Raw genomic sequence first — 114904 nt, forward strand, 5'->3', positions numbered from 1 at the left:
AGACAACCGATAGAATGGGAGAAGATATCTGCAAATGTCTTATCAGATACCGGGCTGGTATCTAAAATCTCTAAAGAATTTACCAAACTCAAAAAAAAAAAAAAAAAAAAAAAGAACTTACCAAACTCAACACCCAAAGAACAAAGAATCCAATCAAGAAATGAGCAGAAGACATAGACATTTCTCCAAAGACAAATGACCAACAGACACGTGAAAAAATGCTCCACATCACTTGCCATCAGGGAAATACAAATCAAAACCACAATGAGATACCACCTCACACCAGTAAGAATGGCTAAAATTAACAAGTCAGGAAACAACAAATGTTGGTGAGGATGCGGAGAAAGGGGAATCCTCAGACAGTGTTGGTGGGAATGCAAGCTGATGCAGCCACTCTGGAAAACAGTATGGAGGTTCCTCAAAAAGTTGAAAATAGAGCTACCCTACAACCCAGGAATTGCACTACTGGGTATTTACCCCAAAGATACAGATGTAGTGATACAATGGGGCACCTGCACCCCAATGTTTATAGCAGCCATGTCCACAATAGACAAACTGTGGAAAGAGCACACATGTCTGTCAACAGATGAATGGATAAAGAAGATGTGGTATATATACAATGGAATATTACCCATCAGGAAATGGAATCTTGCCATTTGCAACGACGTGGATGGAACCAGAGGGTATTATGCTAAGCAAAGTAAGTCAGAGGAAGACCATTATTCTATGATTTCACTTGTGGAATTTAAGAAACAAAATAGAGGATCATAGGGGAAGAGGAAAAAATAAAACGACAAAATCAGAGAGGGAGGCAAACCATAAGAAACTTCATTTTTAAAAAGATTTTATTGGGGTGCCTGGGTAGCTCAGGGGTTGAGCATCTGCCTTCAGCTCAGCTCGTGATCCCAGGATTCAGGGATCGAGTCCCACATTGGGCTCCCTGCATGGAGTCTGCTTCTCCCTCTGTCTGTGTCTCTGCCTCTCTCTCTGTATGTCTCTCATGAATAAATAAATAAAATCTTAAAAAAATAATAAAAATATTTTATTTATTTATTTGACACAGAGAGAGTGAGAGCACAAGCAGGAGGAGTGGTAGGTAGAGGGAGAGGGAGAAGCAGGCTCCCTGCTAAGGGAGGAGCCCAATGTGGCCCATTCTAGGACCTTGGGGTCATGACCTGAGCCAAACGCAGATGTTTAACGGACTGAGCCACGCAGGTGCCCCCATAAGAGACTCTTAATCACAGGAAACAAAGTGAAGGTCGCTGGAGGGGAGGTAGGTGGGGGGAATGGTGTAACTGGGTGATGGGCATGAAGGAGGGCACTTGATGTAATTAATGAGCACTAGGTGTTATATAAGACTGATGAGGCACCTGGATGGCTCAGCGGTTGAGCGTCTGCCTTCAGCTCAGGGCGTGATCCCGGGTCCGGGGATAGAGTTCCGCATCGGGCTCCTGCATGGAGCCTGCTTCTCCCTCTGCCTGTGTGTCTGCCTCTCTCTCTGTGTCTCTCATGAATAAATAAAATCTTAAAAAAAAAAAAGACTGATAAATCACTGGCCTCTACCTCTGAAACCAGTAATACATTATATGTTAATTGAATTTAAATTTAAAAAATAATACAAATTTGAGGACATATTTTTACTATGTTGAGTCTTTTGATCCATGAACACTGTCTCTCATTTATATAGATCTTTGATTTTTTCATCAATGTGTGATTTTCAGCACATAAATCTGTATTTTACTAGATTTATACCTTTATACCTTTAAAATTTTTGAGAAATTTTAAAGAGTATTGTATTTTTAATTTTGGTGTCCACATGGGATTTGTGTGCTTATGTGTGCGTGCGTGCATGCATGTATGCATGAGTGCACGTGAATGTGTATGAACTTATTTTTAGTTTCTTTTTGTAGATTCCCTGAGATTTTCTACGTAATCATGTCATCAGTAAATGCGAACAATTTTCTTTTCTCATCTGTATGCTTTTTACTTCCCTTTCTTGCCTTATTGCAAGAAATAGTCTAGAACTGCTAGCATTATGTTGAAGGGGGGGTCTGCCTTCAGCTCAGGTCATGAACTCTGGGATCCTGGGATTGAGCCCCACTTTGGGCTTCCTGTTCAATGCAGAGTCTGCTTCTCCCTCTTCCTCTGTCCCTCCCTTGTTCATGCTTGTTCTCTGTTCTCTCTCAAATAAAATCTTAAAAAACAAACAAACATGGATGGGCATAGGCTTGTCAAATGATTCTTCTCCATCAATTGATATCATGTGATTTTCTTCTTTGGAGTGTTAATATGGTAGATTACATGGATTGATTTTTGAATATTGAACCAGATTTGCATCCCTGGAATAAACCCCACCTGAGTATGGTATATAAAGCTTACCATAATTTGATCAAATCTATTTGCTGAAACTTTGTTAAGATTTTTACATTTATATTCATGTGAGATACTGGACTGTACTTTTTTTTTTATACTGTTGGGGGTTTGTTTTCATGGTAATACCAGTTTCATAAAAAGAATTGGGAAGTATCCCCTCCTATTTTGTGGAAGAAATTATATAGGGGGACACCTGGGTGGCTCAGCGGTTGTCTGTCCTTGGCTCAGGTCGTGATCCTGGAGTCTCAGGATTGAGTCCCACATTGGGCTCCCTCTGGGAGCCTGCTTCTCTCTCTGCCTGTGTCTCTGCCTCTCTCTCTCTGTCTCTCATGAATAAATAAAATCTTTAAAAAAAAGTATACAGAATTAGTTACTTCTTTAAATTTTTGGTAGAATTGTTCAGAGAAACCATATAGGCCTGAGTTTTTTAGGGGAGGCGAAGGGGGGAGCTTTAGTATATGTGCTGCTGAAGCGAGCACAAGGGGGGAGCTTTAAATTATGAATTAATTCTCCTTAATTGTTATAGGGCTATTCAAATGATCTATTTCACATTGGGTCATTATGGTAGTTTGTATTTTTCAAGGGTTTTTGTCTGAGTTGTCAAATTCATACATATAGAGTTCATACCAACTTTCTGGTATCTGTAAAGTCTCTAGTGATATGCTGTGTTTCATCTCTGATATTTGTAGTTTGTGTCTTAGTCTTGCTAGTGGTTTGTCAATTCTAATGGTTTTTCAAAAAACTAGCTCTTTGTTTCATTGATTTTCTCTATTTCCTCTCATAAATTTCATTGCTTTCTGGTAGTTCCTTTTCTCATTTTTATTATTTCCTTGCTCATGCTTGCTTAGGATTTACTTTGCTCTTCTTTTCTAGGTTCTAGAGGTGGGACTTTAGATGATTGACTTTAGACTTTTCCTCTTTCCTAATGTATGCATTCATTCATTCATTCATTCATTCATTCATTTAATTTATGATAGTCACAGTGAGAGAGAGAGAGGCAGAGACACAGGCAGAGGGAGAAGCAGGCTCCATGCACCGGGAGCCCGACGTGGGATTCGATTCCGGGGCTCCAGGATCGCGCCCTGGGCCAAAGGCAGGCGCCAAACCGCTGCGCCACCCAGGGATCCCCCTAATGTATGCATTTAGTACTTGATTTTCCCTCAGCACTGCTTTAGCTGTGCCACAAATTTTGATATGTTGTTTTCATTTTTATTCAGTTCAATGTATTAAATTTCTTTTTCCTTGAGAAGTCCTCACTGACCCATGGATTACTTACAAGTGCATTTAATTTTGAAGTATTGTAAAATTTTCCTCCTTTCTCTCATTGATTTGAGTCCATGGTGATCAGAGAACACATTCTGTATGATTCCTTTTTTTTTTTTTTTTTTTTAAAGATTTTATTTATTTGAGGGATCCCTGGGTGGCGCAGCAGTTTGGCGCCTGCCTTTGGCCCAGGGCGCGATCCTGGAGACCCGGGATCGAGTCCCACGTCGGGCTCCCGTCCCACGTCGGGCTCCCGGTGCATGGAGCCTGCTTCTCCCTCTGCCTGTGTCTCTGCCTCTCTCTCTCTGTGACTATCATAAATAAATTAGAAAAAAAAAAAAAGATTTTATTTGAGAGAGAGAGCACAAGCAGGGGGAGCTGCAGGCAGAGAGAGAGAAGCAGGTGAGGAGCTCCTTGCTATTTGCTTGGGTGAGGAGCCCGATGCAGGGCTCTATCCCAGGACCCTGGGATCATGACCTGAGCCAAAGGCAGATGCTTAACCGACTGAGCTATGCAGGCTCCCCTGTATGACTCCATTTTCAAATTGGTTGAGATTTATTTTTTGGTCCAGGATATGGTCTATCTTGGTATATGTTCTGTGGGAGCATAAATAAAGTCTACTTCACTGTTGTTGGGTGGAATGTTTTATAAATGTTGACTCAGCCCTGTTGGCGATCATGTTGTCATCTCAGTATCAGCATTTACTATCTTTTTTCATTCAGTTTGAGATCTTCCTGGTTCTTGGTATGATGAGAGACTTTTTTCCCCTCAATATGTAACAACCTTTTTTTCCCCAAGTAATCTCTATGCCCAAGGTGGGGTTTGAACTTACCACCCCAAGATCAGGAGTCCCAACTGAGCCAGCCAGGCAACCCATGAGGAGTCTTTTTATTGGAACCTGGGACATTTTTGTGTTATGAGATTGAATCAAAATTTAAAATTGTTTTAATAAACTTCCTGTGAACTTCTTTGGCATGGGAGGGGAAAGTGATCCTCCATGATCCTCCACCAGCTCTAATCTCTGGCTTTATTTGGGATTCCCCCCTCTGTACTGCTCCCTACACTACAGTGCAGGAAACTACCTCTAGGCAATAAACTGAGGCAATCAGAGGGCTCACCCCATTTATTTCCCTTTTCTCATTTAATGAAGTTCTGTACTACCTGCTTTTCAATATCCATAAACATTAAAATTTTGTCCATTTTTTTTGTTATTTATAGTGGAATGGTGATTCTTTTTTAAGATTTTCTTATTTATTCATGACAGAGAGAGAGGCAGAGACACAGGCGGAGGGAGAAACAGGCTCTATGCAGGAAGCCTGACCTGGGACTTGATCCTGGGACTCCAGGATCACATCCTGAGCCAAAGGCAGGCACCCAACTGTTGGGCCACCCAGGAGTCCTGGGAAGGAGATTTCTATAGCTGTGATCACTTCATGGGTAGAAATGGAAGTCTTCCTGAGCCGGTTTTTCAGCTGGAACAACTGATGTGAAAGGCTAGACTCTTGAGAAAGGACCTTGAAACAGCATGACAAGTGTATAAGGTAATAATTCTCCCAGTCCTATCCCATAAGGACTTATGACCTTTTGTTTGTACAAGACACACTGGAAAAAAGGGGATATTCAGACATTTGAAGAATTATCTCATTCAGGGTCCTACGTGATAATGATGTCCACAGATCTGAAGCATCATCACTGACCCATTAGATTGGCAGTATATGGTGATGAGCTGACAAATGGATTCCAGACCCAGGTATGGCTCTCAGGGGTTCTACTGGGTTCAATAGATCCACCTAGCAGTCATTTCACTGGTCTTTAATGGGGTAACTGAGATGGGCATAGTTGATAGTTGGCAGAACTACATTGACCAATACAGGGTAAAAGCTATCACAGTGAAGGCCAGCATGAAGCTCTTGAAACTGCCTCCACTATCTCAGGCCAAGATAATAAAACAATTGCATCAGTGGCCCTTGAAGACCTAAAGGTATCTTATCAGGTAACCTCTCTGAACCAGAAGTACAAGTTGAGGGGTATAGATAGGAATCTAGATGGGGAGTAGAGGAGGGAGAGAAGTACCCTTTGCAGACAGGATGGCTGTAGCAGCAGGGGCTGTGAGCTGTCCCAGACCCTCCTCTGTTAGTTTTCCCAGGAAAAGGGGCCCATCAGGATCCTGAAGGGATTATTCTAGAACTTATGAAGTAAATGGATCTGAAGAGCGCTGAGCATGTGGCTCTGATCTCCCATTCCAGGACTAAGGCATTCATTTCCCAAGCTGCTGAGAATGCTGCCAGCACTCATCTGGGTTCCCCCTGGGAAATGCCTTTGCCTGAAGTCAGTCACCTCACCCAAGCACATGACCCTTCCCTGGCCCATGTGGGGGTATGCATGTCTGGCCACTGGGCTCAACAGGTTACACATTTCTACACAGCTATCCTAGCTTGAGGGTGAGGGGCTGATCAAGATCTTTGTTGAGACCACTCAGTTCAACCTCCCCCTACCCAGTCAGGCTTCCTCCACAGGTACTGATTCGGAGGACTCCCCTGTCATAAACTTCCTGTGCACAAGTTTCCAATTCAGTCTGTTTTGCCAGGGACTCACACTATAAAAAATTAAAATTTAAACACTTTGAAATTAGCTGTGTGGAATGTTGTGCCCGCTGCTCAGACAATTTCAGAGAACTCCATGATGCTGATGGTCGTGGTGTGGAAAGATTTTTTTTTTACAATTTTATTTATTTATTCACGAGAGACAGAGAGAGGCAGAGACACAGGCAGAGGGACAAGCAGGCTCCCCGCAGGGAGTCCGATGCAGGACTCAATCCAGGGATCACGCCCTGAACCAAAGGCAGATGCTCAACCACTCAGAGCTCAGAACCACCCAGGAATCCCTGGAAAGATGTGTTAAATGAGCTTTTCATCCTAACAGTAGGGATGGAGATTATCGAAATGGCAAATTTCAAACAGTACCATGCCAGACTTGCGTTATGGAGTCTGGCAAGTGTGAGGCTGGCTGTAGTTATCAGTGCAGCTGATGCCAGACCTGTTAGCTGGGATGGCCTCATGTGAATGTAAGTTACTCAGACAGTAAGCTCAAACACTATGATAGAAACAAGTTTCTGTGAGCTTCTGGTAAGGAGAGGAGAGTCAATGGTCCCTTTACCCTTCCTAACCTCTGTGACCTCATATATTTGAGTGACTATAGCGACTAGCATAATCCATCTGTCAACAGCTGGTCTTTGGCCCATTCACAAGCCTTGAATTTAGGCAGAACTGTCTACTTCCCTTATCTCCCATCAAGATACCTATTCCATAATTACCCAATGACCAGCCCTAGGTCTTAACCCTAGTCTAGAAACTAAGGGATCATCTTTTTAATAATTTCAGGAGCTGGTCATAGAAACAAAACAGAGTTCTCCTTAAATTTCTTTCATCTTAGTTTCATTTTCTCCAACAATTATCCTTAGGCCTTATTTGGATCCCTTTAGAAAAGTAGAATCCATTGTCCATTCATGCCTTTATCAATATACCTAACAAAAATAATTCTTAAGACCAAAGACATATCCACTTAAGTACATTGCCCACAGCACCCATGGGATGTAGCCTACAAATGCATTCTCCCTTTCTGCACCAAACCCCAATAGCTCAAGAGGACAACCCACTTGGAGGTCCTATCTCCAGTCTACTCAAGACTGGTAAACAACATCTAAAAAGAACACCACCTCTATAGTCAATGGTATTGTAATAGTGTTACATGGTGACAAAGGGCAGCTATACTTGTGGTAAGCAAGGCATAACATACAGAATTATCCAATCACTATGCCTACACCTGAGACTAATGTAACATGTAATGTACTAATGTAACATACTTTGATTGAAGTATACTACAACCAAAAAAATTTAAAAAGTTTTAGTGGCTCAGTGGTTTGGCGCCTGCCTTTGGCCCAGGGCGCAATCCTGGAGTCCCGGGATCAAGTCCCGCGTCGGGCTCCCAGCATGGGGCCTGCTTCTTCTCCCTCTGCCTGTGTCTCTGCCTCTCACTCTCTCTATGTCTATCATGAATAAATAAATAAATAAATAAATCTTTAAAAAAAAAATTAAAAAGTTAAAATTCATTAAAACATGTACACAAACACTTAACCATACATAGCACCGTTTGCAGTTGAGGGAAATGTAAACATGAAGGTGCAGTATTAAATCATAACTGCATAAAATTAACTATAGTACATACTGTATCACTGCCATAAAAAAAAATACGAAAAATAAAAAGAACACAACCTCTTTATTTCCTCTTGAGATACAAATGTTCAGTTTATATGAGAATGAGACCGGTACTAGAGACAGTAGCTAGCTCTTCCATTTGTTCCAACAAATTCCAGGCTCAACAGGATCTAGACTATTTCATCTATTAATATTCAGCTTATCAAATCTACAACCTGGTACTCCTTGAGTAAGACCGTCCCAGGAAGGCCTGATGTGCTAACGGTCAAAGTCGGGGGTGGGATATACAGAGGGTTCAATGTGTACACGCAGTTTAGGCTGATGTCCCCATATGCTAACATTTCATTATTTGGTCAGAGCTGAGAGTGGTAACAGGGCGCTGGCCCACTGTTGCTCCACTGCTCCTCTGAATCTGTTCTTCTGCTTTTGAGGGAGAGAAGGTTCAGATCGTCTGGGAGTTGGTGGGGGCCATTCCCTTGGCAGCTTGCTGGGCTAACCAGTACTTGTATCTTTTGGTCTTGGGCCTCTCAAACTTCACCACAGACATAGGTACTCTCACAGTGTCAAGTCCATTTACCTGTACACAAAATGACAGGAATCCTCAGAGGTCAGCTGGGCAGATAAGAACTACTACCACCCAATCCCAGCTTTTTACCCAGCCAGAGAAAGGAGACAGTATGTGACACACTCACCGTCACCTCACACCAGTACTCGCCCCACCGTGTGATGGGCTCTTCTGGTAACTTTAATGCATGTGGGGCGACCACAACACCAAGCTGCAAAAGGTCATAACCAAAAGGAGCTCTGTTTACATTAATGCAATTGTAGGCAACCTCAAAGAAGGTTCTGGAATTTCCTGTATAGGAATGAATAAAACTGAAGAGTTTACCCTGGCTGATCCTATGGGAGGGCAGAGACCTCCATGGATAGTGGTAGAGAAAGTCCTAATTTCTCAGAGAGGGAAGAAGATTCACTGAGAGAAACAGGTCTTGAGACCAAAATCACTTCATCCACAAAAGTATAAACTACTCAGTGAGTCACATTTCCTAGGTTTTCCCTAGCTAGAGAGGAAATAAATGATACCATCTTTTCCTGTCAGTCTTCAAATTCTGATCATCCTTAACCCTTAGCCATTTCCCTCCCACAACCCCTGCCACCAACCAACACTTTCCCTAACTCCAGCCTTCCCTAACAAAGGATCAATCCTGGGCCTCCTTCCCAGGGGTAGCTTCTACCCTCTGAGGTATAGTAGTATTTGGGAACACTCACATTTTTGAAGAAATGGCGGGCAACTATTTCGGGATTTAGTTCCCATTTGATGTTGTTCTTCATCCCCACCTCCAGGTGACAGCTTCTCAGAAATTTCACTGTCTGACAGGAATTATAAACGGGACATAAGTTAGAGTTGTGATCAAAGAATAATGTTGTTAGCAAGAGGCACGAGGTCTGAGTTCAGGAAACGGCACAATTTCTGCCTCAAGCATATAGGCGAGAAGATGAAGGGGAAAGACAGAACATTCCTATTGTCTCAGGGGTGATTTTGTAGAAAGATGTTTTAGTGATACTGCAGAGGGGAAGGTTGTTCCCCCTGTTATACCTGGTTGTTCCTAAGCAAGGAGAGATAGACCATGTCAAAGTTAGACTTATCGGGGCACCTGGGTGGCTCCGCAGTTTGAGCATCTGCCTTTGGCTCAGGTCATGATCCTGGGGTCCCAGGATTGAGTCCCATATAAGGCTCCCCACTGGGAGCCTGCTTCTCCCTTTGCTTATGTCTCTGCCTGTCTCTCTGTATCTTTCATGAAGAAATAAATTAAATTTTAGAAAAAAAAAAAAAAAAAAAACCCTAAAGTTAGACTTGTCAATGGGGATCAGTGGTATATCTCAAGACAGACTGACTTTCTTCTTCTTCTTTTTTTTTTTTTTTTTTTTAAGAGAGCGTATGAGTGGGGAGGGGGCAGAAGGAGAGAGAATCTTAAGCAGGCTCCACACTCAATACAGAGCCCAACGTGGGGCTCAGTCTCACAACCCTGAGATCATGACCTGAGCCAAAATCAAGAGTCGATGTTTAACTAGACTGAACCACCCAGGTGTCCCAGGCTAGAATGACTTTCACAGATAATATATATATATATATATTTATTTTATTTATTTATTCATGACAGACACACACAGAGAGAAAGGCAGAGACACAGGCAGAGGGAGAAGCAGGCTCTATGCAGGGAGCCTGATGTGGGACTTGATCCCGGGACTCCAGGATAACACCCTGGGCCGAAGGCAGGTGCCAAACCACTGAGCCACCCAGGGATCCCCTCACAGACCATATTAACTCAGTACTTCTGGCCCTTCAATCCTACCACTACCCCATTAACAATTTCTCCCTGTTTACAGAATGAAGTAAGCCATATGTTTTATAATATTACCCTGTGTAAGTCTTCTGCTTTTGCTAGAAGATGTTTGTTAAAAACATGCCTGGGGACTCCTGGATGGCTCAGTGGATGAGTGTCTGCCCTTGGCCTAAGGCATGATTCCGAGGTCCTGGGAGTCGCACATTGGGCTCCCTGCATGGAGCCTGATTCTCCCTCTGCCTGTCTCTGCCTCTCTCTCTCTCTCTGTGTCTCTCATGAATAAATAAATAAAATCTTAAAAGAAACAAATACCTTTATATCTTTTCTATCCTCCTAGATAGAAAGCCTACTAAACCCTCAATTCGATCCCATCTGAAAAGAAGCCCTCTCCAATCACCCTAATCCTTTTTGGTCCACATCATTCTTATACTGCCTTGAGGTTACTGATCACTTTCTCACATGTCTCTGTTCTCTGCCACTTGTCTGAAAATACCCACGGAGGCAGAGCCCTCATCTCATACTCTTCCATGGATCCCCTGGTACTGGGCTGGCGCCTTCCTCAATAAGCTAGGGCACTTCATCCAATGAGTAAGGACCTCCCAGGAGGTCTCAATACCAGTTATGGCAGCCAGACATTTCCCCTTTCTCCAACATTTGTGTCTGCAATTAGGAGATTTCAAGGAAATCAAGGAGCCTCAGGAAGAAATTGGTAATTCCTTAGGTGACAAATAAGTAACAACTTTCTATGTTTTTACTCACCATCTCACCTGTCCTGGTCTGTATTTTCTCTAATTTTCCTTCTTGTCTTAGCTGGAAAAGGGAATTAAAGATAAAAAAAAAGAAAAAGAAAAATGAGTCCATGATAAATATCGAACTCTTACTATGCTGGACATAGGCCAGGTTTCTGGATTCCTGTTCTTGTAATCCCCACTTCATTTTTAAGTTAGACAGCAAAGGAAAGGAAGTTGCTAGAAGAAATTTTAAGATTCTATTCCTCCAAGTCCCTCTGCCTTCCTTTGTGCTCACCAATTTCTCCTCCTCAAACAGTTTCTTGTTTTCAGGGGATGCATATACAGCCAGACCTTGAGGTAGTAGTCGATTCCGGCCCAAAGATTTCTTCACCGAGACCAGGTCACCCCGGACTCCAAGTCCTGACAAGGAGAACATGAGACATTGCACTTAGGAGGGCCTAAGGAGATGATCAAAGAAAGGCACGTCTCTTAGTCTCTCGCGGAGCTTATTCCTCCTACAAAAAATGTTAATAGTCACTAAGAACAACACTTAAGAGACTTCTAATTCCCTTTGCAAAGAAGAGCCGTTCCCTCCAGGGCTTCCGTGGCTGTGGCACGTGCCCTTCGGCCTCCCTCTCCCTGCACACCGTTCCTGACGTCGCTGCATTCGCGGTCCTTGTTCGACGCAGGAAGGCAATGGCGCGACCACAGTACCTCTGACGGCTGCTGCTTCTCGAATACAGAGAAAGGGCGAAAGCAGCTGAGCAGCCAGCCTCGGCAGGAGCGTGTGGCGGGCCTTACCTTCCACCGACCGCGTGAGGATGAGCTCCAGGCCGCCCCTGGGCCCGTGCTTCGTGTCCTCCACCAGCCTGTAGACCCGGTGTCGCCGGTGCAGGCGCGGCTTCCGGCCCTCTCCGGCCAGCGGCACCTGCCACCAGCGCTCCACGATGACCGTGCCCTGGCGGCGGGGAGCGGGCGAGCGGGCGTGAGCGAGTCCCCCGGGGCGCCGCTGCCGGCCTCGGCCCGCCAGCACAGGGCTCCCGGGGGCCGCCCGCCACCCCCAGCCCGCGCTCCCCCGGAACAAATTCGGGCCAGGGGAGGACCCGCCCCCGCTCAGAGCTGGCCCTCACCCGGCTGTGAGAGAGGCTGAAGTCGCGCTCTGGGCCGGGGGCGGCCCCCGCGAGTCTCGGGAGCAGCAGCCCACGCGGCGCTCGGCGCAGCAGCAGCGACAGCCCCGCGGCGGCCGCCATGTTCCCGGCGCAGGCGCACGACAGGCCACGGCGCTGCCCGGGCGGTGGGGGGGAGGGGCGCGGGGGGGGCGGGGCGGGGCGCGGGGCGGGGCGGGGCGGACCCGAGCTACGGGGCCTGAGCCTCACGGCGGGGCGGGGAGCCCGGGAAGCTGAGGCCGCGCGCTCCTCTCCGGGAGCTCCTCTCTCACTTTTCCTTTAGATTTTTTTTTTTTTTTTTAAGATTGTACTTATTTATTCATGACACACACACACACACAGACAGAGACAGGCAGAGGGAGAAGCAGGCTCCGTGCAGGGAGACCCACGTGGGACTCGATCACGCCCTGAGCCGCAGGCAGACGTTCAACCGCTGAGCCACCGGGGCGTCCCTCTGATGGACAATTTAAAGTTAACATGCTTCACACTAAACCCATCTCTATACCCCGCCTCAAACTGCCTCCCCTGCAGCCTTCCCAGCTCAATGATGGAAACTATTCTTTCAGTTCTCAGACTCCAGGAAATTCGGGGGGTTCTATCTTTAAACTATTTCCAGAATCCAACCACTTCCCACCACTTCCAATGCTTTAGCCTGGAATGAGACACTGTCTTTCTCCTGGATAACTGCAGGAGACTCTTGGCAAATCTGCCTTAGTGTTCCACAGTTTATTTACAACACAACAATCAGGATCTTTAAAACAAAACAAAACAAAACAAAAAATCCAGCATACATCAGGTCATGTCATCCCTCTACCCAAAACTTTGCAGTGACTTCCCTCCTACAGTAAAAGAAAAGGGCTGCGTAGTCGTTTACAAGGCCTCCCTAATCTGGCCCATTAGCTGACTTCATCTGCTTTTCTCAAAGCTTACACTATGGCCTATTTCTTGAAAACCTCAGGCATTTTCTTCTCAGGACTTTTGCACTGGCTGTAGTTTAGGAATGGAATGCTCCCCCCTCCACCCCATGTTGGCTTGGCTAAACTCCCTCACCTCCCTCAAGCCTTTGACTAAACATCACCTTTTCAATGAGGTCTCTCTCTTTGGATCACCCAATTTATTTCTCTAGCCTGCCCCACCCCTTCACACTCCTGATCTTCCTTTATCCTGCTCTTTTCTCCACAGCAGTTATCACCTAACATACTAAATTTTGTTTATTGTTTATGTTTGTCTTCTCACTGTTAAAGATTTACTTATTAAAGAGAGCATGTAAAAAAAATAAATAAAGAGAGCATGTAAGCAGGGAGAGGGAGAGGGAGACAGACAGACTTCCCACTGAGCAGGGAGCCCCATGCTACATGACCTGAGCCAAAATCAAGAGTTGGGTGTTTAACTGACTAAGCCACCCAGGTGCCCCTGTCTTCTGTTAGAAGCTAAGTTCCATTAAGCAGGGATCTTTGTTTTGTTTACTGGTGTATCCCGATCACCTAGAATACTGTCTGGCTTTCAGTGGGCCCTCAATATATGTTGAATGGATGAATGAATATGCAGAGGCCTCAAACTGGTGACCACAGAATCAAATTTTGCTCACAAATGTTGGCTTTTTTTTTTTTTCATCGATTTGAGTTAATAGCCACTAGTGAAAAAATTTGAGGAATTTAACTTTCCATTTTATGTTGAAAATTATACAAACTGGGACCACGGAGTGTATTTCTTCAACTGGTTGGAGCTGAGTTGTCAGCTTCTTTTAGGGTATGAACTTTCCCTTTTGCTACAGCCCCACCCAGGAGCTCTACTAATTTTCATTAGCTGTCCTGGCTCCTGGAGGCTTTTAGTTTGCAATTCTTACTTTACAAGGCAATGAAATAATTCAACGATGTGTAGCACCCCTGGATTATTAAAGGTAGGGATGGTAATAAAAATATCAAATTGATAGGAACTGGGAACCAACATATCAGATCAGACATTGGATCAGGGCCTTGGAAATCTACAGTGTCAGACACGAACCATTTAGTTGCTGAAGTGGGACGGTGTATGTGTGTATTGCTCGATAGTGCGCACACACATGCATGCATGTGCCAGAATAAGGGGCCAGGTTGGGTGCCCTTGACAAGTGCTCAGGCAGGGCTGTTTACAATCAGTACAGAAAGTAAAGTATTTTAATGGCAGTACAGCCATGAAATACATACTAGATGAACAGGAGCCTTAGTTAAGGGGGCTGGGTGGGGTAGGGGAGCAGCAGAGTGGAGCCCTGAAGCGACCTAAGGGCTGACTCCTTGCCCATGTCATAGTGCCCACTGGGTCACAATGACACCAGGTTGCCTGAACCTCTGTCACCCGTTTCTGAACCTCACTTTGCCGCAGGGAGGCACTGAACTGAGAAACTGCCTTGTTACAGGTCACGCCCCTCTGCCTTCTCCCTTTCTTACATCAAGAGGGGAAAAACACGGAACTACCTCTACCCGATCTGGTCACCATACGCCTATTACCTTTACTGCTACAAATACCGGATCACCCTCCGGGAGAAGATGCTGCCTTGTTATAAAAGGTACTTACTTTCATCTCTACTTATAGTTGTTTATGTAAACTGTCAGGAAAAATAAAAGAATTTGCAGGAAATTTCCAAGTGGCAAGAGATAATAGCAAAATAGGATAGAAGGCTGGCATGGAACTTTAAAATTATTCCATCTGGCTGGCCTGGGAGAATGGAAACAGGCTGGTTCACAGAAGATACAGAAGACAGTGCCAGATCCTAGTCCTATGTACCTGGAAGTTATGATCCTCTCTTCTCAGATGCAGAGGGAACTAACTTGGGGCTCTTTTTCCAACCAGCATCACTTATAAGGAACGGGAGGACTTGACACTCCGGCCCCGTTCCTGCCTTCAGTGCTCCTGAGTCCCTAGCAGGCCTTCAGGTGGTCAGAAGCACTGAGCAGGGTGATCACAACCAGTTTAAAGAATTATACTCGGTAAGTGGACTGTGTACTGGTGCCGTGCTGGGGAACCCCTGGCGTAATGTTAATAGTACCTTGTGAAGAAGGGGTATTAGCTAGTTGGAAAATTGTAGATCTTGGAACTCATGTATAATAGCTACTTGCTTTAGAAACAAGGACTCTGACCCAGAAATATTAAATCAAGGTCACAGAGCTGGTGGCGAAAAACAGAATAGGAAAAGAGGAAGTGGGAACAAAGAGCAGAGCAGACTTCTGGGACATAAAGTTGCTTAGATGCTAAGCAGGAACTAGAACCCAGAACTCAACTTGCCCCTGTATCACACTGCAGTAACATGCCTGTGGGTGACCTCTGCACTTTAAATGAGAAATAGAATTCAGAGAAAACCCCTATAACGGAAAGAAGTGGAAGAGCATTATCAGTGAGACAGTAAACAAATGACACAATGTTGCTTAAGGAATAAACGGATTTAAGTTTCTGAAGGGTTGGTGCATCCCTCAGGTGAGGTGAGCAGGCAGCGGTACTGCAACTGCACTGACTCCTTTCTAGATTGTTTGATATCAAGAAAAGCTCTACCATAGAGAATTAGGTCCTAGGATTACGGGATAGAGTAAGACTTTGGCTCCAATTCTCCCAGGCTCCCTGTCAGCCAATTTGCTTTCTCAGACACAAATTGGCCTGCAATTTGAGATGAGCATAGGAAACTATTACTTTTTTCTTTTCCAGGTTGGGAAGCTGACGGTGCTGGCTACTGACCCTCTGCTCCACCAGGACCCAGTGCAGTTAGACTTCCATTTCCGCCTCACCCCCCAGACCTCTACCCATTGGCACGGTCTTCTCTGTGACCATCGACTCTTCCTGGATATTCCATATCGGGCCTTGGATCAAGGCAACCGGGAAAGGTGACTAAGCCCAGAAGGGAAAGCAGGGAAGGAGGGTGAGAGAGGAAGAGGCAGGAGGTTTTCTTTTTTTAAGATTTTATTTATTCATGAGAGACAGAAAGAGGCAGAGACACAGGCAGAGGGAGAAGCAGGCTGCGTGTAGGGAACCCGAAGTGGGACTAGATCCCAGGTCTCCAGGATCACACCCTGGGCTGAAACCGCTGAGCCACCCGGGCTGCCCAGGTTTCCTTCTTTTATGTCATAATCAGGTAGTGGGTAGGTTAACCTATGAGGGTTGATACTTTCATACCACTGAAGTGGTGTGCAGACAAGCCTGTGAGCCAAGCGAGAATCTGGACTTCCAGGAATAACAGCCCACAGGAGGCTGCTGGACTCAGATTCAGAAACACAGAAGTGAGGATCCATAAATAGTTGAATAATAGGATGTGCGCCTTCTGTTTGTCTTTATAGAGCAGTTTCTTCTCCTCAGGCCCCTTGCGGGGCATGGGTGTCAGTTCTATTGTGTGCAATCCTTGGCTTTCAGAGAAAAAAAAAAAATCAATGCAAGTTCATCAACTTTCACTTCCTGGCTTAGGTCAAAAAACATTGAGCAATAAGATTTCTTCTACTCCAAGTAAGGGTCTGGATTTTTAGTTCACTAAACACTGTGATTCTTCCCTCTGGCCCCTAGTTTGACTGCAACACTGGAGTATGTGGAGGAGAAGACCAATGTGGACTCCGTGTTTGTAAACTTCCAAAACAACCGGAATGACAGAGGTGGGGATGGGCTGTCCTTCCTGGCCTGTGGTGCTGAAGCAGTTGACAGCAACTTTTCCTTTGTAGAGGACCCTTTTCTCCTCACTCTTTAAGAGAAGAGGCATTTCAGGGATTTAAACTGCCCCCCTCCCCAAATGAAGGCACCTAGCACTTTTGTGTATTCAAATTACACTGGGATTATGAGGAAGGCCCTGCAGGTAGAGGTCAGAAGCCAGACTGAAGCAGCACTGGTGATTTTTTTTTTTTTTAAGATTTTATTTATTCATGAGAGAGAGAGAGGGGCAGGCAGAGACAGGCAGAGGGAGAAACAGGCTCCATGCAGGAAGCCTGATGCGGGACTCGATCCTGGGACTCCAAGATCACACCCTGGGCCAAAGGCAGGTGCTAAAGCGCTAAGCCATCCAGGCATCCCAACAGTGGGGAAATTAACAGAGAACCATTAAGGCATGTAACTGGTGGGATAGAAGGGACCTCAAACATGTTAAACATGGACAGTGTGAGGCATAGGGCTAGGAGGGTAGGAATATATTTAACCAGATGCTTGGAGCACATGTTACAGAAACTATGACCTATTCCCTCATACTCTGTTGGTCATTAAGGCAGTAGATGGTCAGGAGCTTACACCATCATGTTGGGCTTCATAAACATCGGCTTATTTAAAGTTCTGTGAGGAAGGTTCTATGACTCCCATCTTACAAATGAGAAAACTGGAGTTCAGGAAGGTTAACTTATAGAATGTCACAAAGCTAAGTAAATGTTAGAGCCACGGCTGGAGTCTAGGTCTGCTAGTCCATACCACATCACCCTAATGCCTATACTACATGGCTTCCCCCCAGCCACTCCCTCGTTCTTGAAAGCAGCCAAATCTAGGGGAATCATTGTATGGAGCCTCAAAAGTGTTCTAATTTTCTTCTCTTTTCACAGGTGCCCTGCTACGGGCTTTCAGCTACATGGGGTTTGAGTTGGTCAGACCAGATCACCCTGCCCTCCCTCCCTGGGACAATGTCATCTTTATGGTGTATCCCCTTGAAAGGGACCTTGGCCACCTGCCCAGTGAGCCTCCTTGAACATGCTTATTCCTACTGAGAGGGGCTGGGAGCCTTGATAAATGGGAACCAGGATGTGACTTAGGATACCTTCCATCCTAGAATAAAGGGTAGTGCAATCCTCAAGTGTTCACGATTTCTTGGGAGGGGGAAAGGCACGGGGTTGGCTGAAAAAGAGCCTTATAGAGCTGAATTGACAATAAGATAAATATTTAGTGGGGGGAAAAAATCAGAGGGACCTGAACCAGAGGGAGAAGGGAGCCAAGGATTTTAGGTTCCTTTGTGTTTCTCCCTACTCCCAAAGCCATTTACTTATCCTAACCATTTACTGAGCACTTACCAAGAGCAAAAACCAGGCTCTAGGGAATTCAGAAAGACTTAAGCCTTGTTGGGAAGATTTTTTTCCATATATTTCAGTTCAAATTAGAGAAGTACTAATTCCTCCACTTTAGACATGGAGGAAACCCAAGAAGGTACCCAGATTCCACAGTCCCACAGCTTTGGCTTGAGAGGATTTCAACAGACAAAATAAGAAAGCATAGAAGAGGGCAACCCAGACAAGTACAGGGTTGTGTTGAAAGAATAAGGAACCTGCCTGATTGGGCTGTTAACTGACGAGACCTAAAGGCCATATTAAAGGCACAGACTTGTATGCAGAGTAATAGGAAGTAATAGGAATGAGGCCCCACTCATTTCCCTGAGCAACAAGTCCTATGAATGATTTGTATCAGGGATCGTCTACTTAAGGGTGAATGCCAAGGGGCCAAGGACCTGGCAACTATCAGGCCTCATGACCCGGTTGTTGAGCAGTGCCAACCCCTCAGGTGGAGCCTGCTTGGGGGGTGGGTTCACTGCCAGACCAATGGCAGCCCTTCACTGATTCTTCTACGACCTCACAAGCTACTCATCAGAGATGCTCCTTTAGCCTTTCTGCTAAAACCTTTCTTTCCCATAGAAAAATATGGGAAAACATAGTTGCTATGCAGTATATGGGTAGGTGTAATTCCTAGATTTAAAACCCTGCACAGGGATCCCTGGGTGGCGCAGCGGTTTGGCGCCTGCCTTTGGCCCAGGGCGCGATCCTGGAGACCCGGGATCGAATCCCACATCGGGCTCCCGGTGCATGGAGCCTGCTTCTCCCTCTGCCTGTGTCTCTGCCTCTCTCTCTCTCTCTCTGTGACTCTCATAAATAAATAAAAATTAAAAAAAAAAAAAAAAAAAAAAAAACCTGCACAGGCATGCCTGGGTGGCTCAATGGTTGAGCGTCTGCCTTCGACTCAGGGCATGATCCTGGAGTCTCAGATTGACTCCCACATCGGGCTCCCTGCATGGAGCCTGCTTCTCCCTCTGCCTCTCTCTTTCTCTGTGTCATAAATAAAAATCTTAAAAAAAAAAAAAAAAAGAAACTGCACAAGGCATCCTTATGTGCTAGTTTTAAGTTTTGCAATTCACCTTACTGGTCCTTAAAAAGCCATCCCTGTTCATTTGCCATTAATCCACCACCCACATTACTATGCTACTTTTGATATCCACTTCCAAGTCACCTCATAGTTCTCACTGGCTGCACAGTACTGCCCACAATGTGGGGGACACGAGGACATGGTTCCTGAAGAGTAAGTTCACAGTGGAGATCCACCAGAACCCAGACCTCTTCTTCCAAGTATCTAGTCTGGGTGGGTTTGTGTGTGTGTGTGTGTGTGTGTGTGTGTGTGTGTGTGTAAGATTTTGAGAAAATACACATATGTGGGTGGGGGTGGGGTGTAGTGTCATGGTGGTGGTGGAGGGGCAGATGGAGAGAATCTCAAGCAGAATTCCAGCTGAGCCTGATCTCACAACCCTGAGATCATGAGCTGAGCTGAAATCAAGAGTCCAATACTTAACCGACTGAGCCAACCCAGGCACCCCAATGGGTTATTTACATAACCTAAACCTAAATTGGTCTGGTTCTTAGTGAATGGTTAATTCTGAAGTAACTTAGGGAAAGGATAGGATCTGTGCATGGAAGGGACACTTGTTTCAAAGATGGGCCATCCCTGTGAGGTGTGTGACAAATTCTACCAGGTTTATGTTCAGAGGATACCCATAGGCCTACCATCATCTTGATTCAACCAACATTTAGTTTTTGATAATTTTCTTGAGAACTTTATTCAGCAAAGAATCCCCCCAAATGATTCAAACAGCCATATAAGTTCTCTTTCACTCTATGGACGTGTGTGTACATATAGATACTACACTAGCACTTTAGAACATTTCCTGAGCCGCTCTCCCGTTGTCTACTTATATTTTAACCAAAGTTTACAGGGAAATAGCTGGAGCAACTGTTTCAAAGAACCTATCTCCAATAACATATCAGCAGTTAAGGCCAGGAGGCAGTGTTTTCTTCCCATTTCCTGAGGCTTTTTAACATAGTCATGTTGATTTCTGCTTCTGCCTCCTGACTCAACTGTAGTCTGAGTTCACCACTCAAAAACCTTTAAGTAACAGAGTCACCTGATGAGGTGAGTTAGAAGTCTGCAGAATCATCACTTCTGGCTGCTTCCCAGCCTCAGAAAGGACACAGCCTTGCAGAAACATCAATGTCTGGCAGAGAACAGTGAGCCAGATGTTGAGCATCCTGGAAGCAAACTCTGGAAGAAGACATCCCCCTGTAGGGACATGTACTTATCCTCCTCTACCCCACACTTTTTCTGGTAGTCCAACAGAAGAGGATGCATTTGGTCCACAGTAAGCCAGATCACGTACGTAATAGAGGAAGGACTGCACATATCTCTTTATCATAGGCCCCTCTCTCCAGGCACCAAATCCTGTGCCAAGTCCTGCCAAAGACACAAACACACAGACACAAAAAGCTTGAAAGGGCTCAACCTGAGAGTGAAGCTGCAGGAAAGCAGTGGCAGAGTAGTGTTGAGACAGGCTAGGGAAGAGAATAAAGCAAGGCCCCTGTTGTCACTCTTGTACTTTCCTGTTGCTACAGACAGATGAGAGCTGCACTCACAGCAAAGCAGGCAGCAGAGGTGGCTGAAGCCAACTTCAGAGTAAGTAGTCATCTTCCAGGTTATCATCACCAGACATAGAGGCAGCTTCTGCTTAGAAGGAATGGAGGGGAAGTTAGGCACAGCCATGGAGACTCAGGGGAAAATGGGCTTCTTAGTGCTCAGTGATCACTTTGCTTAAGAGCCAACTTTTACCATCGTCCCTAGTTTGGAAAGACTCATTGAAAAACCGTAACTTCCAAAGATACTCTAGGGAGGAAATGCAGCTTGTACCTGATAAGCTGAGGCAAGACAGGGTATTTGCTATCTCTCCAGGGCTCTTCTTGGGCTCAGTGAGCATGCTGCCAAGAGAGACATCTGTTTCTGTGGCCTATAGGGATGAAGACGAGAAAAAGGAAGAATGCAGTGTTGGCTGGTGGGTAAGGAGAGGCCACCCTATCATTTTGCCCACAGGATCTGGTTAAGGCAGTTGAGTTTGGCTACCAAGAGAGACACAATGCTTCCATCGACCAACCTGTGTAACAACTCCTTAGGAAAGCTCTCCACAAAATGTCACGCCTAACTAGAAGCCCTCATGTCTCTCTGGGCACCAGGTCTGCCCCGAGGCAGTGCCCTGCATGTAGTCACAATGGCTCACTCACCACATCGTGCAACATGTCTGGGACAGCTCTGGTTTCTTCCATGTCTTCGGGAAGCTCAACTGCATATCCTTTACGAACTAATTCTAACCCAATATCAAGTTTCTGAGAAGAAAAATGAAAAGGGAATGATGTTCTTTCTATAGGGAAGGGAATATCTGAAGAACTAAGGAGTTAGGATTGATACTTCAAAGACATTCCTTTAGTGGGGAACAGTAAGCAGCAGGATCTTGTGAGGTAGGAGTAATATCAGATAATGGTTTCTGGGAAAGAAAAAGTGAATGAGACTATAAATATACTGAAGAGACAGTGAGCAATGAGTGGACCCCAGTCGTACCTTCCCATTGCTAGTATCATATAAGTAAATCTTGGGCCAAGTTGAGATCCCAGTCTGGACATAGCTGGAGATCTTGGCCATCAGGGGCTTCCAGTCAGCACAGTGAGTCAGTCTGTCAAACTCATCCAAAGCTTCCTCTTCCCACTGTTCACCTGGCAAAAGATTGCAGGGATAACCTAAGAAGGGGTCCCTACTGACGGGGTGAGATTACACCCTAGAGAGAAATTGGAACCACCTCTTTCTACTCCAGAAGGTATGTATGTCTGCCTGCCAGGTTGCTGCTTTCTTCTGCTGGGGAGGAAAAGACACCTGAGCCCCCAGAACTCAAAAAGCCTGGGAATGTGAGAATTCCTTCCATGTGCTGTATTAGAGTTATTCTATGTGGAGGCAAGGTCAATAGGCGATATGACCAATTTACCTGAAGGGGGGATCCCTGGGTGGCGCAGCGGTTTAGCGCCTGCCTTTGGCCCAGGGCACGATCCTGGAGACCCGGGATCGAATCCCATGTTGGGCTCCTGGTGCATGGAGCCTGCTTCTCCCTCTGCCTGTGTCTCTGCCTCTTTCTCTCTCTCTCTCTCTGTGACTATCATAAATAAATAAAAATGTAAAAAAAAAAAAAAAAAAAAAAATTTACCTGAAGGGGCGATCCGTGCCAGACTACACTCTATTGCTTGAAATGGAAGGCTTAGGAAGTCACTCCTAAAGTGAAAGAAACTGAAATTAGAATCCCAGTGCAGGAAGGATCTCTTATAGTCCTTGTTTCTAGAGATCACCAATTAACTCAGCTGGAGAAGATAATCATCTGCTCTCTGTATGTAGGTTCTCTTCCCAATCCCCCTAAGTGAGAAGTGCCTAGAGCACACCACCAGCTATGGCCAAGGCCGAGTTAACTGGGACTCCATCCTGGCCTCCACAGACCTGAGTGCTCGGAGGTCCTTCAGTGGGCAATCTCCATTATCTCCAAAGTCAACGAAGTACAGGTCCAGGTTCCCATTCTCCAAGGTGCCAAGGACCCGAGCTCGATACCAGGAACCGTTTGTAGGTAAAGGTGCTGCTACAATGTCTCCCACATGCACAGTCAAGTCTTCAGGCTGCACATGAGGATAAGGATCAAAATGGGGAGAGTTAAGATGGGCAGGCTAAAAAAAAAAAAAAGATAAGCAGGAGGAAGAAGGAAGAAAGAACAAGTAGTTGGAAGGAAGAAAGAACAAGTAGTTGCTTCCCAGGAAAAGAGAACATATCACAGTGAAAAAAAAATAGGCCCCCTTTTCATTCAACCCAGCCCTGCCCCTATGGCAACTCACTAGACTATTCTCATAGTGCTGGGTCATCTCACTGACAAGCTTATCCAGCTGCAGGCTGCGGGAGCCAATGATTTGGATCCAGAAGTGGTTGGGATGTTCGGAGGCAGAGACGTAGACTTCCAGGAACTCATCGGCATGAAAACTGAAGTCAGGACTAGGGACTAAACACAGGGATAAACAAGCTAAGCTACAGAATCCTAAGCTGGTGACCATATCAGAAGCATCTCTGGTTGAAATGGGGCCTCTCTATCAGAGGTACAAACACCAAGTGGCTATTACATTTTTTTTTTAATTTTTTTTTTTTGGCTATTACCATTTAAAAAAACAATTGAGGGACAACTGGATGAAGCCTACAAGACTATCCTGAAGAAAGGTAGTAAGCTGAGCTGTGTACCTTTCTATGTAACAGAGTAGTAAGAGTTTACATTCCTAATCATCTGCCATGTATTCAAGTCAGACATCAATTATAATGAAGGTAAATCCTCCATATGCTAGCTGCAGCATGAACCAGTGGAAATAGGTGGGCCTATTCCAGATCCATTCTATCACTAACTCATTATGTAACCCTGAACAAGTCTGCAAACCTCTTAGGGCCCCTGGTCTTCCCTGCCCATCCCAGAACCTATGCACAGAAGAGGATGCTCACAGTCTTCATTCTTCTTAACGGTGATGATTTTTAAAAGCACTAATGAGATAGGCCAAAACAAACCAACAAAACCCCACCAGGCTGAGTATTTTACTTATTTAATAAATCTGTGAAAGAATATCACATAAATTCAATTTTTAGATATATTACTTTTAGATATATTTAGAGTAGTTTCCTGTGAACTAGTATATTTTTTTAAGATTTTATTTTTAAGTAATCTCTACACCCCACATGGGGCTTGAACTTACAACCGTGAGATCAAGAGTCACATGGGGCCCCATGAAGTAGCATATTTCTGTATCATTCTCAATCACTAGCTGGTTTGTGTTCCGAAAATTATTATTTATGTTTAGTACTAACCCTAGTTACTAAATATCATTAGTACTTATATTAAATATTAAACAGTAATGAATTAGTATTTATCCATACTAAGTATTAACAGTATTTAATATGGATTATAAATAATAAATATTAATACTAATATATTACCATACAAAGGAACATCTGTGAAGAGACTTATATAAGTGCTGTCAAGAAAACAAATTACTTTTACTGCTTCCTATTTTGGGTTATCCAAGCCAGTAATTCTATCTTCCATATAGCAAATGGGTTTCCATTTTGTTACATACTTTCAAACATGGACATCTCAGGACTGGTCTGGACTCCAGATTTCTGAAAGTTGTCACCATTGGGTTTCTCCCAAGCACCTTCTGGCCCTACACCAGCCATGTCACCACCTCCTTTTTGGGAAGGAGCTCCCAGTGGCGTCGTAGCTGGCTCTGGCTCTGTGCCAGTACCAGTGTTTTTCCACAAAGCTGGCTCTCCAGCTCCACCAGACTCGGTGACTTCCTCTCTTCTTACACTGATTGGCTGTTTGCGTGGGACTCTGGTTTCTGCAGAATGGGCAATTCTCTTCCGAAGTTCTTCATCTTCTGAAACTTTCTCCAGTATCAAATGCTGTAGTAAGAGAGAGCTCTGTGACCAGATATTTTCACCGAGGATGGAGTAAAAGGTTCTCATTCTTAGACACAATTCAGGCCTATTAGCTACTTGCCTTGGCTGCTGCCACTTCCTTCTGTGTTCCTGAGATTTTGATAAGTCTTGATAGTAGTAACGTCCCCTCTGATTCTTTGTCACAGGTAATTTTGGCTCCAGAGGCCTTACAGATAGAACGAATCGTCTCCCCACCTCTCCCTGCATTGAAAAGCACACAAACACTTGTGCTTCCCTCCTCACCAAACTACTAGAGGAATCACTATTTTGTATATACTGGGAGAGAAGAGTCACTTCCAAAGTGAACAGAATATAAGATACTGAATAGAAAGCAGGAGCTACTGCAATTCTTACTGTAAGAAGGGGACTAGGGCCTATCTGCTCTTTCTCTTTTACCTAAACTCTTGGTTAGTATAACTTCATGTCATTTCCACTTTTTGACCATTCAGCATACTTTACACCGGCACTTCATAAGAAGATATCCTACACAGTATATTGAAACATTGGACCAAGGACAGACATTTCTCTGTCTCTAGTAGCAGCATAAGGAATGTGCTTGGGGAAGGTGTAACAGGTTACTATCTTGACAGCTCTGGGGGGTGCCTGGTGGCTTAGTTGGTTAAGAGTCTGGCTTTGGCTCAGGTTCTGATCCCAGGGTCCTGGGATGGAGTCCTGAGCCCTACGTTGGGCTTCCTGCTTAGTGGAGAGTCTGTTTCTCCCTCTGCCCCTCCCCGTTTGTGCTCTCTCTCTCTCAAATAAATAAATACAATCTTAAAAGAAAATGAAAAACCTGGGATAAAACGAGCAGGCTTAGCTTCCCTTTAAATATCTATTATGAGGTAAATACATTTACCCGAACCCTTCTGGAATCTATTTGTAAGGTTCAGATCATATACCTTCCCGAGGTAATGGGTTTTGCTTTACTACTGGTTCTTTAAAAAAGTAAAGCTCTGGTCTCAATGTCTCCCCAGCACCACCACCAAACGCCCCCACCCCCCACAAGGTGAAGGGAAGTAGGCCAGGAAAAATCCTTGAGAAGACGTGAAAGAAAGACAAAGGTGAAGAAAAAAGTTAAAAGCAGAGGAAGCTGTCCAGTGGTACCTATGATCCTGCCCACGGATCTCTGGGGAACTGAGAGCTGCTCAGACACTGGGGTATTCTCTGTCAGGATCTGATGGATGGCTGCTTTGGCCTTGCACACCTGAACAGGAAACCCACTGATAAGCAGCACCCGCTCATCACCTACATCCTCTGTGTCCACATCAATCCGAGCACCTGTCTGTTTCCGTAGCTGCAGAGAAAAGGATACATGGCTGTACGCTCTGGAAACAGCTCGTCAGCTAGGTATACTCTCAACGTAACCCTGGAGGTAGATGGAACTGGACAGTAATTAGCTAAATCAGGATGCTATAAGCAGTCCTCAATTACCTGTACTTATGAAAGACTATTAATGACAAAGGTAACCTCAAATAGCAGTTAATTCAAAACAGTTTCTCTTTGTGTTTCCAACCCTCTTTCCCCCTAATTTTATTTGGATAGAGAATCAAATATTTTGTTTTCTTGACATTTCAAATGAACAAAAGAAAAATTCGGCAGCAATTCAACATTTACTAACAATAAGGGCTCATTAATTCCATAATAGAAAAGAATGGTTCAAGCTATACCAAGCTGAGAATCATACAATCAAAAATCCCCATTTCTAACTGAGTCCTTCATTTTCTAGGAAGTAGGACTCCTCTCTAGAAGGAAAAGAGCATAGTTAGCTAAAAGTTCTGTATTTTCTAAAAACATACATAGTGTGAGTGGAGGCAGAGGAGGGAAGCAAGATTAAGCAGAATCAATCCCTGGGAAAGCCAACTGCCTGCTTGCACACTTACCTGTTTAATATTGGTTCCTTGCCGGCCAATGATGAGCTTCACAGCCTCCTGGGGAACTCGCATCTCTATTTCGATGTCGTCCTCCCCAACAAATGTCAACCGCTCTTCTGCACAGATCATGGCTCAGATCAGACTTAGCATCCAAAGTACCCCAGCCCTCCCCTGAAGCTAGCTGTCAAGGAGAATGATCCATGAGATAGAACAAAGATCTCAACCATAATGACAAGGAGAAGCAGCATCTGAGTAGGAACTGGAGAGTCTCAGAAGACTGGAAGATGGGCACTGTCTCTGGAATCCTATCTCAGATGCTAAAATGTGGAAAGCATTTGGACCTGCAAGGAAAGGGTGCTGGATTCTGCGTAAACTGTATCTCCCAGGAGAGGACTCCTGGAGAAGAATGAAGGCTAAAAGGAGTCCACTGGGCTCAGAACTTCCATTTGTACCTAAATCCTTTCTCTAGGTCCAGCCTGTAGGGAAACGTGACCCTATGATTACCCTTGTAACAACTAAATACAGGGAGTGTATAAAAAGGAGAAGTATAGACGCTTACAAAAAAGATCAAAAAAGAACCCATTGTAGTGCTGCTGTTGAAGGGAACAGATAAATAGAATTATAAAATGAGCTTATCAATTCAGACTAGCTGCACATTAAAAACAAAGAAAAGAAGAAACTAGTTTCAAAGATCCCTCACAGAAAGCCAATTACATCCCAACAGACATATCCAGTCCACCAAGGAAAACTTTCATTTCAATTTAACAAGGCCAGAGCACAGTTTGAACATCTCCATATGTACACCCGGAGGGGGGGGGGGGTTCACATACCTCTGCTTTCCCTGTATCTGCGGTATAGGATATAGGCAACCGTTGCGCTGGCTGGGATCCCAAGGCCCAGTGCTATTTTCTGAATAGTGGACAAACTTGTCCAAGAAGTTCGTTCAGTGGACATTTTCTGCTGTATTCAGACTTACATCCTGAAATAAGTAAGTGACGGAAAAGAAGCTTTCATCCTATGTCTTTATGATTGGCAGAGAGGCATGGGAACATATTACAGCATTATTAAAAAGAATACTACTGCCTACCTTTCCAAAACAAGAGCTTGAGCCATCTCAAAATCTTTTTTTTTCTTCTAAAACCTACTTCATGTAAAAGGTCTCAGGGTATTTTTAAAAGTTACCAAGGGACATATACAATTAGAGACATACTTCATTCCCTCCCCCTCCCAAAGAAAAGCATACATTGACCACAATTTTATAAGATGAAGGAACAAAAAAATTATTAAATGAATCAAACACTACAAAAATAAGCCTTCAGATTTCACATCAGACTACTTAAAATCCCTTATCTGTGCCCTTCCATGCCTCTAGGGCTTTCCAGAAGCTGTAGTCTCTGCAAAGAGTGGCTTTTCAGGTCCAGTTTCAGGTTCTGCTCCTTCTATTTTTTTTCTTTTATCTATACTCCTGATTTCTATTTATTTCTCAGCTAACACTGAAAGGATGTCTGCCCTGCTCCTTCACCAAAACTACAACTTCCCAGATAGTCAACCTAGATGGCATGTATAAGCCCTACCTAATCTCACCTCTGGGACCTTTCTCTTGGTTTCTCCTCCTCTTTCCCTGGAAGCGTTTTTACAGCCTTGGGCTTGTCTTCCCATGGCCTCTCTCCACTGCTACTGCCACTCTGCGGTCCATGGCAATTTCATCTACACCTGCAGCTTCAATGAATACCTAGATGCTAACATCCAACATCAACTGTGCTGGATTCAGCTCATCAGATCTCATTTGGACCACTGCAATGGCCTCATTATTCTTAGACTGATACTGTACCTTCATTTTGCTGCCAAGCTAATCTTTACATCATCACTAGATTTTCTTATAACTTCTCTCACCCTTCCAGACAATTCATACTATTTCTTCTCAAGCCTCTAGCACTTCCTCCATCCTCACTCTCATCTGGTATCTTCCTTATTTCCTATGCCACTGAGAAAGTACAGCATTCTGAGAAAATATTAACTCAGTTCTACCACAATTACCCACCTACCCCTATCTATGCTCAAATCTTTCTGTGGCCATGGATGAACTGTCTCTACTCCTGGCACTGAAGGCTCTCATAAAAGTGTTGTTGCTCTCCTTCCTTCTCATGTATTGTTGATGTTTTCCTCTCTACTGGATCTCTTTCAGCAAACATGCCACTGTTTCTTATTTCTTAAAGAAAATCCTCTCTTGATTCCACTTATTCCTCCAAACACTTCTGATTTCTTCCCTTCCTTTTATAGGAAAACTCACCAGTGCCAATACTCTTGTGCTCAATTTCTCTTGAATCCACTCCCACTGCTCTTGCCAAGGTCTCCAGGGACGTCACAATGACCAATTCTCTGTCTTCACTCTACATGCCCTCGCCCCTGTATCTGGCACAACTGAGGACTGCCCCCTGCTCTGACCCTTTCTTCACTTGGCTTCCACAATAGCACCCTTCTGGTTTTCCTTCTCCCTTTCTGGGTGCTCCATCGGTCAGTTTTCTTCTCCTGCTTGTAACCTCTAAACACTGCAACACCCCAGAGCTCTGTCCTATGCCCTCTTGTGGGTTCTACCTCACTTCCTTAGTGATCTCACCAAGTTTCATTCACAGCTTGGCTTTAAATCCCATCTGTATAATGGTAACTCCCAAATTCATAGATCCAGGTAGGACCATTCTCCTGAACTTCAGGTTTGTATACCAACTGCCTATGAGACGTCTCCATTGGATATCTAATAGGCATCTCAAACTTAACAGGTACAACGCTGAGCTCCCGATCTTACCCTCTGCCTGTGGTCTTGGCTGACTTAGTAAAGACAAGTCCATTCTTTTACTCTCTCAGGTAAAAAAATTTATTCATCTTCTCCCTCAAATAGCACCGTTAGCCTGTCAGCAAATCCTATTTATTGTACCTTCAGATTTTCCAGAATCTGACCACATTTTGCCTCTCCACTGCTAAGACCACCAATATTTCTTTTGTCTAGATTATTGCAATCCATTATATTCTGGTATTTGCCATTGTCCAGTTTATTCTCAACAGCTGATGTCAATAACATTATTCATCCACTCAAAGCCTCCCAGTGGTTTTCAATCTCACTATATGATTATAAGCCAGAGCTATCATAATGACCTGTGATGTCTTCATTTTGATTGTATTTCCAATAGAATGTACACTCCACAGAGCAGGAATTTTGTTTTGTTCATCAGTGCTTAGCACACAGTAGCTAATCAATAAATATTTGTTGAATGAATAAACTTCAGCAACTCTGTTGTCTACATAAAAACTCATTAATGGCATGAAAAGTTCTTTATAATCCGATCTCTGCCTATGACTTTCACAACCTTATACTCTTAATTCCACTGCTACCAGGGGGACAGGACATGCTCTATGTGCCTGTGTGTCCCTGCTCTGGCCTTGTGTCACTTCTTTCTGGTTATACACCTTAGCCCATCTGGTCTCTCTGGCAAAACCCTACTCCTTCCTCACGTCTCAGTTCTACTACTACACTTTTGAGGCCTGTGGGATTTCCCCTAGCTGACTTAGGGTAGGTTTCTCCTTAGCTCATGCTGCCCTTATGATACTTCCATGATAGCACTCGTTCACACTGTATGCAACTGTGTGTGTCTGTTATGCCTATGTCCTCTAGACTGGCTTCAAGCAAGCTAGGTCAACCACATTTATTAAGCACTTCCATGTGTTAGATGTTATTGTGGCACTAAGGATGAAAAAGATGAAAAGATAAATGTGCTGAGTAGCTACTATGCCACCAGGCACTTTACTTCCATTAACTTAATCGCTATGCAATTCTGTAAGGTAGGAAATGTCAACTCCAGTTTTACAGAGGAATATATATGCTTAGAGAGGTTACCCAGCTTCTTACCCAGGGTCTGGGTTATTATTTGGTTATTAAAAACCTAACAAAGTGACTTTAGAAGCCCCCCCCCCCTTTCTCTTACACAGACTCAGCAGAACAGTACTTGGTGTCTTTATTCAGGAAATTCAAGATTAATAAACACTAGTGAAGGGATGCCTGAGTGGCTCAGTGGTTGGGCGTCTGCCTTTGACTCAGGGCGTGATCCCAAAGTTTCAGGATCGAGTCCCACATCAGGCTCCTGCAGGGAGCCTGCTTCTCCCTCTGCCTGTGACTCTGCCTCTGTGTCTCTCACGAATAAATATCTTTAAAAATAAGAAAATATAATTTTATGCTATGATTTGCCTCCAGGTACACAAATTCAACCCAGATGATTATGATATCCAAGAAATTGTTTTTTAAGATTTTATTTATTCATGAGAGACACACAGAGAGACAGAGAGGGGTTGGGGCAGAGACACAGGCAGAGGGAGAAGCAGGCTCCATGCAGGGAGCCCGACGTGGGACTCAATTCCGGGTCTCCAGGATCAGGCCCTGGGCTGAAGGTGGCGCTAAACCGCTGAGCCACCGGGCTGCCCATTTTTTTTACCTTTAAAAAAAACTGGTTGTATTCCAGGAAGGCTAAAAATATACTCATTAATACAGGACCTATTCAGGAATAAAACTTTGACTCTAAATGTGATAGAAACTCCAGAAGTTTGCCTATGTTTTTAGCCAATAGCTTTAAATAAATTTCATCCATTCTCTTGCTCAATCAGGCCTGGAACAGAAAAAATACTTTTTCAAGTGTCTTGTTATTTCAGGCAATTCATTACTCAGTAAGAAGATCCAATATATACAGTATATATCCCTTTTGGAGATCTAGTATAGACATGGAGGAATACGGTTGCTTTTTTTCCTTTTTTGGTAGGTAGAAAGGAAAGAATGGAGTTTAATGGGTGTTTGAGTTATGAGGTTCCTTTCTTACCTGGATCAAAAAAAGAATCAGCTTCTCTCTTTTCCTCACCTTTATTTTTAAAAATTTTTTCCCCTAACCTTTAAATAAAACCTTTCACTGCTCTCTGTGCAAGTTTGGGTGGTATCACTTTTGCATATACCAAAGGAAACAAGCTCTGTTTCATAAAGATTTTTGCTTAAATTCTTGAATTTTTTGAACCTCAGACTATTTTCTTATATTAAGAGATAGTTTATTTGGAGTATCTAAAAAAAGAGTTCACTTCTTTTACCTAGTGGTTACTTCATATATTTTCTCATATGGTCTCTGAAGTGCAAAGCTTGTCTTCACTATTATAGTGCTAGTTCTTTGTTACCAGCTGCACATGCTGGGAACACAAGTAGGAATAAGAATTCTTGCCCTGAAATACAGTCTAGGAGGAAAAATGACCACCAAATCAAATAATTAGAGGCAGTGCAGAGACAATATAAATTCTTGGCTAAAGTAACAGCTGAGTGGAACCGAAACTTAAAAGATTTCTTAGATGGCACAGAATTGAAACCACCTTGTTAAAATACAAATCATTTTTCTGCATTCAAACCAATAAATACTGAGTATTCAATGTGTGGTTGGCTCTGGGGCATACAACAGTTCAGAAAGACTTGGTAGCTTCAGTCATGGGGTTTCCTATCCAGCAGGGAAGGTCTTACTTGATAGGCAAGAGTCTGTAGGCATTAAAGATTTGGGGAAATAAATCTTGTGAACAGAGCAGTAACTTAATCAGCACTCTAATGCTGTTTCCCTTTTAACACCACCTTTCTGGCCACAATTTATGCCTAAGAAATCATAGAGTTTTAGAATCGGAAGGACCAAAGAAATGATCTGATTCTACTAATAACGTTCCAACTGGGGAAACTGAAGCCAAGTGAAATAAAGGGATTTCCCTAAGGTTATATAGTCAGTCACTTCTATACAATGCAGTACACAATGTGGTTTGAAGACCAGTCACAAAGGGACCTCTTTAAGGAGACTCAAAGAACTAATAGCATTTTCACCCCAGTTCAGAAACTATCAAGATCAAGGCAAAAAAAAAAAAAAAATCTAACATCTGATATTCCTCTGGCTCTGCTGCCAACTCCCTCACCCCTCGCGCCCCCCCCCTCCCCCCCCCCCCCCCCCCGCCATCCTGACCGTCTATGCTTGGTTGGGTTTCATTACCATGGGCTTCCATAGTACTCCAAACATCCTTTCACAACATATGTTGCTTGTGATTCTTAACTGCTGTGTCTGTAGTGAGAATGAATTGAGGGCAGCAAGTGGGGGGGGGGGGTAGGGAGACCAATTTAGAGGCTAGTTCAGGTGCCAATGATGGAGATGACAAGGAGGAGAGTTTTAACAGGTAGACTACACAAGACCTAATAATTGATTCAAGGAGCCCCCTATCAGGTTTCTCATTTGAGCACTTGGTGTTTGAGACACAATATTAATGATCTGGTGGTGGAAGGAATGTAGTGGTGGGAAGATGAAAGTCCACGACAAGGATAAATTAGGTAACTTCTATTTTAATTGAAACCTAAGTTTCACTCAACTCCTTTTCACATATTACAAATGAAGTTTATGTCGAGTTAGCTGAAGTCTCAAAGAATGAATACCTACTTGATTCATCAAGTATGATTTTGCGATTATGTGCATATTAGTTCGTTTGATTTCTCTTTAAAAATAAGTGGGGAAACAATACAATGGCACCAGGGATATAACCATAGTACTGAGTGCCAGCTTGTGTTTGATTTTATTACTTCAAATTGAACGTGAAAAGGTTGGATTTAAGATCATAGTTTCTAAAAAAACAAACAAAAAACACCCAACAGTTTCTAAGGGAAGCTGAGTAAAGAGGAGACACGTGGATCATGTCAAGGTGAGACATACAAAGGATGCTTTTCAGAAGCCAATTTTGAAATTTCTTGACATTTACACGAAACAGTTGCTGACTATTTAATAGGCATAAGGAAAGCTTACTTTTGTGTTATTTTAGAAACATCGTTGGGAGTCACCTCATCTTAAGAATGTAGCAAGCTCCATGGGGGCCAGGACCTCTCATCCCCTTATCTCCTAACAACCAGAACCTACAGAGTAGCTGGAACATGGTGACGGGCTTGTTGCACTGAAGCAGCTTGCTCAGTTTTCTCATCCTTGCCACACTGATTTTTACCCAACGAGTGAAGAAAGCCAACCCGTTTCACGTTGAGACGAGAATAAAAACGTGGCTTCGATAGGGGAGTCTTCAGCCCGAACCCACGGGGGAGATCTGCTTGGTGAGAAGCGAGACTGGTAAACAAACCCCCGACTCAAGGAGCCATCCTTTTAGAGATACCGGAGGAAAAAAACTGGAGAAAATACGAGGCAAACTGCTCCACTGACGGCGGTTCTCGTCTCAAACACAGCCCGTCCGAGGAGCCCCACCAGCTGGGGGCGAACACGCGGGCAGCGGTCGCTGTGGGCCCGAGCACGTCCCGGGGCGGTTGGAAGCTCACACCCGGGGCGCGGCGGCGGCGGCGGCGGCGACGCCTCCTCCGCCGCCACCTCCCCCCCGCCCGGCCGCCCGCTCTCCCCAGCCTGTCCCCCGGCGCCTTTACCGCCCGTCCAGTCAGCCGCCGCGCTCCGCGGCCCTCAGCCCTCAGCCCTCGGCCCTCGGCCCGGCCCCCGCCATTACCGCTCCTCCAGTCAGCTGCCGCGCTCCGCCGCGCTCCTCGCACCTAGCCCCGCGCCCCGCCGGCCGCCGCCTCCCTCCTCGCGCCCCGCCCGCCACGCTTCAGCCCCCGCTTCCCCGCCCCTGCAGCCCGGCCGCACCAATCAGCGCCAGGCTCGCGCGGCGACCAATCCTCCCGCGGGCTGCCCCTGAGTGACGGGGCTGCGGCGCGCTGGCAGCCAATCACCGGGATGCGCCGGCCCGGGCGCTGGCCAGTCGGGGCCCGGGAAGTCAGCCGCTGCCCCCCGGCGGCACCTGCTGAGAATTAGGCAGCCAGTTAGAGGCTCTCGGAGCGCCGCCAGCCCGCCTCGGGCCAATTACCGCGGGCGGGGGCCGAGGTGCGAGGGCGTGGGGTCACGCGTGCGCGTCGCCGTCGCTAGGCCACGAGCGCCGCAGGGCACAGCCACGCCTCGCCACCGGCCCCCAGGTACCTCGCGGAGAGCGGCCCCTCGACGGGCGGCGCCGCGCCACTGGCCTCCTCGGTGCTGTCCTGCCGGGACCCGTCCTGACCCGCGGCAGGCCCTGGGGACGCACGGAAGGGCCCGCGCGGAGAGGTGGACGGAGGAGCTGCGCGCGGGAGCGGGGCGGGCACGCGGCGAGGGCGGGGGGCACAGGGGCGCGCCCTCCGCAGGGGCGGAGGGGACCGGCGCGAGGGCACAGCCGGGGGTGGGGGTGGGGGGGGCACTTGTGCGGAGGGCGGCGGTTCCCTTCGGAGGAGGCATTGCAGCCGCCGTCCAGGACCCGGGCCTGGGACGGTCAAGGACGGGACGGTTGGGCCTGTGAGCGCCTCTGGGCGGCGGGAGCCTCCTCCCGAGCCGGACCCCCTCCGCGGCCGGGCGCCCCCGGGGTTGGGGTGCGGCGCTCCCGGTAGCCCGGAGCTCTCTGCAGCAGCTCTGTCGCTGTGCCCGGCACACGGTGAGCTCTCCGTGGATGCTCAGGGGACGCCAGACTGTATCTTTGGTCAACTAGGGAGTCGATGCCTTTGGGCCTCAGGGTTTCGATTTGTATTGATTTTTATTATTTTTTATTTTTTTTATTTTTAATTTTTTATTTATTTACGAGAGAGAGAGAGGCAGAGACATAGAGGGAGAAGCAGGCTCCATGCACCGGGAGACCGACGTGGGACTCGATCCCGGGTCTCCAGGATCGCGCCCTGGGCCAAAGGCAGGCGCCAAACCTCTGCGCCACCCAGGGATCCCTGTATTGACTTTTAAAATGTGCATTTTGAATAAGTAATACGCATTCTACAAAATTCGTAGGCACAAAAGGTTATTACAGTGAATAAGGGCTCCCTTCCCTCAAGAGGCAGCCAGTTTTATGGGATTCTTGTAAATTTTTCACAAAATATAATGTAGCAAACATACCCATGTTATATGCATACGTTATATGCATCTTATATATATTTTTTACTCAGTTGATATTTTTTGCAATTTCCTTTTGTATAGCCTAGATACCTGACCATAGCAGCACGTGTATCTGCTTCGTAGTAAGTTTCACAGTAGCCTGCGGGTTAGATTAAGATATTTTTAAACAAGCCTTTCATATTATGTTGCTACCCAAGTATATTTCATCTGGCTTTTGTATATATGTATAATAAATCCTTAGGGCTGTGAATACTAGGTCAAAGATTTATGTGCATTTTTTCATTAGGATACAATTTTGCAAATTCCCTCCCTCCCAAAGACTTCTCATTTTCATTCCATCAGCCATATTTGAAAAAAATTTGGTAAAGGTGTTATGTATTACCAAATTGCCTCCGCAGAAGCTTTATATTCTCTCATCAGCAATGTGTGAAAAGGACTTGTTGGATAACATACTTCTGCTTTTTGTTTTTTTAAGATTTTATTTATTCATGAGAGAGAGGGAGAGGGAGAAGCAGGCTCCATGCAGGGAGCCTGACGTGGGACTCGATCCTGGGTTTCCAGGATTATGCCCTGGGCAGAAGGCAGGCGCTAAACTGCTGAGCCACCCAGGGATTCTCCCATATTTCTTGTTAAGATTATTCCTTGGTATTTGAGTGCCTTGGTTGCAATAGCCATTTTTACTTTCAAAAAGGTAAAGGAATAGTTCAGACTCAAGGAAGAATGTCCATTGTTGCTGTAGAAAGTGCAGGCCTGCTTTATGGATCCATTACCTTCTAGCTCCAATAGGACGTGGTGGGCAAAAAGGATTACAAATTAATGGGCAGCCCCAGTAGCTCAGTGGTTTAGTGCCGCCTTCATCCTGGGGTGTGATCCTGGAGACCTGGGATCAAATCCCATGTCGGGCTCCCTGCATGGAGCCTGCTTCTCCCTCTGCCTGTGTCTCTGCGCCTCTCTCTCTCTCTCTCTCTGTGTGTGTGTGTGTTTCTCTCATAAATAAATAAAATCTTTTTTTAAAAAAAAAAAGGATTACAAATTAACCACATGAGGAATTTCTTAATCAGAGCAGCAGAAAACCAGTTGTAATCACTTTTTTTTTCCCCCTTAATTTTTTAAAGGAAGGTTGACTTCTAATTAACTTCTAATTTGGCTGAGCAGGGAGGTTGGGCAGAAGGGATAGTTCCAGGTGAGAGGATTCCAAACTCTCAAATCCTATTTGGGATTTGTCATCTCATGCACCCCTCCAAGAGCCCAAGTCAAGATAGGGTTATGAGGCTGGGATTCGGTGAATTGCAGTTTCTGTTTTCTCCTATTAAGTTCCGAAGAGTCTGTCCTTTTTCCTTGAAGGGGTGCTCTAAACAGGGTGCAGGAGTAGGTGATACCAGTTAACTTAAGGTCTGCGTTTTACAGAACATTCAGTTAGCAGGTGTTTCCATTCAATAAGCCAAACAGGAAAGGGGACTTCAGCTAGAGGGCTGGGCAGTGAGGGGTTCTCAAAGGCAGTAGCCTGGTTCCATAGCCTTTGCTCTGGAACTCAGAGTTCCCTTCTTGGACAACAAGCAAACAGTCCAGTCAAACAGTGTTCAGCCATCTGTTTTTCTTTTTTTTTTAAGATTTTATTTATTCATGAGAGAGAGAGGGAGAGAAGCAGAGACACAGGCAGAGGGAGAAGCAGGCTCCATGCAGGGAGCCCGATGTAGGACTTGATCCCAGGACTCCAGGGTCACGCCCTGGGCCAAAGGCAGGCACTAAATCGCTGAGCCACCCAGGGATCCCCCAGTCATCTGTTTTTTTAGAAAACAGTCATTTTTTTCTTTGTTGTAGGAGTTACCCCTTCCTCCCCCATGATGCAAGGCTCTGCATCAGAAACCAGCAACCCAACCCAGAGGTTGGGCCTTAGAGTCAGCAATTATGCTGTGCTGCTCTTTAGTCTTTAGATCAGACTGATGGATTGTGGCAGGTGTCCCCTGCATATGTGGCCTCCACCACTCAGCTCTATGCCTGCCTACTTAATTTTCCTTACAGAGTAGTTTGGAGGAAGAGGACTCAGGAGTCCTTGGTATCAAGTGCTCTCCATCCTGAATCACCACATACTCACTGCTTTGAGCAAAAGTTCCTCCCTACCTGAAGTCTCCTGTCTCTCCCTGAGAGAGGGAAGCTGGTGGGAGGAGTGGAACAGGAAAAGGGAGAAGCTGCTTTGACCTATGCTAACATCCACTCTGTCTTTCCCGGCCTTTTTTCCTTGCCTATGACGGACGCCAGAGAGACCAGGCAGGCTTGTCCTCAGCCTTTCCCCCCAGACCCTCACCTGCTGAAATAGTTCATAGATTATTCTGCCACACTGGAAATTCCCAAGCAGCTTCTCTATAACCTAAGAGATTGTTGAGGTTAGAACCCAGAAAAGGACCCAGGAAATCTGAAGCCTCCAAAATGTGAGAGGCTCTGTTGCTGGCATCTAGGATTTCTTTTTGTTTGTTTTAAACTATTCACAAGAGGCACAGAGAGAGGCAGAGACACAGGCAGAGGGAGAAGCCGGCTCCTGGGGAGAGCCCGAGGCAGGACTTGACCCCAGGACCCCAGGATCACGAACTGAGTCAAAGGCATATGCTCAACCACTGAGCTACCCAGGCATCCCTGACATCCAGGATTTCAGTTCAGTCCATCTGATCTGTGGAATTTCTGCCCCTTTCTGCCAGTCCCTGGAGCAGAGACAGTGAGGACATTTGGAGAGGGGACTGAGGAGAAAGGGTACCAACCAACCAAACAACCCTCAGCTTCCTGAGTCAGGTGCCTTTGAGTTCCTGAAGGCTGGGAAGGGCTAGCAGCTGGCCTGGTCCCCCTAAGAGACTTGTTCTGAGTGGTGGTGTGGAAGAGGCCCTGGGTCAGGCTCTTCAGCTGAGAGGTGGTGAGAGGTCAGAAGAGCAGGCAATGATTAAGGCAGTACACCTGGTGGAAGGCATTTGGGTTTGGAAGCCAAGAGCCCCGAGTTAAAAACAGTTCCCTCACTGACTAGCTGTGTGTCCTGGAGCAAGTTACTCTATTTGACCTTCAGTGCAGATGTCCTGTGTCATAGGGTTGATGTAAGGATTCAATAAGAAAACATACAAAGCCATTGACATAGGACAGATTCTTGATAGATGTTATTTGCCTTCTCTCTCCACTCCTGTGCTGCCCTGGGGAGAGGCTCTATCAGCTTGCGCCCCCCACTCTGTGGGCTGTGACATCCCTACACATGCACACACACCACCAGTGTGTGTCCTTGGTTGCATTCACACACACACACACACACACACACACACACACACACACACCCCAGCCTGTGTGTCCCTGGTTGCATTCACATACAACCCCCACAGCCTGTACAGTCGCATCTGGGCTATGGGCAGCCTTCCCAGGCAGGTAAGATAAGGAACTAACTCGCTGATGATTGGACAAGCTGTGGAAGTGCTCATCACAGTGACCTAGTCACATCAAAGGGCCTTAGGGAAAAGTGTGGGAAGGAAAATAAGAGGCAGTAGTGGGCGGTCACTTCACAGGTGTTTTCCCCAGAGGAAGGTGCTTCTCAAGGGACACTTTGCCCGCCTCTGCCAGGGAGGCCCTTGTCCATGCCTGGAGGTGCAGGGTCTACAGCTCTCCTGCCCATCAGAGTGGTACTGGCTACATGTGGCTTTTGAGCACTGGAAAGATGGCTAGTGCTACCAAGGAGTGGACTTTAAGTTTATTTCAATTTAAGTTAGTTTATTATTTTTTAAAAGATTTTTTATGTATTTATTCATGATGGATACACAGAGAGGCAGAGACACAGGCAGAGGGAGAAACAGGCTCCACACAGGGAGCCCCATGTGGGACTCGATCCCCATCCATGGTCTCCAGGATCACGCCCTGGGCTGAAGGCGGCGCTAAACTGCTGAGCCACCGGGGCTGCCCTAATTAAGTTAGTTTAAATGTTAAAACTGACACTTGATCTAGTTATTGGAAAACTTTTCATATGTTTGGGACAACTTGGATGTGTGAAAATACGCGTTTAACAATGAATTTTATCGAGCCTAAGAACAGCTCAGATCTTTCTGGTGAAAATTCAGTGATTGAATTGAGATGTGCTCTACGTGTAAAATACACACTGGATTTCAAATACCTAATATGAAAAAGTAATGTAAACTATTTCATTACTAATTTTTGTGTTGATAACATGCTGAAATGATACTTTGGGTACCCTGGGTTAAATAAAATATAGTGTCAAAATGTAATCGTATCTGGGTTTTTTGCTTTTTGAATGTAATACTAGAATATTTGAAACGACGGGAGTGACTCACATTCTATTTCTATTGGGCAGCGCTGCCCTGGAGACTTTGGGACCAGGGCAGCTGCACCTTCTGCTCTGGGCGCATCATCTGTTCCCCACCGCCTCAGGGGGCTTCCCAGAGATCTGTCCACACAGCAGTGCTGCTTCTGCCCTTCACTGCACCACAGAGTGGGTGGGGGCTACCACAGAGTAGGAACCTCCAGTACTGGACCCCCACTCCCCACCTAGAAAGCTGTGGCCGGAAGATTTTGGAGAGGAGAGGGCTGTGCCAGGGAAACCTTTCTGGGTGCCTGTAAGGAGAGGGGAGGTCGCCAGGATGTAAGAGAATTGTGTGTGGGGAGGTGAGGGCAGGGTCGGAGGCTCAGGGATATCGTTTTCTCAAGATTGTTGGACTCTCCAATCTGTGGGGTTCTCATCTCTGGCCCCACCCCCATCTCTTCCCCGGGCCTCACTGAAGAGCTTGCCTTCGGATCAAGTCTGGCTGCCTGCTGGAGGGCACCTGCTCCTCCCTGGTCAGGGACAGCTTGCGCTGGGGAATCTTCTAATGAGTGGAGTCTCCTCGAAGCAAGGACAGAGCAGCAGGAATCGCTAGGAAGCTCATGATGCTTGCATACTGAAGGGTGGTTGGGGGCTCTTGAGCGTGGAGGGGAGCTAAGGACACTGAGCAGATGCTGCTGCAGAGAGAGAGGCTCCCCAGGGCCATATGACTCCCTGCTTCTCAGTCCCTCCTCCCTGCCCCTCCTCTCTTTTCACTCCTCCCCTTCTGACGATGCTGAGGCTGCTGCCTCTCCAATCCCTGGCTCTGCCTTGACTTCTATTTGAAGCACACTCGGAGGCAGTCAGCATCTTCTCCCATCACGCCTCTGTACCTGGGGTCTCTGGCAGGCAGTGACCTCTCTCTGGAGTCAGCGTCCCCCTTGGGCTGCACTAAACAGACAACAAAGGGCACCTGCTGAAAGCCAGATCCTGCTGCTGCCTCTTCCTCTGCTTTTCACTATGGTGCGTGGTGCCACTCCTGCCTGTTTTCTCTAAGCCCCGGGGCCTGCTGGGTTCTGGGACTCTCTCTTAGGACAACTGCAGCTTCTTGCCTTTGTTAGGCATTTTCTAGGAGCCCTCTTTGTACTCTTCCTCCAAGCACCAGAGATTTGTGATTGGGAGATCCCAACAAGAACGGGAAAGAAGGAAGGAGCTGGGTGTCCTACAAAGGGATTTCTGCAGAGGGATCCCTTGGAAGGTGGAGGACCTCTCCTCCAGCTGCAGAGATGCAGAGGACAGGGAAAAGGCTGAAATTGAAACAGAGTGGGAGTCTCTCCAGAACATCTCTGGCGGGCCTTCTGTGTCAAGCCTGTATGTTAGGCAAGCCCATTGGGATATGTGTTCAGTGGGCAGGTGGGAAGGGAGAGATCTACTAACAGTGAAGGGGGAGAAAGTGAAATAAAATTCCGGATATCACACTTAGTTTAGGCTGCTACTGTTGTGGCCATTTGGCAGCAAGTTTAATGATGAGACAGATGGAACGGGTTGGAGGCTCATGCAGACACAGCACTGATGTGTAGTCTGCACCACCACCCCCATGGCACACTCACATCTTCTTTGCCTGAGGTCCTTGGCCCTAGTTCCTTGTGCCTGGGGAGAGGACAGAGCAGAAAAAAGAGGGAAGCCTGCCTGGTTGAGGAGTAGAAACTCTGAGAAGCAAGCAACACTTTGCAGCCTCACCTCTGCAATAATTTTATAGCTGTGGTTGGCAATTGGTGGTGATTGTAAGCGTGTGCCAACAAGTAGACTGGAGCCTTGAGAATGTTTCCTGCTTCGTGGGGGGTGGGGAGGGCTGAGCTGACTACAGGTCTACATCTTCTCCCTGGGACCCTCAAACTGCAAAAGCAGGGGGAGGCAGACTCGCAGGAGGCGTCATTAGCTGCTGGCACGATGTGGGATTAGGTTCTGGTCCAATCAGCCTTGAGTTTCTTCCCTTTTGGTACCTGAAGCTGGCTTGGCTGGAATTCCAATGTGGAAGGAAAAGTCAGAAGAGCTTGGCAGTGACCCGGTTACCCCCAGAGTTCTTATCCCCAGAGGGCCGAGGTGCCACAAAGTCAAAGGTCATGTGATGTTTGACCCGGCCTTTGCCCTTGCTCCAGAGGGCAATGAGGCCAAAGCAGAGGGTCACTGAAGTGAGGAAAGGAAGGAAGCCAACTGCTAGCACCATAGCTACCCCTCTGCTATCCAGGAAGAAGGGCCCCGGGATCCCTGGCATGGTGATGTTGGAGCCAGAGAGAGTGCCATTTGGTGGATCAACCTGGATTACTTCCAGCCAGGTCCTCAGGGAGTCATTCCCAGCGACATTGCTGACCATGCAGACGTAGGCCCCTCTGTCCTGTAGCTGCACTGAGCGGATCTCCAGCGTCCCATCCTCTAGGACCCTCACTCTCCCAGCCCTTCCCAGCCAAGCCCCCTGAGGCCTCATCCAGGAGACAGTGGGGGCTGGGTCTCCGTCTCCAGAGCAGGAAAAAACAGCATGCCCCCCCTCCTCTGCAATGACCCATCGCGGCCCGGACTTTCGGATCAGGGCTGGTTGGCAGGTGAAGTGCCCCTGGAGGTAGGATGTCTGAGAAGTCCTGCAGGCTCTTGCCCTGGACGTGCCGGGGGCCGGCACAGGCAGGGGGCGACGTGCCAAAGTCCAGGCGGCGGCGGAGCCGGAGCAGCCAGAGGAGTCGGCAGTCACAGGTCAGGGGGTTGCCAGACAGCCTCAGGGTGACTAGTTTGTCTGGAGAAGGGAAGGCTGTTTCCTCCAGCGTCTGCAGGGCATTGTCTGCCACGTCCAGGAGATGGAAAGCGGTCAAGCCGTGGAAGGCGTGGGCCGCGATGGAGGTGAGGCATGCCCCTGACAGTCGGAGCTCCTGGAGCCGCACCAGAGCACTGAGCCTTCGGGCCGGAATGGCCGAGATGGGGTTCTGAGACAGATCCAGGACCCGGAGGAAGCTCAGATGGTGGAGCGCTTGGAAGGGCACGGCGCTCAGATTGCAGCGGGTGATGGCCAGGCTGCTGAGATTGAGCCCCAGCAGGCTCCCAGGCTCCAGGGCCTCCAGGCATGGCCAGTGGTGGATCTCCAGCTCCTTTAGCTGCCCCAGCCCCCGGAGTGCCCCGGCTGGCAGCCTCCCGATATCTAGTTCTCGAAGCCTTAGGGTCAGCAGCGCTGGGAGGCGGGCAAGGGCCAGGCCGGGCACTGTGCTGAGGTTGCAGCGCTCCAGTGTGAGGGCACTCAGCTTGGCCAGCCCTGCAAAGGCCCCTGGGGCCACGAACACCAGGTGGTTATCTCCCACCTCCAGCTGCTGGAGGCTGCCCAGCTCCCCAAAGGCTCTGTCAAGGAACAGGACAATCTGGTTGAGGCGGAGGTCCAGCAGCTTGAGGGCAGAGAGGCCTGAGAAGACCCCAGGCCCCATGATTCGCAGTCGATTGCCCTGCAGCCTCAGGGTGAGGAGGCTTTGGAGGCCGTGGAAGGCTCCAGGCTCAAGGATGGAGAGCTGGTTGTAGCTGAGGTCCAGCTCCTTGAGCAGGCCCAGGCGGGAGAGCATCCCCTGCTGAAGCCCCCACAGGTGATTCCCACTCAGGTCCAGGAGCTCAGTGTCCAGTGGGAGTCCCCCAGGCACAGTCTCCAGTCGCCGATGGGCACAGAGCACTGCCCGGGGCTGGGAGGTACAGTCACAGACGGCAGGGCACCCGCCACAGCTCCCTCCAGGCAGGAGGAACAGGAACAGGAGAGGGAGCCATGGGGCCGGGGCTCTCTTTGGAGCTGTGGCCATAGCTATCCCCTCTTCAATCCTGGAACAGATGATGACATGGTCCTTTTTGGAAAGTGACTTCAGAGGCTGGTGACCCTGGACTTCCCTGGACCTCCTCAGAGAAACGAGAGACTGAGCTATCTGTCTCAGCATTGCTGGCACGTGGGGTGCAGACCCAGGAGCAGATGTTCCCATCCAGGAGCAGTTCTGGTGGGCCACCTTCTCAGGGGCCTCCTTGGCCTCCTCTCTGGGGAACCGCTACTTTCCTCCTGCTCCCAGGCCTGGGTCATAGGCCAAGGACTTCCTGGCTCAGGGAGCCCTAGTTAAGCCTGACCTCAGTGAGGAAAGCTTGATGTGAATGGGACAGGAAGCAAGGAAGTAACCTGGAGTCTCCCTGGGATGGGTTTTTCCTGTATCTGCAGATCCAAGAATACCTCAAGTCCCTCCTTCTCCCTGATACTTGTTCTCCCCAAGGTTGGCCATCCACCCCCATGCCGACCCTTGTTCCTCCTGTGCCATCTACCTACAGCTTTGTCTAAGGCTCAGGGGGAACCACATCCCTGGATTCAGATTGGAGCTAGGTCCTCACCTTGATTAAGTCCTCCAAACACATTTGGCTCTGCTCTCCCAGGCTCCACTCACTGTCCCTCTGCCGTCCTGCAGCCTAGCCCAGGGCCTGGTGCCCTGAATTAGTAGGATCCAATCTCCCCGAAATGCCTGCATGGACAAAAGCCCAGTGGCACCTTAGCTCTGGCATGGGCTGCAGGGGGCACTTGAATCCCTCACAAGAACCCTCAGGGCAGCGCCTGTAGATGACATTGGGCTGTGCAAGGGACCCAGGGGATGCCCACATTTCGAGTTTTGTTGCTCAGTCCTCAGTCTCAGGCTTCTCTTCTCTCCCTACTTGATGGTATTTTGATTTAGTCCAAGGTGTGAATCTGAGGGCCGTCGTGTCCCTTTGGGATCCAGCTGCCTGAGTGATACTCTAGAGCCAGACTTTGTGACCCAAGGAGACACAGGCAAGGGGGAGACCACACCTTCCACATGCTGCATGTGGGAAGGCTGGGAGGCCATGTGCATGGCCCGTAGACTGCAAGTGGGTTTCTGGGCACCGTGGGCCTGGGCAGAATCAGGACGATGGTGAGCAGAACGGCCACGGGCACTGGTGGAGGTTATAGAGACGGGCCTCGTGGGTGGTGAATTTACCCTCAAGTCTCCTGGGTTGGTGTCAACAGGCATTGCACAAGGGAGGGGAGGTCCTGGAATTGGCAAGGGAGGGCTAAAGGGATGGAACCAGAGACAAGTGATGCTCCCTGGGAAGCAGGATGCCTGGCTGTCTTTGTAGCTGCAGATCCAGATGGCTTTGGAGCTTCAGGCTGCCTGGGCCCTAAAGGGTCAGCCCTCTCCCACATGCCCCATTTTCTCCCATGTGGAACTTAGGAGAGGCAGTTTAAGACATGGTCTGACTTGTTCCCATCCAGGAGGATCACAACCTTGGATCCTGATTGGAACTAGCCTCTGCAACCCTCCTTCAGAAGGGCAGTTCTGGTGGCTCTCCTGCTGTAGTAGTTGGAAATTGGAGATCAAAGAGGCAGAGCGATGTAGGACACCATCCCAAGGCTTGGGATGAGAGAGGATGGCCCGGGGCAGGCAGAGGCTGCAGACCAGGCTCCTCTGGTCCCCAGCCCAGCCTAGCAGGTATCTCTGGCATGCTGAGAGTTCTCCAGGGACAGATGTGTCCCAGTCTCCCTCATCCTCCCTGTGCCTGTTCTGGGAAGTCCATCTGACAGCTAGCTCTTTATCATTCCCGCTGCAGTTCCTGCTCATCCTTTTTGCTCTGCATTCAGCAAAAGTGCAGTGAAGCATGTAACCCAGCTTCCCTGCCTCCCACTCCTGTGGGTTTCTTCTTAGTCCTGAAAGCCTGCTGGGCCAGGGGCTGGGGGATCTGGGGACAACCCCTTTTCTTTATTTATAAGGTGGCTAATTTAATCACAAACTTCCCTTGCCAGTCTCCATGGCTACAGGACTGGCTTCCAGCCACTTTGCAGGAAGAAATGGGTGTCAGAGCCACTTCTTTCTTTAAATGAGGTGGGGTCTGGGGCATTATCCCTTTAAGGAACAGGAAACTTTCTTCTTCTTGTCCCTGTCTGGCAGTCCAGAGATACATCTGAACCTGGATATCCCCTCTAAGGCAGACCTGATAGGCACAGGGACCTGCACGGGGAGGAGGCTCTTGGGGGAAAGATTTCTGGAATTTCCACACTGATTGTAGAGAACCCTTCCCAGAGGTAGAGGAAGCACTGGGGAGCTGGAGGGAGGTCTCCTTAGAGTCCTTCCCCCCAGGGGCCTCTGGGACCTTTTAGTTTTCCCATCAAAGTCCAGTGAGGCCAGGATCAGGGCCGGGATCAAAGGCTAGCTGGGGACAGTGGGGCTGGCAGGAGGGAAGGGGCATGGGGCGGTGGGGAGGTCTGGCAAGAGGGAAAGGAGGGGCACAAACCCTCTAGCCTGCTAGTCTGGCCTTGTCTCTGAGAATGTTACCGAGAAGGGCAGCTGCAGCTTCGGGACAGGAGGCAGGGTCACTTACCGGAGAAGCTTGGGGGGGCATCAAGTTGGACACTGCATCTGTCCGGGGCTGGGGGCCTTCCTATTCAAGCTGCACCGGGGGAGCTCTACCTCCTGGTGGGTGAGTCTCCCTCCTTGCTGCCTGCCCGCTGCCTGCTGCCCTCCCGCCTGCCCACTGTGACTGCTGTTGCTGCTGTGGCTGCTGCTGCCAAGACTGAGGTAGAGAAAAGAGCCAGAAAGCATTTCTCCTTTTTTTTTTCCTCTCTCTCTTTTTAAACCAGGCGAGAATGAGTCTGCAGCAACCCTGTTGGTGCAAAATAAATAAATAAAGCAACCAGGGAGGGCTGCAGCAAGAGCCACTACAAGGATGGCGAAGGGGGGGAGCCGAGAGGGAGACTTTGGGGGTTCAGGAGGGGTCAGGAGGTAGAGGCAGCTAGCGGCTCCAAAGGGTCTCTTGTGGGCATCCTGACTCCCCTCTGGGGAGCTCTGGGACCAAGCACCTTCCTGTGGGTTGTCTTTTAGTCTCCCAGATGCAGGGCGATTCTGTGCAGCCTCTCAATCGAAATGTCTCCCACGGGTATCATTTTGTGGGGAAAGTTCTCAGTCCAGAACATCTGCCATGGAGCTGAATTTGAGACTCCTTCAATGAGGGTTCCTGAGGAGCGGCTCCAGCCTCACTGGGGTGCTGCTCAGAGCAGGGGCTTCAATCCTTATGATATTCATGTGTTGCTGGGCTAGAAGCCTGGATCTCCCCCAAGGGAATGAGACAGGAGAGCTCTTTGTCTGTAATCTGATTTAAGAACCCCACCCCTGCCCCTGCCACACACACCTCTGGCCTTTGAAATCATTTTATAAAGAATAGCCCAAGTTGGGGTTTATGTTTAGCCAGCTAAAGCCCTCCCCTGAGAGGAACACAACACCCCCACATCACTTGCTGTTTATCCCTCAGAGGAGGGCTCACAGCGATTTGTAAAGCCAAGAGAAGTTCAGGGGCACAATCCCAGCCAGAAAAACAGGTGTGTGTCCTGTTCCCTGGTCTCCTCCCTGCGGGAGTTGGGATGAAATTGTGTCTGGCTTCTTTCTCCATGATGACAGGAGGACTCTTCCAAGGGTCTGTCTGGGGCATCTGGCTGACCAGTGCGCAGCCGTCTCTTCTTTTGGGGTTCCTTGTGCTAGAAGACAGCTGGGGCTGGGATTGAGTTTGGGCATCCCCCAGTCTAAGGTTGGTGTACCATGAAAATGTTCTGGGGTCCCTCAGGACGGGACTTTTTCCCTGAGGCCACAAGTGCCTCTGAGCTGTGACCTCAAAGAAGACAAAAATTGTGTCAGATTAAATGAGTCTACAGAGACGCATAATTGCAGTTTGAGTTTGTGAGTGTTTGTGTTTCACCTGCATGTGGATGTGTGTCTCCCATCAGATTTGCGCTGACCCCTAAAGTCTATTTCTAAAGTGCACATAAGAGACTTGAGTTCTAATTCTATCTATGATGCTCTTGGCCTCCATTGTACTCTATCCCTATACCCAAATTCCATAAAAAAAAAAAAAAAAAAATTATCCCAGCCCCATCCCCCCATCCCATCCTTATCCTCCACATATCTAGTTTTTTTTTAGACCCCGGGAAAAGGGCAGGGCGCCCAACCACTTCCTTGCTGAGCTGAGAGGAAGGGGGAAGGCAGAAAATCTAAAGATCTGGATTCATGTTATATACAGGTCCTTCTGGGCTCCAGCTGCCTGTCTCTGAGCTTGACACATATCCCCAGCCAAAGCCCACAGGGAAATGCAATGAGGTATTTTAAAGTCCTATTCTTAGCTTCTGAGCCCAGAGTCGACTGGATTCTCCTGGTGTCCTGAGGACACCATGGTCCTCCTAGAGGTCCTTATGTGCCACCCCAGGCCTCTCAGAAGCTGGGGGTGAAGGGTCATGGGAGAGCAGATGCAACAACGCTGAGGCTGGAGATGGTGTTCCTTCATCACCACCCTCTGGCTCTTGGCCCACTGCCAGGCACGCCTGTGGGCAGAAAGCCAGTCTCAGCAATTGCTCATCCCTAGAGAATAGGCGGAGACCACCCTCCCGGGGCACAGGTAAGAAAAATATGAAGGTGGGAGGAGATCCAGGGAAGAGGGCCAGTAGGCTCAAGGGGAGGGAAAGGAGTCCGTTCTTCAGGTCACTCGGACAGCCCTTCAGGTGACTCGATTTCAGTGCTGAAGAGTTCCTTGTAGAGTGGAGGGAAAGTGGCTTGGACCACGATGGGGTGGAGATGTTGGAAAGTGTGCAGCTTTTCCACATGCTGGCTGCACAGGCTCCGAAGCTTCCCCTTGGGCGGCAGCTGGAGACGGGTTAACAGGGGAGGAGGGTCAGTACTCCAGCCTTCTCCCCAGAGCACCGATGTCCTCTCCTTCCTGGGTAGGGAAATCCTCCTGCTTTCCCCTCTGCACTTGGCTCTGGAGGAGTGGCTGGATTAGATCCCATGGCGGGTGGGGGCTGGGGGAATGTGTTCAGGAAACTGGAAGCAAGCGAGGGCTGCTGCGGGAGGGGTGCATGTTTTCTGAGTGGACCCCTGCTACTCCTAAAATGAACCCTGGTAAATACTATCACAGTTTCTGCCCTTATGATACGGAGACCCTGCGGCCGTTGTGTTCTATCACATGCCTCTTGGCCTTCGTGCTCTGGAAGCCCTTCTCATCTGGAATGCCTTTCCATTTCTTCTTTGCCTGACTAATTCTTCCTCAGTTTCAAGTGTCCCTCCTCTGGGAATATTTCCCTAGCTACCTCTCCCTGGATTAGGGTCCTTCCCTCTGTGTAATAGCACCTAGAGTTGCCGCTCAGCAGGACGGAGACTTGGGCTGTGTGGCTGCTGCAGGACGGAGGAGGGACGACCAGGGACCTCTCTAACAGGCCACGTGAGAACTGGTAGCTGGCAAAGGAGAGGGGTGACGGTGGAGGGTTTGTATTCTGAAGGTGGAGCCAACCAGATCTGCTTTCCAGATGTTTCCCCAGGCTCCAGTCTGCCCTTCCAACCTGTCCAACTGGACTTGAAGTTCTTTAGGACATAGGGTGTGTATAAGTCCTTTCTCTATCCTCGGCACCTAGCACTCACTGTGCCCCGCACATAGCAAGGGCCCATTGCTTGAACGATTATATAAATGGTTCCTTGACACTGGTTCCAAATTAAATTGCCTAAATAATAGGTCTGATGACATCATTTCTCTAGCCTTCAGAGCTCTTCATTGCCTGGAAGTAAAGCCTTCACTCTTTAAGATGGCACTGAATGTCCTCTCTGATTTGCTACCTGACCTAATTTCAAGCTGGTCTTCTACTCCTTCCCTGCCCTCATCAATCAATGCCAGCTCCCAATCTTATGCTTTAGTCACAATGTACCACAAGCTATTCCACATATATGTGTTATTTTGCCTCCTTATTTTTGCTGATTGTTCCCGTAGTCTGGAATGCCTGCCCCACCCCCATGAATGTCCGTTAAAATCCGACATGTTCATGGCCTACCTTAAATGCTGCCTTCCCTAGGATTGCGTGTATGACCCTCTCCTTTTACCCTGAATTATTTTTAATCCCTTGTTCTGTGCCGCCATTAACATTTCCCCAATATCTCTTATCAAAGTAACCTACCAGGAGTGCAGGGATTCCGTGGGAGAGCACTGGCATTGAATCTTGCATCTATTACTTACCAATCAGGGAAACTTGGACAAGTCACTTAAATTTTTTCATCACTAAAGAGAGATTTTAATACCTGTCCTATTGATCGAGTTACCCTGAGGATGACAGCATGTCTGTGGTAGCACCTTGTTAATGGTATGACTATCGTATCTAATACCGTATACCACCCTGTATTAGAGTTACTGGGACATGGGCCTCTTCTTCGTACCACACTAATGACCCTGGGTGGGGGCAAGGACCACCTCCCTGTATCTTTCTGTTCCATGGTGCCTTGTACAAAGAGATGCTGAGTGAGCATTGGCTCTATTAAAGCCAGATTACTTCCGGGTGGGGCTTCCTCCCGATTCCAGATTCTCCTAAATTTCAATCTGGAAGTTCCACATGGAAGTGACGGCCCGGCCCATCCCCTTACTCCCCATTCTGCCACGAGCCCTCTAGCACGATGTGGGGCTCAAGTACTTCCTCCTCTGTGCCCTCAGAGCCCCAGTGTCCCAGCTGGGGTGAAGGGCTTGACCTCTTCCCCCTCAGGGACTGCCATCCTACCTTTGCCAGGATGCCTTGGCGGTGAGTCCTGTAGAGATGGTGATGAAAAGCCTGCTCCAGGTTGTGCTGTAGCTGTTCTACTTTCCTCTTCTCTTGGAGCCCCGGACGGTCTGGAGGAAGGCGTGGGACCATCACAAGAACAAGAAAGAACATGGACATTAACTTCTCCTGGAAGGGGGAAGGCTGTATCATGTTGGGCATCTGTGCTGGATTGCGGCCTTCTAGGCTGAGTGCGTGTGCGTCCTGGTTTGAGCATGAAAAGCTCTGGGGCCTGGGGCTTGGCTAGCTGTCTATAAGGAAAACTGGGGAGAGACTGACTCCAAGTGGCCTTCTCCCTGGTACCCTGATACCTCACATAGTCCATTCAATGCTAGAATTCCATTGTGGGGGAAAAATGAGAGGGATTCCATCCCCTAGCCAAGGATGAGCCCAGAGAGCAGAAGGCCTTGGTGAAGTCTCCTAGGCCAGCACCCGGGCCTCTGCAGCAGTCTGTGGCTAACTTCAAAAGACAAACCACCTTTGGCCCTGACTCCATAAAATAGCCAGAAGTCATCTTTTACGTCTTTATTTCTAGTTTAGGTCTCTGCTCGTTGGCAGAGCCAGACAACAGATTATCTCGATCTGTAAATTCAGGTTAGTAGCACTTCTCCAGGGTCTCTGAATATATAGCCTTCCCTGGCTCTGCCCAGCCCACTCCATTCCAGCGGAGTGCGGATCCAGAGTCCTGCCATTATGGTGCACAGTCTCAAAATCAGCTCACACAGAGCCGCGATTCTCGAGCCTGGTGGCACATGACAATCACCTGGAGAAGCTGTTAAAAATCCTGGTGCTCTGGCTGTACCCCAGATCAATGACCTCAGAGTCTCTGGGAGTGGAGTCTGGGGAAGAATCACTTTTTATTTTTTTAAAAGATTTTATTTATTCATTCATAGAGACACACAGAGAGAGAGGCAGAGACACAGGCAGAGGGAGAAGCAGGCTCCATGCAGGGAGCCCTACATGGGACTCGATCCCGGGTCTCCAGAATCACGTCCGGGGCTGAAGGTGGCGCTAAACCGCTGAGCCACCGGGGCTGCCCAAGAATCACTTTTTAAAACTCCCCAGGTGATTCCAGTGTGTGGCCACATTGGACTCGCTGACATGAGCTCATGAGCAAAACTAACTTGTCTCTGGGAGGTGGCCCACTTCCTCTCATCCTCACGGCTCCCCGCCTCCCCTCTCTCCAACTCCACCTTGGAGGGTGTTTCCCCCTCTCAGGCTCCTCTGAATCTTCTTTCTGCTCTTTAAAGCAATTTCCCAGATTTAACCACACTTGAAGGTCCAGACCCATTTCCATGGCTCCCCTGCCGCCTGACTGTCCCTTAGGCGAGCCCAACGACACTCACTGGCGTTGATGAGGACCAGGGCCGTGTAGAGAGCAATCTCATCCTCAGAAAAGCGCAAGGAACTCAGGGAGCGGGAGAAGTCAAAGATGGAGCTGATGAGCTCGCTGCAGCCTGAGGGAGAGAAAACTAAAGCATGAGCAAGGTGGGTGAGGCCACTCGCCCTCTAGGTGTCCGGAGTACAGGGCGGATCTGCCCTGAAAAGAGGGTGCCTGGTCTTGAAGCTTTAGATGGGCTTGCCATCCAGCTCCCGCCTCTCATTCCCTCTGCCCCTCACCCAAGGCTCGGAACAGCTCCATGCCACCGTATTTGCCTTCGAAAAAGACTGTGTGGTTGTCAGCATTGTAAGCCCGGCACATCCGGACCAGAACCACTTCCATTGCTCCTGGGGAGAGAGGGGGACATGCAGGCCGGTGTCATGAAGCCAGGAAGCTCTGCCCCTCCATATCCTGCTTTAAGCCACCTCCATCCGCTCAGCACCCCCCATGCTCTGCCCCCCCTTCAGGCCAGCCCACTCTCCCTGGGCACCTGCTTTGAGAAGCACAATCTGGTCATTCTGGCAGAGCTCCATAAAGCCTGAGAGCCTCTTCGCGAACTCCACCACGTACTGAATGGCCTCGGTGAGGCGGTGGGCACAGCGTTCCCACATCTCCCACATGGACTGCAAAGGAGGAGGGTCCTGCGGTTGCCCCATTTATGACCCTGCCACCCTCCCAAGGCCCCTGGGAGCCCAGGCTGAGGTTCAGAAGCTCTCACACTCTCCTCTCTGGCTATTTAGCCTGTCCTAGCACAGATGTACACGTGGGTCGCACTCACCGAGCACCCACCAGCCGTGGGCACTCAGCCGTCATGGTGAAATAAAAAAACATCTGAGATGCAGCTTTGCCTCAAAGAGCTTGCATTCTGTTGAAGTGAGAAGGACATACTGACCCCTCTCCCCGAAAAGACCTACCTAAAGGTCTTAATAACGTAGAGTGACAAAAATTCCGTGCCAAGTGGGTGTTTTTTAGAACAGGTGGTCTTGTTAAGAGTATGATGAAAAAGAGCATAAACCTTGGAGCCCTGTGGATCTGAACGTGCCTGTGGCTGCACTACTTTGTGACCTAGAGTAAGTCTGTTAACTTCTCTGAGCTCCGCTTCCCAGTCTGTTAAAAACAGAAATAAATGCCAACCTCACAGGTTGCCATTGGAAGGGTAGAGGATGATCTCTGTGATGCATTTAGCACAGTGCCCGGCAGAGAAGGGGTGCTTGACAAACAGTAATCAGCGTTCTGACTACTGCTGTCATTGAGAGGGTACAGGGAAGGGGAGTATACCAAGGGCTGCACACACCAAGGTCTGGGTGCTGGAGGAGGTAGGATGAAGGCCAGACAAAACGTTAATAGGCAGGGGCCAAGGACAACCCCTCACCCATCTGCTAGGGTGTAGACACACACACACGCACACACACACACACACACACACACACACACACACCCTATATTTAAAAGTGGGGACACACTCGTGTCTATCTGTGATGGACATGCAGATAGCCACCTCTGCACTCCCCTGCGCCCTTCCCACATGGTCTCCTGGCCTCACCTTCCTCTGGTAGCTGGCCACCTCCTCCCGGGAGAAGATGTTAGGGCGCTGCCGTAGCAGGTCCTCCAGCCGCAACTGACACGTCTCTCGGTAGGACTTACAAACATTCTGTACCAGGTGCTCTGGGGCCAGAGGAGGAAGGGCATGGGCTCCATCTCAGCCAGCTGCTACCCTATGCATGCTGAGGGCCCTCCTCAGCCTGGCCTCCCCTCGCTCTGCCTCCCCTCCTTGGCCCCTCAGCACCCTTAGCCTCATGTTTAGTGTACACAGGATGCTGACTGGGGCCCCCCTCATCATCCCTACCCTCCCTGTTGCCCAGCTGCTCACCAGTCTCCATCAGGGAGGCATAGGATGCCTCCAAGGCGCTGTGGGAACTGGGGCTACAGTAGGTGTCTGGGCCCCGTCCTGGCTCCTCCAGTCCAGGAGGCCTGGCGTCTTCAAAGTGAAGTGCGCATCTTTCCAGGCTCAGCTGGCTGCCTGTGCCGTAGAAGCCACCGCTGGCCTCAGCCTTACCCCGCTGGGGGCTGTATTCCAGGTGGTACGAGGCCCTGTCGGGCCCAGCCTTGGCCAGGCTGCTGGGGTAGGAGGAGCCGGAGCCTGGGGCTCTCAGGAGGCCAGGGGGGCAGGCCGCGGCCTCGGGTAGGTCAGGTGATGAGCCCAGGGGCAGCTGCCCATCTGGGAGCCCTATGGGGCAGGCGAGGGGGTCAGCTCCCTGGCCCCCCGCTGGTGGGGTCTTGGCCACCTGTCCTCGCTGCTGCTGTTGCTGCCGCTGCAGCTGTTTCTGCACCTCGGCGTGCAGGCTGTCCCTCTGCTTCTTGGACATGCGGCCGAACTTGACAGCTGAAAGAGGTGGGGATCAGGAGTTTTCAAGGCAGGAGCGCAGGGGACAGGGCAGCATCGACAGGCATTTTGATCATTACAGAATTCATTTGCTGTTCCCTGAATAGCTGGTTCCGAGCAGAGCTTCTCCAGTGTGGCATAATAACTTCCCTCAGGGACCCCCACTTTTGCTCGACACCCCTCCCACCTCCTGCAGGTGTTTGCCGCAGGGTTGGTCCAGCCCAGGCATTTCGGTCTCCCAAGCAAACTCTCCCAGCTGGAAACCAGCTTCTGCCAGGAGCAGAATTCAAGCAGTAAGTCTGGACTGAGGACTGTGGCCTCCTGATTTTGGGGCTGGGGGGTGGTCGAGTCAGTGGGGGGGGGGGCTCGAGCTGTATTGGGGTCACCTCGCCCATCTAGGAGGGTCGGAGGAAGAGGAGAGCTGAGAACACAGGTCTCCCTGTGGTCAGGCCTGCAGGCTCCCTGGTGACCTAGATACTCACCACAGCCCAACCCAGGCTCCGCGGCTTGTTTCTGAACATCCTCTTCTGCTCTTTCTTTCCTGCCTTTTCACTCCCCCCACCCCTCCCAGGTGTGGGGGTACAGCCCCTCGCCCCGCCTGCCCCTTTGCACCCCTGCGTGTTTCCTTTCACTTTGTTATTTTGGGCGCTGAAAAGTGCTGACAGCCTCTTTCTGGCTCCTCATCACCTCATGCCTCCCCCAGCCCCGCCCTGGGCTCCCTCTGTGGTCGTGATGGGGGGCTTCGTGGAGGCAGAGGGCGAGGACCCAGGAGAGAGGCACTAGGAACAGCAGCCGCCCTCCCTACCCTCATGCCTTCCAGGCGGTTCTCGGGCTGATTCTGGCTCCGTTCCTAGCCACTGTGTCATGTTGTAGCACGGGGATAGGAGACCAGGAAGATGGAGCTGGTATTGGAGCCATGGAGCAGGAGGCAGGATGTGGCCGCTGGATGGTGTGTGGGCCACAGGCAAAGGGGGTGAGGAGAATCCATCCCAGAAAGAAGAAGATGAGGAGTCTGGGATGTTGGGGAAAGGAGGGCGGGGGACCACAAAGACCTCTGGTGCTTGGTCAGCCCGTGCCCCACAGAAGGACGTGTCTACAGGGTGATGTCTGCCCTGGAGACTCCGGAGAGACCCCCCAGGGGCTGCCTGCGTGGCCTCACCATCTCGGGACATGCCCAGTGCCAGGCATTTCTGCAGGCGGCAGTGTTGACATCGGTTTCGGCTGGTGCGGTCGATGGGGCAGTTCTGCTGGCGGGTGCAGGAGTAGACCACGTTACACTGCTGGCTCCGGCGGAAGAAACCCTGGGGGAGGCAGGCAGAGACCTGGGCTGCAGTCCTGGCCAGGCCCAGTTCCGTCCCCAGGGCTCCCTGCCCAGGCTCTGGCCCTAGCTTCCCCAGGTCCGACAACCAGTTTTCTCTCCTCCCCTCTCTTAGCACGATTACATTTTGCCAGGCAATCATGTCCCCAGGTTAAGACAGGCCCTCCTGTGTAGGGCACTCTTAAGCTGCTCCCTAGCCGCCTCAGGAGACTGTCCCTGGAGTCAGAGCAGAGGCCACAGGGCCCCCTCTCCTCATGTTGGAAGATACCTGGTTGTGCGTGCACTTGTGCACAGGCTCACCTTGCATCCCTCACAGGTGATCACCCCGTAGTGGATGCCAGATGACTTGTCTCCACAGATTTTGCAAGGAATCACTTCGATTTGCGCTGGAAGAGAGAAAGAACAGGAGTCATCCCAGGAACCTTACCTGCCTCGGCCCCCATGTCCTGGGCTGTAGACACAGGGACACGGTGGGACTTGGTGCTCCCCCCCCCCCCCCCGACTCAGGTTTGTTCTTCCCCTGTTGCAAAATGGAAGAAGTGAAGTGCCTGAAAGCTGCTCAGCCAGGGGTCCAAGAAGGCTGTTTTTGGGTTTCACAGGGTAGCCAGGAGCTGTGTCAGCTCTGCAGGGGCAGATGAGGCGGCTGCAGAGAGACCACCTGCTCAGCCCTTTAAGTTGAAAACCTCCAGTTGCCTCCCTTCTGCCTGAGGAGCCAGGAGTTCTCGCTGCTTTACAACACCTGCTTCCCGCCCAAGGGGCTTCCTCTAGGCCACCCTCCCCCACCAGGCTCTGCTCCTGAGGGCAGTGGGTGAGGCATGGGGGTGGGGGGATGTGGTGCACCAAGGCAGGAGGCACCTGGGGACTGCCTAGAGATGCCAGCCATCCTCAGCCGGCCTGTGAAGCCTCAGGCACCCGCTGGGCAGGGATCGGGTCCACAGGGTGGGGCCCAGAGAGGGCAGGAGAAGTAAGGTGGAGCCCAGGAGAGCCCTCAACAAGCCATGTCTGTCAGATTGTCAGATGCTGGCGATCCAGGGAGAGACTGAACCAGGGTGCCCAGGCCCCTGGCCCTGGCGCAGCGCGTGGGCAGCTCTGTGTGCATCGACACATGAGAGTGCGTATGTTCATGTGTGTACAAGGCCCTCTGGGTCCGGTCGTATGCACAAGTCATGAATGTTAGCTTTGGCTGAGATTAGAGACCATCTCATTCAATTTTTTTCCTTTCCAAGTGAAGGAATAGACGGATGAGGTAAGGTTGTTGGTCCAGATTCATGCAGCTAGTTTGCCCCAGAGAGGGGTTTACACCCTAGCTCCCTTGCTTTCCATCATGCTGTTCAGTGTACACAGCTTTGGGGGTACATACATCAGTGGGCATGTTAAGGCATGCGTACACATGGAAGGCCATGTGACTGTGAGTCAGTGGGCACATTTGCCTGAGCCAGCAGGCACGCCCGGCTGTTCGTGTGTTTGTGTTTGCTCATTGGCCAGTAGGATGCCTGCTGCCCACTGAGCTCACTGTGGCCTCCCAGGGCTCCAGATTCTCCTCTACTTTCCCTGTCCCTGTCAATGCCGATGGCTCTCTACTGAGGTTCAGGGACCAGCATTTGGCCTCTTCCCAGCTCAACTTTGAAGGGGAGTGGGGATTCCCACTGTGTTGGAGGTCTTCACCCATCCCAAGGGGGGTAGGGGGTCTCTTCTCTGCCATTGGGGCCCTGTGGTCTCTCCTTTGAGCGGGGAGGCTCGGGTGGAGTGGGCCAGAAAGGTGGTCTAGGAATATAGCCCTGACTAGGTCTGACGTGCCCCCATCCATGTCCCACCCTGAGGGCCTATAGGGCAGGCCTATGTTCCCATAAGTGCATGGCCCATGCCTGGCCCAGGCCTGGACTGTGGTCATCTGGAGGGCCTTCTGATGAGAGGTGGGGAGAGGGACTGTGGCTTGCCCACCACCCTCCGAAATTTCATTTCTCTCCTCTTGAAACTATTGTCCCCTCAAGCTGGCTTCTAGCTGAGCCAGTGTAAGCAGCTGCCTCCTTATGGGGGACAGGGTCCATGGGTATCTGAATCTCTTCCATGAGGAGTCCATTCTCTCCCCTGTCCCAACCCTCACTTGCCTGCCCAGCACCCACCCAGGAGGCTGTGATCATTGGGGACAGATGGCAAGTGAGCCTTTCAGATCCTTTCCAGTAAATGAGCAGATTGGAATGCATGGAAGGGAAGAGAGAACAAGAGGGGATTGGTAGCTGGAAACGAGGCAGAAAATTTGGAGGCGCCTGCATGTCAAGTCATTTAGATTCCCTAGGCCTAGGATCCCTTGTCAGTGACATGAGAATAAAAAATAACATTGTTTGTCCATGGGATGTTTGTAGGTAGGACGGTAGGCGTGACAATATTACCTGTGGAAAGCACTGTGTTTAAGAGGCAAACTCTATGTGCACCTGTTACCATAGAGCAGAGCTGAAGGTAAAGACACACAGTGGGTACCCGAGGCCCAAAAGAAGCACTTGTGCCCTGTACAGTCTGTGCTTGTCTCCACACCTTCCCCTCCGACAGCTCGAACCTCTCTCCACAGGAACCCTCAGCCCAGAGAGGGGAGAAACCAACGTGGGTCACCCAAAAAAGTAAGCAGAGGGGAGATTAGGCCAAGCCACAGTGGGAACTCGGACTCCAGCCCAGCAGTCAACCACAGGCCTCCCTGCCTCTTCCCTTCTCCCAGAGCCACATCCGTGTGCGTGTGTGTGTGTGCGCGCGCCAACCACACAGGTGACCCAGACACATGTCTCCCTGACCCACTGCTGGTCCCAGCCTGAGGAACCTCACAATGCTGTAACCGAGACCTTGCTCTTCTCATGGGATGATGTGGCCAGCCTTGGACCCCCCTCACAAATACCTGCGCTTGTTGGGGGGCGGGGGGCGCTGACGTTTGGACCCCAGCCACCAGTCCAGCCACCTTTCACTGTTTCCTAACCATGGTCCCAAGACAGAGGTACACAGTGAGACAGAAACGCAGAGTCAGACGTCCTGAGGTAGGAGTGCCAGACACTGTAGCCTCCGAGCTAAAGAGACCAAGAGGTTTGGCAGACAACAGAGACTTAGACCCCAAGATGGAGAGACAGGTGCAGAAACACAGGAAAACCCACAGTGATGTCCCAGCGCCAACGCCCTGCCCCTGGCCCTGTCTGCAGCATCAGGCCCTCAGCTCCCACTGCTACCTCCTTCCCCTGCCACCTGTACCCCTTTCAATGCCATCTGCCTGAAACCTCAAAGAGAAAGTACCGGTGCGCATGAGTGTGACTGTGGAGGCGGGGAGGGGAGAGAACGGGAAGGGCTGGCAGAGGTGGCAGTGGGGTGAGCAGGAGCTGAAAAACACCTCGGATCCCTCACCTTCAACCTACCCCTAAGCTCCTGCCTGAAGCTGCAGGTGATGGGAACCCAGATTGGGGAGGGGGAGCTGAGTAATCACAGGATTACTCAAACTGTTGCCCTGGAGCCTGGCCTGCCAGGAACTTACCATCTAAGGGCCTGACAGTGCCAGGAACTCAACCAAGCAAAGGTCAGGCCCTTCTAGGCCAGCCCCTGCGGCCCCCGCTGCTTCAGGAAGGGCTTTGTACCTAGCTGCTGCTCTCTCCAGGCCCATCAAAGGAAATCCTCCCAGGAGACAGGAGTGCCTTTGTGCTTTGAAAGCTCCCAAGGCATCTAATGACTGCGCGGCTCTAGCACTTTGCGTTTCAAACAAGATCAGCCAAGGGGCTTGTGAACATTTTGTGAGCTGGTCCCTCCTCAGGTCTGAGGGCCCGGATCCTGCATTTGGACGAGCTCCAGTTGATGCCCAAGCTTGCTGGTCCTCAGCCTACATTTTTGAGGAGCAAGAGTTTAGTCCCTTGTGACATTTTTGTGCCAGGCGCTGCTCCTCGGGGGTGGGGTTGGCCATCCTTTCCTCAGCCCATTCTTGTGTCTTCTCCTCAGCCTGTGAGACCTCTAAAGCTTCATTCTGATACGGTACTGGGAAAAGAAAACGAACCTCTTCTGGATCCTTCAGCGACTTGAAGTATCCCCAGGGAGCTTGTTATGTGCATCTCCTCCGTGTGGAAATACGGGAGAGGCAGAGAGGAGGTGGTCTGCCTTCCCCTCCCTCCAATCCCTCTAACCTCGCCCTTCCCACAGCTGTGAGATTCATTGATAGCGCTCTCTGAATGCATCCAGAGCCTGGCCCTGTGCCCCCTTAGGAAGCCAGCCCTGGGCCCCATCCAGGTGCCCTATACCTCAGAGAGGAAGTGGTAGGAGCAAAGGAGGGGCTCTAGCCCAGGGGGGTCTCTCCTCTGCAACCCCAGAAACTTCCCTAGCCCTGCTGGAGAGTGGATGGAGTCAGAGGAGCCAGAGGGTCCTTATCTCCTCCTGGTGCTTTGTCAGCCTCCAGCTGAGCCTGCCTTCTCTTGTTCTCTCTCCTTTTCTCCCATGGTCAGTGAATAAGGGGGGATAGTAATAACAGACGTAAGCCTTGGCTGAATTCTTACTCTGTGCCAGGCTTTGGATACATGTTTCATGAATGATTACGACAACCCTGAGAAGTAGGTATTACTTGCATTGTGCCCATTTTACAGATGAGAAAGTAGTCCAGGAGGGAGCAAGGCGCTCGGCTAAGGTTACACAGTCCAAAGCCGCATATCTGGCATTTGAACCCAGGTCTCTGTAACTCGAGAGCCCAGTTCTCCAACTAGTAAGCTATATACCCTGTAAGGATGAGATGCCCAAGTGCATCAAGGAAATGGGATGGGGCCAAGGTTACTGGCTGCAAGGGGAAAGTGTGAAGTGTGGAGGTGGGGTGGGAACAGAATTCAGAGAAGACACCCCCCCCACCACCACCACCACCATGGAACTAAAGCCAGGACTCATATCCAGTGTAAAGACCCACAGACACATGGTTCCCTCTGTCCCGGGTCTTCTTCTGTGGTGCCCACCTCCTCCTGCCTCTACTCAGGTCTTGGGGCAGGCTTCCAAGGCCAAGGTGGAACAGCCCTCCTCACCCAACTGAGCTCCTTTGGGAGTGTGGACTGGCTTTCACACATCTTAGTAGGCCTCTGCAGAAATGAATGGGTGAATGGGAAAGAGGGATGCATCTCTTTTCTTAGCTCGGCTCCCCCCACCCCCACCTGCACAGAGACCACAACTCTGGCCAGGGGTCCCCTGTGTACCCCAGCCTGTCAACAGCCTCCCTCCTTTCTCAGCTCTCCTTCCCGCAGCTTCTGCAAAGCTGGAAACCACGCGGTGGGTGGCAGCCCAGGGGAGCAGGAGGGGGAGGGCAGGGGGTGGAGTGCCAGGAGAGGAGCAGTTCTCTACCTGGTGAACACTCCTCCCAAGTCAGGGCAAGCATGTTTTGCTGATACACCCAGATCCTAGGGCTGAGAAAGTATTGACGCTAAGACTCAGGTGGGCGAGGGAGAGTCTGGGGTTCTGAAAAGCCACCAAAGACAGCCAGCCACCTGAAACCCCTCCTGGTGCCCCCGCCACCCCCGCAGTCTGGGACGGGAGAAAGGAGGGGAAACAAAAGAATTGAGTGAAAACAACCGGTGAATGGTGGGGAGGGGATGAATCACCAGGAGGAAGCTCTGAGGAGTGGGAGCCCCAAGTCACAGTCAGTGGCTTCCCTGCCTCCAGGGTTGGGTCTCCTTTTCCAGAAGGGTCTGCCATCCTGGGAGATGCAGAACCCAGGGACACTGGCTCTGGGTCTGAGGCCCTGCCCTGTAACTGTCCCTCCCCTCAAATAGACATGCCCATCTGTTCTGAGCCCAGAGTCCCAGGACAGCACTGCAGGCACAGGAGTAGAGATTAGATCTCAGAAAGGACTAGCCAGGGAGGATAAGAGGAGACCCCAGGGCTGCCTTCCTTACAGGGCTCTCAGCGTGGGAAAGTCCCTGTTCCCTGTTTGAGTCAGGGGCAGAGGCAGGGGAGGGGAGGGAGCCCCTGGGAGGGTGGAACCCAACGCCCAGGCTTCCCTGTGCTGGGACAGGCTGGGATGCTCCAGCTTCTAGTACCTTAGGCTGGGAGGTGGAGGGGGGGTGGTTCCTGTTAGGAATGGGAGGAGGGGAAAAGGCATAGGTTTCAGGGTGGTGCGAGGAAGTAGGGGGTCCTTTGTAAAGGCTTCAGGTGGCCCTGGGCTCTCAGGATGAGAGCTGTGGCACCCGGGGGGCCCGGACTGCTTCCTGGCCCACCACTTCTCATTATCATGAGCAGCCTTGGAAAGACCAGGGCACAGCAAAGACAGGCATGGGACCTCACACCTGCCCGCCTCCCCCTCTTCCCCCTACCTCACCATCCATACCCAGAGCTGGAGCCTCACACCTCTTGGCTCCACACACTGGCCGTGTCCTTAGAGAGAGATGACTAGGGCCGCCGTCTCTCTGGCTGGCTGGGAGTCTGTTTGGCTAATGGACATTTCCTCTTTACTTAGCAGCAGGTCACCATGGCAGGGAGCTGTGCCATCCTTTCAGAACCCCCATGAACTCCCACTCTCTGACTTCCTAGCCTCGATCAGTACTCAGTACGCGGCGCCCCCCTCCCCTCTACTGCCTAGCCCCCTCCCTCCAAAACCTCTGTGTCTCTATGCCTCTCTATCTTCGGTGCTCCGGCTCTGTCTCGGGCTTCATCATGTTTGGGTGGTATTTCCTGGTATTTCTCCATTTATAGCCCATCAGGACATCATTCTTTCCCCAAGTATTTCATAAATCTGTCCTTTGGGTTTGACCTCTACACCTCTTTATTTCCTGGTCTGTTTCTGCTCCTTGTGTGTCTGCCCCTTGGTCTCTGGGGTGTCACAGTCCCCAGCCCCTGGTGTACGGGCTCTCCCTGGCTATGGTCAGAGGGCGTGGAGGTGGCTAGGACTCACTAGGTATGTGTTGGGGGGGAGGGAGCCAGGTAAGCTGGGACTGTGAGATACTGAGAGATGTCTAAGCGAGAAGGACCAGGGGCGTCTACCCCCACATAGAAGGGCCCTCTCTCCTACTACCAGCCTGGATGGAGCTGTTGGAGGGATATCATATAGAGCTGCCTAGTGGCTTCCTCATTCAGGAGGGGCTCCTGCTCTCCTGCCAACCTCCGAAGCATGCTCAATCCTTGCTTGCCAGGGTGGATTTGCTGACTGGGGAGCATTTCTGGGGAGATTGGTCTTTTAACATTTGAAGCTGGAAGGAAACGGAAGCTCCAAAAGGCCTCTCTTCCTGTGGAAGTCTTTGGCTCTTCTCTTTACCCCTCCTGACCCACCGCAGCCCATATACCTGCTCTGGGATCTCTGTCCCAAGCTCGCTCTTTTCTATGGCCTCTTCTCCAACTGTCCTGGGAGAGTTGAAACACCTTCACTAGCTTTGGGAAGCTCACCTCGGGGACCAGAGCTCTCACCTTGGTCTTGGGTCCTCAGAACTGGGAGCCTCTCCAAAGCTGGTTTTGTTTTTAAGTTCAGCTCTCTTGTTCGCTGATGAGGAGACCAGGGCCCAGTGACTTGCCTAAGGCTACGTGGCCAGTCAGTAGCAGAGTTGGCACCAGAACCTGGTCTCTAGACTCTCGGCCTATGGGTCTTTCCAGGACCCAATATGGCCTCCCTCCTGTGGTTTGTGGGAAGACCCCAGGTTGAGGCTGGGGCTGCCTCAGGCCTCAGGCCACAGGGACGTGGGCTTCCTATTCCTCATTTGCTCTCTGCTCCGAGAGCTTCTCTAGCTTTCCTTACATGCACACAAGGATTGTCTGATTTACCCAGCCTTGCTCTGCTAGAGGCATGGGGGCCCCAGACATCTACCCACTAGCTGTTGGCCCACAGCTCCACGCCAGGAAGGGGCTGAAGCCAAAGGCTTTCTGCTCCCGTCTCCCCTGCCATATCCATCTCATTGAGTGGGTGACTGAACCTGGGGACACACACAGACACACAGACACACTGGGACTTCTAACCCTCTCCACCTGACAATCTGGCTTTCCCCTCCCTGTCCTGTAGCTTCGGGGTACAGTGACCCCTCTGGCTCCTCTCTCACCCACTTTGGGACAGGCTGGAGGCACTGCGGGTGGGTGGGACGCTGCAGGGGGAGTCGGGACGGTGCCTGTCAGTTACCAGCCTCCCTCTGCTGCGGCTGTGTGACCTGGGGTGAAGCGCTGGTCGCATTGGGGCTCAGTCTTGTTAGGCGAAAGGCAGAGCACCTCGGCTACTCCTGCAGCTCCTCTCCAGCACTCCTGACAGAGGCATCTTCCACAGCCCTCATCTCCCCCTGCTCTGAGAAAACTGCCTAGGGAGCAAGCCTCCAGCGACTGCACCCATCCCAACAGACCTTGGCCTGGACCGGGACACACCCTGCCAGGAGGAAAGAGCACTCAGCTTTGCTCACACTGTTCAGTTCCAGAGGCCCAGGCCTGACACTGGCGTCCCATCCAGGCTTCCCGGTTCCCAGGTGGCCCATTCACTTACTTCTCATGACTGGGCCTCAGGCTTCACAGCCCCAGCTCTCTGTCCTCAGCCGGGGGTGGTCCGGGGCGGGGGCACAGATGGCAGCTGGGTTGGGGGTGAGGCCCTTTCTGTGGAGCTCCAGCCCGCAGCTCTGCACCCAGCTCTCTCCAGTTCTTCTGGGCTGGGGTGGGGGGGGTTTAAGCCACACCACACAGGTGGCCGAGTGACAACCCCCCCACTGCATCCCCACCCCCTCTGGGGTGCAGCAAGTAGGATGACAGGCTCCCCACGTGGCCAATCTGGGCCTGGGGCAGGGTGTGAGGGGCGGGGCAGCCATTGCAGGGGGGCGTTGGAAACTTCCAAAACCACATGCGACAGCCACGCGTGGTAAGAGCTGTTTCCACCCGCCAGAGGTAGTTCTGGCTGGGGAACCAGAGTGGAGCTCACAGGAGCCTGGCCATGTTCCCACTCCCCCTCCCACCGAGGACCTGAACCTGACCCTCTGCCAGGTGACTGACTGCAGGGACAGGGATGTTTCTGGAGGTAAGTCACAGGATGTCTGCCCTGGGGGCAGTGGCTGTGCCACCTGAGACCCTGTGGACTGCCAACAGCTGCCCAGTGGGGTGTAGTCTGGGAGGCTGCCCACCGTGCTTCTGCCCTCCCTACAGACGTGGTGTATGCCTCAGGCCAGGGAACAAATGATAATAGCAGCAGGAATAATCATCAGACAAATACCCGCTGACTGCAAGAAGGGTTAGTCCGTCAGACATTTCCTCAAGAGCAAAACTACTGAAATCAGAATGCAGATGATGATGATAATGACAATGATGATGATGGTGGTGGTGGTGGTGATAATAATAATGTTTACTTTGTGCCAGAAACACTTCTTATGGTTTTATGTGGATTATCTAATACTCACAAAATACTTTATGGGGTAGGTACCATTATTCCCATTTCAAAGATGAAGAGAGGTTAAATTACTTGCCCAAGGTCACATATAGCTGTGTGTGGTGGGTTTAGGATTTGAATTCAGGCAGTCTGGCCCCAAATCCCACCTAAGGAAGGGGAGGGTTTCTCTGGTTCACATCTGCTCTTGACGGTGTCTTAGCTTGGGAGGTCTTCTGGCATGTGAGTCTACAGTTTCTTGGCCTGGGGGTCCTTCTGAGGGGCTGTCTCAGCCTCTTATCTGCTCCATGGGCTCCCCCAGTCTCCCTCAGAAGAGGGTTCCCCTCTTCGGGGCCCTCCAGTAGCTAGGCTCTCTCTTGGTCTGGGGGTCCCTCCTGAGTTCCTCCCTTCTTGGGGTTGTCTCAATTTGGAACCTCTTTTTCTGAGCCTCCCAGCCTGGGGGAGTTAGTCCCTTCCAGATTCTCTGCACCAAACTTCCTAAGAGGTCTCTGATCTTGCCAGGCCTTGAGCAGCTCCTTGGTCTGCTACAGGCCTTTCCCACTGGCCTGCCTCTGGCGCGCAGGACCTGGCAGTGGACTGGGGAGGGGCTGTCACCCCGGTTCCTCACAGAACATCCTGGGATGAGGTGGGGCATGGTTGCATGGGACCGGTGGGCTGGGAAGGGGGAAAGGGGTGTAGCCTTGGCCATGGTTTCCCCCTTCTCCCCCCCACCCACATATGGTCCCTGGCTCCCATCCCCCAGCTCACGAGCACAAGCACGTCACTCCTTGACCTGCTTTCCTCACAGGGCCCTGCTCAGCATTTCCGTGGGGCCCTGTGGCTAGGGGCAGGCGAGGCACTGATCAGGATTATGCTGAGCAAAGCAACCTTCCAGCCAGGAGGATGAAGCATCCTGGATGGCCCCCCAGCTCCTGTCTGCCCGGCCTAGGGACCAGGGGATGCTGTTGCCTCCGAGATTTCTCCGCTTAGAACAGGGAGGCTCTAAGCAATCTTGGAAGCCAGAGCAGGGTCAGCGAGCTCTCAGAAGGAACTGGGAGGTAACCCAAGGGAAGGCCATGGAGAAATGCAGGTGGTCTCTCTTGCCCCAGAGTGGTCCTCACTGATTCAGGGACATATGCGTCTGGAGGCCTTCCCCCAGAGCACCCTCAGGCCGCTAAGGGCATGCATGGCCCTGATGTGATAGAAGCTTTGGGACTGAGGTGGAGTGGCTGCATTTTCTGGGAGAGTAGCTTCTCCCACAAACCAGGGGGGGTGGGTAGATCTGATGTGCTGAGAGGTCCACAGAGAGGATGCATATTTGCCAGTATCTGTTGGGAAGTCCTTCCTGAGCTCTAGCCTCCTTCCCACATGCTGTAGCCTCAGTCTTTCAGGGCTTGGAGTGTTCCTGTGTGTCATGTTTCCTACAGAGGTGAAAGCTTTCCTGCTCTCCAGCTCTGCACAGCTTGGCTTGTTCACACTTCAGGATGTGTTAACCACCAAGACGAACACCAAACGTGGCTCAGCTGCCACAAAGCCTAGTGGTGCAGGCTCTCTCAGTCCCTGAGGCTGCCCCTGTCTCCCTCCTCCCTGCTGCCAGCTCCTGTGCCTCCGTCCAGCACCCTCCTCTCTTTCTCCCGCCCATCCCTTTCCTAATTCTCCTCTCCTGGTGTCTGTGGTGCTCCCTCTCTGCAGGCAGGCTTCCTCCTCCTCTCCCATAGCCCTGATCTTGAGGTTTCTTCATCCCTTCTCCTCTGGGCTCCCCATCTTCCTTGCTTCCCTCAGTGCCACCTCTGCACATGCCCCCTGGAGCCCCTCTGACTTCTAAGCTGTCTCTCCACACCCAGCACCAGGTGCTGCCCCAATCTTCTACTCACAGGTGTGGGTCTTCTTGGCAGCCAGCAGCTCTGGAAAGAGAAGAGAGCGGTTGGGGCCAAAAATTGAAGATGGTGGGCCCTGGGAGACACCCTCCACCCTGTCATAGGCCCTATCCTACCCTACTCCTTCCTCCAGAACCTGGTGTCTGAGCAGAAGGCGAGACCATCTGCCACAGCAGCCCTGTCTTCATTCTCTGCCCTGCGGGTCCTCAGAAGCACTAGGCTTCGCACTACCTCCGGCAGTCCCCAAGCTCGTCCTTCCCCGAATGCCCTTTCCTGACACCCTGCTCAGGGTAAAGCCAACTTGCCCTTGTCCCTCGAGCTTCCGACTGCAGAAGCTGCATGTCCCCCCCACCCCCCTCGGCCTCGTGCTGACACTCAGCACCGGGTGTTTGCTTTCCCGACACTAGAGCCATGTTGTCCCGTAACTGCTGTCATTGTGTCATGATTCACAACGTGGGGCTCTCCCGCTAGCTGGGAAGCCGCCTGCCCTATTGATTGTGTGACCCCCAGAGCCATCCATAGCGGCTGGCCCGTTAGAGATGCACCACAAATATTCTGCGCCAGTTACATCCTTGTGGGACTTAAGTCTCTTGTTTGCTTATTAGTGCCCCAAAGCACCTGGGACTGCCAGAGGTGTGCAGGCTGAGAGTAAGGGGGTGAGGCTGCCTGGAGGCAGAGGAGGGAGAGCTGTGAGCATAGACCCCACTCTGCCTTCCCGCTGCTCCCCTGGCTCACCAGCCTGCCGGGAGGGAACCCCTTCCTGCGGCCCAGGTAGAGAGTGGGCAGTAGAGGGCCCCGGGGGGTTGATGTGGGGTGGGCAGGGATGCACATACGTCCGAGGGGCACTTGCTGAGGGAAAAGCCTCAGCTAAGATGCCACGGCAGTGGCGGTGGCAGGCGGGTAAGGTGGGTGGTCATTCATTTATAGCATTTATTGAACACCTACCAAGGGAGCCCCTGGGAAGAGGCTTCCCCTGCTAGACCTTGGTCCGTTTCCTACAACCACGCAGCAGCACCTCATAGAGCACGAGGCCAGCCTTTTGTCCCAGCAAAGCCTGCAGGCCTGCCTTGTGCCCCCTGTAGTCTCCCTAACCTCTGAATCTGCGATGATCCCTGCCGATCCCTGCCTGGAGAAGGAGTGGCTCCATCCGCCCCTCCCACTCCCCCTGATCCTGACCAGCCCCACCCAGCTTCCTCCCTGACGTGGCACCCTCTCTCTGGCCTCCAGCCTTGCCCCTCAGAGCAGTCCTGGGGTAGGGTGCTCCCTGGGCAGCTGCCTGCCGGGCAGTGGATGTCCTCCTCCACCAGGTGGCCGAGCTGCCGGCACTCACTCTCCTTGGTGCTCATGGCAGACCAAGCATGTGGCTGTGGATCCTGCTCCTGTGAGGGTCTCTGTTAGACCACGGGAGGCCTGAGGACTACCTGGCCCCTTGCCCCTCACTGTCCCCAGGCTGGTGCCCCGCATTCTCTGCAGAAATGAAACCCCATGCTCCTGGGCCAGTGGGCATGGGCAGCTGACAGGGTGTGGTTCCTTCCTCCCCCAACCCTCTTGCTTGTCACCCCTCAAGACAGGCCAGGTTCCTCCCCCAGTGAAGGAGCAGAAGGTGGAGAGGCCGGCCTTCCAGCCCCTGCTGCCCTCGGCCCACTGACCCAAGGAGGGTCACCACCTCCTCTCAGGGGGCACTCACGCTGCGGAGGGCCTGCCCCACTCTGACCTTCCTCGCTCTGCTCTTCACACACCCCCTACCGCCCCACACCTGTCTCTTCCCTCTCCACTGCTCCCTGTCTTTCCCCTCCACGTGTTTCCTGCTTCTCCCCCACACTTCCCACCATCTCCTCCTCTGCTGCTGCCTGAGCCCCTCCTCCTGCTTCTCCTTGTTTCCATCAAGACTGGCCTATATCCCCTGCCAACCCATCTCTCTCCTCCTTCTTTGTCTCGTTGTCATCGTCCTCCTCCTCCTTCTCCTCCTTGCTTTTTTGACCAGACTCTTTCAATCTCTCTCTCTCCTCTGAACCTCCAGGCAAGTTCTTGCCACCTGCCTGCAGAGCCCTGGGCCTCTTACCCTGCGAGGCTCGGTGCTGTCTCTGTGGGGCCCTGTCCATGGGGCAGCTCCCTGGGTGCCGTCCTTGCTGCCCTGGCTGCCCAGGAGGGCAGGGAGCAGGGCCCAGGGGAGGGAGGAGGGAGCAGGGAGGGAGCACCTGGCCTGTCAGCAGGCAGGGGAAAGGAGTGGCTGGCAGAGTGGCCTGGCAGCGGGAAGGGACAAGGGGAGAGACTGGAGGAACAGAGTTTAGAGCCTCGAGGAGACACAGCAGAAGTGAAGGCAAGGGGAGGAGCATTTATCGATCACCTACTGTGTGCTGGGCCCTTTGCCAGGCACTTTATGTAAAGCTGTGGTTTTCTTCAGTCCTCCCAACATCCACCATTATTCCAGATTTCCCCATAAGCTACATGATGCTCAAAGTTGTTACTGACTCGCCTAAGGACTTACCCCAGGACAGTAAGTGGCTGCACTGTGATTTGAAGCCAGGCATTTGTGACTTCGGAATGGTGTGTTTTCTACCTGACCAAGAAAGGCGACAAGAGCAGGGGAGATGGGGAGGGGATGGCTTCTCCGGGGGGCAGCAGTATGTGTGTGGGGCATGTGCTGCTTCTCCGGGATGAGGTCAGACTCATCCCACAGTCCCTCAGCTTCTTGAGGCCTCTGCCTGCTTGGCCCTTGCACCTCGCTGCCCTTCCCTACAATTCCCTGGCTTCCTGATGCCTCCACATTTTCTTGGTCTGTTGGGGGCACATTGCAGGCTGGAGGAGCATGGGGGTGCGGAGGAGGGGAGAGGCCTGGAGAGCTGCTGCTCTGTACCATGAGAGGAAGTAGAGCCCCTGGACTGGGTGGGCCTGCACTGAGGAAGGGCTCTGCCAAAGGCTTTAGGACAGAATGGGGCTGGTGTGGGTCCTGGAGGCCACTTCTCTCCTGCACAGCGTTGGTCCAGAGTTTGATTAGCTGGGCCTGGCTCTCCTAGTTACCCAACAGGCTGGCTGGCCAGGGGCCAAGATGCAGTGGGGCGGCTCCCTGGCACCACCTCCTGCTCTCGCTCCCAGCTGGTAAACAGCAGAGCAGGAGCCAGCCACACCACAGCACGTGGCACCTGGCGTGGAGAGGGCAGGCAGCTGTCCCGGCCTTCTCCTGCCCTCCCCCTCACCATCCTCCACTCCTGCCCCACCCTGGAGCTTCACAGGCTGCTACCATAAGCACCTCCGCTCCAGGGTGGTTCCCCACGTCTCCCAATGGCTGCAGCTTGAGGGACGAAGATTAGAAGTAGAGAAGGACTTCCCAACTCATGGGATGGTAGGCCAGGAGATAGGGAGTGAGGAAGAGTGGCGTGGACACTTTTGGGGACCTCCTTGTGCCAAGAGTCTGACAGTGTATATCTGTGCCTCTCATTATCCCCATGCATCTCGGTACACTTCTCAGCACAGAACAGGATGCTGGTCTGTTCTGGGGCTCTACCCCTTGGGCAGGCCATGCTCTCTGAAGCACTGCCCCACCTAGTACCCTCTGGCAGACAAGGAGGGCCAGCCAGAGGCAGAGGGACAGGGGCGCCAGGGGAGGCGGGGGACAGGGCTGGGGGGTGGGGCACTGGGGTCATGCTGTACTGCTCTACCCTTCCCAGCCTGATGGTTGGCTTTGCTTCCGCTTGGGATCCTCTCTCTGTGTCTCTCCCAGCCAGCCCCTCCCTGTCCATGGTTCTGCTTGCTGTGCCTCTCTGTCTTTTCTCCTCTTCCAGCCTATCTTTCTCTGTGACTCCGGGTCTCTCAGGGCCCTTTCTGACCTCCTAGTGGTGGGCACGGAGTGTAGGCGCACCGCGCCAGCCAGTCCTGCCACCCCCCGCCCCCCCCACCAGACACCACAGGTAGGGCCGCCTCTCCCAGCCAAGTCATTGTGCCACTGTGCAGGGCAAGGAGGAAGTGACAGGGGCTTTGGAAGACAGGGCCCTGGCCTCTGGGCCTCACCAAATCACATGCCTCCTGGACATTCTTGGGTCTCTACCCCTTCCCCATCCCAAGCATGGGTGTCTGGGATTCTTTCTCCCTAGGGCCAGAAGGTGCCATGGTCATCCTTTTGGGAAGTCCCCCCCTCATACCTAATCTTCCTCGCTCCTGCTCCAATCACGGCCCCTTTTCTGGAAGAATCAGTCCTTTCAAAGTGGGGCAGTGATTTTTTTCCTCCTCAAGTTCATTCTTACTATTCTTAGGCAAGGAAGAGGAATCAGACAATCATTTCACCCCCCATGTGCCCAAGTTCCCTTATCAGACTGGGGAATCTCTATGCAGGGGCAAGCAGCCTGGAGGGAGAGAGGGTGGTAGTGGTGGCTTGGAACTGGGGAGCAGTCACCAACTTGTTTTCCCTTCCTCCCCACCCCTTAAACCACAGAAACCACTTAAAGCTCGGTGTAAGCCTGCACTTCCAGGGAGGGCCTGGTGGTGTGAAGGTGGAAAGTATGTGGGGCTTGGGCAGCTGCATGCCACATACTGCCCCAGCCCCATCCTTCAAGGGCCACCCCCTCTAGGAAGCCTGATGCAATGATTAGGACAACTTTTCTTGGGTCCTTTCTAGGAGGTCCATGCCTGAGGAGATCTGAGCCACGGGAGTGACCCAGGGACGGGGCTGTACCTCCTCCTCCCTCAACCATTAACACAAGGGAGGCTCTGTAACATATGTAGCTCTCCCAGCCTCTACCCCTCCCCCTTCCTGTCACAAAGGCCACTGTGGGTGGAGGGAACAGTAGGAGTTTGACCCCAGCTCCTGGCCCTGAACTTGCCATAGTGACCCTGCCCATACCACTCACCTGTCACTTAGGCTTGGACGCAGCAAGGAGTGCTGACAGGCAGCAAGCTCTGATTTTTGGAGCAAAAGACTTGGATAAGAACACAGCCTACTATTTCTTAGTCTTCAGTGACCACATCAGTGCAAAGAGGACACTAGAAACTGTCCTGTGAACAGGTCTTGTGCAGGCCTTGTGAATAGCAGTGTGCACACGGGATGGGTTCCCAGGACCTCATCTGTCCTGGGGCACTACCTGGCCTTAGCTGGCCAGGAAGTTCCTCCAGGACTGGGACACTGTGGCCTCCATTGCATGGGGACAGCTCCCAGCTGTGAACTGAGTAAACTGCTCTTTGAATTCCTACCTGGGAGTAGCAGGGTGGGGTGGGGGATCCAGGGGAGCCAGGCCATTCCCAGGCAGGTTTCCTTAACCTCTCTGATCTAGCTGTCAGTAAAATGGGAATAATGGTACCAAGCTTCTGGAGCGATGGTGATGATTACTGGGATAATCCAAGTAAGGTATGGGACCGGGGTACAAAGTCCTGTGGTTGAAAAGGATGTTTTGGTTCATCCCTCCCTCTTTCCATTCCTATAGTCTTCCCTTCTCTTTATCTGACTCCCCTTTCTTATGCCGCTCCCTGCTTTCTTTTTCTCTACAACATATTACCAAATAACTTTTTTTTAACACATTTTAATTACTTATTTTGTAACTTCTCTGATCCCTGTGTCTGTTTTTTTTTTTTTTTTTTTTTTTTTTTTTTTTATTCATGAGAGACACACAGAGAGAAAGAGGCAGAGACACAGGCAGAGGGAGAAGCAGGCTCCCTGTGGGGAGCCCGACATGGGACTTGATCCTTGGACTCCAAGATCATGCCCTGGGCCAAAGGCAGGCGCCAAACCACTGAGCAACCCAGGCATCCCCCTGTGTCTGTTTTGATCACTGCCTGGCACCTCAGTGGGGCCTCCCTACCTTGTGTAGGGAATGCATGAATGAAAGTTAAATGACCTCTACATTTCTTTCCAGGGACTTTCGAATAGGCATGAGATCCAGTTACTCACCCCAGGTTGTGACGGGGGCAAGGGGGGATTTGGGCTGAAGTAGAAGGATAGTATTGAGGACAGGGCTAGAACCATGGGTGATTTCACAGACTGAAAAAATGGCAGCGCTGTCATCCTAGGCAAGGAGGAGACCCCTTCCAGACTGACCTGGTTGAGAGGTGGCAGCTGGCATTTAGGGATATTATAGTGAGGAGATTAAGAGCCCAGACTCTGGGGACTCCTGGGTGGCTCAGTGGTTGAGCATCTGCCTTGGCTCAGGTCATGACCCCGGGGTCCTGGCATTGAGTCCTGCATCTGGCTCCCCACAGGGAGCACAGGGAGCCTGCTTCTCCCTCTGTCTGTGTCTCTGTCTCTCTCTCAAGTCAATAAATAAAATCTAAAAAAAAGAAGCCCAGACTCTGGAGCTAGACCCTCTGGGTTCGAATCTTAGCATCACTCCTCACTATAGGAATGAAATGCAACATCACATTGGATAACAATAGTACTTAGCCCTCCTGGGAGTTGCTGGGAAGAAGAAGTTGACAAATTGCTGGGCGCTAATCCTTGTAGTTGTCAGCACTTATTATTGTTTGGTCAATGCTACCACCTGGTGGACACCTGGAGCAAGGTTGCCCTGGCCCTGGGCTGGGGTGGCTGGTGGGGGTACCCAATCAGGGGAGGGAGAAGGCATCCCAGCCATCTGAACAGGGAAGTAAGTGTATGTTGTGTTACATTACACCTGTTGGGGTTTATCAGGATCCAGCAGGCTCATCCCTGGTTCAGGGCACCATGGAAACTAAGAAAGGGCCCAAGCGAGAGGGGGAAAGAAGTTGGGCTGGCCCACGCAGGGCTTTCCTCCTCCTCTCTCCCCCTACTCCGTCCTTCCCTCACTCCCTCCCTCCGTCCTTCCCTCTCTCTCTCTCTCCTTCCGTTCTCTAAGCCTGGTCTGAGCCAACAGGAACCAACTCTGAAGAAGGTGGAGAGGGAGAGAGAAGAAGATCACTACTGACATCAGGGACCTTCAGGTAGGAGGTGAACGCATCCTGACGTACATTTATCCATCTCCTTTGCCACCCTCCTCCTCCTCACTGGGGCAGCCTTTTTCAGGCATTGATGAGAACAACTCTCACACTCAGGACGTCTCCCACCTCAATCCCTGGGACATTTTATCTCTATCATTTGGTCTTCAAATGCTGCTCTGAGTATTGGCTGCAGCTTCACCCATGAGAGTAGCACAGAGAGGACACCCAACTCAGCATCGTGAGCTGACATCTCCTGACTCACTTTCAAGACACAGACATTTCATCTGTCCTCAGGAGAGATGTGGGTACAAGTGGGGAGGTGGATGAGCAGGGGACTGCTGATTTTCACTGTGAAGCCCCAAGGACATCCCCCCACCCCCATCCCCGGAGGGAGGTGGAAGTTGGTTTCAGTCACTGAGCTTTTTCTGGAGTGACTCAGTGATTAGAGAGCTCCCTGAAGGGTTGGAGGCCCTTTGAGACCAAGCCCTAGGACCTACCTACCCCCGACCTATTTTTTTAAAAAGATTTATTTATTTATTTATTCATGATAGACAGAGAGAGAGAGAGAGAGAGAGAGAGAGGCAGAGACACAGGAGGAGGGAGAAGCAGGCTCCATGGCCGGGAGCCGACGTGGGACTCGATCCGGGTCTCCAGAACCCCCGACCTATTAAAGGAGCTTCAGCAGCTCTTGGGGATGGGGTACAGGCTTGCTGGTGCCGAGTGTTCTAATGCCCGTGCGAGTCTGAGAACCAGCGCTAGAGAGCCGCTCCCATGCAGCAGGTACCAGGGATGAGCGGCTTCCATCCCTGGTGTAGTCAGGCCAGTGGGCAGAAAGTGGGCTGCAGATCTGGGTGTGGGGCGCCCACAAGAGGAGCCAGCCTGCCCAGGAGAGACGTTTTATTAGCAAAAATAAATACGGGCCGGGCAGCTGAAAGGAAGGGACCCAACTCCCGGAGGAGCCCTCCTGGGGGCAGAGCCGGCGTCCGTCTCCAGGCTCCGGGCTGAGACAGCGGCCGCCTGCGCGCCCCGGACCTAGGCGCCGCCCCCGCCCCCGCCCCCGCCCCCGCCCCCCAGGGCCGGCAGCAGGGCCGCCAGGGGCGTCTCGCACTCCCCCAGCAGCACGTCCCTGCGGAGGCCCGCGCCCCGGTGCAGCACCTTGGCCCGCAGGCTGCGGGAGGCCAGGTCGGGCGGGCCCAGCCCGTCGAAGAAGAAGTCTTCGTTGAAGATGGGGTTGGCGCTGCAGCCGACCACGCGGCTCCGCTGGCCCCGGGGCCTGCCTCGCGGCCGCAGCCGCAGCACCACGCAGCAGCCGCCGCCGCCGCCGCCGGGCCCGGCCCGCGACCTGGGCAGGCCCTCGGCGCTCACCAGGCGCAGGCGCAGCCGCCCGGGCCCGGCCTGGTACTCGGCCGAGAGCCGCAGCTGCCCGCCGCGGGGCCCCAGGCGCAGCACGTTGTCCTTGGCGGGCCGCAGCGGGCCGCACAGGACGTCGGGGTGGAAGAGCGGCGGCCCGCCCGGGGAGCGCGGCTGCCACGGCTCGGGCGACGGGGCGCGGCAGAGGCGCAGGTCCGGGGCGGACACGTGCAGCCGCGGGAGCGCGGCGTTGGCGGCGGCGGGGGCGGGGCGCGGCGGCGGCGGGTGGAACAGCGACTCGCGCCGGCGCGTGTGCGGGCTCTCGGGCAGGAAGGGGCAGCCCTCGCGGCCCGCCAGGTGCGGCAGCGAGCAGGCCGCGGGGAGGCTGCGCCCGGCCGGGGGCTCGGCACCGCCGGCGTCCGGGAGCCGGGGCGGGATGCAGAACCGCGGGATGCGGTCGGGGGTGAGGACGTTGGGACAGGCGCGGGCGGGCGGCGCCGGGGCTCGGCGCGCAGGGAGCAGGCTGCACGGCGCCCATCGCGGCGCGGGAGGCCCCGGCGGCCCCGGCCTGTAGCCGGCCTTCTCCAAGAGCCACATGCGGCGGGGCGGCGGGGCGGCGGGGCGGCGGGGCGGGGCTGCGAGTGCCGGACCGAGAGGGCGCAGGTTCAGCGTTCCTGGGGAGGCCTGCGGAGCACACGAGAGGCCGGGGAGGTGGGCGGGCGCTGGCCCTCCGCGGTGCACGCGCCCCCAACAGAGGGGGAAAAACGGGGGGTCTGCGGAGAAACGGAGGGGGGCACGGGACAGGCACGTTTTCAGGTGCAGGCCGAAGACACCCGAGATCTCAGACCCTGCCATCAGTGCCAAAGATGCCCACTCACTAAAGAGTGAGAAGGCCCAACACACCCCCTGGAACTCTAGGCCACTATTAGGAGAATGGAGGAACATTCTCGAATTATCAAAAGATCTGTAGGTCACAAACAGTGACTGAGAGCCCCACCCCTGCTGCTACATCCCGCTCCCCTGAAGAGACCGGGAGACCCTCAGGAGGCTCATCTTCTCCTCCCTCCCCCATCTCCAACTCAGACTCTCTCCCAAGGTCCCGCGGGTGCCCCTGGGCCTGTCTTCCCCGCAGCCACAGCGGCAGCCTAGAGCAAGCCTCTGCAGACCGAGCCATCCTTTGGCCCTTGCCCCGCCTGTCCGCTCCCACTCCTCCCTCTCCTTTCTGAGCAGCTCCAGGCCAGAAGCACACTCGCTGCACACCTGGCTGAGGTCCTGCGAGCACCCAGGGCCAGTCCAAGGAGACGCACCTCTCGGGGGTCAGAGACTACCCTCCAGCTCAAACCCCGGTTGGCCTGCCCCAGCCTCCCGCCCTGCCGCCGCTTGCGGAGTCCGCAGGGCGGACAGGACAGGCCGTTGGGCCGCCACTCCCTCTCTCCACTCCTCTCCCTGGGAAACCACTGAGCACAAAGGCGGCATTGATTCTCGGCCACCCCCAGGGCCGGCTCCTGGAGGCTCCGCAGCCGCCGCCGCCGCCGCACCCCGGCGCCCCACCCGCGGGGCCGCAACCTTATGCCAGCGGGCCTGGGAGTCCGAGCCCACGACGGGCGGATCGAATGGACTCCCGGAGCGCAGGCCTCACCTGTGCTTCACCGCCTCCCGGAGGCCGCGAGTGTTCCGGAGCCCACAGGGGAGCAGCTTCCTTTCCAGCTTGCTCCCCCAGCCCAGTCCTTCTGGGAGGAGCTGGCAGGGGCCTCCCGTGCCTAGTATGACCTCTTTTCCTGGATAAACAGAGCTCTGTCTCCAGCTCATCAGCCTGGCCTTCTTAACTCCTTCCTCCAGGTTTCTAGCAGCAAGCTAGCCCTAGGTCCTGGCCTCCTGGGAGGGCTACAACGGAAGAAGGAGGATGTCATCAGTGGGCAGTGGCCTCCACCCCTCTGTGCTGTTCTGGTCCCACCCTAGCCATGGTCACACAGCCTGCATATTCTACAAAGCCCTCCTTGCTGGACTCCTGCTTTGGCCCCCCATCGCCTTGTTCTGGAGACATCCCAATGCACCTGAGTGGCTCAGTCTGTTAAACGCCTGCCTTCAGCTCAGGTCATGATCCCAGGGTCCTGGGATGGAGCCCCACATCTGTCTCCCTGCTCAGCAGGGAGTGTGCTTCTCCCTCTCCCTCTGCTGCTCCTCTTGTTTGTTCTCTCTCACTCGCTCACTCTCTCAAATAAATAAAATCTTTTAAAAAAAATAGGGGATCCCTGGGTGGCGCAGCGGTTTAGCGCCTGCCTTTGGCCCAGGGCATGATCCTGGAGACCCAGGATCGAATCCCATATCGGGCTCCCGGTGCATGGAGCCTGCTTCTCCCTCTGCCTGTGTCTCTGCCTCTTTCTCTCTCTCGGTGACTATAATAAATAAATAAATAAATAAATAAATAAATAAATAAATAAATAAAAATAAAATAGCTCTTCGACAGAGTGACTTGCAGTGACTAGTTCTCTGAACTACACTGGCCCAAAGAAAAGTGACCAGGATCCAGATTTCTGGACATAGAGATGCTGCAAACAGAGCTGTTCTTTTTTTTTTTTTTTTTTTTTTTCTTAAACAGAGCTGTTCTATCAGTGGGTCAAGCACAAGCCTGCCTGTGCTCCCTGTCTTTGGCAGAAGGGTATTAAACTATAAACGGGGAGGGGGCCTCTCCTCCTCTTCCCTGCAGGCAGATCCTAGGAGGCACAGGCCACCACTTGCAAGACAAGAGCCTCAACAGTACCCACCACCCCTCAGTCTCTCAAAGCACCCGGCTCATTCCCCGCTTAGGATCTTTGCAGAAACTGTTTCCTCTCCTGGGACAACTCCCCTCTTTCATCCTTCAGATCTGGAGGCCTCACTGATAGCCTCCCATCTAAATTAGGGGCTTCTGTTGTATGCTGTCACAGCACACCATACTTTTCTGGCCTTGGTCACAGGTTTTCTTTATTTTCCTCTCTGATTTTTGTATGTGACTATTTACTTAATGTCTTACTAGACTGTAAGCATCATAAGGACAGTGCTTGGCACAGGCAGGTGCTCAGTCTGGATTTGTTAAATGAATTAATGACATTAAGCAGAATCATACTTGGATCAATTTATTCATCCATCCACTGTGCTAGGTACTAGGGATACATAGAATGGGGAGCTGGCTGAGAGGAGAGACAGACAATAAGCGTGCAAACAACAGCAACAAGATGCAAGAAACAAGATGGTTATTTCAATATCTGATACTTGAAAGGGCAAATGTTTCTTTTGTGGAGATCCCTGGTGACCTGCAGTCCTCTGATCCTGTGGCTCCTGACTCAGCTCAGCCCGGGTGTCCTTTCTGGGGATGATGGTCTGTGTGGAGTGCTACAGCCGAGAACTCATGGCTTTGGCATCAGTCGGAGGGGTTGAGGATCTCGGGTCTGTGATTTACTAGCTTGTGTGATCTCTGGAACAGAAATTAATCTCTCAGGGGTTCACCTTTCTTATCTGGAAGAGGGACATATCTAACTCTCAGAATTGGTATGAGGCTTAAGTGAGATAACATGGGCAACAGTTCAGCTCACTTCCGCTAAACAGAAACCTCAACTCAGTTTGATTTGACAAGACATTTTTGGCTTCTATAATAAGAAGTCCAGAGATAGGGTATGATTCAGCGGAGTTTGATTCCATGGCTTTCTTCATTCATTCAGTTACTAACTACCTGCTATGTGCCAAGCATGTGCTGGACTCGAGGACATAGCAATGAGAAAACATACATCGCCAAGCCAGGTGAAGTGGATACTTTAGCAAAGGGAGAAAGATAATAGACAAGAAAAAAAAGAAAGAAAAAAGAAAGAAAGAAAGAAAAAAAGAAAGAAAGAAAGAAAAGCACGGTTTGTGAGAAGGAAATCAGTGTTGGGAAGAAAATAAAGCAGGGGAGGATCAGAGAGGAGCACTCAATTTTAAATGGGGTGGTCAGGGATGGCCATCTTGAGAAGGGAATATTTCAGGAAGGACATGGAGAGAGGAAGATTTTCTGAGGCAAAAGCATTCCAGGCAGAAGGACTCCTCAGTGAGAGGCACTCAGGCAGAAGCATGCCTGGAGTGTTCAAGGAGGCAAAGTGGCCAGCATAGCTAGAACAGAATGAGTGAGGAGGAGATGGAGTCAGAGGGATAATAGGGCCAGATGCTGTTGGGGCTTGTAGCCACTGTGACAATTTTAGCTTTTACTTGAGCTGAGGAGTGCCATGACTTGTCATGTATTAAAAGAGTTGCTCTGGTCACTATGTTAAGAACAATGAAGGGGCCAAGGGCATAATTAGAGAAACCAGAGAGGAAACTATTGAAGTAATCTTTGTACAAAATGATTGGGGCCAGATCAGGGTTGTAGTAGTCAGTTTCTAGATCTGTTCTGAGGATTAAGTCAATAAATGGATCCATCCATCCTCATCAAGAGGGAAAGAACGATCCAAGGTTTTTGGCCCAAGCAACTGGAAGAATGGAGTTACCGTGTGCTGAGAAGAGGAATGATTAGGAGCTCAGTTTTGTATCTGTGCCGTTTGAGATGCCTGCCAGACATCTAAATGGAGATACTGAGTAAGTGGTTGCATATATGAACCTGGACCTCAGAGGAGAGGTCCAGACTGGACCAAGTGTGGGTACCTAGAGACAAGAGAAATGAAGATGGAATTGAAAGCCATGAGACTTGAAGTGTAGGTAGAAAAGAGTAAGTATCCTGGGCCTGGGCATGCCAACATTTAGAGGGGAGAAGAGGAGAACCAGCTGTGCCAGATGCTGTGGCAAGATCCGGTAAGCTGAGGACTGAGAATTGATCATTGGATTTAGCAATGCACAGTCTTTGGGGACTTTTCAAAGAGCAGTTTTGACACAGTGGTGGGAACAGAAGCCTGGTTGAAGTGGGCTGCAGAAAGAAGGTTAGGGGGAAGAGAGAACAAAAAACAAAACCAAAACCAAAAATCTCCCTTGAAGAATGTGCTGAAAGAGCAGGGGGAGGTGGGGTAGTGGCCAGGGTGGGAAGTGGAATCAAAAGAGAATTCTAATTCATTTGAGAGAAAGAGAGAGAGAGAACATGAGCAGGGGGGAAGGTCAGAGGCAGAGGGAGAAGCAGACTCCCCACTGAGCAGAGACCCCAATGGATGCAGGGTTCAATCCTAGGACCCAGGGATCATGACCTGGGCTAAAGGCAGACGCTTAACCAACTGAGCCACCCAGACCCCCCAAGAGAGAAATTTGTATTTTATTTTAATTTTTTAATTTATTTTTTAAAAGATTTTATTTATTTATTCATGGCAGACACACAGAGAGAGAGGCAGAGACACAGGCAGAGGGAGAAGCAGGCTCCCTGCAAGGAGCCGGATGTGGGACTCCATCGAAGGTGGTGCTAAACCGCTGGGCCACCGGGGCTGCACCCAAGAGAGAAATTTTTAAATGACAGAGATAGGGCAGCCCGGGTAGGCATGAAGAAATAGGTTTTGATCATGAGAAATCAATCTGAGGGTTGTCCTTCGCCTGCTGTGTGGACAGTTCACCCAGTTACTGAAGAGAAGGGAGAAGGTGGAGGAGTGGGTGGTGGGAACTTGTTCCCTCTGAATGCTTCTGGAACAGGCTGCAAGGTCACCAGCTGAGAGTGATGATGGATGGAGGAGGAGGCGACACTGGGGTTTGAGTAGAGAGGACCAGGAAAGGAACAGTCACCCAGGAGGACAGGGGAGTGAATGCTCTAGGGAAATGCAAGGTGGACTGCTGGCAGTATCGCAGGCAGTATTGCAGGCTTGCCTTTAGGACAGCAGCCATGACTTTATGCAGAGACCGAATGGCATAGTTGGGAGATTTTTTTCCAGCTGTGCTCAGTGGTACAGATGCAGGGGGAAAATGGGCAGAGATTTGGTTTAGGATTATGCTCAATCATTGACAGTTCACTTTCTGGCTCCTTCTCTCCTTCCATTTCCTTCTCTTCATGGATAAAATCAAGGGCACATACAAGAGTGCACATGACCTGGGTGGTACATCAGTGGGACCTGAGAATGATTACAGATAATCCAGAACCTGGCTGCATCAGTCAGGGATCTGGTGAGGAAAATAGCACCTGCTGGGCAGTTCAACAGAGGGAGTTTAACACAGGGAACTTGTTATAAGGGTGTTGCAAGAGCTAAAAAGGCAGATAGGTTGGTGAGGACCATCTAGCAGGACCTGGAACTGGGGAGACACAGCCACTACTTGAATTGCCTTTCAAAGGAGAGACGGGGAGAACTACCCTTCTTGCTACTTCCCACCTTCTGATCTGCCACTAGAGCCTCTCGAAGATGGGTGACAGAGGAGCCTGGGAAATATAGGCTGTAGGTGCTAGCCCTGTGCAATCTAAGGCAGAGTAGGGGAGGAGTGGCGATCTGAAAGCCAACAAGCAAATGAATGGCACACTGAGTAGCCAAAAGCTGTCTTTTTTTAAAAAAGATTTTATTTATTTATTTATTTATTTATTCATTCATTCATTCATTCATTCATAAGAGACACAGAGAAAGAGAGAGAGGTAGAGACATAGGCAGAGGGAGAAGTAGGCTCCATGCAGGGAGCCCGACTTGGGACTCGATCCCGGGACCAGGATCACACCCTGAGCCAAGGGCAGACGCTCAACTGCTGAGCCACCCAGGCGTCCCACCAAAAGCTGACTTAATGAGAATAGTAAGATATCAGACCTGGGAGGAACTTAGAGGTTACCTCACCTATCCTTTCGTGTTTATAGAGCAGGAACAGACCCAGAAAGAAATGATGTGCTAAAACAGTAGCAGAGTTGAAGCTAGGAGCCAGATCTTCTAGCTCAAAGAACATCGTTGTTTTATTGAACTGTAGAGGTCTTTGGGCGCAGATCCAAGGGGTCAAACCCTAGAGGATTTGAGCAGAACTGTTCCCTTGAATGAGGCCCAGAGTGCTGTCTCCTCACCTCTTCCAGCTCCATCACTGCCACTCCTGGAGAACATCACACATGACGCCCCAATCTCTTTTTCCCTGCTGGTGCCATTGTAGAGGGACACCTGGAGGACTGGGCATAACAGAACTCATCTGGGTTCAAGCCTGATGAAAAGGCAGGCAGGGGACAGGACTTTCCTCCAATTGGCAGGCAACTGCTACAAGACTCCCTGGGCTTTTGGGTCTCGCTAAGCTATCTGTCCCATGGCCTGAGCAGTGGCCTCACGTAGCATAGTTTGCTACCAATGCTCACCATGGGTGCTGGCAGATGATGGAGTTGGTGATCTATTGTGTCTTACAGCTCTGGCTCCTTATCTAAGGCCTTTGATGAATGACTTAGCTTTGCAGTTCCAGGAAGGCCTTAGGGGCCCTTTCTTTAAGAGCTGGTATGAGCCACCAATGTTTCCTGCCTTCTTGAACTGGTTGTTCTTTTTTTTTTTTTTTTTTTTTAAGAGCTCTCTTTTTATTTTATTTAAAGACTTTGTTTATTTATCCATGAGAGACAGAGAGAGAGGCAGAGACACAGGCAGAGGGAGAAGCAGGCTCCATGCAGGGAGCCTGTCATGGGACTCGATCCCGGGTCTCCAGGATCAGGCCCTAGGCTGAAGGCAGCGCTAAACCGCTGAGCCACCCAAACTGGTTGTTCTTAATTGCCTTATTCACTCTTTGGCTCTCTTGGCACTTGACTAGGCACCTGGAGAAAACATGTCCTCTGCTTTAAGCAGAATAAGCTGCCACAAGTGTCTGGATGGCCAGTTGGATGCCACTCCATCTGCCTTTGTAGTAGTTGCATTCCAGATGATTTTTTTTAAGTGTGGAGGCAGCAACTCTCCCTGTTTCTGCCCAGAAAGCTGTAATACTTGACCTCCTGGAGAGAAGCATTTATCAAAGCCCTAGAGCCTAGAGAAGTGTTCCAGGAGCTGAGAACCTTACTTCCCTTACCAATATCCCTGCCTGCCCTCTGGCCTTACCCAGTCAAGCCTGACACCCCCAGCCCTGCTATGGGGTCTTGCCAGAGAGCTTCCTACCACAGTAGATTTCCACCTGTGCCTGTTTCTGTTAGAAGCGCCAGGATGGGAGCCTCATATGCTGGAACCTCAGCTTAGGCCTGAACTTGAATTCTTCACTTCCCAGGATAAGGGAAGTAGACTCTTCTTTCCTCTGCCCATCCTTCTCTCAACCTGAGACAGTGGTTGCCAGCTAGTCACCAAGCCCTTTTCCCTTTCTTCTGCAACATGTAGTTAGACCATATCTTCCAACCAACCTCCCTTTGTTGTTTAGGGAGGGGCCTCCTGACTGAGTTCTGGTCAATGGCAATACTTTGCGGCTTGGCCCCCAAACACCTCCCTTGTGATTCTCTCTTCTCTCATCTGGCAACTGGATGTCAACATTTGACTTTGGAAGTCATGTGTTAAAGATGGCAGAACTTTTGTCAGCCAGATTTTTGAATGACTCCTAAACACCAACAACTCGACATTATGTCCATTCTGTGTAAGGTATGGGTTACACTCCGGCGATATGAAGATTTACCTGTTTCAGTATTTGGCTTTACCACACATACTAATAAAATCCTTTGTGATATGCTCCCCTGGAGTTCTTATTCTTTGGTAAAACTTCTCGAGTCCTTGACCTCTTCCTGGGTATCGCCTGCCCCCACTTAGTCTTGATGGAATCCTGCCTATTCCTGAGGAAGCTGCTCAGTTTCCCACTTCTCTCCTCTGCAGGCTCAGAGAACATTCTGGCTTCTTCTGGATGACAATTGCCTCCTCCATTCTGTGTTCTCCTTCATGTCAGACCATTCTTCCTTAGAAATGTGTGCTGGCCATGTTCTCTTTTTCTACTTTACTGTCATTTCCTGGCCTGACTTATCAGCCATTGTCTGTAGTCTTGCCAGCTGGCTCATGCCTTCCCCTCACCCCGGGCCAGTATACTCTGGACTCCTATTTTCCACCAGCAGCTGGGCCTCCTACATGCCTCAGTCCACATGTACCTGGTCAGTGTATTCTACTGAACAGGGGCCTAAGCCAACTGTTGCCCGTCCCCCGGACTATTCTCCCCCCTGATGGCCTTGCCTCCAGAACAGTCTCTCCTGTCCTATCCTTGTCCTCTGGTGGCTTTTTGGTCCTTTGCCCCAACTTGAAGCCTTAGTGTGACTGAGAGATCTTTGATCCCTTCCGTGTTCCTCATTTTTTCCCCCTTCCCTGCCTTACACTCTGTATACTTCACTCCCAGTGTCAGTTTTTATACTGATGACTTACAAACCAAGTCGGCTGTTCATCGGTCTTGAGCTCCACATTACAAAGCCCAGGTTCCTGCTGGTGCTCACCATGTGGGAAAAGTACCACAGGTGCCTCAAGCTCGGTGGGTGGGAAATTGAGCTCATTTTCTATCCCTGCCTCAAAACTGGTCCTCTCTACTCCCAGGAATGCCACCTGTGATTCCTAAGCTGGAAACATGGAGTTATCCTGGATGACTCTTCACAAATCCACTATGTATAATTAGTGACAAAGTCCCACACAATTTTGTTTGTAATGTTTTCCAACTTCTCTTTCATCTTCAAAGCTTTGGCCCAGGTCAGGTCCTTCTTATCTCTATCTGGGGGCTGTGCAGGGATCTACTAACCAGTGTTCCCACCTACAGGCTTGCTCACCCTTCCTTTACTGCCACCAGAGTCATCTTTCTAAAAAATAAAACTTTATGGGATGCCTGCATGATTCAGTGGTTGAGCCTTCAGCTCAGGGTGTGATCCTGGGATCCTGGGATTGAGTTCTGCATTAGGCTACCTGGGAGCCTGCTTCTCCCTCTGCCTATGTCTCTGCCTCTCTCTCTCTCTGTGTCTCTCATGAATAAATAAATAAAATATTTAAAATAATAAATAAATAAATAATAATAAATAAATACATTTAAGAAATAAAGCTTTAATCACCCCCTCCATACGCACACACCAGGCTAAACCCTTTAAAGGCTTCCTCTTGCCTTCAAGACAAAGTTTAAGCTCCATCAGTAGGGTTTAGGAAAACTTCTGAGGTCTGCTCCAGCCCTGCCCACTTCTCCTTCCTTAAACTCTTATGCTACTCAAAACTTTGTTCTTCTCCAAAGTCACTTGACCTTTTAGTCCTCAGTTCCTTCACTCTTAACTGTTCCCTCTGCTTAAACAGTCCTCCCCTCCCTTCCCTGCCTGGTAAACAGCACCCAACTTTTGAGACTGGAAGCATTGCTTCCTCTAGATAATCTTCCTGCAATCTCTTTCATAGAGTGAAATTGAGCCCTCCTTCCTTTGTGTCTGCACTGCCCACCTAGTGGGAGCCAGGGTGGGGTGGAAGAGGAGCTGAAGGGGCCCTGTGCTACTGGCCTGCAATGGTGTGTTGCAGGACCAGGGGCCCTGTCCTCCCTCACTGTGTGCTTGGCACCTCCCCCAGGGCCTGGTGTCTGTGGGTGCTCAGGAAATCTCCTGGTGCTGAATGGGAAAGTGGGGGTGTGGGAGGTGTTGGCAGGATTCTAATTTCCCACCGCAGAAGGCTCTGAGCCTAAGAATGAGGCCACGAGTCTATATTTATTCAGAGAAAAGCACCTTCTTTATGTCACCAGTCAGTTCTTGGGGACCCCTCCCTGCTCTGTAGTGGGTCCCAAGCAGGCACAGCAGACAGCAGGAAGGCAGAGTGACTGTTACTGGGGTGATTCCTCTTCTAGCTGCAGCTGAAGGAAGATACCTGTGGGAGAAAGGCAAACTGAATGGCAGGACCCAGATGAGGTGCTCTGAGCATCTGCATCCTGTTACCTAGGATCCTGTCTTTGCGGTACAGGTTGTGCCACTCACACGTAGGAAAAAATCCTAGCCAGGTTCTCCCTTGCTTTATCGGAGTCTATAGCAGATGCCCAATCCCACTCTGAAAAGCTGGATCCCAGCTTGGGACTGCACCCTCAGCATTCTTCCTTCCATTTGTCCTGAGGGTGATGGTGGGACAGAGGACACAGTCTGGGGCTGAGGCTGAGAACCTCTGTACCTGAGCACTTGGCATAGACCGTCTGCTGGTCCCTGCTCTGGGCGATGCAGGACATGTAAAGCTTCTGGTCCTCGATCTTTTCCACATGGACGTTCAGTACAGCCAGAGAGCCCACTGGGATCAAGCTGGAAAGAGCAGGTGGATCAGCCCATCCCTCACCCGAGCCCCTGGCTGCTGTCCCTTCCGCACTCCATCCCCCCGTCCTCCTCTTCAGACTTACTTCTTGAACCTGATGTTGAGGCTCACCGTGAACAGCCCCTCTCCGGCCAGGTAAGCAGTTTTAGAAAAAGTCTCGTCCATCATGGTAGCCAGGGAGCCTCCATGTGCAAACCTGGGGTGAGGCAGGAGCGAGGCCAGGGCTGCAAGCCTCTCTGCCGCACCACCCCCTCCCCACCCCGACCCGGCCTCTACCTCTCTGTGGGCCCGGAAAGGAAGCAGAGCAGGATCTCAGCTGATCAAACTGCTCAAGGTCGCTCTACCTTTTCTCCCATGTCGCTTCAGCAGTGTTAGCAACCCCTGACACAATTATTTTGTTTCACCAGGAAAATGTGTTTTCTTTTTTTCTGATAAAGGTAATAGAAAAACATTTTTCTGATTCATCACCTAACTGCTGGCAGCAGTTGCCATCATTTGGACAAGTGTCCTCAACAGGGATGGATAAGCCCGTGTCCTCTTTGGCTTGGGCTCCGAGGCACGGCTTCGGCCAGCTCCCACCTCCCCAGCACTATAGCCAGTCTGGGGCCGAGCTGGCATTTCCAGGCAGGTAAATGTGAAGCTAACTCATGCCCTCTACTGTGCCAACAGGACAGCCTCCTGAGCAGCACCGCCTGCAGAAAGCCAAGTGCCCCTTCAGCAGGATGCTGCAAACACCTGCTTTACTTAAAGTGAGTCAAATTCTCATCTTCACTTGTGTAAACTGACCTTCATGCGAAAGCCGCTCCACTGTTGGTTAAGTTGGGGAAAATAGAAGGGCGCCCATGCCCAGAATGCAGATTCAAGGTTCTGATCTTCAAAAGCACTATTCTCCATGCACCAAGCCAGCTGCCCACCCTGCTAGGGTGGCTTACCCTCCTGTTCCCACCACTGGGAGGAGAAACAGCCGGGGGCCATGGAACCACACCCACTGGGTTCCACCCGGCTGCTCCACCTCTCACTCCCTGTTTGATCTTGAGCAAGTTGCTAAGGTGTTGAGCCGCTGAGTCGCTAAACTTCTCTGAGCTTAAGTTTTTCTACTATAAAGTGTGAATAAAATCTTATCCTATTTCATCAGATTATAGGAGGTAATGTTTACAAAACCCCTGTACACCTCCACATTGCTTGAAAGAGGGGTGTCAGAGAACCCCAAACCTGCTCTTCCCTGGTTATCCTCATTGGCCAGATAGGAGTCCATAGGCAAGCGTGTGGATTCTGTAGGATAGCTCTTGGCCAGCCAGCAACCTCTCCCTTCTCATTGCCTAGGGACTGGGCGGTTACTTGTGACAAGACAGAAAAGATAAATTGGTCTCTGCCCCACATTCAGCACAGGGCTGTTGAAACCCTCATAATTTCCTGGGTGATGGGAGGGTCTTGTTCTACTGAGGTGACTCTGGGTGGGCTCCTAGTTGGTTGCTGGATGGGCTTGTCCCTAGAAAGACCAAACCATGATTAGAAGCCTCTAGGGAAGGGAGAAGGGCTGGAAATGGAGTATATGACGGGTCATGCCTGCGTGAGGAAGCCTCCATACAATCCCAGTGGTATAGGGTTCAGAGAGCTTCCAGGCTGGTGAACGCAGGCTCAGTGGGAGGGTGATACACTCTAACTCCACAGGGACAGAGCTCTTGGGTGTGCTGGGGACACTCCCAGACCTCGCCTTATGGATGTTGTCATCTGGCCTCTTCTGTGTACTTTATCTTTAATTAAAAAAAAAAATGTTTCCTTGAGTTCTATAAGCCTCTTTAGCAAAGTAATTGAACATGAGGAAGGGGCTGCAGGGACCTCTGATTTGTAACTGTAGGAGCCAAGGCAAGTTGCCCCAAGATGGGCCACTTTGGCATAAATATTCTTTTGAGCTGAAGGCAATCAAGACCCTGTGGGCTCAAGAGAAACTTTTGCCCCTCCTTTAACTATGCAGAAGAATTGAAATTGGGGGTCTTTCCCAGAACAGAGTTTATTAGCAGAGCTACATTTGGCCTGGGTGAACCATCAGTATGGCGGGGCAAGCATCTAATGAACAAGCATCTGCTGTTATTGCCCTGTGAAGGGTGCTCCTTCCCCCTGAAGTCCCAGACCCCTGCACTCTGCTCCTTAGCTCAGGCTGACATATATCCTTCATTTTGCCTGTCTTTGGAATTTCCGTATCTGTGTGGATTTCCTGTATGTACACTATTAAATTTGATTTTCTCCTGTTAATCTGTTTCATGTCAATTTGATTCCTAGTCCAGCTGGAAGGACTTTTGAAGGGGCCAAGAAATTCTTGCTTCCCGACATGGCCAAATCAGACAAAAGTTGTGGGAAACCGAGGACCCGCTATTTGTTATTGGCATCTGCAGTAGCAGGCGGCAGCCTTGTGGACTGAGCCCTTACCCTGTGGGATTTGATCCTGTCTGCGGCCAGATGGTGTCAGAATGGAGTTAAACTGTAGGACACACAGAATTGCCTGGTGTGTGTCCACCCATTTGGTGATGAGAACTATCAGAAGTAAAGTGTCCCATGTGAGTAGTAAAGGAGACACATAGTAGAAAAAGATATAGTAGGGGAGAACTGTTTTTTCCCTACACAGTAGATAGACTGTGTATTTTTTTTATTTCTATTTTTATTTCTATTTTTTATTTCTATTTTTTATTTCTATTCAGCGTTAATCTCTTCTCTGAACCCCTCAACCCACTGGCTTCAATGTTGGATGGTCCTCCTCTGCCTCTCCTGCCCCACCTCCATGAGCCCCTAAATAAAAATCAGCTACACTTCGCCCCCACCCCTGCCTTCTGGGGTTTGCCTCTTCGGAGGGGAGGGGATCCCTGAGCTGCGTAGGGCTCTGACTAGTCCCCTAGGGTCTTCATGCATCACTGGGAAAATCAGTGTCCTCACAGAGGACGCCTTTGGGATGGACAGGGTGATCAAGGGCTGTGGTCTGAATCCACTGCCTGTGGCAGTGCTGACATCTCTTAATATCTCTGAATTTCACTGCAGCTGGGTCCCTCCCAGGCCTTGGGACCTTCAAGCAGCTGCCTACACTTCTTTCTCCTTTGTAGGAACTCCAGCAACACCAACAGCCTCCAGTGACCGCCTAAAGAAGGAATAGGGATGGAGGAGAAGGCAGAGAGCCATGGACTTGGTGGCCCAGTGGCCCTGGGCAGGAGGCTCAAGGCCAGCTTGATTTCCCTTGTGCAGTTTGTACAGTGTGAGTTCCTTCCTGGGCCTCTCCCAGGTTTGAAGGCAGCAGAGCATAATGGAGAGATCAATGGCCTTGGAGTCCCAGATCCTGGATTAGAGACCAGATCTGACTTGGTTGCCTATGCTATGGGGCTACCTTACCTCTATGAACCTCAGTTTGCCCATGGGTGAAACATGAAGTGTTGATAGCTATATTGTGCCAGTCGATTTGTGAGTACATTCACATAGACCCAGAATATTGTATCTTTCAGTCATTCTGGCAGGTGAATATCATTGCCCCAGGATTCAGGTAGGAAAGCTAAAGTTCAGAGGTTAAGCTGCTTGTTTAGGGTTCCAGGGCCAGTGAGGCAGTACAGGACTGAAAGCCTGGCTCCAGATCTTGTCCTCTTCCAAGCTTACAACATTTTCTCAAAGTGGCCTCTAAGACCACCTCTCATTGGAAAAGTTTCAGACCCCCGTAAGGAGGCTCTCATCTGCACAATGGGGACTGGACAGGATTGAGAAGGCCCTTCCAGGCCTGGTGTCGAGACAGAAGCCCAGTGCCTACCGCCCCTACTCAGCTACTTCAGGAGAGGTACAGACTCCAGGGCCTGGTGTGTGGACCAATCCATTAGCTGAGCCAAGCCCAGGAAGTGGCCAAGGACAACCACCCAGGCCCTGCTGGTAGCTTACCCGGGGGCCCCCTCCAGGTAGGGGCCAGGTTGGAAAAGACAGATGGACTTCTTCTCGGATGGGTGGAAAAAAATGACATACTCGTAGCCTTGTCCTTCCACTTGGATGCACCTGGTGAAGATGCGCCAGTCACTTTTGTCTGTGGAGAGATGGGCAGTGGTGCAGCTGGAGAAGGGAGTGTGAGTGCATGGGGCCCCGTGGGAGGCAGGGCCTGTCATTCAGCATCATGGGCAGAGCCTGGCATGGGATCCAGGAGAGAAGTAGAGGACACCCAGGTTTGGCCCTGGGTCCTCAGGGAGCGTTCAGTCTGAGAGTAGAGACACAGTCCTATCCTTAAGGAGCCCTTGGTCTGAAGGGAGAGACAGGAAGTTCTCTGGCTGAGGGGTAGAGATAGGATCATGGCCAGATGGAGACTATAACAGACTTTAAACATTATATAACACATAATGCACATATAATTCAAAATAACAGCAGTACTAAACAAGTAAAATAGGGGAGCCTGGCTGGCTCAGTCAGTGGAGCGTGTGACTCTTGGTCTCAGGGTCATGAGTTTGAGTCCCACGTTGGGTGCAGAGATGACTTAAAAATAAAATCTTCCGGGATCCCTGGGTGGCTCAGCGATTTGACGCCTGCCTTTGGCCCAGGGCGCGATCCTGGAGACCCGGGATCGAATCCCACGTCGGGCTCCCGGTGCATGGAGCCTGCTTCTCCCTCTGCCTGTGTCTCTGCCTCTCTCTCTCTCTGTGTGACTATCATAAATAAATAAAAAATAAAATAAAATAAAATAAAATAAAATAAAATCTTCCTGGGTGGCTCAGTTGGTTAAGCATCTGCCTTCAGCTCGGGTTATTGTCCTGGTCCTGGAATTGAGCCCTGCGTTGGGCTCCCTGCTCAGTGGGGAGCCTGTCTCGCTCTCCCTCTGCTTGTGTCAAATAAATAAATAAAATCTTAAGAAAAACCACAGTAAAATAAGTGCAGAAAAGTCCACCAAAGTTCTGATTTTCCCCCAAAGACAACTACTACAGCAACTATATCCTTTTTTGATGGATACCAAATTCTTTGGGAAAAAAATTATTTTGATGACCCTGCTGTTTGTGGCATATACCCAAAGGTCATCTGCCTCCTGTACCACCCATTCATTAGTGGGGGAGAAAACCTCATAGATGAATGAGAGAGACAAGAAAACAGGGACACACACACACACATACACACAAAGAAAGATGATGGTGGAAAGTTCTATCTATCTGATCTGGTGGGTGTTTGGGGAGACTAGCTATGGGCCCCGTAGGGACGGGTGTGCCAAGGACTGCGGTGGGGGAGGGGTCCCAGGGCCTCTACTGGGTGGAGAGGAGGACTACTTAGGACTGGGCTTGACAGAAGAGGAAGAGCAGCAGGGAGAAGGCAGAGGGCAGGAGGCTGACAGGCTGCGGTCAGGGCACTGCTGTGGGCTGGGAGCAAAGGCGGCCACTAGGTTGTGTCCTCTTGGACAGGAGGAGGGGAGCTGGAGGTCAGAGGGGCTAGCTAGTCTGCTCTTCTCGTCTACCTGCCTGGGACTGCAGCGTCTGAGCTGGGTCAGACACAGCAAGAACTTCCAGCCGGGAACCCGAAGGGCGCTTGCGGAGCTCCTTCCTGAGGGTCCCGAGCACAGGGAGAGGCGCCGGCTGAACCCACCCCGTAGGCTGGGGAGCAGGTGTGCCCAGAGGCCCCCCGGGCTGGGCCTTACCAGAGGCAACTGCTAACCCAGATGGGAGCTTGAGCCCCTGGATGTGGTCCCTGTTGGACTTGAAGGAGGGCAGTTTGATCCAGCCATCAGTCTTGGTCTTCTCTAGAAATTCCTGGTATAGGTCCAGCATGTCTGGACACCAGCTGGCATTGGGAAGGGCATAGTCCTTCAAATCTGTCTTCTCTGGACAGAATCTTGAGACCTGGACAGGAAAAATTAGAGAGACTGAACAGCTTCCTGGGGGCTGGCATCTGCTGCTTGGGCAGCGGGACCCCCAGGTGCTCTGCTCCTGGGGTTCTGGCTCCTCAAGCCCTCCACCAGTGTTGACTGATGGGAAGCGGCCCATCTTCCCTGCACAGGGTCTGGGGACACCTGTGGGTGACTGGCAAGGGGATGCTAAAGTGCAAAGGAAGGAAAAAAGGGAACCAGGACTGACAAGTAGAGGCATACTGCTCTGTGGTGTGTCTTAACAACTGTCCTCTTTGGGACACCTGGGCAGCTCAGTGGTTGAGCGTCTGCCTTTAGCTCACATCATGATCCTGCCTCTCTCTCTCTGGGCCTCTCATGAATAAATAAATAAAATCTTAAAAAACAAAACTGAAAACAACTGTTCTGTTTAAAAACTTGTGAGCTGTTCTTTGAGGCTGTGAACTGCTAATCTAAGCCCCACTGTACAGATGGGGAAACTGAGGTTGCCAAGCTTGTGAGTATGAGAGCTGATGGTCAGGCACTTGAGCCTTCTGAAACACTGGCTTCCCTTGGGAATGCAACCGGTTGTTGAGAACCATTGTTGCACCCCTCACCTCAGGGCCTGTGCCAGCTCTGCCTACAGCTTGGGGCTGCCTGGGCACGGTGCTCCCTTGAAACATGTTTTGGGCGCCCACAGATGTGTGATACTATCTGTGGAACACAGTAAGCCCTCTGTGGCATCAAACATTCACGGACCCATCACAACTGTGGGAGTGGGTTGGTTGCTTGCCAGACTACACACAGTGTCCTCCGTCTGGAAATGCCCCAACTCAGGGGCATGGTCTGAGTTCCACAGGAGGAAGGTGACCCATTGTTGGTGGCCACACATGACTCAGACCAGGAAGAGAGTGTCCTCATGCTCTTAGTTTTGGATCTGGGCTCCTTGGTTTCTCTTTTTCTTTTTCTTTCTTTCTTTCTTTCTTTCTTTCTTTCTTTCTTTCTTTCTTTCTTTCTTTCTTTCTTTCTTCTTTCTTTCTTTCTTTCTTTCTGATTTTTTATTTATTTATCCATGAGAGACACAGAGACATACGCAGAGGGAGAAGCAGGCTCCCTGTGGAGAGCCCGATGCAGGACTTGATCCCAGGATCCTAGGATCACAGACGCCCAACCACTGAGCTACCCAGGCATCACTCTTTTCTTTTCTCTTCTTCTTTCCTTCCTTCCTTCCTTCCTTTCTTTCTTTCTTTCCTTCCTTCCTTCCTTCCTTCCTTCCTTCCTTCCTTCCTTCCTTCCTTCCTTCCTTCCTTCCTTCCTTCTTCCTCTCTACCCCCAACATGGGGTTTGAACTCACGACCCTGAAATCAAGAGTCACATGCTCTACCAGCTAAGCCAGCAAAGAGCTACTTGATCTGGGCTACTTGGTGTCTCAAGAGCACCTTCCCTTTGGCAAATCAAATAGCCCCCCCAACACACTGCCCACTTGCACCAGCCATCATCTGGGAAGAGAAATTTTGGGGTGCTCCTTATGCCCTAGGCCCCCAAGAGAAGGGCTGCCTCCCTAGCTGAGCTGGGAATTTACTCACCAGAGAGTCCGTGGAGGATCCGAATGCTGAGGTGGGGTTGAGTCTGGGCAGGACCTGGGGACCACCAAAAAGGGCTCTGTGCTGGCCAAGCCTTACTGCCGCCTGGAAAGCCTCTCCTTATCATGGCTGAGTTAGGTTAGGGCTGGCAGGACTGCTGGCAGACTCTTGAGAAAGTAGCAAAGTTGGGTGCTTTCTGGATGGACTTTGGTGCTGCTGGTACAGATACTGCTCGCACAAGCCTCTCTCCCTTTCTGTCACAAAGCTTTCAGCAGCAAGTGGCCTCTGCAAATGATTAGGCAAGGCTGGGCTGGTTTGACACAATACCCACAGATGCTTGGGGCGTTTAGCTGATCCCAAGCCCCACCCAGCACTTGGGGAGGAGCAGATGCTGCTTGGGCATGAATGCTCAACAGAACTGGCCTGAGTCCAGAAAAGAAATATTTGTTAAAAAAAAAAAAAAGCACATAAAGAAATAGCACATGGTACACAGAGCCTTAGAGAGCTTCCCTGGAGTGTTTGGGGGGCAATCCAAGAAAGTTCCCAGAAAGGTAAAGAAGGTCTGTCTCTTGATTGGAGAGGGTTGGTGGAGAATCTGTGTGTGTCAGAGGAGCCCTTGTGGTGTGTGCTCCGCAACAAGACCACATCAGCTCTGGTATCATCGTGGCACTCAGGAAGCCGACTCATGGCCCTTAGCCACCCCTTCCCCTATCCCAGGCAAGGGGTGGCACAGAGAAGCCTCTATCTGCTGGTCCCTGGAGGGGAAACCGGTGGGAAGGTCTTAAAGGCAGAGACAGGACATCATTTGGGAGCAGGCAGCTTAGCACAGGTGCTCTCATGCTTTGGGAACCCCAAGGGAGGGGATGAGAGCTGGGGGTGAGGTGGGGAGCTGGGCAGTGGAGGCCTTGTCACTGGCAAGCCCGAAGAGGGACAGCTTTCACTGGAAAGTAGGGAGGAGTGTTCAGCCAGTGTCTGCAAGGTTGTGAGCTTTTTTTCATGGTGATATTTCTTCTATTGAATTAAAATGGCCAGTTTTCAGTTAAAACTCCTAGCTTTTAATTTACTGGAGAAAAGCACGTTCTAAAGATGGAATTATAATGATAATGATGATGATGGTGGTGGTGGTAGTGATTTTTGGCAGTTTCTGAAAAATCAAACTGATTTGATAGGGAAGTTTATAGGTTTTGTACCACTTTCTGTATTTGGCTGCCCCAGAAGACTAGAATATAAGTATTTCCCTCATGTCCTGTGAAGATTAGAATGAAATTTCTTCAAGGACAAGGAGACCAGGTTTTTTATTGGTTTAGTCTCTGGGTCTAGCCAAAAATATTTGAATTAGTTACTAGCATTTTTTAAAAAAGGGAGTTTTGCACAAAGCAGGTCAAGGGTCTCCAGATAAGTAGAAAGATCTGGCAACAGTGTGCTTTCATTCCTGTGCGGCAGCAGCAGCCGGCTGGAGCCATGCATCATGTCCTCTGGCTTTCCCGAGGCCTCGGCCGGTACCTGGCAGCCATGCAGCCCCTGGCAGTCTCTATATGTGATACTTGTTTGAAAAGATGGAACTTGAGTAGGAGATAAAAGAGGAATTCCTGTAGAGGAATCTGAGGAAATGGGAGCAGGGAGAAAGAGGGGCTCCACATCATCAGGAGCTCCAAGCTGGTCGTTACTGTCCTGATTCCAAGAAAATCAGTAGCTGAACATGAGAAAGGAAGTCCTTGTTTTGTTGCCCAAGAGCCATGTGGGAGCTGGGTTATCACCCTTGTAGACTGTACTCCCCAGTGTGATCAGCATCTCTTATTGCCTGATTAGAAAATAATACTCTCTGTGTAATAATAGAAAATATATATACTCTACTCGGCCTCTGGTTTCTCAATGCAGCACCTAAATCCCTTGGAGTTTTCTGGGTGATACAAGTATCTTTTGTTCTAATGAGGCAATTCTGAATAATGAATCTCCCGAATAGCTTCAGGACAGGGACTGGTCATCAGAAAGACCAAACCAGGATTAGAAGCTTGGAACTTAGTCTTTGTTGATCTGAAACCCCTTGGGAGGTTCCCTGTGTAAGCTTCCTGTGAAAGTAGCCCATGAGAGCAGAGCAAAGAGAGATCAGAAGAAAGAGGCAGGCCATTCCAGGTTGGTAGGTGGCAGTTTTAAGGAACAAGGGGAGTTTACAAGACAGGCTAGTCTTGGGTGGAAGCAAGACAAGTGGATCCCTGCACTCGCCTGCCACATTTTAGATTTAGGGAGAGAGGGACCTTAACTGGATTCAGTCACGTATACTATGTGGGGGTTCTCAACACTTCATCATTACTTAAGGCTGTGTCCTTGGAGCAGTCTCTGGGAGTAGGAAAGGCAAGTAGGACCCACATTCCAAGGACAGGGGTGAGGGTGAGGACCTCTGATCACTGGGGGCCAACTCATGGATCAACCAGTAGTCATGTCTTCTTGATGACCTTCCTCAACTAGTCCCACCTTCCGTTCTTCAAGATAAGGACAGGGACTGGAGATTGAGTTAATGATCCATCATGTCTATGTAATGAAGCCTCTATAAAAATACCAAAAAATACAGGGTTTGGAGAGCTTCTAGGTTAGAACATTCCAACTCCATGGGAATAGCAGTTCCTTTGCTCAAGACCTTCCCAGATCACATGTATCTCTTCATCTGCCTGTCATCTGTATCCTTTATCACATGCTTCAGTGTATAATAAACTAGTAAATATAAGAGTTTCCTGGAGTTCTGTGAACAGTTCCAGCCAATGATCGAACCTAAGAAAAAGGGTATGGGAACCTCTGATCTGTAGCCAGGTCAGACAGACATTGTAAGTAGCCCAGAGACCCAGCACTTGCCATTGACATCTGAAATGGGGGGCAGGGTTGTGAGACTTAGCCATTAACTGTGGGGTCCAGTTAGTGTCAGAATTGAATTGTAGGGGTACCTGAGTGGCTCACTTGGTTGAACGTCTGACTCTTGTTTTTGGCTCAGGTCATGATCTCAGAGTCATGAGATTGAGCCCTGCATTGGGCTCCGTGCTCAGCATGGAGTCTGCTTGGGATTCTTTCCCTCTTCCTCTCCTTCCCCATCTACCCTTTCCCCTGCTCTCTCTCCCTCTCCCAAATAAATAAATAAAATATTTTAAAAAAATAATTGAATTGTAGGACATCTACCTGGTGTCGCAGAGAATTGCTTGGTGTTGGGAAGCCCACACATCTGGTGTCAGAAGTACTGTGTAATTGTAAAGGAGAAACACAGGAAAATTTTCCTATGGACATTTTCCCACTTTTGTTGTTTCACAATGTTTTGTTAAATCTGCTTTTAAAAATTTATATCATTATGAGTTGTTCTCAGCCTGGCCAAGTACTATAGTCACATTTCCTTTCTTGTATAATTTTAAGTTTCCTTGAGTTGATGATTACCAAGTTTCAGCAGGATGCTGTGGTCCAGGGCAGTGGAGGGAACTGAAAGGGTTACCCAGCTGATCAATCTTCATTTCCCAGCTGGGAGGGAAGAGATCCAGAAGAGAGAGAGGAAAAAAAAAAAAGAACTAAAGACCTGGTGATGGATATCTGTGATATTTTAGACAATACAATGGGGTCAAGGGTATGACAGAATGAAGCTGATTAGAAAGAAAGATCTCAGAGAACGTCTATGCTGATGACAAAACCATAGGTGTGGCCCTGCAGTCAGTGGTTGGAGTGGAATGCAGGAGATTATTCAAGGCCATCCCACACATCTTGTGGGCTCTCTATGCAATACTGAACCCCTTCTAGATGTGGGCTGGGAGGTCAGCTTGCAGGGAGGTGGAAAGGTGTTGGGCTTTGAGTGGGTTTTGTTACAACACGAACTTTGGCCCCAACCCTTCCATGTGAACTCAGGACAAACCAAGAAAACTCAGCTCAGAGAAAAGAAAGCTTCTCCTCAGACCTGGACCCTCTGGAAAAGTAATTAGAAAAAAGAGCCTGGCTGGCCCAGTTGGAAGAGCATGTTACTCTTGATCTCAGGGTCATGAGTTCAAACCCCACATTGGGTGTAGAGATTACTTAAATAAAAATAAAACTCAAAAGGGGCTCCTGAGTGGCTCAGTGGTTGAGTGTCTGCCTTTGACAAAGGTCATGATCCTGGGGTCCTGGGACCAAGTCTTGTATCAGGCTTCCCGCAGGAAGTCAGGTTCTCCCTCTGCCTGTTATCTCTGCCTCTCTCGGTGTGCCTCTCATGAATAAATAAACAAATCCTTAAAAAAAATTTTTTTAATTAAGAAAAAAAACTAAAAAAAAAAAAAAAAAAGAGAGAGAAAAAAGAGGAAAGTCAGTGAAAGTTCATTAATTCAGAACTCCTGTTGTATTCTGATTTAGCCTGTTTGCCTGCTTGGTTCATTTCCTGTTTGGACCCATGGGGGAGTGTAGAGTCTGGGGTTTTCTGTCACTGTGATATGATCTGTCCTGGGAGCACATTCTGGGCCAGAGCCGACAGGTAGGTGGTCCATGGGAGAACCAGCAGTAGTATGCGAGTAAATATTTAGCAACTGCTTCTTGGGGGTTAGGAGAGCTTAGAGTTTGTCAACTTCTGTAATGGAAATAGTCCCATGGTGGCTGATTTCAAGCTACCAGTATGAAGCCACTGACCCTGACTGTGAAGCTGGGAAGAGATGCACACAATTGGCTCCTGTAAGCTGGTAGGAACTGGCTCCAGCACACCACTGATCTAGAACCTTCTCTGGCATGGTATGAAGCAATAGAGATATTCAAGGCCTGGGAGTTTCTGTGGATCAATTCCCAGTCCTAGGACGCTTTCTTCCTTCTAGCAGGTTCCCAAATACAAATTCACACCCATCTCTGCCTCTTGGGAAATTCCCTTTCACCACAAGATGATGTAGTGGCCCTTGGCCTCCCCAGCCTATCCTGGGGAGGACTCTTTGCGCTTAGAGACATTTATTGGAAATCATTAAGAGGAAACAGGAAAAGACTAGCATTTCCAGAAATCTTACAAAGTCCTTCTCAGCTTGGGGGCCCTGGAAGCACTCTCAGACCATTCTGGACACGTGGTGGAGCTCCCCACGTGGGTTGGCCGGCTCTCTGCTGTGATGGTGGGTTCCGGGCACTTTAGGGTGCTTCTGTCAGGATGGGCCCATCTGGCCCTTCTGGTTGAGGAAGGGACTCCCCTAGTGGCCTCCCTAAATGTCTTTGCTCTGTGAACTCAATTTCCTCCTGAAGACTTGGCTCTTATACTCACCCCTGCAATTTCTAGAGGGCTTCCTAGACTGCCCACGCCCCTCTCGGTCTGTGACTGATCTTCAGACTGGCCAGGGCTCAGGCTGGCCCTGACCTCAAAGAGGCTTGGTTTCTTGACCTTCTGAGCCAGGAGTTGGGGACCAGGCTGAGTGATGGGAACCGAGGATGTTCAGAGGGAGCCGCCCTGGTCTTGCTCCACTCAGAAGCTGGCCACGAAGGGGCAGAGGCCCAGTTACCAGGCTTTTTCTCCAGAAAAGCCAGTACACATTCAGACTTTTATGTTTGTGAAACCTTCCAGCTTTTAAATGTGGCAGCTAATTTATAAGTACACTGCCTGAGCCAAGCCAAATGCCTCCGACTGGATCTTGTCTGGCAGGCTGCGGATCATGCTACTGCTTGTAAGCTTACTCCTTCTCTCACTACTGCTCTTCCAGGAGTCTGTTGCTCTTTGGCTCAAATCCTGTCTATCCTACTACTCTCAGAGCAGTGCTCAGGGAGGGCTCTCCAGGAGCTCATTTTACACCCTGGCCACTCACAGTGGGCCCTTTGGAAAGGAAAGTAGCTGTCAAGCATTGAAACTGATAAATCAGTTGCCTTGGGGTATTTGCTCCATCCAGTTGCTAAGTGTTTTGATTTAGTGCTGCATGTGGGACCCTGGGAATGAGCAGCTTTGGGGAAAGGTGGGGACTCAGCCTCAGACAGGCCAAGGCTGGAAGGGGTGGGGGTGGGGGGAGGCTGCCTTCAGCAAACCCAGGCATGGGATGGAGCTAAAGGAAACAGTGGCTAAGTGCTGTGTCCAGTGGGGCCCTGAGGGGGTGGGCTGGTGGGTGCTGCCTGGAGAAGAATGCAGGCTGAAAGGTGAGCAGGGCTGTGTGCCCAGGGGAGCTGGGCAGCTGACAAGCAGGCAGTGTGTGTGTGGTGTGATCACTGCCCTGATGGAGCCCAAGGCAGGAAAGTGCCGGGACTGATGGGAACCTGGATGTGAGAGCCCCTACCACAGCTCAGCTGGAGGTCCTATTTGTGAACCGCCAAGAGGCAGAGAGCCCCTAAGCTCAGAGTGACAAATCCTGAATGGGTGTGTGTGGCACACACGCTCGGAGTGGCCTCCAGCTCCCAGCGAGGCCTGTACTTGAAGTCCACTCTTCTTCACACCTAGACTGTCACTTGAGAGGTGGTATCTTCAAATCAAAGGGACAGCCCACATGGTGCCACTGGCAAATCTGCTTTCCTGGCTTGGGGCACAAAGTAAGGCCACATTCCATTTCAAAAACATATCAAATGGCTAACACTGCTCTCATGATACCTGGAGCCCTTTCTTCCTGGGGATGTTGGTGAGGGGTGACACAAATGGACAGAGGACTTGGGCGACTTTAGGGAGGCCTTTCTTTTCCCCCCTGTATTTTAGATATGGGTGAGGTGGAAGTTATTCTCAAGTTCTTTTTTCCAGTTCCTTTTCTCTGTCACATTTATCCTTACCTGTGGTGGTGGATTGATTTTTTCCTGAGAAAATAGGTTCTTTCAGAGGGAATAAACAGCCCCAGTGTTGTCCCCTTCATGGAGCATGTATCATCTGTATTCCTGAGGCAGCTAATTAGAGACAGTGGGCTACAACTGTGTAACATTCAACCCCCACCCGCCCTTTACACTTGCTTTACTTAGTATTATTATTATTCCAGAGGTTTCTCCCCCTGACCTTCAAATGGGCACTAATGATACACTATCAAAATCTGCTTTTTAAATTTATTTTTAAAAAGACTTTATTTATTCATTAGAGACACAGAGAGGCAGAGACACAGGCAGAGGGAGAAGCAGGCTCCATGCAGGAAGTTGGATGAGGGACTCGATCCCCAGACCAGGATCACACCCTGAGGTGAAGGCAGATGCTCAATCACTGAATTAGCCTGGTGCCCCTCAAAATCTCCTCTATTATTAAAACTTTACCAATTTCTTGATTGGAGTAGCATTCTTTATAAAATATAAGCTTTTCAAAATTCAAGTTTGAAAACTCTGGCCTTAAATCAGTGATAAAGTAAAGGTTGTTCCACCTCTGCCTTCTTCTGGATCTCTGTCCACCACACTTAATATACTTCCGTGCCTGGGTTTGCAGGAGGCTAGAAAATGCTGGTGGTGGAGTCTTGAGATCTGGAGTCAGGATGACCCTGATGCAAATCCCAGGTTTGCCTTAGCTTCCTCATCTGTAAAATGGGAACAATCAAGACTACCTACTTCATGGAGTGGCTGTGTGATTTTGGGAAGTTTACTTAATCTCACACAGGTTGCTCACAGCTAAGATAAAGCCACTGATATTATCTAAGAGGTAAAGGAGGCAAGGCAATAATGTGTTTATACAATGACTGGAAAATTGTAATTTTAAGTTATAGCTATCACTTTTTTTTGATGCTTGTACTGCCATAGGCTTGAACCACCCCAGAGAGGCCTTATGGGCCAATGTATCTTTGTTTCACTCATGAGAGGATATAGCCTCTGTAAACAGCCTCCACACACCATCTTTAACCCTGCTCCTCCCAGGGGTGATTCAAGATTCCGGCAGCTGATGAGGGTGAAAGCTTTGTATTGAAACCTATTGTACAGGGTAGGGGACAGAGTGACTATGTGACGGGCACTGGGGAGGGCACTTGATGGGATGAGCACTGGGTGTTATACTCTATGTTGGCAAATTGAATTTAAATAAAATAAATAAATAAAATCTATTGTACAGGGGCTGAGAAAGAAGATTCTTGGGGTCAGTGTAGATTGATCTGCAAGTAGAAAGCCCTCGGGTTTGGGGCCCCTTCCTCCTTTCTCCTTGTCTGCACTTGGTCAGATTGCCCTGCTGGGAAGCACAAGGCTGAGGCAGGAAAGGTCTCCTGGAGGGTGGGTGCACTGGCCACATTTTCCCAGGGGAGCTAGGTGGGCCCTCGCACGTCCAACTGTACACACACTATTCGGAGAGTTGAATGCCGGTTCCAATAGAACGTGCTCTGAGTTCAACATATGAGCTGCAAAAGTGGCCTCAGTCCGTGCAGGCCAGTGAGTCACGCCTCACCACAGCCCAGCACCGCTCGGCCCGCGCTGCTGGAGTCCCGGCAGCCAGGAGCCCCCCAGGACCGAGGGGCAGCCCCACTTCCTAACATGGCAAACATCGGGCAGGGATGCTCAGGGACCCTGTCTCTGGCTGTTGCCCTGCTATTTCTCCACCTGCCGTTCAGTTCCCTGTAGTGACTGATGTGTCGTCCCCCCGCTGCCCCGACCCTGTCTTCCTTCCACAGTCACTGTGGCCACCCAGGCACCCCCTGCTCCCATGGTGAGAGCCGCCACCGCCTTCTGGGGCTAGGGTGAGAAGAGCAAGTTCTTCCAGAGCGAAGCTCACCTCCTTGGGCTCCTGCCCGGCGGACCTGGGCTCCCACTGTGACGGCCACGCTGTGGATAGACAGTTCTTCAGCTGTGGTCACGTATGTGGCCACTTATGGGTCTGCGGATTCTGGCACCAAAGGGTGGGAGCCAACTCTTTTTTTTTTTTTTTTGGAGGGTTTACCTTGTTTTTTTCCTTTCTACCGAGGATCATAGTTCTACATTCTACATTGCTTACTGCCTGAAACAGCAATTGTTGAATATAATCTGCTCTATTTTGTATTTTGTTCTAACAGCGGGGCCCTGACTTCACCAACCCCTTCCACTTCCTTTTTTTTCCCCCTTCCCCTTCCTACTCTTGCCCATTACTTCTGCCTCTTTCTGCCCTCCTGCCTCCCACTGCACCTCACCCCACCACCTGGGTTCTTCCAGACATTATTTTTTTAAAAATATTTTATTTATTTATTCATGAGAGACACACAGAGAGAGGCAGAGACACAGGCAGGGGGAGAAGCAGGCTCCCTGCAGGGAGCCCGGTGTGGGACTCGATCCCAGGACCCGGGATCATGACCTGAGCCGGAGGCAGGTGCACAACCACTGAGCCACCCAGGCGCCCTCCTTCCAGACATGATGAAAACACTTGGAATCTTAGAAAGATCCCACGATCCTTATGCAAATTACCTCCTTACCCTCTCACTGACTCTCTAGGCTTCACATGTCAAGCCCCTTCAGGGGTTGAAGGGGAAGAGTGTGTGAGGAGGTGAAAAGACTCTGTCTGTCCAACAAGATTCCACTAGTAGAGACAGATATGGGGGGATATGTTAGCCAGAAGTGGCTAATTTCCTTTGAAAGATGTTTTGCTGTATTAACTCACCAGGCACTTTTCTGTTAATTACGTTGAGTTTATCTCATATAAGCTACATGAGACTATACATATAGCTCCTTGACTATAGCTATGCTCATTTAATTTTTTTTTCATTTAATGTTTAAGCTCCAAATAACACATTGTTGTGTCCTGTGGGCTCAGGAGTGTGCTGATGTGGCTCCCAACCAGTGTGGGCAAACAGGAGAGGGACAGTGACAGCAAACGTGTTTTACATTCATTTATTCACTTAAGTCCCATCACAATCAAAAGATTACCTCCATTTTACAGAGGAGAAAATGGGGGTGCTCCGAGGCCACTTCACTTGCTCAAAGACACAGTCAGGGACGGTTGGGTGGTTCAGTGGTTGAGCGTCTGCCTTTGGCTCAGGCCGTGATCCTGGGGTCCTGGGATCAAGTTCTACATCGGGCTCCCAGCAGGGAGCCTGCTTCTCCCTCTGCCTGTGTCTCTGCCTCTCTCTGTCTCTCTATGACTATGAATAAATAATAAATAAAATCTTTTAAAAAATCACTAAAAAAAATCTCCTAAAAATCTTCCCCTATCATTATCTAGTTTGGGATCATCTGTGCCACTAGCATTTAATCACCTAATTTTCTATCAAGTATCTATTGATTCATTACAAATTACCTAAAATTTTAGCTAAAAATAACATTTCTCTCATATCATTTCAGAAGGTGAGGAATTTGGAATTTAACTCAGTTAAATGAGTTGTGGCCTCATTTCTCAGAAGGTTTCAGTCAACTGGATACAGCGGTGAGGTGGACAGGGGTGGGTGGAGGGAGAGAGGAGAGATATGGGGAGAGGGTAAAGGGAATGGGGGAGAGAGAGAGGAGGAGGGGGAGGGTGAGAGAGCGATAGAGAGGGGGAGAGGGAGAATTCAAGAAGTAAGCTATTTGTTAGAAGTGTCATTAAGTCCCACCCACAGTCACAGAGAGTGGAATTAAGCCGTAGTATAGTTAACACACAGTAGAATACTAGTTTCAGATGTACAATATAGTTATTCAACAATTCTTTAAAAAGTTTTTTAAAAGATTTTATTTATTCATTCATGAGGGACACAGAGAGAGAGAGAGGCAGAGACACAGGCTGAGGGAGAAGCAGGCTCCCTGCAAGGAGCCTGACATGGGACTTGATCCCAGATCCTGGGATCAGGCCCTGGGCCAAAGGCAGATGCTCAACCACTGAGCCACTCAGGTGTCCCTGATTCAACAATTGTCCCTGATTCAACAATTCATACATTATTCAGTGCTCATCATAAATGTATCTTGGGTGGGAGGATGGTTAAATGGGTGATGGATTAAGGAAAGCACTTGTAGGGGCCTCTGGGTGACTCAGTCGGTTAAGCATCTAACTCTTGACTTTAGCTCAGGTCATGATCACAGGGTTGTGAGATCAAGCCCCACATTGGGCTCTGCAATAGACATGGAGCCTGCTTAAGATTCTCTCTCCTCTCCCTCTGCCCCTTCTCCCCACTCCCCCCCCAAAAAGGACAGCACTTGTTGCAATGAGCACTGAGTGTTGTACGTAAATGTTGAATCACTAAATTCTACACCTGAAATGAATATATCACTGTACATTAACAACTTTAAATAAAGACTTAAAAAAGATAAAAACACTTATGTAAAAAAACGGGAGGGATCCCTGGGCGCAGCGGTTTGGCGCCTGCCTTTGGCCCGGGGCGCGATCCTGGAGATCCGGGATCGAGTCCCACATCGGGCTCCCGGTGCATGGAGCCTGCTTCTCCCTCTGCCTGTGTCTCTGCCTCTCTCTCTCTCTCTCTCGCTCTCTCTCTCTGTGACTATCATAAAATAAATTAAAAAAAAAAACGGGAAAATACATAATACAGAATTAGTCATTTTAACCACTTTCAAGCATATTCAGTAGTATGCATCACATTCACAATGCTGTGCAATCATTGTCATTATCTATTTCCCAAATTTTTCAACACCTGGAACAGAAACTACATGATTATGCAATAAGTCCCCATTCTTGGCTCCTCCCAAGCCTCGGGTAACCTGTAGTCTAATTTCTTTTTTTTTTTAATAATAAATTTATTTTTTATTTCAATTTACCAACATACAGAATAATACCCAGTGCTCATCCCGTCAAGTGCCCCCCTCAGTGCCCGTCACCCATTCACCCCCACCCCCCGCCCACCTCCCTTTCTACCACCCCTTGTTCGTTTCCCAGAGTTAGGAGTCTCTCATGTTCTGTCTCCCTTTCTGATATTTCCCACTCATATTTTCTCCTTTCCTCTTTATTCCCTTTCACTATTTTTTATATTCCCCAAATGAATGAGACCATATAATGTTTGTCCTTCTCCAATTGACTTACTTCACTCAGCATAATACCCTCTAGTTCCAACCACGTCGAAGCAAATGGTGGGTATTTGTCGTTTCTAATGGCTGAGGAATATTCCATTGTATGTATAGACCACATCTTCTTTATCCATTCATCTTTCGAGAGACACCAAGGCTCCTTCCACAGTTTGCTATCGTGGCCATTGCTGCTATAAACATCTGGGTGCAGGCATCCCGGCGTTTCATTGCATCTGTATCTTTGGGGTAAATCCCCAGCAGTGCAATTGCTGGGTTCTTGGGCAGGTCTATTTTTAACTCTTTGAGGAACCTCCACACAGTTTTCCAGAGTGGCTGCACCAGTTCACATTCCCACCAAGAGTGCAGGAGGGTTCCCCTTTCTCCGCATCCTCTCCAACATTTGTGGTTTCCTGCCTTGTTAATTTTCCCCATTCTCACTGGTGTGAGGTGGTATCTCATTGTGGTTTTGATTTGTATTTCCCTGATGGCCAGTGATGCGGAGCATTTTCTCATGTGCTTGTTGGCCATGTCTATGTCTTCCTCTGTGAGATTTCTGTTCATGTCTTTTGCCCATTTCATGATTGGATTGTCTGTTTCTTTGCTGTTGAGTTTAATAAGTTCTTTATAGATCTTGGACACTAGCCCTTTATCTGATACGTCATTTGCAAATATCTTCTCCCATTCTGTAGGTTGTCTTTTAGTTTTGTTGACTGTATCCTTTGCTGTGCAAAAGCTTCTTATCTTGATGAAGTCCCAATAGTTCATTTTTGCTTTTGTTTCTTTTGCCTTCGTGGATGTATCTTGCAAGAAGTTACTGTGACTGAGTTCAAAAAGGGTGTTGCCTGTGTTCTCCTCTAGGATTTTGATGGAATCTTGTCTCACATTTAGATCTTTCATCCATTTTGAGTTTATCTTTGTGTCTGGTGAAAGAGAATGGTCTAGTTTCATTCTTCTGCATGTGGATGTCCAATTTTCCCAGCACCATTTATTGAAGAGACTGTCTTTCTTCCAGTGGATAGTCTTTCCTCCTTTATCGAATATTAGTTGACCATAAAGTTCAGGGTCCACTTCTGGGTTCTCTATTCTGTTCCATTGATCTATGTGTCTGTTTTTGTGCCAGTACCACACTGTCTTGATGACCACAGCTTTGTAGTACAACCTGAAATCTGGCATTGTGATGCCCCCAGCTATGGTTTTCTTTTTTAAAATTCCCCTGGCTATTTGGGGTCTTTTCTGATTCCACACAAATCTTAAAATAATTTGTTCTAACTCTCTGAAGAAAGTCCATGGTATTTTGATAGGGATTGCATTAAACGTGTATATTGCCCTGGGTAACATTGACATTTCCACAATATAAATTCTGCCAATCCATGAGCATGGAATATTTTTCCATCTCTTTGTGTCCTCCTCAATTTCTTTCAGAAGTGTTCTATAGTTTTTAAGGTATAGATCCTTTACCTCTTTGGTTAGGTTTATTCCTAGGTATCTTATGCTTTTGGGTGCAATTGTAAATGGGATTGACTCCTTAATTTCTCTTTCTTCAGTCTCATTGTTAGTGTATAGAAATGCCACTGACTTCTGGGCATTGATTTTGTATCCTGCCACGCTACCGAATTGCTGTATGAGTTCTAGCAATCTTGGGGTGGAGCCTTTTGGGTTTTCTATGTAGAGTATCATGTCATCGGCGAAGAGGGAGAGTTTGACTTCTTTTTTGCCAATTTGAATGCCTTTAATGTCTTTTTGTTGTCTGATTGCTGAGGCTAGGACTTCCAGTACTATGTTGAATAGCAGTGGTGAGAGTGGACATCCCTGTCTTGTTCCTGATCTTAGGGGAAAGGCTTCCCCATTGAGAATGATATTTGCTGTGGGTTTTTCGTAGATGGCTTTTAAGATGTTGAGGAATGTTCCCTCTATCCCTACACTCTGAAGAGTTTTGATCAGGAATGGATGCTGTATTTTGTCAAATGCTTTCTCTGCATCGAATGAGAGGATCATATGGCTCTTGGTTTTCCTCTTGCTGATATGATGAATCACATTGATTGTTTTATGAGTGTTGAACCAGCCTGGTGTCCCGGGGATAAATTCTACTTTGTCATGGTGAATAATTTTCTTAATGTACTGTTGGAGCCTATGAGCTAGTATCTTGTTGAGAATTTTTGCATCCATGTTCATCAGGGATATTGGTCTGTAATTCTCCTTTTTGGTGGGGTCTTTGTCCGGTTTTGGAATTAAGGTGATGCTGGCCTCATAGAACGAATTTGGAAGTACCCCATCTCTTTCTATCTTTCCAAACAGCTTTAGTAGAATAGGTATGGTTTTCTCTTTAAAGGTTTGATAGAATTCCCCAGGGAAGCCATCTGGCCCTGAACTTTTGTGTCTTGGGAGGTTGTTGATGACTGCTTCAATTTCCTCCCTGGTTATTGGTCTGTTCAGGTTTTCTATTTCTTCCTGTTCCAGTTTTGGTGGTTTGTGGCTTTCCAGGAATGCGTCCATTTCTTCTAGATTGCCTAATTTATTGGCGTATAGCTGCTCATAATATGTTTTTAAAATCGTTTGTATTTCCTTGGTGTTGGTAGTGATCCCTCCTTTCTCATTCATGATTTTAGTAATTTGAGTCTTCTCTCTCTTCTTTTTAATAAGGCTGGCTAATGGTTTATCTATCTTATTAATTCTTTCAAAGAACCAACTCCTGGTTCTGTTGATCTGTTCCACAGTTCTTCTGGTCTCGATTTCGTTGAGTTCTGCTCGAATCTTTATTAACTCTCTTCTTCTGCTGGGTGTAGGACCTATTTGCTGTTTTTTCTCTAGCTCCTTTATGTGTAAGGTTAGCTTTCGTATTTGAGTTCTTTCCAGTTTTTGGATGGATGCTTGTATTGCGATGTATTTCCCCCTCAGGACTGCTTTTGCTGCATCCCAAAGATTTTGAACGGTTGTATCTTCATTCTCATTAGTTTCCATGAATCTTTTTAATTCTTCCTTAATTTCCTGGTTGACCCTTTCATCTTTTAGCAGGATGGTCCTTAACCTCCACGTGTTTGAGGTCCTTCCAAACTTCTTGTTGTGATTTAGTTCTAATTTCAAGGCATTATGGTCTGAGAATATGCAGGGGACAATCCCAATCTTTTGGTATCGGTTCAGACCCGATTTGTGACCCAGTATGTGGTCTATTCTGGAGAAAGTTCCATGTGCGCTTGAGAAGAATGTATATTCAGTTGAGTTTGGATGTAAAGTTCTGTAGATATCTGTGAAATCCATCTGGTCCAGTGTATCATTTAAAGCTCTCATTTCTTTGGAGATGTGCTTAGAAGACCTATCGAGTATAGAAAGAGCTAGATTGAAGTCACCAAGTATAAGTGTATTATTATCTAAGTATTTCTTCACTTTGGTTATTAATTGATTTATATATTTGGCAGCTCCCACATTCGGGGCATATATATTGAGGATTGTTAAGTCCTCTTGTTGGATAGATCCTTTAAGTATGAGATAGTGTCCCTCTTCATCTCTCACTACAGTCTTCGGGGTAAATTTTAGTTTATCTGATATAAGGATGGCTACCCCTGCTTTCTTTTGAGGACCATTTGAATGGTAAATGGTTCTCCAACCTTTTATTTTCAGGTTGTAGGTGTCCTTCTGTCTAAAATGAGTCTCTTGTAGACAGAAAATCGATGGGTCCTGCTTTTTTATCCAGTCTGAAACCCTGTGCCTTTTGATGGGGTCATTAATCCTGTTCATGTTCAGAGTTACTATTGAAAGAAATGAGTTTAGTGTCATCATGATATCTATTCAGTCCTTGTTTTTGTGGATTGTTCCACTGAACTTCTTCTTAAAGGGGAATTTAAGAGTCCCCCTTAAAATTTCTTGCAGAGCTGGTTTGGAGGTCACATATTCTTTCAGTTCCTGCCTGTCTTAGAAGCTCTTTATCTCTCCTTCAATTTTGAATGAGAGCCTTGCTGGATAAAGTATTCTTGGTTGCATGTTCTTCTCATTTAGGACCCTGAATATATCCTGCCAGCTCTTTCTGGCCTGCCAGGTCTCTGTGGAGAGGTCTGCTGTTACCCTGATACTCCTCCCCATAAAAGTCAGGGATTTCTTGTCTCTTGCTGCTTTAAGGATCTTCTCTTTATCTTTGGAATTTGCAAGCTTCACTATTAAATGTCGAGGTGTTGAACGGTTTTTATTGATTTTTTTTTTTGGGGGGGGGGTAATCTCTCTATTTCCTGGATCTGAATGCCTGTTTCCCTTCCCAGATTAGGAAAGTTTTCAGCTATGATTTGTTCAATACATATTCTGGACCTCTGTCCCTTTCGGCGCCCTCGGGAACCCCAATTAAACGTAGGTTTTTCTTTCTCAGGCTGTTATTTCCCTTAATCTATCTTCATGGTCTTTTAATTGTTTGTCTCTTTCTTTCTCAGTTTCCCTCTTTGCCATCAACTTGTCTTCTATGTCACTCACTCGTTCTTCCACCTCGTTAACCCTCGTCGTTAGGACTTCTAGTTTGGATTGCATCTCATTCAATTGATTTTTAATTTCTGCCTGATTGGATCTAAATTCTGCAGTCATGAAGTCTCTTGAGTCCTTTATGCTTTTTTTCTAGAGCCACCAGTAGCTGTATAATAGTGCGTCTGAATTGGCTTTCTGACATTGAATTGTAATCCAAATTTTGTAACTCTGTGGGAGAGAGGACTGTTTCTTTTTCTTTTTTTTTTTTAATTTTTTTATTATTTATTTATGATAGGCACACAGTGAGAGAGAGAGGCAGAGACACAGGCAGAGGGAGAAGCAGGCTCCATGCACCGGGAGCCCGACGTGGGATTTGATCCTGGGTCTCCAGGATCGTGCCCTGGGCCAAAGGCAGGCGCCAAACCGCTGCGCCACCCAGGGATCCCGAGAGGACTGTTTCTGATTCTTTCTTTTGAGGTGAGGTTTTCCTTCTAGTCATTTTGCTCAGTGTAGAGTGGCCAAAATCAAGTTGTATTGGGAAGAGGAGAAAAAGAGAGGAGAGAAAGAAGGAAAGAAAAGAGAAAAAGAAAAAAGGAAGAAAAAAAGAGAAGAAAAAGAGAAAGAAAAAGAAAGAAAGGAAAAAAAGGGTGGGGGAAGCAAACAGAAATCAAAAAGCAAAACAAAACAAAAAAACAAACCAAAAACCAAAAACCAAAAAACACGGGCGAGTATCTTCTGATTCTGTATACTTTAAGTCCCTTGACTTCCCCTGGACCTTGTCCGTCTAGCTGGTCTCCTGGGGGAGGGACCTGTTTTGCTAATTTTCAGGTGTTAGCACTTGGGGGAGCTGCTCTGCCCCCTGCCTGGTGCAGGGCTCAGTGGGGGCTGTTTACCCCGTGAGGTCCCAGGAGGAACAACCCCAGTGGCGGGGCCAGCTCTGCAGCCCCGGAGTCCGCTCCCGCAGTAGCTAGGAGCTCTCGGTCGGCAGGGCCTGGAGGCTCGGGGCGGGGCCGCTGATCTGCTCAGCTCGGGGCAGGAGCGTCCTTGCTGTCCTGGGCCCTCCCGGCCTCTGCCTGTCCCGGGGTGAGGCGGGATCCTGGGCTGTGTCCCGGCGCCCTGTGCTCCCGGGGCCTGCGCCGTTGGATTCGCGCTCCCGCCCCGCAGCCCCCTCCGCGGAGCCACCCCCGAGCCCCCCGAGCTGCTCCCACCCCGCAGCCCCCTCCGCGGAGCCGCCCCCGAGCCCCTCCAGCTGCTCCGGGTCCCGCCGCGCGCTGCAGCCCTTAGGGAGCTCGGCGCATCTCCCGGGGCGCAGGTGTCTGTTAGTGTCCCCGGGAGCCCGAGGGCATCCCCGCCCTCCTGGGGTCCTGCTCCAACTCCCCGCGAGCCCCTTTCCGCCCGGGAAGGTTGGTGCAGCTCCTGCGTCTCCGGGACGGGGCTCTCCTGTCCTGGGGACACTCGCCCCGGCCTCAGCCCGGCTCCTCGCGGGGCCCCTCCCCCTTGGAGGCCTTTTGTTTCTTTATTTCTTTTTCCCCGTCTTCCTACCTGGATAGAAGCGTGAACTCTTCTCACTGTAGCGTTCCAGCTGTTCTCTCTTTAAGTCTCAGGCCGAATTCGTAGGTTTTCAGGATGATTTGAAGGTTACCTAGGTAATTTGGTGGGGACAGGTGACTTGGGGACCTTACTCTTCTGCCATCTTGCCCCTGCTCTGTAGTCTACTTTCTGAATGAATTTGTTTATTCTAGATATTTCATACAAGTGAAAACACACAATATTCATACTTTTGAGTCTGGCTTATTTCACTTAGCAGAATGTTTTCAAGCTTCATCCATGTCAGAATTTCCTTCCTTTTATGGCTAAAAAATATTCTTTTATATGTATATACCATATTTGTTCATCCATCTACCCATCTGTTGATGGATACTTGGGTGTTTCTACCTTTTGGCCATTATGAGTAATGTGGTAATGAACATTGGCATACAAGTATCTGAGTCTATCTCTCTTTTTAAAGATTTTATTAGAGAGAGAGAGAGAGAGAGAACACAAGTGGCAGGAAGAGGCAGAAGGAGAGGGAGAAGCAGGTTCCCTGCTGGGCAGGGAGCCCGACATAGGGCTTGATCCCAAGACCTCAGGATCATGACCTGAACTGAAGGTGAGACTCTCTTCAATTCCTGTGGGTATACACTTACAAGTGCAATTGCTGGTTCATGTGGTAATTCTGTTTAGCTTTTTGAGGAACTACCAAACTGTTTTCCATAGTGGTTTCACCGTTTTACATCCCCACGAACATCATATGAGGGTTACAATTTCTCCATATCTTTGTCAATACTTTTTTTCCTTAAAATACACACACACACACATACGCATATATATACATATATATTCACTTACATACACACAAACATATATGGCCACCCTAGTAGGTGTGAACAGTTACCTCCTTGTGCATATATGTGCATGTGTGTTTTAATCAAAATGAAATTCACATAGCATACTATTAACTATTTTAAATGTATGACTCAGGGCATTTGTACAACCACCACCTCTCTCTGGTTTCAAAATTTTTCATCACCCCAAAAAACCACACCATTAGTAATCACACCCTGTTCTCTCATCCCCTGTTCCCTGGCAACCACTAATTTACTTTGTCTCTATGTATTTGCCTGTTCTGCATATTAGCTTCTTTCATTTAACATGTTTTTGAGGTTCATCCATGTTTCAGTATGTTTCATTCCTTTTTATGGCTAAGTAATATTCCACCACACAAACATACCACAATCTGTTTATCCACTCATCCATCGATGGACATTTGGGTTGTTTCCACTTTTGGCTATCATGAATAATGCTACTATGAAGTACAAATAATGTACTTTGGGTTGTACAGGCTTCTGTGTGGATATACTTATTTTCATTTTTCTTGGATATATACCTAGGAGTAGAATTGCTCAGTCATATGGTAATTGTTTAGCCTTCTGAGGAACCACCAAACTATTTTCCATAGCAGCCTCACCATTTTATAATTATGATCAGCAATGTATGAAGATTCCCCTTCTCCACATTCTGACACTTGTCATTTCCATAAAAAGTATATTTATATACATATCTCTATCTTAGTGAACATGAAGTGGCATTTCATTGCGGTTCTTTTTCTTTTTTTCATTGTGGTTCTGATAAGCACTTCCTTAATAACCAATGATGTTGATCTTTTTTTTTTTTTTTAAAGACTTATTTATTTATTTATTCAGAGAGAGCGAAAGAGAGGCAGAGACACAGGCAGAGAGAGAAGCAGGCTCCATGCAGGGAGCCTGACGTGGGACTTGATCCCGGGTCTCCAGGATCACACCCCGGGCTGCAGGCGGCGCTAAACCGCTGCGCCACCGGGGCTGCCCTGTTGAACATCTTTTTATGTACTTATTGGCATTCTCTATCTCTTCTTTGGAGATAGATCTATTCAAATCCTTTGCTCATTTTTATTTTTTAAAAAGATTTATTTATTTTAGAGCATGAGCAAGGGGAGGAGCAGAGCGAGAGGCAGAGAATCCTTAAGTAGACTCCTCACAGAGTGTGAAGCACAGTGCAGGGCTCAGTCCTATGACCCTGAGATCATGACCTGAGCTGAAATCAAGAGTCAGATGCTTACCCGACTGAGCCACCCAGGCATCCCCCACCCTTGCTCATTTTTAAATTGGGTTGTCTGAGTGCCTGGGTGGCTCAGTCAGGTAAGCGTCTGCCTTCTGTAGCCTGTTTCTCTCTCTCCCCTTGCTTGTGCTCTCTGACAAATAAATAAGATCTTTTAAAAATTGGGTTGTTATTTGTTGTTAAGTTGTAAGAATTCTTGGGGCACCTAGGTGGCTCAGTGGTTGAGTGTCTACCTTCTGCTCAGGTCATGATCCCGGGGTCCTGGGTTCGAATCCCACATCAAGCTCCCTGCTCAGTGGGGAGCCTGCTTCTCCCTCTGCCTATGTCTCTGCCTCTCTCTCTTTGTGTCTCTCATGAATAAATAAATACATTTTCTTAAAAAAAGTTGTAAGAATTCTTTATACATTCTGGATACTAAACCCTTAACACATAAATGATTTGCAAATACTTTCTCCCATTCTGTAGGTCATCTTTTCACTTTCCTGATAATGTCTTTCAATAGACAAAAGTTCTTTTTATGGAAGTCTTGTTTCCTACAACTTTGCCGAATTCACTTATTAGCTCTAGTAGTTTTTCAGTGGATTCCTTGGAATCGTCTATATGTAGAATTGTGTTCTGCAAATAACTTTACTTCTTTCCGATTTGGGGGTCTTTTCTTTTTGTTGCTCAAATGCTCTGCCAGGACTTCGAGCCTACGTTGATTAGCAGTAGTGAACTTACGAATCCTTAGCAAGGATTCCTTGATCTCAGCAAGTGTTCAACCTTTTCCCACAGAGGATGCTAGCTGTCAGTTTTTCATTGATGCTCTTTATTATGTTACGGAAGTATTCCTAGTTTTGAGTGTTTGTGATAGGGTACCACATTTTGTCAAATGTCTTTTCTGTATCAATTGATCATGTGGTTTTATTCCTTTGTTCTATTAACGTGGTGTATTACATTGATTTTCTTTTGAAGTATCCCTTGTATTTGTGATAAATCCCACTTTAATCTTTTAAATGTGCTGTTGGATTTAGTGTCTTGTTGAAAATTTTTACACCTATATTCATAAAGGATATTGGTCCAGTTTTTCTTCTTGTGTCCTCTGTCTGCAGTTCACTTAACTTGAAGTCCATAACTAAGATGAGAAAGAAGCTAATTCTGTAATTCTGAGCTGATCAGTACCAGATAAAGAATATTATCAGAAGAAATTTAAAATCTTCCTGAGACATAAAATCCATGACTTACTTTAGTGATTTAAACTTGAGATTTTCTTGGGTTTACTATAGAGAACACTATATAGTTGGCTTGAAAGAGATATCTGTCTAGAGTTCCATGATGCTTGCTTATTGGACAGAATAATAACTTGGCCTCACAACTCCCTGGGATAGAAGGAAGTTGAAGTTCTCGAGAAGGAAATGGGAAGTAAAACACAGAACGTGAAGGGCATGAGCTCCCTAATACAGAAGGTTTTTCTTGACTTTTTTCATTCCACCTTCCCATTTGAGAAAAGTTAATTTTATTTTCTATTTTCAAAAAAATTCTCTCAACAATGTATTTCTGGAGCAAAAAGCTCCCTGCCTGATTATGTTTACATTGACAGTTCAGATATGTTAACACAGACCTGCATCAATTCCTAATCCTCATTCACACTGTTCCCTAGTATCCAGGGTAAAGAAGGGGAATGGGTGTGGAGTGGTGCCTGCATAGCAACAGCTATAC

At 49.6% G+C, this 114904-nt stretch overlaps 7 protein-coding genes across 11 annotated transcripts; 1 reads left to right on the top strand and 6 right to left on the bottom strand.

Moving 5' to 3' along the window:
* Positions 1–7892: 7892 nt before the first annotated feature.
* Positions 7893–12208, bottom strand: MRPL9 (mitochondrial ribosomal protein L9). Its single transcript, XM_038562268.1, has 7 exons — positions 12057–12208; positions 11728–11884; positions 11222–11346; positions 10955–11005; positions 9120–9221; positions 8543–8626; positions 7893–8427 (listed from the first exon to the last, which is right to left on the bottom strand). Exons 1-7 carry the CDS (start codon positions 12174–12176, stop codon positions 8293–8295), a joined length of 774 nt encoding a protein of 257 aa, XP_038418196.1. The 5' UTR covers positions 12177–12208; the 3' UTR covers positions 7893–8292.
* Positions 12209–14457: 2249 nt separating this feature from the next.
* OAZ3 (ornithine decarboxylase antizyme 3) lies at positions 14458–17871 on the top strand. The gene is given in 5 exon segments (NM_001134951.2): positions 14458–14637; positions 14922–15058; positions 15768–15943; positions 16614–16699; positions 17624–17871. Coding segments are annotated over 5 exon segments (705 nt in total). The 5' UTR covers positions 14458–14473; the 3' UTR covers positions 17767–17871.
* Positions 17872–19871: 2000 nt separating this feature from the next.
* TDRKH (tudor and KH domain containing) lies at positions 19872–31783 on the bottom strand. Its single transcript, XM_038562269.1, has 14 exons — positions 31643–31783; positions 27355–27503; positions 26534–26640; positions 25758–25947; positions 24718–24857; positions 24293–24620; positions 23018–23178; positions 22632–22804; positions 22348–22412; positions 21714–21865; positions 21380–21481; positions 21012–21108; positions 20741–20828; positions 19872–20561 (listed from the first exon to the last, which is right to left on the bottom strand). The coding sequence occupies exons 2-13, from the start codon at positions 27476–27478 to the stop codon at positions 20776–20778; spliced, it is 1692 nt and encodes a 563-aa protein (XP_038418197.1). The 5' UTR covers positions 27479–27503; positions 31643–31783; the 3' UTR covers positions 19872–20561; positions 20741–20775.
* Positions 31784–39270: 7487 nt separating this feature from the next.
* LINGO4 (leucine rich repeat and Ig domain containing 4) lies at positions 39271–46720 on the bottom strand. Its single transcript, XM_038562270.1, is given in 2 exon segments — positions 39271–42347; positions 42349–46720. Coding segments are annotated over 2 exon segments (1950 nt in total). The 5' UTR covers positions 43732–46720; the 3' UTR covers positions 39271–41780.
* Positions 46721–46942: 222 nt separating this feature from the next.
* On the bottom strand, positions 46943–68786 carry RORC (RAR related orphan receptor C). 3 transcript variants are annotated; one of them, XM_038562271.1, is made up of 11 exons: positions 68677–68786; positions 66612–66641; positions 55737–55822; positions 55278–55419; positions 53606–54118; positions 53279–53400; positions 52226–52358; positions 51975–52082; positions 51701–51811; positions 50316–50425; positions 46943–48426 (listed from the first exon to the last, which is right to left on the bottom strand). In XM_038562271.1, exons 1-11 carry the CDS (start codon positions 68714–68716, stop codon positions 48265–48267), a joined length of 1557 nt encoding a protein of 518 aa, XP_038418199.1. In that variant the 5' UTR covers positions 68717–68786; the 3' UTR covers positions 46943–48264. The 3 variants fall into 3 exon arrangements, with proteins under 3 accessions (XP_038418199.1, XP_038418200.1, XP_038418201.1); XM_038562272.1 differs by lacking the exon at positions 51975–52082; XM_038562273.1 differs by lacking the exons at positions 66612–66641; positions 68677–68786 and adding an exon at positions 60389–60426.
* A 3506-nt stretch (positions 68787–72292) lies between these two features.
* Positions 72293–75440, bottom strand: C2CD4D (C2 calcium dependent domain containing 4D). The gene is made up of 2 exons (XM_038562275.1): positions 74649–75440; positions 72293–74372 (listed from the first exon to the last, which is right to left on the bottom strand). Exons 1-2 carry the CDS (start codon positions 75438–75440, stop codon positions 74172–74174), a joined length of 993 nt encoding a protein of 330 aa, XP_038418203.1. The 3' UTR covers positions 72293–74171.
* A 9909-nt stretch (positions 75441–85349) lies between these two features.
* Positions 85350–93701, bottom strand: THEM5 (thioesterase superfamily member 5). Of its 3 annotated transcripts, XM_038562276.1 has the most exons (6): positions 93356–93689; positions 91584–91785; positions 89861–89999; positions 86040–86150; positions 85820–85944; positions 85350–85525 (listed from the first exon to the last, which is right to left on the bottom strand). In XM_038562276.1, exons 2-6 carry the CDS (start codon positions 91711–91713, stop codon positions 85482–85484), a joined length of 549 nt encoding a protein of 182 aa, XP_038418204.1. In that variant the 5' UTR covers positions 91714–91785; positions 93356–93689; the 3' UTR covers positions 85350–85481. The 3 variants fall into 3 exon arrangements, with proteins under 3 accessions (XP_038418204.1, XP_038418205.1, XP_038418206.1); XM_038562277.1 differs by lacking the exon at positions 91584–91785 and having other exon boundaries at positions 93356–93701; XM_038562278.1 differs by lacking the exon at positions 86040–86150 and having other exon boundaries at positions 93356–93696.
* Positions 93702–114904: the final 21203 nt, after the last annotated feature.

This window comes from Canis lupus, chromosome 17 (genome assembly GCF_011100685.1).
Source record: "Canis lupus familiaris isolate Mischka breed German Shepherd chromosome 17, alternate assembly UU_Cfam_GSD_1.0, whole genome shotgun sequence".
Taxonomy (NCBI): domain Eukaryota; kingdom Metazoa; phylum Chordata; class Mammalia; order Carnivora; family Canidae; genus Canis; species Canis lupus.

What these genes read in the sequence shown, in the direction of transcription:
- MRPL9 (XM_038562268.1), bottom strand. Translation starts at nt 12,176, where the DNA reads ATGGCGGCCGCCGCGGGGCTGTCGCTGCTGCTGCGCCGAGCGCCGCGT. An exon ending in CCTCACGCGGTCGGTGGAAG is followed by an intron (nt 11,347 to 11,727) that starts GTAAGGCCCGCC and finishes TCTCCTTGTCAG; the next exon opens with GACTTGGAGTCCGGGGTGAC. An exon ending in AGACCAGGACAGGTGAGATG is followed by an intron (nt 9,222 to 10,954) that starts GTGAGTAAAAAC and finishes AATTCCTGTCAG; the next exon opens with ACAGTGAAATTTCTGAGAAG.
- TDRKH (XM_038562269.1), bottom strand. Translation starts at nt 27,478, where the DNA reads ATGTCCACTGAACGAACTTCTTGGACAAGTTTGTCCACTATTCAGAAA. An exon ending in TGAGATGTCCATGTTTGAAA is followed by an intron (nt 23,179 to 24,292) that starts GTATGTAACAAA and finishes CCCTGTGTTTAG; the next exon opens with TCCCTAGTCCTGACTTCAGT. An exon ending in CAGACATGTTGCACGATGTG is followed by an intron (nt 21,109 to 21,379) that starts GTGAGTGAGCCA and finishes TCATCCCTATAG; the next exon opens with GCCACAGAAACAGATGTCTC.
- RORC (XM_038562271.1), bottom strand. Translation starts at nt 68,716, where the DNA reads ATGGACAGGGCCCCACAGAGACAGCACCGAGCCTCGCAGG. An exon ending in TGCCAAGAAGACCCACACCT is followed by an intron (nt 55,823 to 66,611) that starts GTGAGTAGAAGA and finishes TCTCTCTTCCAG; the next exon opens with CGCAAATCGAAGTGATTCCT. An exon ending in TCACCTGTGAGGGATGCAAG is followed by an intron (nt 55,420 to 55,736) that starts GTGAGCCTGTGC and finishes TGCCTCCCCCAG; the next exon opens with GGTTTCTTCCGCCGGAGCCA.
- C2CD4D (XM_038562275.1), bottom strand. Translation starts at nt 75,440, where the DNA reads ATGTGGCTCTTGGAGAAGGCCGGCTACAGGCCGGGGCCGCCGGGGCCT. An exon ending in CCCGCAGCCTGCGGGCCAAG is followed by an intron (nt 74,373 to 74,648) that starts GTGCTGCACCGG and finishes TCTCCTGGGCAG; the next exon opens with GCTGGCTCCTCTTGTGGGCG.
- THEM5 (XM_038562276.1), bottom strand. Translation starts at nt 91,713, where the DNA reads ATGCTGGACCTATACCAGGAATTTCTAGAGAAGACCAAGACTGATGGC. An exon ending in CTCAACATCAGGTTCAAGAA is followed by an intron (nt 85,945 to 86,039) that starts GTAAGTCTGAAG and finishes TGCTCTTTCCAG; the next exon opens with CTTGATCCCAGTGGGCTCTC. An exon ending in GGTCTATGCCAAGTGCTCAG is followed by an intron (nt 85,526 to 85,819) that starts GTACAGAGGTTC and finishes TTTCTCCCACAG; the next exon opens with GTATCTTCCTTCAGCTGCAG.